The sequence below is a fragment of the Pseudochaenichthys georgianus genome, chromosome 11 (assembly GCF_902827115.2).
Source record: "Pseudochaenichthys georgianus chromosome 11, fPseGeo1.2, whole genome shotgun sequence".
Classification (NCBI taxonomy): domain Eukaryota; kingdom Metazoa; phylum Chordata; class Actinopteri; order Perciformes; family Channichthyidae; genus Pseudochaenichthys; species Pseudochaenichthys georgianus.
In genome coordinates this window covers 5,037,464-5,181,642 of record NC_047513.1, presented here as the reverse complement: position 1 = coordinate 5,181,642, position 144,179 = coordinate 5,037,464, and the positions used below count along the sequence as shown (strand labels likewise).

Here is a 144,179-nt window from a genome sequence, read left to right as displayed (position 1 = left end):
CTGTGACTGAATACCCTACTGATAGGGGGAAATTCCCTGTAGATTTAGAAGACGATGATGTTAAACGGTACATTCTGAATAACGGGCCATGCAAGCCTGAAGGGCCATTCAAAAGGGATGGGAAGGGAAGGTGCTTTTCAAAAGAGTTCTATAACAAAACATCCAAAATTGGATGTAGAATTCCGCGCAAGTGGCTATGTTACTCGCCATCTATGGACCGGGTGTACTGTGAGTAGTGCTGGCTGTTCGGTGACAGACCGTCTGCCCATCACCTCCACCATGCGTGGAGAATAGGAATAAATGATTGGCAGGGTCTCTCTAAAAAGATTAAGGAACACGAATTCTCTCGCTCTCATTTGGCAGCATGTGTCGTGTATGATACGTGGAAAAATAATCTGACCATTGACGCGCAAATATCATCTGAGTTTAAGAGAGAGGTGGGGTTTTGGACCGAGGTCCTAACCAGAATAACTGATGTTACACTAACACTGGCCTCTCGCAACTCTGCTTTCCGGGGTCACAGAGAGAAAATAGGTGATATAGATAATGGTAATTTCTTATCTACCATAGAACTTATGGCGCGTTATGATCCAGTTCTGCAAACAAAGGCTTATTGAAAGCAAAAAGAAGGTGCACTACCTAAGTCCTCAAACTCCAAACGAAATAATTTCATTGCTTTCGAAAAAAGTGCAGGACACAATCATTACAGACATACAGAATGCAGAATTCTATTCGATTATAATGGATACTACCCAGGACATTTCAAAAGTAGACCAACTGAGTCAAGTGTTCAGATATGTTACTATAGCAAATGATGAAAATGGAAACCCTACGGAGGTGAAAATAAACGAAAGTTGTTTGGGCTTCCATGCAGTCACAGACCAAACTGCTGCAGGTCTAGAGAGAGACATTCTCGAATCGATGGAGAGACAGGGGATATTTTACGCAAATTAAAATAAAGGGGGTATTTTACGCAAATATCGATATTGTCGTTGCCCAACTCAAAAATCGATTTGTTGGAATGAGCGAAGTTGCACAGCGATTTTCTTTTCTGCTTCCCCGCGAACTTTTGCGCGCAACAAACAAGGATCTGTCTGAGTCTGCAAGTGCTTTATCAGGCCAGTATAAAGACGACCTGTCAGCCGAGTTTCCTTTCCAGATCCTGTCTCTCCGTAATGCTCTTAGGCCTACTATAAAGAAAATTGAGCGTGGAACAATCAAAGACCTGGCACAAACCTTGCTCATTGAAAATCAGTCCATTTTGCCAAGTATCCCCGATGTTGCCACAGCACTGAAATTGTTTTTAACTATACCCGTGACTGTTGCTAGTGCTGAGAGATCTTTCTCAAAACTTAAATTAATAAAGACATATTTGAGGAGCACAATGTCGCAAGAGAGACTGTCTGGGTTAGCAGTCCTTAGTATTGAGAGCCGACGAGCGCGCAGTATAGATTTAAAGACTGTTATACAGGACTTTGCGCAGAAGAATGCCAGGAGACGCGCTCGTATAAAATAATAGGCCTACAAAGCAGCTCCTGATTGCATCCTCTATGTAGCCTATAGGATGTGTTTTATTTGTTTGTTTTTTGTAGGCTACTTTTCTTTTATACAGAATGTTATATATATGTGAACCGTTCCGTTGTGTGAACTCCAATGATGATAGGCTATAACGTTCTACAATATACCTTCATGTTACAAAAAATACACAGCCACTTGTTTGTATTTGTCAATTATGTTTAAATCAGATGTATATTATTATACAGTTCCTACTGACCTTACTGTTTAAATCAGATGTATATTATACAGAAATGTCCTACTGACCTATACCGTTTACAAAAGATGCCTGAAAAAAAAAACATTTAAAAAAGTGGCCACGATGTCTATCCCATGTCACTCTATTATTGATTTAGGGGAGGGGGCGGGGCCCCATGGTCCGACCTGCGGGGGAGCCCCGAAATATTGCGCAACGCCACTGGGCGTTACGTAATCAGAATACAAAAATCAAGTAACTGTATTCATCTCGCGTTACATTTGAAAAACGAGTAATCTGATTACAGTTACTTTCGTAAACCTGAAGTGAATACATTTTGGATTACTTATTGGAATTATTGGTGGAAAGATTTCCTCACAACATTTAATATTCATTACTAAAGGTACAGCCGAATCATCACAGCGCACAAAACCTATTACCGCCGCAGATGGGCCAAAAAAGCGTTTGAAAAAAAATCGCGGGTCCGCTCGCTCAGTGAAACCATAACAACGAAACATGGAGGAACACAAGTCTGCGTTTAAATCGCGTGGGTGTGTGGTTAAAACACATCAGCCTGCGGTCGCTCTTTAGCCTTACTAATGATTATTTCTGAAGGTAAACACAGTGAAGGCGGTGCGTGAAAGGCGGTGCGTGAAAGGCACTGCGAGCTCGTCTTCTCATGCGGCTTTCACACCAGCGCTTTTCAGTTTCTAGCTCCGAGCGGGAGCTTTTCTGGTTCAGCTCCGGTTTCCCTTTTCAGCTCCCGCTCTGTTCACACCGCCCACTGGCGCCCCAGAGCTGCCCCTGCTGCGTCATGACGTCACAGTTTACATCGCTGATTTGCCCCCCAACGGCAGCCATTACGGCAGCTCACAACAACAACAACAACTGCGTGCTGCTTTTAATCACACGAAGCCAGAATAAATTGAATAACGACTTCTCCAACCTTATACTTTTCTCCAGAGTGCCGTGGTTCATTGTTTATTAATGTGTTTCTGCAGCATTTACCGACCGCTGCAGTGCTGCTCTTTATTCTCCCGTTAGCTCCCGGTTAGCTCACACTGCAGCGGCCACTCTAAAGTATTCACTGTCCGACTCACACAAGCAGCTGATGCATATCCCAAGTTCCCCTTAGCCTAAGTGAATGTGTGTCAGTCTGAATTGACACTGTTTGGTATCACAACACTGTTATGAAAGTTTCTCTGGTATAAAACGGGCGATGTTAGCATAGCAACCGAAGCTAAACTGACTACTTGCATCCGATAGCTGCAATAATACAAAACAACACGTCTGTCTCTCTCCACAATGATCGATAACAGTGAACGGATGGTCAAAGTAAGGGACAAATAAACAGAATCACACGAAGCCTGGTTAGTGTTGCCTGACTTTATAAAGTGTGTTTATAGGCACTACTGCTTGTAGGCAGGCATAACAGTCGACCCATGGGAGGTGGGTTTAGTTTCCTGCACGCCTCGACGTAAGAGAGACGTAAGCGACGTCACCTCTTAGCTCCAAAGCTCTTGCCTCTGGACCGACAATTTTTTGGAGCTGGAAATGAAGCGGATTCCGGAGCTAAGAGCCGGCGCAGCTCCGGTGTGAACTGGAAAACCCGGCGCTTTTCAGGCTCTAGCTCCGAGCCGGAGCTGAAAAGGCGCTGGTGTGAAAGGGGCATCAGAGGCTGAGTTAACCCTCCCGCTGCCTCCTGGTGCTGCAGAGATTTCATGAAGTGAAGGAGGTTTTCCTTCTATAAAACAGCTGTGGGCAGCAGATACTGTGAGAGTCACGGACATGAATTCATAGATCAAGGCAGACTGGTGCACACACTCCTGTTTTGCCAATCCGGTGCTTAAACAAATATAGCTCTACACCCCTGGCCGAAATGTCCTTAAAATGAAGTCCGAGTTCGATATTTTAATTAATGTATTTTAATTAATGTCCTGCAGGACAGAAGGCGTCACGCCCGTTCTAAGCCGTGTCCCTCACTCCTCACATCCCAAGCTGCATCCCCAAAAAGTGTATTATGTTGTTACATCGTTTCAGATGTGATGTTTCAGTTGTGCTCTTGATAAGCCATTAAAACAGTAAAAACACGTTCAGTTTCCTTTTGCTTTTTGTGTCTCCTGTTCACCAAAACATACCCATCTGTGATGGAAAAAGAAAGTAATCCAAAAGTAATCTAAAAGTAATCTGATTACGTTACTTTTTAAAGACACGTAACTGTAACTGTATTCGGATTACTTTCAGAGCCATGTAATCAGTAATCAGTAACTGATTACATTTACAAAGTAACCCTCCCAACCCTGTCTGCTCATCACCTCAAGCTCAACCTTGACAAGACTGAACTGCTTTTCCTTCCGGGAAAAGATTGTCCCACTCTTGACCTGAAAATCAACATCGGCACCTCTGTTGTTTCCCCGACTCAGACTGCAAGGAATCTGGGTGTGACCCTAGATAGCAACCTGTCCTTCACTGCAAACATCGCTGCTACAACCCGCTGCTGCAGATACACGCTTTACAACATCAGGAGGATGCGTCCCCAGCTGACCCAGAAAGCGACGCAGGTTCTGATCCAGGCTCTCGTCACCTCACGCCTAGACTACTGCAACTCCCTCCTGGCTGGTCTACCTGCATGTGCCATCCGACCTGCAGCTCATCCAGAAGCGGCTCGTCTGGTCTTCAACCTTCCTAAATGTTCCCACACCACTCCGCTCCTCCGCTCCCTCCACTGGCTTCCGGTAACTGCTAGAATCCACTTCAAGACACTGGTACTTGCGTACCATGCTGCGAATGGATCTGGCCCTTCCTACATCCAGGACATGGTTAAACCGTACACCCCAGCGCGTGCTCTACGCTCTGCATCGGCCAAACAGCTCGCTGCACCCTCGCTGCGAGGGGGACCCAAGTTCCCATCAGCAGAAACACGTGGGTTTGCTATCCTGGCTCCTAAATGGTGGAATGAGCTCCCCATTGACATCAGGACAGCAGATAGCTTACACACCTTCCGGGGGAGCCTGAAAACTCATCTCTTTCGACTCCACCTTGAGCGATAGAACTATTAACAAAGAACTGCTAACAGAGCACTTATATACTAATAAAGGACTGGCTTATCTAAAGCCAGTTGAGTAGCACTTGAAATGCTTGGCTCTATGAAACCTGATGTACTTTATGATTCAAGGTTGTGTCTTCCTGGTCGAATGTACTTATTGTAAGTCGCTTTGGATAAAAGCGTCAGCTAAATGTAATGTAATGTAACTGAGATCAACCGGTTTGTAATAAAAAGACAGGCAGGGCTTGAGCCGTCACGCATTAGTCACACAACAATGGTTTTTATTGAGCTTAGAAAACCTTTTTTTTCACCTGCAACGTGCAACAACATAACAAATCTTATGTAGCTTTTATGCAATAAATTGTTTAAAAAAATCAAATTTCTCTTACTGAATGAATTGAACTTTAAATTGAACTTGATTTATTTGAGGTCGTTTTTTAGAAATGTTTGTCACTACATTAGTAAAATAACAATATAAAATGTACTAATATTTCCTAAAATGGACATTATAACTGTATATCGAATGCTATATTACACTATGACACAGTATACTAGTGTACACTATGATATTACTACCCACATACGCTTTGCTGGTGACCACAGCACATTGTGATTATAAATAATACGATGGACCCTTATTTACAAAAATCACATTGAATTATGGATTTATGAAAGTAATAGGATTAAAAAAAGCTAAGCTGTTGACCCTGGGCAGCACATTTGGCGATCAAACATTTATAAAATATATGAATGTTTGTAGTTTTGTCATTTAATACAATACAGCTTTTTTTTATAAAGCCTATAAAACCTCCAGAACAAAGTGCTGTACAGTCAAATAAACAAACTAAACATACAACAAAACACACAGCACTGCTCGCACACCATAAAACAAGTACAAGTAAAAAACAATAGACAATTTAAATGCAATAAAAGCAACAATCTAAAAGATGTCAATACGCTAAGGAGACGAGGTCCTCAATGTGTTTTCTCCTGAAAGAAGTGCCTTCACACTCAACTCCATCTTAACATGTAAAAGGACAATATATATTTTATAATTTTTTAAAGAGATCATTAGTATCAAGCAGCCTTTATGACGATCTTAAAATGTAAAAGGACAATATATATTTTATAATTCTTTTTTTTGTATAACCTTTATGATATCATACACCTTTATGATGACCTGATGCATGATGTAAACACAACCCTGTTTTGCTCTGAACAGTACACGGTGCACGGGACTGCATGCTTTGCGTTGCACCTTGATTTATGACAGTGTTATCTGTAGCCATTGACTCAACCCATACTCATACACATGACCAGGGAACCAAAGGAAGACAAAGCCTTACTCTGACTCAGCACAAAGTGTGGAAACAGTGAGTGTGCAGGAACACTTAATACAGATCTCCTGAGCTCACTTGCTTTATTGACCTCCCCATGAGATGCATTCATTTGTCTGGCTCTTTGAGTGGTCTGCTAAATCATCAGAAACGCTGAAAAACCACATACATCTCTGATGATTTAGCAGACCACTCAGCGCTGACTTATATTAAGTCATACGTTCGGATATCAAAAGAAGATGTGGGATATTGTTCATCTGGTTCAGAGATCCTGCGAATGTGAAGCAGGAAGTACATGGAACACTTCTGGCTACCACCAATGAAGTGTAGTCATGACATGCTCAGGGCTTGTTAAGTGTTACTAATGGCACCCTAAAGCATGAATCATATATGTGGACATGGTGTGCACAATCAGTGCCAAATGTGAATGCCTCTGGCGTCAAACTCCAACAAGTGAGTCAGAGTTCGTGTCATTTTGGACTATTTTGTTGACAAAACCCAAATAATGTGGCATGGATATTTTTCTTGACGGAGAGGGAGGAGCAGAGGGGACATACTTGGTCACCAAACGCTGTGTCAGAGAAACAAAGAGTTCTGAACAAGGAGAGTTTGCTTTACAATGTCAGAAAAATGCATTTCAGGTGAATGGAAATGTGAGTGGTGTGCGTGTGAGTGCAGAGACATGTAAGAGAGATAAGATAAGATGGAAATGCAGGCGTTTATAGCAGCAACAGGGTCAGAGTGAAAACAGGATGCACACAAGGTCAAAAATAAAGATAAAATAGAATTCAAAAAATAATAAATGAATAAAGTGATAAAATAACTGTTGAAACAACATATCACAGTAAAACATTGAGCATGTGAATGGACATATATACATATTTGGATTGTTAATGTTAATGTGTGTGTGTGTGTGTGTGTGTGTGTGTGTGTGTGTGTGTGTGTGTGTGTGTGTGTGTGTGTGTGTGTGTGTGTGTGTGTGTGTGTGTGTGTGTGTGTGTGTGTGTGTGTGTGTGTGTGTGTGTGTGTGTGTGTGTGTGTGTGTGTGTGTGTGTGTGTGTGTGTGTGTGTGTGTGTGTGTGTGTGTGTGTGTGTGTGTGTGTGTGTGTGTCAGACAGCACCTTTGTTTTGACATTTCTTCAAGTCCAGTCCAAGTCCAAGTCCAAGCCCGAGGATCAGGGTCACGATGGACACAGCCAAGAGACATATCTGTGACACACAGACACAAATTCATTTCAGGTTTGTTTTTTAAATGTCTTAGTGGTGAAATGTAATAAAGTACATGTTTTAAGTGCTGCACTTAAGTCCAACTTGTAGGTACTTTGAGGGATTTTAATTTTTACTTTCTGTGCCACTCAACTTCTATTCTAGTGAAATATTGTATTATATATTGAACACATTAAACTAATGAAGACATGTTTTGATGTAGATTAAACTGTCCAACATTGTATTTAGGTACACCTTAAACAACGAATGGGTTGGCTGTATTGTCAGCAATTATAGTAATTGTTTAAGACATTTTACAATTCCATCTTTTCAAATGTCAAGATTTGCCGCATTTCTTCATACATACTAATAATTTATTTTAAATACTTTAAAGTATTTCTTCTGCTATGAGTGCTTTTACTAAGTACATTTTCCCAATCAAACTTGCTGCATGCATAGATGCATACATACTTTACTAAGATATCAGTTTCAAGGCAGTACTTTTACTTGTAATGGAGTATTTTTTTAAGTGTATTATTAGTACTTCTCTGAATACTTGTTCCATCACTGCCTAAGACAGACTTTTTATCTGTTTGATGTAGTCTAATGCTATTTTAAGCAACTTGGTTCAATTGTTAGTTGTCTGACTGCATTCAGCGACCTGAACACACTGTTCTCTTGCCTGTCGGATGAACTCTGTTTGAGTACTGTCCAGTCTATCGCTGAGCTATTGAATCAAATCAAATCAAGTTATATTTATATAACACATTTATAAATGATTTCTGGTGGAGCCAAAGTGCTGTACATATAATAAAAATAGCCGACAGTAGAGACACTTTACAGCTAATACAACAGCACAGATTGTTCAGAATATCAGTATGAGAAAAAACGACACCCTCTGTCCGTAGACCCTCTATCCTTAGACCCTCTGTCCTTAGACCCTCACATCGTACAAGGAAAAACTTCCAGAGAAAACCCAGTTTAAGGGGAACATGGGAGAAACCTCAGGGAGAGCAACAGAGGAGGGATCCCTCTCCCAGGACGGACAGACGTGCAATAGATGCCGTGTGTAAATCGAAGAGATAATACATTTGCAACATAGGTAGTCCAAATGGTTGTTAAATCTTCATTGTCCCGATACATAAGTCTGTTCTGTGCTGATATACATCAACAGCTTATCAATGGCAACTCTCCACGCTCTGTAACCCCTGCTTGAACCCAGGACGGTTTGACAGTCAGCGAGAGATTCCAGCAAGAGATATCCAGTAATAAAATATCTATGCCTTTCATTGATGGAAGCAGAGGCATGTACAGACCCATCAGGGTGTTCGACACATCCATATACAAGCTGTCTCTGCAGATCTGCTGGCATATCGAGTCCTACAAGACCAAGATTGCACTGGGGATTCACTTGTTGCGCCTTCACATGAGGCCAAGCCTCTTCTCCAGCTTGTGTGGTGGAAAAAAGCATAAAACTGAGAGACGTTAGGTTTGAAGCCAGAAGGCTTCTCATGCCTCCAGATGACATCTCTCCTTGTTTTCTTCACCCAAAGCTGATGAACCTGGCTCAGGAGTCGGCAAGGCGTCTTGCAGAGCGGTGCAGTCTGCCTCCAGCTCCAAACAGGTTGACCCACGACATGTGGTGGTGCAGGTGGTGCCAGAAGTCCTGCAAGGCTTCTAGTCGCCTCCTGGAAGCACCTTCCTCAACATGCCTTCCCAGAAGCTCAGATAAATGGCTGTTGGTGTCACAAAGTGTGTTTTGGCCAAGTCTCCTCTGCTTTGTCCACTGTGCAGCATCAGGTCACCTTCTCCCACTCCCCAAGATGCCATGGTCCTGTCGATCCAGGGAAAGGTTCGGCAGATGAACCCAACTGCTGATATTCGGAGGAGGGAGATCAACTCCTTTCCACCACACCATTGCTGATGCTGCATCGAGGAAGTCTCTGTTCTGTTTCAGCCTCGAGGTGACACACATGTGGCAGGTAAAGTGGACGGTGCAGAGACCGTTCACACTCAAGCGCAGTCGACCCAGAGAAGATAATAGAGATAGAGCAAGAGGAATAGGTAAAGTCATTTTAAACTGAGTAAAGCAGATTCTTCTCATTTGCGCCAAGATACTACTTTTAGCATTATATAGTAATATCCAAAAGAAAGACTGCAGTGTTCTACCAACATCTACTGATACATATAATATAATACATGTGTTGCTGTTCAGTGGCTGATGGATGCATGTGACAGAAAGCTGTCTCATTTTTAGATTTGGAACTTAAAGCCATCTTTATTTACCTGAACAAACTGATAACTGGCCAATATTCAAGTTTGACCTTTCTTAGATTGAGGACTCAGCTCCCTTGTTGGGTCAACACATTTTTTAAGCTGCCTTTGAAAGCCATATAAGAGAAAACACATGAATTAGCCAAATCATGGATTATATAAAGCTCCAACTCTAGAACTTAGTGTACAAAAACATATTTATGCTTTTCCCATTGCCATCAATTAAAAATCAAAGCAAGTACTTACAATAATCTTCTTCTTTTTAGACGACTCCTTCCAACCCATGGCTCTTATGAGTGTTGCAGTCACAAATCCTCACCACCCAGACAGACAGATAGAGGTACACACATGCACTACTGATGGAAAAAGACAGTGGAGTTTCACCTTAGTGACCCTTGGACTAGGTGTGAGCAATAAATAAGTAACAGATTGCTCGGATGCGTAGATGTTTTCCGTCAAACCTCATATGATAATCTCAATCTTTATTTATTTATATAGCACATTTAAAACAGCCTTCAGTTGACCAAAGTGCTGTACAGGCAATATCTACAATATAAAATAATAACACAATGGGAGTACAATAATAAAACAATAATTAAAAACAAGATAAAAAGCACAATAACTAGAAACATATACAAACCAGAGTTCCCGTTAGCCGGTAATTACCGGACTATGACCGGTAAAATATGCTGAAGACCGGCAAATCTAAATCTCTCCGGTCAAAGTGTCCGTTCAAAATAATTTCCGTTTAGCGCAATACCACATCAGTTGCGCCATTTATGTGACAGACAAAAGAGTAGGCTATATGACAGACAAGAATATCAATTCTAATGTCTAACACGTAATGTGGAGAAAGAGATGTCCTGGATGGGTTGATTGTGCGTTGATCTGTTGGTAATGCCTCGGGGTTCCGGTGGGCATGTAAACAAATCAACCTGATCTCACCAGAATGCGTGACTCCACCACGACTCCTTAACACCACAATGCGTGGTGGAGTCACGAACTTTGTTACATTTACGTGTCGGCACCACGCAAACAACCCCAATGTAAAGTGAATGAGGCTCCTTTGTCTACAACGTCCCGCAGTGAGCTTTTATTCTATAAAACGTTTTTTAAATCTACTTTATAGCTTGTAGTAACTCACGGGAGGCTTCTTTTATTTTATTTGTATTCATAATTATTTTTATTTTTCGTCAGAATGTAAAAATTACATTAGTTACGAATTTGTGTTCTCAAAAACAGTGCATTGTGTGTAATGCAACTGTGATTTTTATTAAATTAGTTAGTTTTTAAGGAAGGCCAGAGCTTCAGCTGTGTCAAATAGATTGTTCCCTTTAGTTAACGTTATTTAAAAGATAATGATCATGTCCCCTGTATTGTATTACGAGCGTCCATTCCCATTGGATAACGGAGAATTTTACACCCGGAAGTAAGTAGCCTATTCTCCTTACTGTTGATTGATTTTACAGTGATATCTGCACTACTCATCGACTAAAACACACCAGATTATCCTTGTTAATTACACAACTTTGATTGGTTCGAATTGTGTACAATGCTTTTGTATTTTCCCCCTTCGATTCGGAGAAACAAATATTTTTTCGGAGTTTTAGGATGGCCGAAGACACTACACTACCCAGAATCCTCAGCTATCGTTTGGGACTACACCATGTGCTTAGCTTGACAAACCCCGTGATCAGTCCTCAACCTCTGTGATTGGATGCGCGACGTTTACACAGAGCGTCCAAAAGGACTTTGAAATGGAATGAAACCCATCGACGGCACACTATTCAAAACAGGAATCGAACGTGTCCTACCCCCTTCCCCCCTTAGGTCACAGGCTCCTCCAACAGTGCTACGCAATAAAACAGATACACAGAAAAAATAGTGAAATAGTGCAATAAGAGTCTATATACAAGTGATTGGAATATGATATATTAGATACATAATTTCTAAGTAGCAGCCAGATGAATGTTATTTCTAAATTCAGGTGTTTAATAGTCTTCTGGCCTGTGGGATGAAGCTGTCTCTGTGTCTGGTGGTTTTAGTCCGAATGCTGTGGTACCGCCTGCCAGACGGCAGCAGACAGAACAGTTTGTGGCTGGGGTGATGGTGGTCTTTTATAATCCTGAGGGCTTTCTTTAAGGTTAACCTGGTATTTTTACTCCACTACATTTATTTTAGTTACTTTACAGATTTGGATTAATGATGTGAAATATAAACAACCCTTAAATCAGACTTTAGTTACACCTGAATGAAATTCAGTGAAGGTGATTGTCAAGTGCCAACAATCAGGAGAGATATTTGATAGTTGGTGCTTGAGAATACTACATATTTATCTGCAGATCCGTTTAAAGCATATTCATTACTCGTTATTCTCTAATAGTTCATTAAAGACTGTATATAATTGCTATTTTGCACATCCCTTTCAAGATTTCAAGATGTTCTAAGGTTTATTGACATATCATATACACAATAGTGTAGTTATGCAATGAATGAAAAACTTGGGTCAGAGGTTCATCAGCAGTGCATTACAAGACATCTATCAATGTGTGTATACTTCCACCATTACACTGTCGTATTCTGCACATTTCTTTAAATAAAGCCTTATTAGTTTGCACATCCTCCTATCAGGCACTAAACTGTTTTATTCTAGATATCATTTGAGTATCTTCTTGATATTTTCTATTCTATATTTATATAATTGACCTTCTACTTTTCCACTATTTTGTATGTACTCTTAATATTTAAATGTTTTCATAAAATATAACACATTCAAAAGTGCGTTACAAAAATGAAAGACATTAAGAAAAAGGCATTGTAAACAGTCATTAAAAAGCAACACAATCTACCTGCATTGCAATTACTCTAAACGTGTAATAACGTGCTTTAACCAGTAGGTGGTTTGGGTTAAAAGGCTGTCAAGTTTACAGTGTTAACAAAATAAAATATACTGCTGTTTCCGGTTTAGTTTACGACGAATATTATTTTGTTATTGTTTTGATATTTGTAACACAAAAGCGATGGAAAAAACCCATAGCAACAAAAAAAAGATGGTCTTAACATGACCCAGCGGTCTAGTAGTTAATAAAAAACAATAATATCAAAACAAAATATAACTACTAACTTTATTGTGAAATTAAAACAGAACGGTAAAAGAATAGTTTCCGGTCTATTCTGATGCCCGATCTCTGTAGATAAATAAATAACTACGACAGATGTGTAATATTTAATGCAGCCAAACCATTTATTACAATGCATTCATGTGATGACTTTCAAAGAGTAAAGCAAGCACTGCTGAATAAAGTATTAAAGTATTTTCTCTTTTACGAAACGTTTCTTTTTCATATGGAATGCAGTTGGAGGTCAACCAATCAAAGAGCTTGAGGACTGATCACGGGGTTGGTCAAGCTAAGCACATGGTGTAGTCCCAAACGATAGCTGAGGATTCTGGGTAGTGTAGTGTCTTCTGCCGTCCAAAAACTCCGAAAAGATATTTGTTTCTCCGAATCGAAGGGGGAAAATACAAAAGCATTGCACACAATTCAAACCAATCAATGTTGTGTAATTAACAAGGATAATCTGGTGTTTTTTAGTCGATGAGTAGTGCAGATATCACTGTAAAATCAATCGACAGTAAGGAGAATAGGCTACTTACTTCCGGGTGTAAAATTCTCCGTTATCCAATGGGAATGGACGCTCGTAATACAATACAGGGGACATGATCTTTATCTTTTAAATAACGTTAACTAAAGGGAACAATCTATTGGACACAGCTGAAGCTCTGGCCTTCCTTAAAAACTTAAAATTTAATAAAAATCACAGTTGCATTACACACAATGCACTGTTTTTTGAGAACACAAATTCGTAACTAATGTAATTTTTACATTCTGACGAAAAATAAAAATAATTATGGATACAAATAAAATAAAAGAAACCTCCCGTGAGTTACTACAAGCTATAAAGTAGATTTTAAACACGTTTTATAGAATAAAAGCTGACTGCGGGACATTGTAGAATTTATGACCACAGCATGTACAGTGAACATGTACGTTGCATGCCGACTAACAACTGAATGCCTATTACCTTAACACGTCACCGTGTGGCACACCAGCTACGGTGGCCTGCAAAGGACAAACTTAAACATATGAGAATTATCTACATCCCTTCTCTTTAGCTGATGTTTCTATCTGAAAGTAAATAACATTTAAGACATTTAAGACAGGTGATATTGAACAGCTGAGATGGGTTTCCTCCGCCGGGTGGCTGGTGTCTCCTTTAGAGATAAGGTGAGAAGTTCGGTCATCAGGGAGGGACTCGGAGTTGAGCCGCTCCTCCTTCGCGTCGAAAGAAGCCAGTTGAGGTGGTTCGGGCACCTAGTTAGGATGCCACCTGGGCGCCTCCCTAGGGAGGTGTTCCAGGCACGTCCAGCTGGGAAGAGACCAAGGGGTAGACCTAGGACCAGGTGGAGGGATTATATCTCTTCGCTGGCCTGGGAGCGCCTTGGGATCCCCCAGTCAGAGCTGGTTGATGAGGGGAAAAGAACGTTTGGGGCTCTCTGCTGGAACTGCTACCCCGAGACCCGACCACGGATAAGCGGGAGAAGATGGATGGATGGATGGATATTGAACATTCCTTTAGCATTTGGTGACACAAACAAAAAACCATTACTAAATACCTTACCAGGTAACAGGAAAAGGAAATGACTAAACATATCACTTTAACAAGATTGTCCAACAGTGTTACTGCACATATTTAGGGTTTGGTTTGCATGTGCGACCTGATCGTGTTATGTGTGGTGTGTCACTGTCGTTGCAAGGGAAATGTGATGTGTGTCCTGGTAGTGAAGGGGAACTGTTGTGTGTCTTGGTAGTGAAGGGGAACTGTTGTGTGTCAGCCTGCTGTTTCTCACAGGTGTTTGTGGTGTGTGGGGTACACAGTCCATCATAGAGGGGTTGGTGTTGTGAGGGTCGAAATTTTGAGGCTGCAGTTGCTGGGGCGACGGCTCGGGAACAGGAATGATGTGACGACGATTCCGTCTGTATGAAGTCCCGTCGGCTTGGATTATGTAAGAGCGTGGTTTCTCGCTCACTTCCTTGACAACGCCAAGCCGATCGTATCCTTTTGGGGTCTGCATCCTGATCACTTGTCCCTCTGCCAGGGGTTTCAGAGGAGAACTTGAGATGTCATAGTGGCGCTTTAGGATGGGCCGCTTGTTGAGGAGTTGTGTTCTGATTAGTTGTGCATCTTTTGGGTTTGGCTGTAACAGTTTGGTGCTCACAGGGATGGCTGCACGTGTTTGTCGCGACATCAGGCGTTCAGCAGGAGAGCCTAACGTCAGATCACGGGGAATGTTTCTGAGATTTACCAGGTTGAGGAAGACATCTGTGCCATCTCTGCGTGAACGTTCCATCAACTGCTCTCTCTGCTAGTCCGTTTGACTGTGGGTATTCAGGACTGCTGGTGATGTGAACAAAGTCTCACTGTTTTGCAAAGTCCTTGAAATGCTGACTGGCGTACTGTCCAGCATTATCAGAGATGAGTGTGTGTGGTGTGCCGAAAACAGAGAAATGTCTCTTCAATGTAGTTATCACAGTTGATGAGGTCACATCCCGGAGAAGGTCGATTTCAAACCAGCCAGAGTATTAGTCAACCAGCACCTGATACCGTTTTCCATGCCACTCGAAGATGTCTGTTGCCACTGTGGACCATGGGAGATCTGGCACAGGATGAAGCTGGAGGGGCTCCTTTTGCTGATGGGATCTGGTGCTGTTGCACACTGCACATGAAAGCAACTCCTCAGTGATGTCTCTAGACATTTCTGGCCAAAAGATGATGCTTCTTGCTCTGCGTTTGGTTGCTTCAATGCCGGGGTGTCCTCTGTGCACTATTTTGATGTACTCTCTGTGCAGGGACTGAGGAATGACAGTTCCCTCTTCTACTGTCATTTCATCCCTGTAGGGAAAGAAGAGACGGACAGCAGGTTGGAGCTGATTCTGACGGATGGGCCATCCTCTATTAAGGACACCGCTGCCGGGAGAGGGGGAGCCGACGCTCCGGAGGTGGACCGTGAGTCGCTGGAGCAACAGGTGCTTTGCTTTTTGGACAGCAAGGGCATATCTGTTGACAGCGGAGATATTGAGGCCTGTCATGCCCTGCGGAGCAAGAACACAACAGCCACACCAGCAATAATAATACGGTTCATCAACAGGAAAAATAAATATGCACTCCTCAGACAAGGAAGGAAACTAAAAGGGACCAATGTTTACATTAACGAACACCTTACGAAGAAGAACGCGGACATCGCAAGGAGAGCACGTATACTAAGGAAACAAAACAATATTCAAGCAACATGGTCGACACATTGTAAACATGTTATCAAACTAAACGGATCAACAGCAGAGATGGCGAAAGTGCTCATTATCCGGGAAATCACCGAGCTGGATCAGTTGGAATGAAACATCAACATCAACATAAGGTAACTGAATAGCTACACACTGAAATGAACACACTAAGAACACCCATGATAAGCTTGGACAAAAACCACTCACCTGCTGAATATGAAAAACTGGACTTGAAATGTTTCAAACACACGGAACATAGATCACAAGAAATTGAAAAGGATATTGACGCTGAAAATAATTTCTACAATAACATCCATAACCAATGTGAATATTACACAGAAGATCAACTCAAAATAAATGGAATGATGGATGGATCAATATCAATATTACATTTTAATAGCAGAAGCCTCTTTTCAAATGTATCAAAGATCACACTGTTTAAGGCAACTGGAGAAACAAGTTACAGCCCTAGCAATATCAGAGACCTGGCTTCATGAGGCGCAAGCTGACATGGTTGAAATCGAGGGATACAACATGTTTTTTACTAACCGGACACATTCTAAAGGTGGGGGGACTGCACTTTATATTAACAAAAGTTAAAAAAGTAGATCTGTCAGTAATATGTCTTTCACTGTAGACAACATTATGGAATGCATAACAGTAGAAATTGAAATGAAAACATCTAAAAACCTTCTGATAAGCTGCGTGTATAGAAAACCAGGATCATGTATTGACACATTTGAGAAAAAGCTAGCTGAACTTTATAACTACACAAGCAGCAAGAAAATGCTCTTTGTATGTGGAGATTTTAACATTGATTTGCTGAACCCACAAGAACACAATGCAACTACAGAATTTATTAATTCTATGTATAGCAACAGTTTATATCCTACAATCACACGACCAACCAGAATAACATCACACAGTGCTACACTCATTGACAACATATTCACAAATGTTATGGATAGGAAAGTAATAAGTGGAATATTAATCAATGACACAAGTGATCACCTGCCCGTCTTTGCAACAATACAGAACTGTACTAGGATCAAAAAAGACACCAGAAAAGTCACAATTACAAGACACAAAACACCAGAGTCTGTTCATTCTTTTAAAGAAGAATGATCTAAACAAGACTGGAACAAAGTGTATGTGCCAGATGCAAATGAAGCCAATGAATCATTTCTACATATTCTATCAGGGCTGTATTAAAAACATTGTCCTCGTGTAAAGAAAATAGTGAAACAAAAATATGCTGAAAAACCATGGATCACTAAGGGAATATTAAATGCATGTAAAACGAAAAATGAATTATATAAAGACTTCTTAAAGAATGGATCAGTAGAGGCTGAACAAAAATACAAGACATACAAAAACAAACTAACAAAGATAATACGATGTAGCAAAATGGATCATTACAACAAATTATTGGAGGATAACAAAAATAACACATGGAATGTATTAAATACCATTATTAAAAAAGGAAATGGAAAGGCACAATACCCACAGTTTTCTCTTTTCTGTCAAAGAACGATACAGTAATTTATGACATGACCTCAGTTGCCGAAGATTTCAATTAGTACTTTGTCAATGTTGGTCCTCGTCTAGCTGGGGAAATTCCAAATACTGGTTGTAGTGATGGTGTTGAAAGTAAAGATATATATGTGAAGGAAACTATATTCTAAAGAGGGACTGATGAAAATGAAATTATTGACACAGTTAAAAAACTTAAGAGTAAAAGGTCTACAGACTGTCATGATATTGACATGTATACAGTTAAAAACATTATTGAATGTATAGCCAAACCACTAACTCACATCTGTAATCAGTCAATACAAACCGGTGTATTTCCAAATAAAATGAAAACTGCTAAAGTCATACCAATACATAAATCTGGAGATAAACATGTACTGTCAACCTATAGACCAATTTCATTGCTCTCACAGTTTTCTAAAATACTGGAAAAAATCTACTATACAAGACTAAATGACTTCATCACCAAACATAACATACTCTATGAACAACAATATGGTTTCAGAGCAAACAGAACTACATCATTTGCAGTTATAGAATGTATGGAACACATTACTAAGGCAATAGAAAAGAAAGAATATGCAATAGGGATATTTCTGGACCTTAAAAAAGCATTTGACATGGTTGACCATGAATTATTAATTAAAAAAACTACAGAGATATGGCATTAGAGGTGTTGCATTATCATGGCTATCCAGCTACAGGGAACATTACATTACATTGCATTTAGCTGACGCTTTTATCCAAAGCGACTTACAATAAGTACATTCGACCAGGAAGACACAACCTTGAAGAAAACAGAATCATAAAGTACATCAGGTTTCATAGAGCCAAGTATTTCAAGTGCTACTCAACTGGCTATAGATAAGCCAGTCCTTTATTAGTATATAAGTGCTCTGTTAGCAGTTCTTTGTTAGTAATTCTATCGCTCGAGGTGGAGTCGAAAGAGATGAGTTTTCAGTCTGCGCCGGAAGGTGTGTAAGCTTTCTGCCGTCCTGATGTCAATGGGGAGCTCATTCCACCATTTAGGAGCCAGGATAGCAAACCCACGTGTTTTTGCTGATGGGAACTTGGGTCCCCCTCTCAGCGAGGGTGCAGCGAGTCGTTTGGCTGATGCAGAGCGTAGAGCACGTGCTGGGGTGTACGGTTTAACCATGTCCTGGATGTAGGAAGGGCCAGATCCATTCGCATCATGGTACGCAAGTACCAGTGTCTTGAAGTGGATTCTAGCAGTTACCGGAAACCAATGAAGGGAGCGGAGGAGCGGAGTGGTGTGGGAAAATTTAGGAAGGTTGAAGACCAGACAAGCCGCTGCATTCTGGATGAGCTGCAGAGGTCGGATGGCACATGCAGGTAGACCAGCCAGGAGGGAGTTGCAGTAGTCTAGGCGTGAGATGACGAGAGCCTGGACCAGAACCTGCGTCGCTTTCTGGGTCAGCTGGGGACGTATCTTCCTGATGTTGTAAAGCGTGTATCTGCAGCAGCGGGTTGTAGCAGCGATGTTTGCAGTGAAGGACAGGTTGTTATCTAGGGTCACACCCAGATTCCTTGCAGTCTGAGTCGGGGAAACAACAGAGGTGCCGATGTTGATAGTCAGGTCAAGAGTGGGACAATCTTTTCCCGGAAGGAAAAGCAGTTCAGTTTTGTCAAGGTTGAGCTTGAGATGATGAGCGGACATCCACTGAGAGATGTCAGCTAAACAAGCAGAGATGCGTGCGACGACCTGGGTCTCTGAGCGGGGAAAGGACATAATTAATTGGGTGTCGTCAGCGTAGCAGTGGTATGAAAAACCATGCGGGCTAATGACAGATCCGAGCGAGTTTGTGTACAGGGAGAAGAGGAGGGGACCAAGAACAGAGCCCTGAGGGACCCCTGTAGTTAATTGACAAGGGTCGGACTCGGACCCTCTCCAAGTAACCCTGTAGGTACGGTCTTTGAGGTATGAGGTGATGAGGGAAAGTGCAGAGCCTGAAACTCCAAGTTCTTGGAGAGTGCGAAGGAGGATCTGATGGTTCACCGTGTCGAATGCAGCAGACAGGTCCAACAGGATGATGACAGAGGAGAGGGAGGCTGCTTTAGCAGTGTGCAGTTCCCCAGTGACAGCAAGGAGGGCAGTTTCTGTGGAGTGACCTGCCTTGAAACCAGACTGGTGCGGATCCAGAAGGTTGTTCTGATGGAGATAACAGGAGAGTTGTTTAAAGACAGCGCGTTCAAGTGTTTTAGACAGGAACGGGAGGAGAGAGACAGGCCTGTAGTTTATAACATCAGACGGGTTGAGAGTGGGTTTCTTTAGGAGAGGGTTTACTCTTGCCTGCTTGAGACTGTTTGGAAAGTGACCAGAAGTTAGAGAAGTGTTGATGAAATGGGTGAGAAACGGTAGAATATCAGGAGCGATAGTCTGAAGGAGGTTTGAAGGGATAGGGTCCAGAGGACAGGTGGTAGGACGGGCAGAGGTAATGAGGGTAAGAACCTCACTTGGCGAGAGAGGGGAAAAGGAGGTTAGTGTGTGGGTGGAAGGAGGGTCTGGTGACCCAGCAGTGAGTAAAGGTGAATCAGAAAAAGAAGAGCGAATATCAACCTTTTTTTCAAAGTGGTTAACAAAGTCGCTTGACAGAAGTGAGGAGGGGGGAGGGGCTTTGGGAGGGTCCAAGAGGGTGGAGAAGATGGAAAATAGTTTTTTAGGATTGGAATAGGAAGATTGGATCTTATCTTGAAAGAAAGTGCTTTTTGCCTGAGAGATCGAAGCAGAGAAAGAGGAGAGGAGAGCCTGATAGGTTAGGAGGTCGTCATGGTGTTTGGATTTCCACCGTTTCCGCTCTGCTGCCCGAAGGACGGTTCTATTAGCACGCAGTGCATCATTTAGCCAGGGAGCAGGAGGGGACTGACGAGCCTGCCGAGATGTGAGAGGACAGAGAGAGTCCAGAGAGGATGAGAGAGTAGAGAGGAGAGTTTGGAGGCAGGAGTTGGAACGGGTCAGAGGAAGGGAGGGCTGAGAGCACCGATGAGGCAAAGGTAGAGGGGGAGAGGGAACGGAGGTTACGGCGGACAGGTGCAGGATGAAAAGAGATTAGTTTGTTATGTTTGGAAAGGGGTAGAGAGAATGAAATGAAGAAGTGATCGGATGTGTGGAGCGGGTTTACAGAGAGGTTAGAATGCAGTTCCTTGAGAATATGAGATCAAGGACACTGCCAGCTTTATGAGTTGGTGGGGACGGAGACAGTGAGAAGGCAAAGGCGGTTAACAGAGATGTTAGTTCGTCTATCTTCCCCGTCTGGAGGTTGAAGTCTCCGAGAAGTACAGCGGGAGGGCCAGATTCAGGGATGTGTGATAGGAGATTATCCAATTCCTCCAAGAAGTCCCCCAAGGCACCTGCTGGACGGTAGAGAACAACAATGGTTAATTGTATAGGATGGGTTACTGTGACGGCATGGAATTCAAAGGTGGAAGGAGTGAAGTTAGGTAGCTTGAAGAGGGAAAAGCTCCATTTGGGAGAGAGCAGGAGACCAGTGCCCCCTCCTCTGCCAGTGGGTCTGGGTGTATGGGAGAAGGAATATGCTGTGGAGAGAGCTGCTGGGGTGGATGTGTTGAATGGAGTAATCCACATCTCAGTGAGAGCAAGGAAATCCAGGGACTGCAGGGAGGCGTAGCCAGAGATGAAGTCAGCCTTAGGAACAGCTGACTGGCAGTTCCACAGGCCGCCTGAAATTAGATGTTGGATGTCAGTGGAGCACGTGGGATAGACGAGAGCAGGCCGGTTATAGCAATTAGGAGATACACGGGGCCAGTGATAATTGCGAGAAAACAGAAAAATACACATGATTATAGCATGAGGGGCTAGAAAGCCAAAGAAAATAAAAATAAAACACCAGCGATACTTAGCTCAATCAGAGTAGGATTTGCCTCCTCTTTGCCACCCTCGTGACTCCAATGTCTTTGTCCGTCTTCGGCTGAAGCTAACGCTGAAGGAAAGAGCTACCTAAATGGACGCCTGATTGCTGAGTTCACACAGCTGTGGTGCCACGCCCCTCTAATTAGTTAACTCTCTACAGCTGATGGGCGACAGCTGAGAGGCCGTGCCTATTTTAATGCATGCTTGATTGCCTACTGAGCCCTGTTTAACAGGTTCACCTGAGCAGATCTGAGATTTAAAATCTCTCAAAAGCGCCGATTTAGCTACAATAACTACAGAACAATTATACAGAGTAGAATAACTGAAATAGAGAAGTCTAATTAAACACGAATAGTACTTACAGTGGCTGCTGCGTCAATAGGTAATGTCGCCACCCGGTCAAGAACAGTACGTTGAACTACAAAGCCATAAATCACAACTACTGCAGGTTACATATGGGGTGCCTCAGGGTAGTGATGGCAAAATGAAGCTTTGAATGAAGCTTCGAACCACTTGGACAATTGTGTCGGAAATAGGTTCATTTCTCGAAGCTTCAGTTACAGCGACCTCTCCTGGCGAAGTGCAAGGCTGCAGTGGGTTTAACGTATCTTTGCCTTGAAAAATATTCGATGCACACACACACACTAAGACTGAATATCATGTTCTGTTTGCAATTAAAGATTGATAATTGTGTGTATTGGGTTATTGAGAAGAGACTAGAGAGTGCTGGACCTTTTTTTGGGCTGAGAGGGCCTTTTATCAGTTATTAAAGTATTAAAGTTGAAAAGCAATGATTAAAAGTTTAACTATTCCGGGCTTTGAACCAGCTGCGCGGAGGACATCGCTGCACCCTGGCCGCCGGCTCTATCCACTGGGCTATCTATTCCTTAGACCATTGAAGTGTTTTTAATTTTATATTACTCATTTTCTTTTTGTTCACAGCTTCTCCACATTTCGAAGTGTTTCACCAGCCATAACGACCTATCTTTCTTCCTGGCTTGCTCTATAATGATCCAATTCAAATGCAATGCCAACAACAACTCAACAGCAACAACAACCCACACATTGCGCATTGTTTAGAGCGGTTATAAAGTGTTGAAGCGCTCAAATTTGAAACGGTTTCAACTTGTCACCTGTCAGAATCGAGACGAGGCAGTGCATTGAATCACCTGATTGGACGGCGAACCAGTGAGTTGATTCATTCAGGAAATGAAGCAGTTGCTGGTTCGGACGTCACATGTCACGTGACTTGAAGCAGTTGCTGCTTCGGACGTCACATGTCACGTGATTTGAAGCAAGCTTCGAAGCACTGCTTCTATGGAATAGGAAGTCCAGGGTTGAAGCTCCGTTCGATGCTTCAGTGTCAAACTACCATCACTACCTCAAGGCTCTGTCTTGGGGCCATTACTATTTATTCTGTATATTAACAATATATGTGAAGTATCAAAAATGATTAAAACCATTCTTTTTGCAGACGACACAAGTCTACTCTGCTGTGGGGACGATTTAGAACAGCTATTGGGCACAATGGAGAAGGAACTGAGCAGGATGAAGATCTGGTTTGACCAAAATAAATTAACATTGAACGCAAGCAAAACCAAATGTATAATATTTGGGAATCGATCGACCAATACAGAGAAGAAACTCACTATAAATGGTGTCCAATTAGAAAAAGTGTCGGAAATAAAATTCCTTGGAGTAATCATAGACAACAAATTAAGTTGGAAACCACATAGCTATATCAAAGCCAAAATGTCCAAATCAATAGCAATTCTGAATAAAGCCAAATACCTAATTAATCAAGCTTCTTTGTTTATGCTGTACTGCTCCTTCATACTTCCATACATGATGTATTGTGTGGAAGTTTGGGGGAACACATATAAAACAAATACACATCCTATCTTCATCCTGCAAAAAAGAGCCATACGAGTTATACATAAAACTACCTACAGAGAACCAACAAATACATTGTTCATCAAACTAAAAACACTAAAACTACAAGACCTGGTTGACTATAAAACTATTCAAATTATGTTCAAAGCCGCAAATCAACAATTACCTCATAATATGCTGGGACTTTTCACACAGAGAGAAAGCATGCACATGTTGAGAGGAAACTGCATTTTCAAAAAAACACCCGTACGAACAAATGCCAAACCTCATTGCATCTCATCAAAAGGTGTTAGTCTGTGGAATAACTGTAACGATGCACTGAAATATTGTACAAGTCTATCTAAACTGAAAGTATTATTTAGGAGCCAAATCATTAATTGTTATGAACAGGACCTGTAAAATCCCATTTGTTGTTATTTATTGTAATTGTAAAAGTAATTTCTTTCTGATTATTTTGTAAAAAAACAAATTAACAAGACAAACATGTATCTGATGACGATGACCTAATGTCTTATTTATAAGAAAAATATATGTTAGAGGGGGGAGGACCAGAAAAGTCTTTTTAAGCTTCTTCTTGCCCCTGTTGAACATGACAGAGACTATCTGAGAATTATTATTATAATTGTTGTTATTATTTGTTTTTTTGTACTTTGTTATAATTATTCATTTGAGTGACAAAAAAAAAAAGGAAAAAAGAGAATATATATATATTATTGTTGTATGTTTTTGTTTCTGACATGTTCAATAAACTGACTAAAAAAAAAAAACTGCAGGGCTTGCAGATCTTCGTCCTCTGCTGTGTGCTTTCTGAGTTCTTCCAGGCGGGCTGTGGAGATGTATCTCACAGACATAACTTCATAAGCATCATTTTCAGCAGGGCTTTGAGATGTTTGTATGGTTGGGGCACGTGAAAGAGTGTCTGCTACATACATATACTTGCCCTTTTTGTACACCAAACTGATGTAGTAGCTCTGCAGCCGGAGCAACATTCTCTGCAGACGGGCAGGGGCTGTGTGGATGGGCTTCTTTAAGATAGTCACTAAAGGTTGGTGGTCAGTCTCCACCACTACAGGCTTTCCATACACATAGTCTTTGCATTTTGTACAGGCAAACACGACAGCTAGCAGTTATTTTTCAATTTGTGCATACCTTAGAGGTTTCTCAATCCTCTAATTTCCCCTCCTCGACTCCTCGGTCCTCCGGTAGTGACCCGGAAATGAATTTCAGCGTGCCATGTTGAAGGACATCTCATTTCTCTAAATGCACTTTGAGGACCGAGCATCGAGGAGGCTCTCTGGAGGAGCTCTAACCGAGGACACACTGGATTACATACACGGATGCATTTCCGGGAACGGTGGAGGCGTGACGCACGGCCGGACTTATCTCAGCCAATGACAGCTCTGCATGCATCCCTTGGATATTATATTAGTAACTGCTTTCATCGCAACGCGATGTTTACAGTGAGAACAGCTGTGAGGTCCGTGCAGAAAGCAGAGCAGTGTGTATAATACATATCACTCAGTATAACAGGCCTACATTACTTTCTGTATTTGTTTGCTTTAGTTTAGAAGATATCTACAAACAAAGAGCCGATATTTTTCTAAGACCATTTTGTGCTTCACATAATAAAATACACAACGGCTGTAGGAGCTGTAGGTGTGTGTGGTACAGTGTGTAGGTGTGTGTGGTACAGTGTGTAGGTGTGTGTGTGGTACAGTGTGTAGGTGTGTGTTGTACAGTGCGTAGATGCGGGGGACAGACGGGTCTCAGTTGTTTTGGTGTCCTATGCTTACTTTTAATACTTGTACAACTTTTGGCCCGTAATTTCAATTCCCCATTTCAGCACCCAGAGAGAGGGGGGGATATATCCAGTCTCTGATTGTGTTACGTTATTATGAGAGTGCTCTCATACTTGTTTGTGCCGTAATCCTCGCCTGGGACACCGCCACGGCTGCGCACAGCGTGAGCGCCGTGCTGGCCGCCTTAGCGATCTCCTCCGACTCCTCTGGAGCCACGGTGGTGGATCGCTCGACCAACGTCACCACCGAGTTGGTCAGCAGAGCGATGTTGTTTGCCGCTGCTGATGCCTGGAACGCAGCCTGGCCTGGCGGGCGACATACTGGTCCTTGGGGTGGGCCAACATAGGGCGCCGTCCGGCGACCAAGTTGGCCTGTCTTCCCCCGAAAAATGCCGTTAAGCTCGGTTCCAGAGCGGGGGTGGTTGGGAAAACCTCATCTGTGAAACCCTCCACCTTAGTGAAGGGGACAAAGGAGGCCACCGGAGCCCTCAAGCTCCTCGGGTTCGCCGCTGCACCTTCCTGATACCGCCTAATGGCGGGGAAGCGCGGCCAGATCGGATCACTCCTGCCCGTCTGCACCCGGGAAAACACGCCCGCCATGTCGTCCAGAGCCACCCTCTCCCGTACTCGTGGAACGGGGAGACCTCTACATGCTGATGCCTCCCAATGCCGGTAGCGCCGTGGCCACGGAGAAGGGGACCACGTGCTCGACCGCCACCTCTGACTCTCGCTCCGACCCCGTCTCCCCCGTCCGGGGAAGAGGGGGAAGGGGAGAGCCGCATGGCGAGCCCTGGAGGGAGGCGGGGAAGGAGTCGTCCGACTCCTGCCCCCCATTCGCCTCCATAAACAGGCTGTCCTGGATGGGCATCTGCCCACCCCAGACGTCTTCCTCACCCGCAGCAGCTAGGGCGTCCGCCCTTTGCTTCCTGTCGGATGAAGGAAGACGCACACAATGAGGACATGCGACCTGCTGGCTGAGAGCCGCGTCCGCGTGCTCTGGCCCCAGACAGGCTGCGCATATCGGATGCAAATCATAGCTCATAATGTAGCCTGTATTGCACGAAGGGCACATACGGACACACTCTTTATTGCTCATGCTGTTGCTTTCTCGTGCTTCAGTAAACTGCTGGTTGCTGAAGAAAAGAGGGAGCAGATCACCGGGCAACCTCCCTATTTATACCGGAAGGTGGCCCGAGGGTGGGGCCCACCTAGCGGGTGGGCGTGGACTACAAGTGTTTTCAGTACTGCGCGGGGGCGCAGAAGGGTAAACCCAATAGCGATAGCCTTAGAGGGCGAAGCCATATACGAAATAGAACAGGGGTTTCAGAGACGGGCTGACAATCTGTCCATTCCTCTATATGTCTGTCGGTCTCAAATCTAAAGGGTGCAATAACGATTTGTATCCAATATGCATAAACAGCGGACACTGTTTATACGCAGCCCTCACAAACCACACACGGCCAGATAGCTTATCTAACAGTTAGAACCTACATACGAGACACAACCTTTATAGTCAGAAAAAAGTGTGATTATTTTCGGATATTTTACACATATGATATTATGAATACTTAGTGTGATTATAAGTGCATGTGAGTGAATATTGGCATGCATAAATTCATTTGTATACGTCCTATTCATTGTCTCAATGCGCTCATACATCTTAAGAAAGTTATCACCAAAAATGTTAAGAATGTTTTTAGAGAAGGTTATCCTACCTTTCAGAAGAACATTCTGGGAACCAAACTAAAACGTCCTGCTGAAAACGTTTTACGAACAGTAGGGCATAGTGTTCTAACAATGTTATCAAAAACATCTTAAGAAGGTTATCAAAAACATCATAAGAAGGTTATCACCAAACATTTCAAGAATGTTTTTAAAGAACGTTATCCTACCTTTCAGAAGAACATTCTGGGAACACATGCCACAGCAAACATGCAATATCTGCTTCCAGCTTATCATGAATAAGGAAAATATGGTGACATCAGATTTTTTTAAACATCCTTTTCAAACAAATGCAACAAGTATGTTTTTTTAAAGCGCTCTAGAAATAAATCTGACGTTGACCATGACCGTGTTAATATTTGCCATGACAGGAACGTTTTATAAAAAAAGAATAACATCCTGAAAAAACCGTCAGAATGTTTCTTGGGAAATGTTCTTCATTTGTTATCATGTAACATTGAGGGAACATTTTATAAAGAACATCGTTAATGTGTTACCCAACAACGTCCAAAACACATCCTTAGAAGGTTGCGGGCAAAATGTTCCACCTTTGTTAACATATCACATTAAAGGAACATGTTATAAAACACTTTCTGTCATCTCAGGCCTCAATAACATCCTGACAACATTTTCAGAATGTTGCAGTTAAAACGTTATGGCTTACTTAACCTTAAACCTTATAGGAACATTATTTAAAAAAATAAACATCCTAAAAAGGTTATTTGAACATCAGATTAAAACGTTTCTTTAAAACCTTATTAGAACCAATAGGTAACGTTAGCCAAAGTTGTGAGAACGTTCCCCGCTAGCTGGGAAGCAGTATCGATAAGAGTAGTATGTACTATTAAAAACCTTAGCGTTACCCATCCCTATATATTACACAACTAAAGTGAGTAAAGTGTTAAGAGAATGAAATGTTGCTTTACGAATTTCAACACTTGATGCTGTGACATTAATTCCAATTTCAGATACCTGTATTTGCCTAACTGAATTAGTTTAAAGAGAGAAAACATTTTGACTGAAAGTTGACTAAAATGTAATTTTTCATCGACTAAAAGTTGACTAAAATGTAATTTTTCATCATCTAAAAGTTGACTAAAACATTTTGAGTTTTCGCCGACTAAAACTAGACTAACACGTTTTGAGTTTTCGTCGACTAAAACTAGACTAAAACTAGACTATGAAGGATAGGAATGACTCAAATGTGATTAAAACTAATAACCATTTACATCTAAAGACTAAGACTAAATCAAAAACAGCTGCCAAAATTAACACTGTAATGGTCTGGCACCTCATTATGACAATAGTAAGTTTTCCTCAAAAGTTGTTGCCATGGCAACACATCATTCGCCGTTAAGCATGGTATCGCTGTAACTCCATTGAACATGCTCCCAACGGCCCAAAACTTCACATGTTTGATAACGATGCAGCCCTCTAAATATCTAGGCGTATTATGGGGTGTCATCAAATGCCGTTGCCATGGCAACAGATCACTCGCCATCAAACACAATGTTTGTGATACTACTGTAACTCCTAGATACATTGTCCGATCGGCCTGAAACTTCCCACATTTGCCAACGGCTGAGTTCTCGAGACACCTATGTGACACGTTGACGTGCGGACAACAGCCTGCGGTGCGTCGAAGACCCGCTTAACGCTGCTTGCAGCTTTAATTTACATTGCTTTTAAAAGCTTTCTGTGTGACACGAAACAAATGGGGAAATCGTGTTGGTGAACACGAATCAATAGATACATTTTGTGACTATAACATGACATTCCGTGAGACTGGGTTGGATCTCCATACAGGAAATACATTTAAAACGGTTTTGCCTGCCATCTTGTGTACACAAGCATTAATTAATGGTAGTTGATGGACTTTCAAAAACATTAGAGACTCGATTCTTGTTGGGAATGACATGTGACATTGCTCACCTGGGACTCAACCTTGAGCATTGTCTTCCATTCTTCTCCTCAGATCCTCTGGCCCTCTCTCAGGTCAGGAAACAGCCGTCGTCAGGTCTCTCCAGGGATGTTGGATCTGGTTTGAGTTCTCCTAGACGTACAGTAAGCCTCTGTTGCATGCTGAGGTTCGTCCTGTTGGAAGCACCTTCTGGTCACCTCTCTTAACAGATACTCCTAATAGCTCCGTTAGCTCTTTGAATGCAGAATAAATGCTTTTGTAGCCTTTGCTGGAACACATTCATACTATATCTTTGGGCACCGTTTCTTCCTCTTGCTTTTGAAGTATTAAAATAACGTATTAAGCAGAAAGTTTAGTATAGCGTATTTCTGATATATTCATTTTTAATGTCATCTAATATATGTGTGTTTTATATATATTCACGTGTGTTAAAACTTGGATGGACAAGTCAATTTTTTCCTCTTAAATAGAGAGAGTTTTTTATATTGATGTTCCTATAATGATGTCCCATTTTTAGTAGAAGTAGATTAGCGCAAATGGTCTTTTCTTCCACTTGACTTGTTAATAAACAGAAGGTGGTTTTTTGGCTATTTGTGAGTAGGTAATGGTGCAGTATGAGTAGGAGTATTTTTATATGAGTATTTTTCAGAAAGTCAGTAGAAGAGGCATGGGAGTCTCTTTGCTAATTATCAATGGTCTTTGCAAATTGACAGCAGATATACCCATGTTAATTGAATTGGTAAGAGGTCAGAGGAACTCCAAGAGAGGGGCTTCCTCAGACCGAATACAATTAAAGTCTTGTTGATTAGTGGTTCATATCTAGCATGTATTAGCTAAGAAACGATAACAATGTTGGTGCGTAGCTGCATAGGGGAAAATGTATGTGCGCTCCTGTGCAGACATTAGTTAATTTGATAATTCATATCCTGCAAGACTCCTAGAGAGGCCATGGGATAATGGTCGTTCTGAATTTATCAAGTGATCAAGTGATCAAGTGAGCTGACTTCGAGGTTAGAGGAAGTTCAGAGGATGTCGTGCGTGCTAAATTGCCACAACATTTTGGAGTAATTGGCTTAAATATATGTGTGTGCTTAATTACTCTGTATGAAGTAGGACCAGTTTGCATGGCAGGAAACATCCTTATTTAGACACACACACACACACTGTAAGGAGAGGGAGCGAATCAGACGGAGTCAACAGCTGCTTACTCATTGTCTTGGGTCCGCCCAGAAGTGAAACTGGCCAATGGAAAACTGCCAACTCACTGGCTAGCTCGCTCAGAAGTGAAATTGCCAATAATAAATAGCTAGGGAGGGGTTGTGAAGGTTCCTCCTCCCTAGCTATTTATTATTATTTATACCACTTGTGTATAAATAATATGATATTTTGATGCTCGGCGCCCCTTCTGACTGACCGTCTCGGTGTAGCACGGTAGTGGAATTGAGCCCAGAGTACTCTGTAAATTGTATTGTGTCTTTTGCCATTAAAACAGATTATTGTTCAAAATTGTATCCTGGTGCTCTTAAATTCCTTCCTTTTATGATTTAAACCAGCTCAACAAAAGGACACGCCGAGCCGAGGTGGGTTTCAGACCACTCACATCTCTTTCAAAAGGCATTGTTATATCTGAGACATTTTATGATAGAGGTGTGGCTTTCCAAATCCCGTCCAATCCATTTAACCAACCACAGGTGTTGTCCAATCAAGGTAAGCTTGAGAATCTCTTGTCCGTCAAGTGTCAAAGAAATGTAAACACCCTTTTTCATTTAGTCATGATGGGGTGTTGAGTAAATATTTTAAAACAATTGGACATAGCAAAGTGATGGATGAGTTATGCAGATTGTCAGTCAGTTTATTTGTTAGCTAAACAAGCTGCTACATGTTCTTTAGCGTTGGAGGATGTAAAGTTGCCTGAATCAGATGAAACATGTGTTTAAGAGGACCTGATGATGGTTTGCCAATTAGATAGCTTGCGCTATCAATGCATTAAAGTGAGTCTGTTGCTAAATGATCACGTTAACATGCCCCAAATCTGACCAGTTGACTTAAAGTCATTACCAAACAGTAGCTCACTGAAACATTGTTAAAAAATGTTTGGTTCATCCGTTACAGGTTGAACACATAGTTGTTTTTGGTTTTGCCTGTCAATAAACTCTCCTGTCATTTAATATCCTGCCTTCCTCCCAGCTCCTGCAACTTGTCTCATTCCCCTCAGCTGGTCTCCCCAGCCCATCCCCTCACTTGCTACTCATCAACCTCACCAGCCCAGTATATATCCCACCTCCCTCTCACTGGTCCTCTTCCCGATTGTTTGTGTGTTTTGCAAAGCTCTCAGCCGTTCGTATTTGCCAGTTACCTTTTCTGCCAGGTTTTGATCCTGCCTGCCTGATTTTGGATCTCGAGTTTCCGGCCTGCCCCCTGATTGGTCTTGGTTGCCTATATGCTGAATATCCTGGTTTTTATCCTGTCTGTGCCTGACTTGAAAACACTGAACCTGTTGAACATTGATTGTATCTGTGTCGTGCGGTGAATGTGACATCATTAGCCGCTGCAGGAGAGTGCGGAAATGTTTAGTGACCAAACATTTCTCTATCCGTGCGGATATTGAAACAAATAATAATAATTAAAGCTTTTAGAGAAAATCGAAGACAAACTACTGGATAATGTTTGTTATGTTTAAATGGGCCTAATGGATTATTACTTAAGACCGACTGTAGGAGATGTCTGTGAAACAAGATATAAAGCTACGTTTATTATTATATTTTAAATAGTCAAGTAAAGTATAAGTGCCTTATTCAAGTGTACCAAAGACAATAAAGAAGATGTTATCTTTCGATGCAGTTTAAGAGTGAACTTTACAGCATTACAACTAAAGGAAACTCCCAACCCAACGGTCACGTTATCATGTTTTATCTGTTCATTTAACAGTGTTTCCATTGCCTGAGTAAACCCTGACCTTGAAGGTGGCATGTGTTTCAGCTACTGTATTATGTCCCTTTATAATGAGGATTACAATATTTTCATTTGAAAGTTTCCTGCTGTCTTCCCAAAGGCTGTACATAAAAATGTATCTATTTAAATGTTGCTTCCAGACATGAAATATATTTTAAAGGTTAGATCCCCAACAATTGTGTAAAAAAACAGATATAAAATGATAACTTGCTTTGAAATGTTTTAATAAGATGATGCTGTTGAACAGAACGTTTCCTTCGTGCAAAGAGAATCCTGAACACATAATGTAGTGGTTAGGCAGGCAGCCAGAGTGTTTTTAAATAATGCTCTTCTCAAATAAAAACCATTCTATGTGGAAGTTATTTAGCGATTTTTTGTCTCAGGTACTCTCATGAAGCTGAGCTGAGGTTGTGTAAATGGTGGTTATAGTTATGTAATCAGAAAGTGCTGCTTCATCAATAAAAGACTGTTACCTATGGACCCCAGTTTCTGAGGGTTTGGTGACCCAGATATCTCAACCCAGTCTCACAAAAAAACGTGTAATAACTACGTTGGTCCACAACGTAGGACGTAGTATTTCTACAAAAACGCCTCCCAATTGTAGGATCCCTACGGTTTTTTTCACCATTCATTCCAATGGCTGGCGTCTATGTCACGGGATCTTCAAATTTCTCCCTGCAAAAAAAAAAAATAGCCGAACTTCGTTTTATTCTCGGTGGAAAATGCCTATTTTAAAGTTAGTTTGGCCATTAAAATGCCTTTTGATGTCATTTGATGCGAGAAATATGAGTTGTTATTTCAGATTATGTGTGCAGTGGATGCACATGATCTTTAGTTTGCTAGTTATTATGAAGATTACTTCAGAAAATTGTGTCCATTCAACGTTTTCATTGTTGCCAAGGTGGTTGCTAGGGACGCTGCTATCGATATTATTTATGTTATGTTGTGTAACTGTTTAATGGTGTTATCTTCATTGCTACCCCCTTCCCCGTCAATGTATAGTGTTGGTCCACAGCGCAAACGTATTAGTTTAACAAAATCTGCATCTACAATTGTGGCATAAATACATTATTTTCCCCTGTGCAATTCCAGTCTCACATCTCACATCACATCGTCATAAACAAATACCGGAAACAGAACGAAAACAATTTTTAAAAATAAAATAATACTTCATTCCGAGTGTGCTTGCTTTTCTCTTTGAAAGTCATTACATAACGGCATTGTAATACACGGTTCGGCTGCATTAAATATTACATATCTGCCGTAGTTCTCTATTTATAGAGCCCTGATGAGAAGACTTCTAGACAAACACGAGGAACTGAAAACGTGACGTGGATCATAAATATATCAGCAATTAAACAACATCTTACATTTATTTTCACACAATACGTCTCCTTGCAGTATCAACACTAATTCGGCTGACTTTTATATTTGATCCAATTGGTAGATAGGCTGTATTTACACCATAAAGGTGCACAGCTGATATAAGGGACACCTAGTGGTTAAAGCATGTTATTGAATTTCATTATTTTTATTATTAGATATTAATAGGATCCCTATAAAGTATATTCATTACTCGTTATTCTCTACTAATAGTTAATTAAAGACTGTATATAATGACTAGTTTGCACATCCCTTTCAAGATTTCAAGATTTTCTAAGGTTTATTGACATATCATATAGGCCTACACAACTACGGTGTAGTTCTGCATTGAATGAAAAACTTGGGTCGCAGGTTCCTCAATAGTGCATTACAAGATATCCATCAATATTTGTGCCTACCTCCAGCAATGTTAACTATGTTGAAGCACTTATTTTAACTGATATTATACATAATGTATTATACTCTTATAAGATGTATGTTGATATTTCATCTCCGACCTTGTCAGGTATTGAACAATCAATAAATAAAGAACACAGAATTATTAAATATAAAACACAGAATTTGTGTGATTATTATTACTCTTGTCCATTGCCTTGACTGTTCCAAAAGACTGCCTCTCTTCCAAGATATGGGCTGCTTGATTTTTACGTTTTTTCTGGATCTATCTTGATGTTAAACCATTGCTTCTTTACTTATTTCACAGTACACGATCAACAAAAACAGTAACATATACATTTTCTGTCTTTTCATATGTCCCTTGATGCTGCTTCAAGCTCTGTATACTCTTGAGATATTCGTGAATGAATCTTGCCCATACATTGACAACAGGATCCACTCATATGACTCATGTGTGCTCTGACATAGAGGTGCACAGCTCTCTCAGTTGGGCTGGCAGAGCCAGTACATTTCCATTCTGTTGTTCACAAGATCCAGCTTCCAGTGATGGGGGACCTGTGAACCGGAGACAGATCAAACTGTTTGAGGAACTTTGATTCACGCATTGGTCAGATAATGATTCACTACAGATTATGCCAGGAGGAAACATTAGACGTTGACGCCACAGTGCTGACGTCCAATGGCTCTGTTGTTTTATACGTCTATTGGAAAGAATGTTTCAAAAAACCGATACACAGATATGGAAGAAAACCGCTGTCTCAATATTTTTCTTTATCGATAAGAAGGGGTCAAACAGCCTTCGGCATATGCATTCATGTGTAGTGCGCCTATTCAAACAAAATATGCAGCTTTGTTTGGTTAACAAGTTTTCCACTGATGGAGAAGATGAATGAGATAAACAGTCGGTATGGGCTCCAGCTCTACTGTTTCTTAAATTATTATGAGGATCATTAGAGATACATAAAGAAGGTTTGCACACAAATCATTTGAAGTGCCGCATAGCTGTTGCTTTCACTCAGTAAGGAACAGTAAGATATACATGGGGTGGCTATAGGTCATGAGTTATTGCATTGATCTACCAATCAGAGGTTGCTTTGGATAAAATCGTCATGCAGCTAAAAATCATGTTATAACTAGTGGCATCACACACCTTAGGGTGTAGGTGTGTGTGTCAACAATTCTGAGTTACTATTACGAGAAAGGGAAGCACATGTTTTTTTCTTACATGTTTAATGCCACATACTTCAGGAACTTAAAAGGCCTCTCTGACCCTGGAGTACATATGTTGAGCCCTACTGGTTTATAAGAGTATCTGCTACTTGTTCAGATTTATTGCATGTTGTTTTAAGGAAGAGTTTGACATTTTTGATCAAACAAACAAGATATAATGTTATAATTAGCGAGCATTAGCAGTGTTGGTGGGCATATTTTCTTCCTGTTTCCACTCTTATAAGCTAAGCTAACAAGAGGCATGACATCAGTCTCTAACTATATTTTCCATGCCAAACTATTCCTTTACAAAACCACATCAGCAATGTTGCATGTTACAGGCTGATAACTCTAAATATTATACATGACTGCTGATGATTTTCCATACATGCTGTAGACTATTTCTGAATGCATTTGTCCAACTTGTAAGGCACGCATGTACTTTTCCATTCAGCATTCAACATTACTGCAGTTTCAGTGCAGTTTGCTGAAGTCCTTACAATAATTACAAACAATTACACAGACAGATATGCTGATAGAAATCATGGAAGTCTTAAAAGTCTTTTATGAGTAAGAAAAGACACACTCAATTTGTTTGAAATCTACAGCATGCAATGAATGGGCCGTAGGAATATAAAGTATACATTGTTTATAGTTACGGAGAAATACAGTCCTTTATGTGTGCGAGGATATCCTGCATAAACTGCTTTTATGAAATATGTCGAGGCAGCTGTCGAGAAAGTCCCCATCTTGCATCGTTCCTGTGCTAGCTTATTTCTTCTCAGATATTTTGGGAATAAAATGAACATTTGTGTTGTAATTTTCTACTGCTTGCCAAACCAATTCAATCTTATTCAAAATGTGTAATATATGTGTTCCCTTTTACAAGCGCTTATCGGGCAGTTCCTCTAGAACAACGATGTGCCGGCAGTCCAGCGAGCATGCAGGTAAATGCAAGTGTGTGTGTGTGTGTGTGTGTGTGTGTGTGTGTGTGTGTGTGTGTGTGGTGTGTGTGTGTGTGTGTGTGTGTGTGTGTGTGTGTGTGTGTGTGTGTGTGTGTGTGTGTGTGTGTGTGTGTGTGTGTGTGTGTGTGTGTGTGTGTGTGTGTGTGTGTGTGTGTGTGTGTGTGTGTGTGTGTGTGTGTGTGTGTGTGTCTGTCTCTGGGCGTCTAGTCGTCACTCTCGAAGGTGTGCAAGTATGTTTTGAGGCTCAGGGTGCTGGTGAGGGTGAGGTTTGTCGAGCGGTACAGGTCCAGGCCCGTCAGGATCTCCACGTCTCGGACCCGGGCCGTGTGGAGCTGCAGGAGCTCCTCCACCCACTGAGACTCTTCTTCTGCACTCTGCAGAAACACACAGGAAGTGGTTAATCACTGGGCACACAATCATTTCTGGTTGGCAGTTATCATGTAGCAATGCACGCTGACATAAAGGATGGAGTAGATATTTTATCAATAGAATGTTAAAGAGATAATATATTTGCTCATTTTCAATTTCATATTTACATTCCGTGTCTCCACTGTGACAGGTGACAGATGCTTTAATGTTCAAAAAGCTCTTTATTTTCAATAATAAGCAGCACCTCTTTTCACCCTCTGTCTGAAACCAGTCTGCTCTGATTGGTTAGCTGGCCCACTCTGTTGTGATTGGTCAACCTCTTGGAGATGTCCCACCCTTTAGTCTATCACATACAATGTATTAGCCAATAGAATTGCGGATGTTAAATATTTTTTTTAATTTTTTCTGGGGTGTGTCTTCGTCAACAAATGATCCAGCTTAGTAGAGGGTGTGTCTCCTTAGTTTCGGAAATTGCTCTTTAGATCTCCCCTCCAGAGGTTTCTCCCACAAATACCTGCTACTGCCTAAAAAGATTCCCATAATGGGTAGGGTTTCCCGGTTTGCCCACGTAAATATTAAGTACACCCTGCAGATTTCGCAGTGATGAGTATGTTATGTAAGTGAAGACAGCAGCTCTGCAGACTCACTTCATATAATTCAATGTTATGTTACCAGCATCACCCTGTATTCAGAACTTTGGGATTTTAACCTTTGCAGACCATTTACATGCACACAAAACCTACAGAACAGACTACAGGAGAGGGAAACCTCAACAATGAAAATGAACACCAATTGATTTATTCTCTTAAAATATATCAAACTATAAATACGAAACAACACATTTAAAGTTTTGCACCTTTGCTTCATGAATCACGTTTAATGTGTTTATGTATGAGCTAGGAGGAATTATTCTGATCCTAGCTGAATATTAAGTCTAGACAATGAATGTAATAATCACAAAAGTACATTTCAAATGGTTTTCATTAAGACTGAGGAGGATGAGAAGGAGGACATGTTTTACTGGATGCAGTCCTGTTACGACCAGGGTAGGAATGTCACGGCCATGGCCGTTGCCCCTCGGTCTGGCCGTTATGCCCCACAAATAATTGTACGTCCTACGGCCACCGTGGCTTTTGTGCCCCTCACACTGTTAAAATCTCTAAGTTGCTTTAAAAGCGTTATGCTGCGTTCACAACGGACGCGATGCGAGTATTCGCATTGCTTTAATCGCTGGAGTTTCACTGCAGCTGTCAGCTGTGTTTACTCCTGTCATTCAAACAGGACGCGCTGGAGAGGGGGCGGGGCTTATATCCATCTAAATACTGTGGTAGACTCAACTACAACAAGATGAACATATTTTACCGTGATTTAATTGTAATACACGTTTCAAAATGATGCCGAAGTAACAACATACTGATACCGGATAATGAAAACCATGAATTAATGCTCTGACAAGCCTGCAGACAGACGGCAGGCGAAAAACCTTTGAAAATTCGTGTTTTCTGAATGGAGATCGGATTTTCGCTTAGCGGGCTAACTTCAGGAAAAACTGTGGGTTTCCGGTCCTACGACGCTGGTTCACTTCTTACCGGGCTAGCTCTCCATGGTAACTTATGCTGAACGGCTAACCTGCTCCGGAGTGTAAGGAAATATTTGTATGTATTCGTGCAAACTGTGAAGAAGCTTGAAAATGATTTGTGTAGACAACTGGGCTGGTTTTGGGCCTGCTAACATGTGGTTTTGTGAGGACAAAGGAAGAAGGGCTGGTAAGGGTTTTATTGCTGTGGGGGAGCTGGACCGAGACCCCACTGTGGTCTCGGAATGTGATGGGGGATGTGTGTCGGTGCAGAGGCTGCAGAAATAGGAGACAGTGAGGGTCAGAGGTGTTTATATGAGATGACTGGACCAGTTGTCCTTAAACTCCACCCCCTCCTGTATCATTTGGTATGAAAGCCTATCCAGCTTGCTGTTCTGTCTCTCTCTTCACGCGTCGCTGGGACAGGAGGTCTGGTGGCCTGTGGGCAGGAGCCAGGAGTAAGCCTAACTCCTGACATTACACATAATACGATATGATTGTGTATGGTAATGTATTTGATTGTATTGCATTGTATATTACCATTAAAGTGGATTATTGTTAAACGGTTAAGTGTATGCTCTGGATTCCCTTCATGTAAGATAACAGCTTGTAGGAACGCGAGGAGATTTAAGCCTATATCTCCTAACAAATGGTGACCCGACGTTTCCGTGTAGACAGGGCTGTGGAAGGTTTCAGAGTGTTTTTGAAGTTTGAATGGAGTATACAATGCATATTTTATACCATGTTAGGAAAGTTATATATAACACGTGAACGTTGATCGTCAGGTATAGAGAGTCCTGCGTAACAAGAAATTAGAGCAGTTTGCGTGGATCTTCAGGTAGTTTAGTCCTGAAGTGACGAAGGAGCAGTGCAGTTCGTGAGTTTTGGGTGCAAGTCCCAGACGGCGAAACCTGGATGGTCGATATTTAAGATCGATCCGCTGTTCATAACTGGGGGTAAAAATAGCAGTCTGAGACCGAATAAGCGAAAGTGTCAGTTGGACTGCTATTCTGTTAAATCCTGGGGAGAGAACGCTACCGTCACCGACATTGTGACGAGACCGGCTCTCATTTCCCCTTGTCTGTAAACATTGATTTGAAAAGCAAACGTGTGGTAAAAGGCTCGCTGAAACCTGGGCGTTTAAGCTCCATGGGGCGGTCACATTCCTTATGCGTGTTGAAGCACCGTCCGTGGTTTTGGTCTGCCTGTTGAAATAAACACCACATTACAAAGCCGGACAAAATGTACGGGGAATAAATCTGTGTGATTTTTACCTGAAATACTTCTGTGACCAAAGCACTCAGAAGAGTGAAGCTCATTTGTGGTCGGCTGCTGCCATCTAGTGGCTGAAAGGGGGTAACACCCTTACAAGTTCACCAAAGTACATTGCTGCTCGGTATTGAAGAAGGGAACCACGTTAATAGTAGCGACGACAATAGCCTAGTATATTAATACAAGTGAACACATATTTAATTAAGTCAGATAAAAAAACGAAGTCAAAATGGAACATCAGAAAAGTATAGACAATTCTGAAATTCCAGGGAGTTACAGGGAGCAATGGGAACAGATTAAGAGATTGATTTTGAGTGGAGTCAAACAGGGAGCTAAGGAAAAGGCTTGTAATGATCTCCGTTTCCTACACGATAAGATGATAACAGAGAATAGAGTGGAGGAAGATGACACCGTCGGTAATTTGGGCACAGCATTGAATCTATATGAAAGACAGATTGTAAAGCAACTTGCACACCTAAACGAACAGAAGCCCAGATGGTTTGCCCGTAGCAAATGGAACAAACAAATACAAGAACTAGATTTGTCACAATGCTGCCCTGGCAATGATTGGGATTTATGTTCCTCCCGTCACAGACGAAAATCTCCCGGGTGCAATGGCAATCCAAAGCCCCATAGAAACACATGAAGATAAAGACACGAAGGTGCCTACAGATGGTGACATTTTTGCCTATATAGCGGAACGGGTCGAATATTATACAACAATGCAAAATAAGGGTGTCTCTAACTCAGAACACAAATCTCAAACGGGGCCCATACAAAACCCAGCAATTCCCACCCGCTCCTCTCTCCTTTACCCGAATTTAGGTACTCTGATTACACAGCCCCCTCCCCCTTATTCTCTACCCGACGAAAGCGCAAATAAATTGCAAATGACAGTAACAGATGTATCGGACACGGAAGGAGAGGAGACTGCCATAAGCGGGGGGAATTATAGGATGGTGGGCACGGTAGCGTTGAGTCCGTTAAGGGGCGTCCCTACTCCAAAGAAAAGAGTACATGTTACAGAAACACAAGTTTCCTCCCCGTTAGACGGACTACACAGCGCACACACCACGCGGAGGCCTAGTTTTAACACAGGACAGGGGGTGGTTCCCCCGAGAGGGGACAGTCAACCTGATAGGGAGCTCACCTCAGAACAATTGACTTCCCTTCTAACAGATCTTACAAAGAGCCACTCAGGCGCTACACAGGGAGAAATAAAATACGTAACTGACCTCCTAGATGAGAGGGAAATACGAGAAAAACGGTGCTATGAACAACAGATTCAAGATAGACGTAAGGAGGAAGTCAGGGGACAGGAACGAAGCATATATGAGGCTTCGGGAGAAGATAGAGAGGAAATTAGGGAAAGGAGAGACCAGCACACAGGAGTACTCAGGCGCGTTGAGGAGGGGGAGAAAGGTGATCCTTTTCAGAACAGATCACGCCAAACATCGACGTCTTATTACCCAGGCGCTGGGGGGGGGGCGTCGGGACATGAAAGTGAGGAAGAGACAGCAGACCACAGAAGTGGGGGAAGGTCAGCTGGCCATAAAAGAGATAGGGAAACAGCAGGTCATAAAACTGAGGGGTTTTACAATGGAGCAGGAGGCCAGGGTCATAAAGACAGCTGTCAGGACACCTTTCAGCAGGAACAAACAGGACATGAAAGTGAGGAAGACAGCAGGGGGGCGAGATGTCAATGCCCCGTAACAGATTGAGGTCTCAACACACCCCAGAAGACCCCACCGAACATGCTTTTATTGCTCCAGTATTACAAGCGCCTTTAGTGGCCGTGCAAAGCGGGAAAACGGCTTATAAAATGCCGTTGCCTACTGAGGGAGGAAGACATTGGATGCGAAGGTTTGCAGACATGGCTGTAGGACAGACTATCTGTCTGGGAGATTTCAGGAGAATACTGGCACAACAGACTTCCTATTATGAGGTGGAAAGAGTTGAGGATAGATCAGGAACATCAACAATGAAAGATGACGTGCCTATTTCCTTTAACAATGTTCACAGCCTGCTGGGCAAAGCAATGAGAGAGCATTTCCCACAGACAGGGGGGGGGGTACGGGACGCTGTCATTTACATTTGCACCTGGAGAGGCTGCGGCAACCATGTTGCTCAGGTCACGCCAACAATACACAATGGCAACTGACTGCAGTCCAGATAGTAATGACCAACATATACAAATGTTTCGTAGGGCAGTGCTTGCAGCGGTACCGAAAGAAATTAAAAGTCTGATGGAGGACAATCCAGAGATAGATCAGTTAAACACACAGACGTGGGAACGTCATTTAGCCCATCATATGTGTAAAATTAACAAACAACATGCAGAAAGTAGAACTGAGGAAGAGGACTTGAGGGTGCAGTTACTGCGAACGCAGCTGGTTATAGCCCGGAAAACAGTTCAGAATGACAAAAAGAATGCCAAACAGTTAATTGTTCACCCACAAGGGGGCTTTTCCAACCAGGGTCCGCCTTATAGTCAGCCCCAATTTGGCTATGATAATGGTTCTTGGCAACAGAGGGGTGGGTCCAGAGGCGGGTTCGGAGGTCGAGGTGGCTTTGGAATGGCTCCTGGATTGGTCTATCAGAAGGTGTGTTTCATTTGCGGACAGCCAGATCACTGGTACAAGCAGTGCCCAAATAAAGACTCACCAGGAAATAAGCAAGTGGTTAAAGGGGGTTTCCTGTCTGGCTCATTTGATTTAGAACTGAAGTAAGGGAGAATAGTGTTTTATGAGTTATAAAACACATAGTTATTACCATGGGAAATATGAAATGACTTCTGTTTTTAAATCCTTGATAAAGGAGGGAGTAATGGTTGCATGTTCGGACATCCAGGGTTCCACACACTGCTAAAGAGTTTAACATTGTTTTTTAGGTGGACCAGAATGGATGACATGTGGTTGTTATACCATTGTTATCGTGAACTAAACATAAATAAGGACATAGTATCTGCTTGAAGATGAATGGATTTCATATCCTAGAGGGGATTAGTTATTGTGAAGACTCCACAAGGTATCTACTAATGTATTGTAAAGAACTTGAATTGACTTGATAAATAAGTGAAGATAAGAAGATCTATGGACCATAAATTAGTCAATTGGTAAATAAAAATAGCGGAAAAGAGGGGGACTATTAAAGGGAAGTGGAAAATCAGTCTAATACACACAAAAAAAAAAAAGGGGGGGAGCATGAAGGAAGTATGCACTGGATTTTTTATTCGTGTGTGAATTTGGTAGTGTTTTAATTTGTTACAGTATTGATCAGTTCAAAGGGAGAGTTTTAGTAACAGCTCTATAAGATCAGATAAATATTTATTTATATAGGTCATGTTGAAGGGAAAGCTGGTTCTAAACAAAATATAGTATTTCAATTTGAGGTACTGGTTTCATGTTCAGACACCCAGAGTTCCACGCACTGTGAAAGAGGGTAACATTGTTCTTTAAGTGCACCAGAATTGAAGATAAATTGATAGAATGAGTTATGGAATAAATAGCAGAGCTTTACAGATCCTAGTAATGTTTTGACACAAGATAGTGATGTACACATGTTTCTGAAATAGATCTATTAGTCATTTTAATACTAATTAGGTGTAAATGAATTGCAGTAATAGTAATAGTACAATAAGGAAGTGACATTTTTTTGGCTAGACACTTTTCAGGGAATGTGGGAAACAGCAAGGAGGGGTTGGAGACATCTTGAACATTATAGTTGTAATTGTGAATTAATAAATGATGGCGCTCCATATATACAGATTTTTATAGACGGAGGATGCTGGCCTGTGCTGGAACATCTCTGCAGGGCACGACACATGGCCAAAAAGACCAACTGACCGTTGACCCTGACCGACAGGGTAACTTGGGAAGGCACTCTCAATGACTGACTCTGAGGTGTACCTGACCAAAACCTGACTTTACAACCTGACAGTGTGAGTGTGAGTGTGTGTATGTCTGCACCTGATCAGTGCAACTGCGTGATTTGAAACGATGACTAATCAAGCATGTTTTGGACTAACACATTATTTTTGTGTGATAATAATGTGTGAAATGAGAGGTTTCCTAACATTGCACAAAAGGGGAAACCGTATCTAATCTGGTTGATGATGTTTCACTCCCACAGGAGGTGGCTGTTTGCAGAATGTGAAACTCAAACTAGGAAATTTGGAATTCTGTTTCTTTTAGGACTGAATGATGGAGAGAAACACTCTCAAGTGTTTACTGGGAAAAATGTTTGGTATTGTCTTATAATCCATTATGACCTGAAGGTTTTCTTCCCATACAGGTTTTTGTTTACACATGAGAGAATGTGTAAAAAAGGGGGAGTGTAAACTTTACAATGTACATTTTTCATTTAGGGACTGAAAGGAACCTGCTGCCCAACTCCATTGTTCAATCTGACCATGGATTGACAGTTTTAGAATTGACCTGCTCCATATTTGGGGATAAGAGGCTGTTTGGTGAATGTTGACATGTCTCTAATATTGATTGAGTTATAGCAGGTAGCACAGGTAGAGAATCAGTGGCCAAGGGGCTACCAGAGAGATGTAAGTCCAGAATGAAATACTGGAGAGGCTGACCGGTGAGTAATGTGTCAACTAATGTTTCAACAGGTATTAAAGTAACTGAGGTTTGAAATGTAGAAAGAACATATTTACAGTTAAGCTAAAACATAGTAATGTAATGAGACACAATGTGATTTGGACAACATCATGTAACTAGTCTGGTAAAGAAGTAAAAGCCATAGACTTTATTGTTTAGGTCATTATGGGGATATACATTTCATCTACATTTAGAAAGACATTTGATGACAGTTGGTGGGAATTCTGTATTCATTTTTTCAGTGGGATAATATCTAAGCACTGACGGGTAGAAGCAGTATCACCAGGAAGCCATTCACTTTGTTAGTATTGTGATTTTGGTTGTTTTTGAATCCATAAGATTAGTGTGTTTCTTTACCAGAAACATTAGCAGTTCAAATCATATTTTTAGATTTTTAATGAGATCTCAGGGATTTCATTTAAATAAATACAGATGCTTGTCAGAAATTCAGAGCTATTGAAATATGTTATTTAGTTTACCTAAAGATGTTGGGGTTCTTATTTAGTGGGCACAGTCCAAGATTCTGAAGCAGCACAATTAATTTAGAAAACCTGTGCACACACGTCTGTTGTTTTAAGACACCCCACCAACAGGCTCCAAGTTGCCACGCACTGGTGGGTTAAACAGCCGAGGGCCCCAGAGCCCGGAGCGTAGGCTTGAGGGATTTGTATCAGATTTCTCCACACAGGTTGCGGACGCCGAAAGAGGGACCCGAGACGCAGGAGGCTGACTGTCAACCCCAGGCTCTCCAGCCCCGACCGAGTGACCCAGAGGACATCCCGTGCCGTCCGCCTACAAGGAAAGGGGGACAACTGGTACCAATGTGCGGAGCCAGTGTGCGGCGGGGGAAAACACCTGCGAGGACCCTAGACGACATCAGGACGGATCGGGCTCTCATCATGGAGGTCGACTGGGAGGCATCATCATCGGACCGGAGAAGGAAGATCGGGAGGACATCTATTCAGCATCGACTCAGAAGCCGCCGTCAGCAGATCAGAGGGGACAAAGACACGGCAAGCCAGGACGGCACAGGGGACTCCACTCTCCGCTGAAACAGGAGTGTGGGTTAAGTGCAACAAGACGGTGTATGGAGCCAGCCAGGCCTGCCAAGCTATGGGCAGCCTCTACCATGACAGCTGCTTCACCTGCAGCGCCTGTAGTCGAAGGCTGAGAGGGAAGGCGTTCTACTATGACGCAGGAAGGGTTTTCTGTGAAGAGGACTTTCTGTACTCTGGGTTCCAGCAGTCTGCAGACAAGTGCAACGCAGGTGGACATCTAATCATGGACATGCAGGCCGGCAGGCCCTGGGGAAGTCTTACCGCCCCGGTTGCTTCCGCTGCGTCATCTGCAACGAGAGCCTGGACGGAGTGCCCTTCACTGTGGACACTGAGAATAAAAAGTATGGAGACTCAGCAGACAAGGATGCAGTTTTTTGCAAGTGCCTTGTGTAAATTGCACTCTCTTTTTAAGAGTGCAAAAGAGGGAATTGTAAGGAAATATTTGTATGTATTCGTGCAAACTGTGAAGAAGCTTGAAAATGATTTGTGTAGACAACTGGGCTGGTTTTGGGCCTGCTAACATGTGGTTTTGTGAGGACAAAGGAAGAAGGGCTGGTAAGGGTTTTATTGCTGTGGGGGAGCTGGACCGAGACCCCACTGTGGTCTCGGAATGTGATGGGGGATGTGTGTCGGTGCAGAGGCTGCAGAAATAGGAGACAGTGAGGGTCAGAGGTGTTTATATGAGATGACTGGACCATTTGTCCTTAAACTCCACCCCCTCCTGTATCATTTGGTATGAAAGCCTATCCAGCTTGCTGTTCTGTCTCTCTCTTCACGCGTCGCTGGGACAGGAGGTCTGGTGGCCTGTGGGCAGGAGCCAGGAGTAGGCCTAACTCCTGACATTACACATAATACGATATGATTGTGTATGGTAATGTATTTGATTGTATTGCATTGTATATTACCATTAAAGTGGATTATTGTTAAACGGTTAAGTGTATGCTCTGGATTCCCTTCATGTAAGATAACAGCTTGTAGGAACGCGAGGAGATTTAAGCCTATATCTCCTAACAGGAGATGAAATGGAATGGAATATATTTGTTACATATTAATAGAATTTTAGATTTGATTTCGGATTTGTGAATAAAGTAGTAGATAGAAAACATACCAAACACAAATTATTCAAAGTAGAGTATTTTATTTTGTATACGGTAATACTAAGAAGGCATAGGCCTATATGATTATAATGTTTGACATTATTGATATTAAAAAAGCGATTTGTTTTCCAGGTCATTCGTGTGTTTTTCTTATCAGAAAGTGAAGTTATTTATTTGTGAGCTCCAAATCCTAATGTTTCCCTCAATGGCCTTTGTGCCCTGGCATGTGGCCTTTGTGCCCTAAAAAATGTGTGACACCAAAGGCCAAATGGCCTTGCCCCTAAAATGACGAAATTCCAAGCCTGGTTACGACTAAAGTAGACGAGCAAAATATGACTTTGAATAATGCAGGGGGGTTTGTTTGGGGTGGTATTTGGAGCATTCGACCAATCACAAACATGGAGAAGCGCACTGACAGCGCAGCGTCATACTTCCTGAATGAAAAGTGAACTTTAATACTAGTCAAAAATGAAGAAGTTAAACTTTAAACATCCATGACTTAAACACTTTATCCAGGATCAAAGCCTCAGAGCTGCACCTGCAAGGTGAATACAGCTGGAAAAAGAAAAAGTGTTTGAATGCGTACATTAACAGGTTTATGATATCACTGCCCCGTCTAAAACACGATCTGACTTCAATTACATTTGTCTCGAGTGTTTCGTCAACTTAATGTGTTGCTTAAAATAATACTTCTGCATACAGTATGTGACACTGTGAGTGTTGCACGGCCAGATACGGCTCAGCTGACTCAGATAATAAAATATATGATACATTATGAAGTGATATGCCGCGGACTGTACTTAATGTACTCTGATCCGGTTACTTATGTTGTGGCCGATATTTAAGTAAGCTTTCTTAACGCTAATGTTATAATAGTCAGATTGCTCTGAAGATGGGAGGTGATATTCTATTAATGTTCACGTTCACACAGTCGGTGATTTTTGCCGGCCGTCTTTCCTGCGACGGCAGTTTTTCTGTATTTCCTTTCTCCTGTAATATGACTTGATCGCTTTAAACTCCGCACACTGAGCTCTGATTGGTCAGCAGGCGGTGTTTTCACTGAGTTGAGCTCTTAGCCTGCAACCTAACCTGGTCCCGACCAGGTTAGCTGCTTAGCATATATTACCATGGAGATCTAGCTTGCTAAAAAGAGAACCAGCTTCGGATGACCGGAAAGCCGGAGTTTTCCCTGAATTTAGCCGGCTAAGCGAAAATCCTGCTTCGCAGTATACCACCCAGGTTGTGCTAACTGACAGCAGCTCTGCAGCTCTGCATGTCTACACACGACTCACACACTGTTATCAAATGTTCTGTAACCCGCATAAGCCTGTATTCAACACCAGAGGTGAACATCTTGGAAAGCTGCTGCAAACAACATACAGTATGTAATATAAATATGCCCAGAACCCAAAAAAAAGCTTTTATTTATCCACCTTTCATTGATTAAATATGTAAGACATTTAGCGATATTGTCAGCCTTATTTAACCAAATCATCTTAAAGTATACCTACTTTGCAACAGAAAGCTTCTGATTTTGTTATTTTGTCCAATATCCATGTCAAACTACTGATTTCAACATCAAGACTTTTCTTTCACATCCAAAATAATTTGGTGGCCATTTTCACATACAGACAAAACTAAGATTAGTCAAAGCCAGTGACGCCATTACATTGAACTAAGGTGTCATTTATTTTATTTATTTATTCATTTATTTAACAGAGACAGTGCACATTAATGAACATTTCTGTAAACGTGCCAGAGTTAGCCAAGAGGCTATTTTTCATCTGTAGTCCCTGTAGTCATTCTCTAACTGAAGTGGCAAGGGAAATTGTTTAATGCATGTTGTTTATGATAAAACGAAATATGTGTATTAACCTGGGAATTACAGTTGATCATTTCCACTCTTATGTACGGTTTGAGGGTGTGGGTCTGTCAATGCCTCATCTGCTTACTCACCTGTGTGAGTACTCAACCCAGAGGCTTTTAAGTGGGTGTGTCACCGGCAGGCGGGGGTGGTTTTCACGGGAGTAGGAAGTGTGTGTGGCGTGTGCTGGTATTTAACAGTTTATTCAATATTCCTCAGCGAGCGTGTATAAATATGTGGAAAATACAAAAGGGGAATTAAGGGAAACATAAGCGTGGATATTGCATCGGCCCACTTGTAATCTACAACACGGGGTGAGATCATTTCCTTTGTGCAACGCCGACGATCCTGTTTTTCTCAATTAACTATAGTGGCCTGGATTAGGCTCTAAAGACAATTTCGGTTATCGCCGAGCAGACTCTTGAGTTTTGTTTATGTTGTTGCTTGGCGGAGAAACTAATAATATAATGAATAACGCATAAAACACGTCTTTGTTGATTTGTGAATATGTGGGTTGAAATAGACAAATAGAAAAATACATTCTCGTTGGGAATCTTTGTGGAAGGAGCAGCCATTTATTATTTCTATTTTCCAGTGTAGTAATATTTCATATTTTTAATAGTTGATCGTTACAAGCCTATGCCTTGAAACATTTTTCATAGGCATAGGATGATGTTTATGATGAATGTTTGTTAGCATGCTTAGCGCTAAAACAAGTCCAGCTGAGGCCCCTAGTTTTGCCAGTATTGATGATCCTTTGGAAATAAACCACAGTGTTGGATAAACGGACACTTTCACCATATGGTGGTTCTATATAACGTAGGGTTAGGGTTTGGAAGTGAATTGCAATACCCTGCGGCCAAGGCCTATGTCGCAAACAAATTTGATGTGGTGGCGATAACTTTTATCACCGTTTTGAAAAAAGAGGCGTGTCCCGTTATGCCATATGTTCCTGCTGTGTTTCTCCCTTTAGTCTACTCCCAGTAACACAAGTGCACAAAACAGTTATTTATGCACCTTACGCTCAGGCAATCTAGAATTGAGAGCCGTTTCTGTTCAGAGTGAGTAATACTTACAGCTGTTGATCCACTCATCATTGAAATTCCCAGATAAAACATTCAAAATTAGCATTAGCCTAGCCAAGCTATCTGACTACTGGCTGTACCTTCGTATTAAATGGATAGACAAAATGTTCTCTAACTCTCTACCAGAAAGCCAATGGGCATATTTCCCAAAAGTGAACATGTATTTGCAATTATAAAATTAATAGTGTTAAATTGCAATTGATTCATGTTTTGTATGACACATTGTGACAGCAGTGAAAAAGAAAAAAAAAAGAAATGTTAGAGAAATTATTTTCCGAAGAAAGGCCTCAACCAACTTGATCATGCCAACCAGTAAATAATGACAAACTGTCTTTGTATTACTAAGTGTGTGCCATACTATGTTTAACATGTTGATGTAATGAAAAGATTTCCCAATCTGGGATCAATAAAGTTTATCTATCTCCTAAATGTTAGAGCGATTGCTCATTGCGATGAACTGGTCCGGAGCGACGCTACTCAAGAGCTAAATGATTGTTGAACTAATCAGCATAACATGACTGGACGTATTCCTGACAGTTTGTTCAGTTCACACAGTAGTTCGAGCAATAGGTCATGTCTTAGTGAGCAATAACCAGTCACAGGGTCAATAACATGGAATGACAGCAAGATTAGCTTTGGGTAGGCTAAAGGTCAGTGTGTTATGATACTATCGTTAGAACATTTCCTCATAGTTTACAGTTCTCTGGTACTCTGCACTCTTCTTGCTTGCGGTTGTGAGTGCAGGAATTGGATACGTTATCATAAATAAAAGTCCCAATTGGTCCTCTTCCATCTTTCCTTCATCTCTCTTTCAAACTGGAAAACCTGCAACAATGTAACTGTAAACCAGCAGCAAATGTGTTGCACTTGGCTGCACACGTAACATATGTTGGCTTATTGGCTTTCCTGTGAAAGGAAATAAAGTCTTGATTATATCCATTGTTCTGAAGAAACCAAACTACACCAAAGGTTGACTTCCATCATCTGCAGCTGCGGTGATTAAGGAGGAATCTCCACAGTTCCAAGCAAATCTTCTCACACGGTTGTTTATGTGAATCCCAGGGACCTTAAACAAGGATCCTATGAGCAAACCACTTAGGAACTGCAACATGTTGGAGGTAGAAGTCAACTGTATGGGAGAAGGCAGTATTTCTCATGGTTATGCATGTGCTTTTTCACGTAGTTGTCACTTAATGTTTGTGTATTAATTAATTTAAGAATGCATTTAATGTTGTAAGAATATATAAGGCTAAATAAATAAGTCTTCTTTTCTATATTTCTCTTAATGACAAAAAGACCCAAACTAACTGTCAAGTTGTGATTGGGTTTGATTGATTGACTCCTGCCTAAACCTGAAAATGGCTTGATTCTTTCCAAAAGGACACATGGGACAACTCAGACTTAATCTTTTCCTCTTTATTTGAGTGATGCAGATTCCTTGTTGCTTCATTCAGCTTCTTGTAGCCTCTTGATGCTCGTTTAGTCTTTAGCTTGAAAACCTTTAACACAAAACATACTTTCATTCATTTTTTGCAAATAAACATTTCAATAAAAAGCATGCCATCCTTCAACGAGCGCTTTCTTTCCTGCTCCATAACCAAGTTACAATTAAACTCAACATCTAGTCAAAGTGACTGCATCTCAACAAAGTAAATTATATTCCAGCATCTTATTTTAGCTTCTTATTCAATAAGACTAGAAATAAAAATACATGTGATCAGACCTGGTTCAACCAGACGAACGCATCCACACATATTCACCAGCAGCGTCTGGTCGAATCCCTGAGTCTCCTCTCCTCTCCTCTCCTCTCTCACAGCGAACTGTGTGTTCCCAGGTGTGTTGCATTTATCTGTTTGTCCTCTGCTGAGTGTGTTCCCAGGTGTGCTGCATTTAGCTCCTTAATTAGGAAGCTCACACTCTTCCTTTGAGACACATTCTCAGTGGAATCACACCCTCTGCTCCCTGTCTCCACCTGCTGGACTGGAGCCAGATGTTGAGTTGCATTTCTCAGCTCTGACAAAACACCTCCCACTTTTTTTTTATTCCTGAACCCAAGGAGCTCACACCACTCTTCAAATCACGCCTGTTCTTCCACAGGAAGTAAGATGACCCCCCTATGAAGAATAGTGGCAGGGATCTTGCTTGGATGTCCCTTTTACCCTCCACAGACTTCATTCTTCATAACTGGGACTGGGTAGCTGGGAAAGGTTCTCACATGTACATCCCTTACGATGCCTTTTCCATCAGTATTGACCCTTGCCAGTTTGTAATGTCCTCTCAGCCACACCTCCCATCTCCCACTGCGACATTTCGATTCCTGGTGTGCCACTTGTTTCTCAAAGAGATTTGGACCGGCCAACTGGCTCCATTTCCTCCAGAACCTGCTGACCTCTGTCTGGAAAGTGTTTAGCCTCTTGCATGGTAGCCTTCAAACTCGAAATCCCTTGTGTCCCCCGAATGACTTGCTCTTCCTAGCAAGAGGGAATTTGGGCTGATGTACTCCACAAGGCCCTCTCGGCTCTGAGTCCTGGCATCTATGGGTCTCTCATTCGCAAGGTTAGCGGCCGCCCACTCTGTTGTGATTGGTCAACCTCTTGGAGATGTCCCACCCTTAGTCTATCACATACAATGTATTAGCCAATAGAATTGCGGATGTTAAATATTTTTTTAATTTTTTCTGGGGTGTGTCTTCGTCAACAATGATCCAGCTTAGTAGTGTGTCTCCTTAGTTTCGGAATTGCTCTTTAGATCTCCCCCAGAGGTTTCTCCCACAAATACCTGCTACTGCCTAAAAAGATTCCCATAATGGGTAGGGTTTTCCCGGTTTTGCCCACGTAAATATTAAGTACACCCTGCAGATTTCGCAGTGATGAGTATGTTATGTAAGTGAAGACAGCAGCTCTGCAGACTCACTTCATATAATTCAATGTTATGTTACCAGCATCACCCTGTATTCAGAACTTTGGGATTTTAACCTTTGCAGACCATTTACATGCACACAAAAACTACAGAAACAGACTACAGAAAAGGGAAACCTCAACAATGAAAATGAAACACCATTGATTTATTCTCTTAAAATATATCAAACTATAAATACGAAACAACACATTTAAAGTTTGCACCTTTGCTTCATGAATCACGTTTAATGTGTTTATGTATGAGCTAGGAGGAATTATTCTGATCCTAGCTGAATATTAAGTCTAGACAATGAATGTAATAATCACAAAAGTACATTTCAAAATGGTTTTCATTAAGACTGAGGAGGATGAGAAGGAGGACATGTTTACTGGATGCAGTCCTGTTACGACCAGGGTAGGAATGTCACGGCCATGGCCGTTGCCCCTCGGTCTGGCCGTTATGCCCCACAAATAATTGTACGTCCTACGGCCACCGTGGCTTTTGTGCCCCCTCACACTGTTAAAATCTCTAAGTTGCTTTAAAAGCGTTATGCTGCGTTCACAACGGACGCGATGCGAGTATTCGCATTGCTTTTAATCGCTGGAGTTTCACTGCAGCTGTCAGCTGTGTTTACTCCTGTCATTCAAACAGGACGCGCTGGAGAGGGGGCGGGGCTTATATCCATCTAAATACTGTGGTAGACTCAACTACAACAAGATGAACATATTTACCGTGATTTAATTGTAATACACGTTTCAAAATGATGCCGAAGTAACAACATACTGATACCGGATAATGAAAACCATGAATTAATGCTCTGACAAGCCTGCAGACAGACGGCAGGCGAAAAACCTTTGAAAATTCGTGTTTTCTGAATGGAGATCGGATTTTCGCTTAGCGGGCTAACTTCAGGAAAAACTGTGGGTTTCCGGTCCTACGACGCTGGTTCACTTCTTACCGGGCTAGCTCTCCATGGTAACTTATGCTGAACGGCTAACCTGCTCCGGAGTGTAAGGAAATATTTGTATGTATTCGTGCAAACTGTGAAGAAGCTTTGAAAATGATTTGTGTAGACAACTGGGCTGGTTTTGGGCCTGCTAACATGTGGTTTTGTGAGGACAAAGGAAGAAGGGCTGGTAGGGTTTATTGCTGTGGGGGAGCTGGACCGAGACCCCACTGTGGTCTCGGAATGTGATGGGGGATGTGTGTCGGTGCAGAGGCTGCAGAAATAGGAGACAGTGAGGGTCAGAGGTGTTTATATGAGATGACTGGACCAGTTGTCCTTAACTCCACCCCCTCCTGTATCATTTGGTATGAAAGCCTATCCAGCTTGCTGTTCTGTCTCTCTCTTCACGCGTCGCTGGGACAGGAGGTCTGGTGGCCTGTGGGCAGGAGCCAGGAGTAAGCCTAACTCCTGACATTACACATAATACGATATGATTGTGTATGGTAATGTATTTGATTGTATTGCATTGTATATTACCATTAAAAGTGGATTATTGTTAAACGGTTAAGTGTATGCTCTGGATTCCCTTCATGTAAGATAACAGCTTGTAGGAACGCGAGGAGATTTAAGCCTATATCTCCTAACAAATGGTGACCCGACGTTTCCGTGTAGACAGGGCTGTGGAAGGTTTCAGAGTGTTTTTGAAGTTTGAATGGAGTATACAATGCATATTTTATACCATGTTAGGAAAGTTATATATAACACGTGAACGTTGATCGTCAGGTATAGAGAGTCCTGCGTAACAAGAATTAGAGCAGTTTGCGTGGATCTTCAGGTAGTTTAGTCCTGAAGTGACGAAGGAGCAGTGCAGTTCGTGAGTTTTGGGTGCAAGTCCCAGACGGCGAAACCTGGATGGTCGATATTTAAGATCGATCCGCTTTTCATAACTGGGGGGTAAAATAGCAGTCTGAGACCGAATAAGCGAAAGTGTCAGTTGGACTGCTATTCTGTTAAATCCTGGGGAGAGAACGCTACCGTCACCGACATTGTGACGAGACCGGCTCTCATTTCCCCTTGTCTGTAAACATTGATTTGAAAAGCAAACGTGTGGTAAAAGGCTCGCTGAAACCTGGGCGTTTAAGCTCCATGGGGCTGTCACATTCCTTATGCGTGTTGAAGCACCGTCCGTGGTTTTGGTCTGCCTGTTGAAATAAACACCACATTACAAAGCCGGACAAAATGTACGGGGAATAAATCTGTGTGATTTTACCCTGAAATACTTCTGTGACCAAGCACTCAGAAGAGTGAAGCTCATTTGTGGTCGGCTGCTGCCATCTAGTGGCTGAAAGGGGGTAACACCCTTACAAGTTCACCAAAGTACATTGCTGCTCGGTATTGAAGAAGGGAACCACGTTAATAGTAGCGACGACAATAGCCTAGTATATTAATACAAGTGAACACATATTTAATTAAGTCAGATAAAAAAACGAAGTCAAAATGGAACATCAGAAAAGTATAGACAATTCTGAAATTCCAGGGAGTTACAGGGAGCAATGGGAACAGATTAAGAGATTGATTTGAGTGGAGTCAAACAGGGAGCTAAGGAAAAGGCTTGTAATGATCTCCGTTTCCTACACGATAAGATGATAACAGAGAATAGAGTGGAGGAAGATGACACCGTCGGTAATTTGGGCACAGCATTGAATCTATATGAAAGACAGATTGTAAAGCAACTTGCACACCTAAACGAACAGAAGCCCAGATGGTTTGCCCGTAGCAAATGGAACAAACAAATACAAGAACTAGATTTGTCACAATGCTGCCCTGGCAATGATTGGGATTTATGTTCCTCCCGTCACAGACGAAAATCTCCCGGGTGCAATGGCAATCCAAAGCCCCATAGAAACACATGAAGATAAAGACACGAAGGTGCCTACAGATGGTGACATTTTTGCCTATATAGCGGAACGGGTCGAATATTATACAACAATGCAAAATAAGGGTGTCTCTAACTCAGAACACAAATCTCAAACGGGGCCCATACAAAAACCCAGCCATTCCCACCCGCCCCTCTCTCCTTTACCCGAATTTAGGTACTCTGATTACACAGCCCCCTCCCCCTTATTCTCTACCCGACGAAAGCGCAAATAAATTGCAAATGACAGTAACAGATGTATCGGACACGGAAGGAGAGGAGACTGCCATAAGCGGGGGGAATTATAGGATGGTGGGCACGGTAGCGTTGAGTCCGTTAAGGGGCGTCCCTACTCCAAAGAAAAGAGTACATGTTACAGAAACACAAGTTTCCTCCCCGTTAGACGGACTACACAGCGCACACACCACGCGGAGGCCTAGTTTTAACACAGGACAGGGGGTGGTTCCCCCGAGAGGGGACAGTCAACCTGATAGGGAGCTCACCTCAGAACAATTGACTTCCCTTCTAACAGATCTTACAAAGAGCCACTCAGGCGCTACACAGGGAGAAATAAATACGTAACTGACCTCCTAGATGAGAGGGAAATACGAGAAAAACGGTGCTATGAACAACAGATTCAAGATAGACGTAAGGAGGAAGTCAGGGGACAGGAACGAAGCATATATGAGGCTTCGGGAGAAGATAGAGAGGAAATTAGGGAAAGGAGAGACCAGCACACAGGAGTACTCAGGCGCGTTGAGGAGGGGGAGAAAGGTGATCCTTTTCAGAACAGATCACGCCAAACATCGACGTCTTATTACCCAGGCGCTGGGGGGGGGCGTCGGGACATGAAAGTGAGGAAGAGACAGCAGACCACAGAAGTGGGGGAAGGTCAGCTGGCCATAAAAGAGATAGGGAAACAGCAGGTCATAAAACTGAGGGGTTTTACAATGGAGCAGGAGGCCAGGGTCATAAAGACAGCTGTCAGGACACCTTTCAGCAGGAACAAACAGGACATGAAAGTGAGGAAGACAGCAGGGGGGCGAGATGTCAATGCCCCGTAACAGATTGAGGTCTCAACACACCCCAGAAGACCCCACCGAACATGCTTTTATTGCTCCAGTATTACAAGCGCCTTTAGTGGCCGTGCAAAGCGGGAAAACGGCTTATAAAATGCCGTTGCCTACTGAGGGAGGAAGACATTGGATGCGAAGGTTTGCAGACATGGCTGTAGGACAGACTATCTGTCTGGGAGATTTCAGGAGAATACTGGCACAACAGACTTCCTATTATGAGGTGGAAAGAGTTGAGGATAGATCAGGAACATCAACAATGAAAGATGACGTGCCTATTTCCTTTAACAATGTTCACAGCCTGCTGGGCAAAGCAATGAGAGAGCATTTCCCACAGACAGGGGGGGGGGTACGGGACGCTGTCATTTACATTTGCACCTGGAGAGGCTGCGGCAACCATGTTGCTCAGGTCACGCCAACAATACACAATGGCAACTGACTGCAGTCCAGATAGTAATGACCAACATATACAAATGTTTCGTAGGGCAGTGCTTGCAGCGGTACCGAAAGAAATTAAAAGTCTGATGGAGGACAATCCAGAGATAGATCAGTTAAACACACAGACGTGGGAACGTCATTTAGCCCATCATATGTGTAAAATTAACAAACAACATGCAGAAAGTAGAACTGAGGAAGAGGACTTGAGGGTGCAGTTACTGCGAACGCAGCTGGTTATAGCCCGGAAAACAGTTCAGAATGACAAAAAGAATGCCAAACAGTTAATTGTTCACCCACAAGGGGGCTTTTCCAACCAGGGTCCGCCTTATAGTCAGCCCCAATTTGGCTATGATAATGGTTCTTGGCAACAGAGGGGTGGGTCCAGAGGCGGGTTCGGAGGTCGAGGTGGCTTTGGAATGGCTCCTGGATTGGTCTATCAGAAGGTGTGTTTCATTTGCGGACAGCCAGATCACTGGTACAAGCAGTGCCCAAATAAAGACTCACCAGGAAATAAGCAAGTGGTTAAAGGGGGTTTCCTGTCTGGCTCATTTGATTTAGAACTGAAGTAAGGAGAATAGTGTTTTATGAGTTATAAAACACATAGTTATTACCATGGGAAATATGAAATGACTTCTGTTTTTAAATCCTTGATAAAGGAGGGAGTAATGGTTGCATGTTCGGACATCCAGGGTTCCACACACTGCTAAAGAGTTTAACATTGTTTTTTAGGTGGACCAGAATGGATGACATGTGGTTGTTATACCATTGTTATCGTGAACTAAACATAAATAAGGACATAGTATCTGCTTGAAGATGAATGGATTTCATATCCTAGAGGGGATTAGTTATTGTGAAGACTCCACAAGGTATCTACTAATGTATTGTAAAGAACTTGAATTGACTTGATAAATAAGTGAAGATAAGAAGATCTATGGACCATAAATTAGTCAATTGGTAAATAAAAATAGCGGAAAAGAGGGGGACTATTAAAGGGAAGTGGAAAATCAGTCTAATACACACAAAAAAAAAAAAGGGGGGGAGCATGAAGGAAGTATGCACTGGATTTTTTATTCGTGTGTGAATTTGGTAGTGTTTTAATTGTTACAGTATTGATCAGTTCAAAGGGAGAGTTTTAGTAACAGCTCTATAAGATCAGATAAATATTTATTTATATAGGTCATGTTGAAGGGAAAGCTGGTTCTAAACAAATATAGTATTTCAATTTGAAGGTACTGGTTTCATGTTCAGACACCCAGAGTTCCACGCACTGTGAAAGAGGGTAACATTGTTCTTTAAGTGCACCAGAATTGAAGATAAATTGATAGAATGAGTTATGGAATAAATAGCAGAGCTTTACAGATCCTAGTAATGTTTTGACACAAGATAGTGATGTACACATGTTTCTGAAATAGATCTATTAGTCATTTTAATACTAATTAGGTGTAAATGAATTGCAGTAATAGTAATAGTACAATAAGGAAGTGACATTTTTTTGGCTAGACACTTTTCAGGGAATGTGGGAAACAGCAAGGAGGGGTTGGAGACATCTTGAACATTATAGTTGTAATTGTGAATTAATAAATGATGGCGCTCCATATATACAGATTTGTATAGACGGAGGATGCTGGCCTGTGCTGGAACAGTCTCTGCAGGAGCACGACACATGGCCAAAAAGACAACTGACCGTGACCACTGACCGACAGGGTAACTTGGGAAGGCACTCTCAATGACTGACTCTGAGGTGTACCTGACCAAACCTGACTTTACAACCTGACAGTGTGAGTGTGAGTGTGTGTATGTCTGCACCTGATCAGTGCAACTGCGTGATTTGAAACGATGACTAATCAAGCATGTTTTGGACTAACACATTATTTTTGTGTGATAATAATGTGTGAAATGAGAGGTTTCCTAACATTGCACAAAAGGGGAAACCGTATCTAATCTGGTTGATGATGTTTCACTCCCACAGGAGGTGGCTGTTTGCAGAATGTGAAACTCAAACTAGGAAATTTGGAATTCTGTTTCTTTTAGGACTGAATGATGGAGAGAAACACTCTCAAGTGTTTACTGGGAAAAATGTTTGGTATTGTCTTATAATCCATTATGACCTGAAGGTTTTCTTCCCATACAGGTTTTTGTTTACACATGAGAGAATGTGTAAAAAGGGGGAGTGTAAACTTTACAATGTACATTTTTCATTTAGGGACTGAAAGGAACCTGCTGCCCAACTCCATTGTTCAATCTGACCATGGATTGACCAGTTTTAGAATTGACCTGCTCCATATTTGGGGATAAGAGGCTGTTGGTGAATGTTGACATGTCTTCTAATATTGATTGAGTTATAGCAGGTAGCACAGGTAGAGAATCAGTGGCCAAGGGGCTACCAGAGAGATGTAAGTCCAGAATGAAATACTGGAGAGGCTGACCGGTGAGTAATGTGTCCAACTAATGTTTCAACAGGTATTAAAGTAACTGAGGTTTGAAATGTAGAAAGAACATATTTACAGTTAAGCTAAAACATAGTAATGTAATGAGACACAATGTGATTTGGACAACATCATGTAACTAGTCTGGTAAAGAAGTAAAAGCCATAGACTTTATTGTTTAGGTCATTATGGGGATATACATTTCATCTACATTTAGAAAGACATTTGATGACAGTTGGTGGGAATTCTGTATTCATTTTTTCAGTGGGATAATATCTAAGCACTGACGGGTAGAAGCAGTATCACCAGGAAGCCATTCACTTTGTTAGTATTGTGATTTTGGTTGTTTTTGAATCCATAAGATTAGTGTGTTTCTTTACCAGAAACATTAGCAGTTCAAATCATATTTTTAGATTTTTAATGAGATCTCAGGGATTTCATTTAAATAAATACAGATGCTTGTCAGAAATTCAGAGCTATTGAAATATGTTATTTAGTTTACCTAAAGATGTTGGGGTTCTTATTTAGTGGGCACAGTCCAAGATTCTGAAGCAGCACAATTAATTTAGAAAACCTGTGCACACACGTCTGTTGTTTTAAGACACCCCACCAACAGGCTCCAAGTTGCCACGCACTGGTGGGGTTAAACAGCCGAGGGCCCCAGAGCCCGGAGCGTAGGCTTGAGGGATTTGTATCAGATTTCTCCACACAGGTTGCGGGACGCCGAAAGAGGGACCCGAGACGCAGGAGGCTGACTGTCAACCCCAGGCTCTCCAGCCCCGACCGAGTGACCCAGAGGACATCCCGTGCCGTCCGCCTACAAGGAAAGGGGGACAACTGGTACCAATGTGCGGAGCCAGTGTGCGGCGGGGGAAAACACCTGCGAGGACCCTAGACGACATCAGGACGGATCGGGCTCTCATCATGGAGGTCGACTGGGAGGCATCATCATCGGACCGGAGAAGGAAGATCGGGAGGACATCTATTCAGCATCGACTCAGAAGCCGCCGTCAGCAGATCAGAGGGGACAAAGACACGGCAAGCCAGGACGGCACAGGGGACTCCACTCTCCGCTGAAACAGGAGTGTGGGTTAAGTGCAACAAGACGGTGTATGGAGCCAGCCAGGCCTGCCAAGCTATGGGCAGCCTCTACCATGACAGCTGCTTCACCTGCAGCGCCTGTAGTCGAAGGCTGAGAGGGAAGGCGTTCTACTATGACGCAGGAAGGGTTTTCTGTGAAGAGGACTTTCTGTACTCTGGGTTCCAGCAGTCTGCAGACAAGTGCAACGCAGGTGGACATCTAATCATGGACATGCAGGCCGGCAGGCCCTGGGGAAGTCTTACCGCCCCGGTTGCTTCCGCTGCGTCATCTGCAACGAGAGCCTGGACGGAGTGCCCTTCACTGTGGACACTGAGAATAAAAAGTATGGAGACTCAGCAGACAAGGATGCAGTTTTTTGCAAGTGCCTTGTGTAAATTGCACTCTCTTTTTAAGAGTGCAAAAGAGGGAATTGTAAGGAAATATTTGTATGTATTCGTGCAAACTGTGAAGAAGCTTGAAAATGATTTGTGTAGACAACTGGGCTGGTTTTGGGCCTGCTAACATGTGGTTTTGTGAGGACAAAGGAAGAAGGGCTGGTAAGGGTTTTATTGCTGTGGGGGAGCTGGACCGAGACCCCACTGTGGTCTCGGAATGTGATGGGGGATGTGTGTCGGTGCAGAGGCTGCAGAAATAGGAGACAGTGAGGGTCAGAGGTGTTTATATGAGATGACTGGACCATTTGTCCTTAACTCCACCCCCTCCTGTATCATTTGGTATGAAAGCCTATCCAGCTTGCTGTTCTGTCTCTCTCTTCACGCGTCGCTGGGACAGGAGGTCTGGTGGCCTGTGGGCAGGAGCCAGGAGTAGGCCTAACTCCTGACATTACACATAATACGATATGATTGTGTATGGTAATGTATTTGATTGTATTGCATTGTATATTACCATTAAAGTGGATTATTGTTAAACGGTTAAGTGTATGCTCTGGATTCCCTTCATGTAAGATAACAGCTTGTAGGAACGCGAGGAGATTTAAGCCTATATCTCCTAACAGGAGATGAAATGGAATGGAATATATTTGTTACATATTAATAGAATTTTAGATTTGATTTCGGATTTGTGAATAAAGTAGTAGATAGAAAACATACCAAACACAAATTATTCAAAGTAGAGTATTTTATTTTGTATACGGTAATACTAAGAAGGCATAGGCCTATATGATTATAATGTTTGACATTATTGATATTAAAAAAGCGATTGTTTTCCAGGTCATTCGTGTGTTTTTCTTATCAGAAAGTGAAGTTATTTATTTGTGAGCTCCAAATCCTAATGTTTCCCTCAATGGCCTTTGTGCCCTGGCATGTGGCCTTTGTGCCCTAAAAAATGTGTGACACCAAAGGCCAAATGGCCTTGCCCCTAAAATGACGAAATTCCAAGCCTGGTTACGACTAAAGTAGACGAGCAAAATATGACTTTGAATAATGCAGGGGGGTTTGTTTGGGGTGGTATTTGGAGCATTCGACCAATCACAAACATGGAGAAGCGCACTGACAGCGCAGCGTCATACTTCCTGAATGAAAAGTGAACTTTAATACTAGTCAAAAATGAAGAAGTTAAACTTTAAACATCCATGACTTAAACACTTTATCCAGGATCAAAGCCTCAGAGCTGCACCTGCAAGGTGAATACAGCTGGAAAAAGAAAAAGTGTTTGAATGCGTAGATTAACAGGTTTATGATATCACTGCCCCGTCTAAAACACGATCTGACTTCAATTACATTTGTCTCGAGTGTTTCGTCAACTTAATGTGTTGCTTAAAATAATACTTCTGCATACAGTATGTGACACTGTGAGTGTTGCACGGCCAGATACGGCTCAGCTGACTCAGATAATAAAATATATGATACATTATGAAGTGATATGCCGCGGACTGTACTTAATGTACTCTGATCCGGTTACTTATGTTGTGGCCGATATTTAAGTAAGCTTTCTTAACGCTAATGTTATAATAGTCAGATTGCTCTGAAGATGGGAGATGATATTCTATTTATGTTCACGTTCACACAGTCGGTGATTTTTGCCGGCCGTCTTTCCTGCGACGGCAGTTTTTCTGTATTTCCTTTCTCCTGTAATATGACTTGATCGCTTTAAACTCCGCACACTGAGCTCTGATTGGTCAGCAGGCGGTGTTTTCACTGAGTTGAGCTCTTAGCCTGCAACCTAACCTGGTCCCGACCAGGTTAGCTGCTTAGCATATATTACCATGGAGATCTAGCTTGCTAAAAAGAGAACCAGCTTCGGATGACCGGAAAGCCGGAGTTTTCCCTGAATTTAGCCGGCTAAGCGAAAATCCTGCTTCGCAGTATACCACCCAGGTTGTGCTAACTGACAGCAGCTCTGCAGCTCTGCATGTCTACACACGACTCACACACTGTTATCAAATGTTCTGTAACCCGCATAAGCCTGTATTCAACACCAGAGGTGAACATCTTGGAAAGCTGCTGCAAACAACATACAGTATGTAATATAAATATGCCCAGAACCCAAAAAAAAGCTTTTATTTATCCACCTTTCATTGATTAAATATGTAAGACATTTAGCGATATTGTCAGCCTTATTTAACCAAATCATCTTAAAGTATACCTACTTTGCAACAGAAAGCTTCTGATTTTGTTATTTTGTCCAATATCCATGTCAAACTACTGATTTCAACATCAAGACTTTTCTTTCACATCCAAAATAATTTGGTGGCCATTTTCACATACAGACAAAACTAAGATTAGTCAAAGCCAGTGACGCCATTACATTGAACTAAGGTGTCATTTATTTTATTTATTTATTCATTATTTAACAGAGACAGTGCACATTAATGAACATTTCTGTAAACGTGCCAGAGTTAGCCAAGAGGCTATTTTTCATCTGTAGTCCCTGTAGTCATTCTCTAACTGAAGTGGCAAGGGAAATTGTTTAATGCATGTTGTTTATGATAAAACGAAATATGTGTATTAACCTGGGAATTACAGTTGATCATTTCCACTCTTATGTACGGTTTGAGGGTGTGGGTCTGTCAATGCCTCATCTGCTTACTCACCTGTGTGAGTACTCAACCCAGAGGCTTTTAAGTGGGTGTGTCACCGGCAGGCGGGGGTGGTTTTCACGGGAGTAGGAAGTGTGTGTGGCGTGTGCTGGTATTTAACAGTTTATTCAATATTCCTCAGCGAGCGTGTATAAATATGTGGAAAATACAAAAGGGGAATTAAGGGAAACATAAGCGTGGATATTGCATCGGCCCACTTGTAATCTACAACACGGGGTGAGATCATTTCCTTTGTGCAACGCCGACGATCCTGTTTTTCTCAATTAACTATAGTGGCCTGGATTAGGCTCTAAAGACAATTTCGGTTTATCGCCGAGCAGACTCTTGAGTTTTGTTTATGTTGTTGCTTGGCGGAGAAACTAATAATATAATGAATAACGCATAAAACACGTCTTTGTTGATTTGTGAATATGTGGGTTGAAATAGACAAATAGAAAAATACATTCTCGTTGGGAATCTTTGTGGAAGGAGCAGCCATTTATTATTTCTATTTTCCCAGTGTAGTAATATTTCATATTTTTAATAGTTGATCGTTACAAGCCTATGCCTTGAAACATTTTTCATAGGCATAGGATGATGTTTATGATGAATGTTTGTTAGCATGCTTAGCGCTAAAACAAGTCCAGCTGAGGCCCCTAGTTTTGCCAGTATTGATGATCCTTTGGAAATAAACCACAGTGTTGGATAAACGGACACTTTCACCATATGGTGGTTCTATATAACGTAGGGTTAGGGTTTGGAAGTGAATTGCAATACCCTGCGGCCAAGGCCTATGTCGCAAACAAATTTGATGTGGTGGCGATAACTTTTATCACCGTTTTGAAAAAAGAGGCGTGTCCCGTTATGCCATATGTTCCTGCTGTGTTTCTCCCTTTAGTCTACTCCCAGTAACACAAGTGCACAAAACAGTTATTTATGCACCTTACGCTCAGGCAATCTAGAATTGAGAGCCGTTTCTGTTCAGAGTGAGTAATACTTACAGCTGTTGATCCACTCATCATTGAAATTCCCAGATAAAACATTCAAAATTAGCATTAGCCTAGCCAAGCTATCTGACTACTGGCTGTACCTTCGTATTAAATGGATAGACAAAATGTTCTCTAACTCTCTACCAGAAAGCCAATGGGCATATTTCCCAAAAGTGAACATGTATTTGCAATTATAAAATTAATAGTGTTAAATTGCAATTGATTCATGTTTTGTATGACACATTGTGACAGCAGTGAAAAAGAAAAAAAAAAGAAATGTTAGAGAAATTATTTTCCGAAGAAAGGCCTCAACCAACTTGATCATGCCAACCAGTAAATAATGACAAACTGTCTTTGTATTACTAAGTGTGTGCCATACTATGTTTAACATGTTGATGTAATGAAAAGATTTCCCAATCTGGGATCAATAAAGTTTATCTTATCTCCTAAATGTTATGAGCGATTGCTCATTGCGATGAACTGGTCCGGAGCGACGCTACTCAAGAGCTAAATGATTGTTGAACTAATCAGCATAACATGACTGGACGTATTCCTGACAGTTTGTTCAGTTCACACAGTAGTTCGAGCAATAGGTCATGTCTTAGTGAGCAATAACCAGTCACAGGGTCAATAACATGGAATGACAGCAAGATTAGCTTTGGGTAGGCTAAAGGTCAGTGTGTTATGATACTATCGTTAGAACATTTCCTCATAGTTTACAGTTCTCTGGTACTCTGCACCTCTTCTTGCTTGCGGTTGTGAGTGCAGGAATTGGATACGTTATCATAAATAAAAGTCCCAATTGGTCCTCTTCCATCTTTCCTTCATCTCTCTTTCAAACTGGAAAACCTGCAACAATGTAACTGTAAACCAGCAGCAAATGTGTTGCACTTGGCTGCACACGTAACATATGTTGGCTTATTGGCTTTCCTGTGAAAGGAAATAAAGTCTTGATTATATCCATTGTTCTGAAGAAACCAAACTACACCAAAGGTTGACTTCCCATCATCTGCAGCTGCGGTGATTAAGGAGGAATCTCCACAGTTCCAAGCAAATCTTCTCACACGGTTGTTTATGTGAATCCCAGGGACCTTAAACAAAGGATCCTATGAGCAAACCACTTAGGAACTGCAACATGTTGGAGGTAGAAGTCAACTGTATGGGAGAAGGCAGTATTTCTCATGGTTATGCATGTGCTTTTTCACGTAGTTGTCACTTAATGTTTGTGTATTAATTAATTTAAGAATGCATTTAATGTTGTAAGAATATATAAGGCTAAATAAATAAGTCTTCTTTTCTATATTTCTCTTAATGACAAAAAGACCCAAACTAACTGTCAAGTTGTGATTGGGTTTGATTGATTGACTCCTGCCTAAACCTGAAAATGGCTTGATTCTTTCCAAAAGGACACATGGGACAACTCAGACTTAATCTTTTCCTCTTTATTTGAGTGATGCAGATTCCTTGTTGCTTCATTCAGCTTCTTGTAGCCTCTTGATGCTCATTTAGTCATTTAGGTTCAAAACCTTTAACACAAAACATATTTTCATTCATTTTAGGCAAACAAACATTTCAATAAAAAACATGCCATCCTTTAACAAGCACTTTCTTTCCTGCTTCATAATCAAGTTTACAATTAAACTTAACATCTAATCAAAAGTAACTGCATCTCAACAAAGTAAATTATATTCCAGCATCTTATGTTAGCTTCTTACTTAAGACTAGAAATAATAATACATGTAATCAAACATGGTTAAACCAGACTAACACATCCACAAATATTCACCAGCAGCGTCTTTGGTCGAATCCCTGAGTCTCGTCTCGTCTCCTCTCCTCTCTCACAGCGAACTGTGTGTTCCCAGGTGTGTTGCATTTATCTGTTTGTCCTCTGCTGAGTGTGTTCCCAGGTGTGCTGCATTTAGCTCCTTAATTAGGAAGCTCACACTCTTCCTTTGAGACACATTCTCAGTGGAATCACACCCTCTGCTCCCTGTCTCCACCTGCTGGACTGGAGCCAGATGTTGAGTTGCATTTCTCAGCTCTGACAAAACACCTCCCACTTTTTTTTTATTCCTGAACCCAAGGAGCTCACACCACTCTTCAAATCACGCCTGTTCTTCCACAGGAAGTAAGATGACCCCCCTATGAAGAATAGTGGCAGGGATCTTGCTTGGATGTCCCTTTTACCCTCCACAGACTTCATTCTTCATAACTGGGACTGGGTAGCTGGGAAAGGTTCTCACATGTACATCCCTTACGATGCCTTTTCCATCAGTATTGACCCTTGCCAGTTTGTAATGTCCTCTCAGCCACACCTCCCATCTCCCACTGCGACATTTCGATTCCTGGTGTGCCACTTGTTTCTCAAAGAGATTTGGACCGGCCAACTGGCTCCATTTCCTCCAGAACCTGCTGACCTCTGTCTGGAAAGTGTTTAGCCTCTTGCATGGGTAGCCTTCAAACTCGAAATCCCTTGTGTCCCCCGAATGACTTGCTCTTCCTAGCAAGAGGGAATTTGGGCTGATGTACTCCACAAGGCCCTCTCGGCTCTGAGTCCTGGCATCTATGGGTCTCTCATTCGCAAGGTTAGCGGCCATGAAGAGAAAGGTCTGGAACTCACCCCATGTGAAGACTCCTTCTCCTCCAAGGTTGCTCAGGGCCTGCTTTACAATCTTGACTGCAGCCTCTGCTGCTCCATTCCTATGTGGAGAATCTGCAGGATAGATTTCCCATGTCCACTCAGTCCCATGTGTTGCAGCTTCATCTTCCAGCTCTGACTTGGTTAATTGGTGTAGAAACCTGTAGAGCTGCTCAAGCGCAGGTTTGGCCCCAACAAGGTTTGTGCCAGGATCCGACCACCATTTTGCGGGGTGTCCTCTTATGCCCCTTTCACACCAGCGCCTTTTCAGCTCCGGCTCGGAGCTAGAGCCTGAAAAGCGCCGGGTTTTCCAGTTCACACCGGAGCTGCGCCGGCTCTTAGCTCCGGAATCCGCTTCATTTCCAGCTCCAAAAAATTGTCGGTCCAGAGGCAAGAGCTTTGGAGCTAAGAGGTGACGTCGCTTACGTCTCTCTTACGTCGAGGCATGCAGGAAACTAAACCCACCTCCCATGGGTCGACTGTTATGCCTGCCTACAAGCAGTAGTGCCTATAAACACACTTTATAAAGTCAGGCAACACTAACCAGGCTTCGTGTGATTCTGTTTATTTGTGCCTTACTTTGACCATCCGTTCACTGTTATCGATCATTGTGGAGAGAGGCAGACGTGTTGTTTTGTATTATTGCAGCTATCGGATGCAAGTAGTCAGTTTAGCTTCGGTTGCTATGCCAACATCACCCGTTTTATACCAGAGAAACTTTCATAACAGCGTTGTGATACCAAACAGTGTCAATTCAGACTGACACACATTCACTTAGGCTAAGGGGAACTGGGGATATGCATCAGCTGCTTGTGTGAGTCGGACAGTGAATACTTTAGAGCGGCCGCTGCAGTGTGAGCTAACCGGGAGCTAACGGGAGAATAAACTCCCGTGGAAGAGCAGCCAGCACTGCAGCGGTCGGTAAATGCTGCAGAAACACATTAATAAACAATGAACCACGGCACTCTGGAGCGAAGTATAAGGTTGGAGAAGTCGTTATTCCATTTATTCTGGCTTCGTGTGATTAAAAGCAACACGATCATCGACCCGACGCAGTTGTTGTTGTGAGCTGCCGTAATGGCTGCCGTTGGGGGGCAAATCAGCGATGTAAACGGTGACGTCATGACGCAGCAAGGGCAGCTCTGGGGCGCCAGTGGGCGGTGTGCACAGAGCGGGAGCTGAAAAGGGAAACCGGAGCTGAACCAGAAAAGCTCCCGCTCGGAGCTAGAAACTGAAAAGCGCTGGTGTGAAAGCCGCATTATTGAAGTGAATCTTTGGTAAGCCAGCAGGAATCCTTCAGATGACAGGTCACTCACCAGATCAGTATGTATGGCTCTTGACGCCATGCAACAGAACACTATCCCCCAGACTTTGACCCGTTTCTTCACCTCATCTTTCACTTCGTACGGGCCAAACAGGTCCAACGTTGTGAATTCAATAGGCTTAGCCGGGCCCGCTCTCTCAGGTGGCAGGTCACTCATGATTTGTTGGCACCGTTTTGCTCTGATCTTCCTGCATGTAACACAGCTGTCGACCACCTTCTTTGCAAGTATTCAACCTTTTATCACCCAGGCCTAAAGGTCCCTAAGCCTAAAGGCCTAAGGGTCCCTGCCACTCCCTCATGATTTGCTTTGTGGGCTTCTCGTGCCAGTAATGTGGACACTGCAGTCTTGTCCTCACTAAACATCTGGATCCGGCCTCCACAAACCAGAAGTCCTGACTCCTCATGTCTGTAAACCGCCAGCCTGCTCATGGTAGTGTGGGGGAATGTTGCATTTTCCTGAGCTGCACCGAAGAGATATTTCAGGGCGTCATCAAGCTCCTTCACTGTTATTGTGGCTCCCTTGACCTTTTCCTTCGGAGATACTACCCCCAACTTTGATCCCATCCCAGGTTGGTCCTTAATCTCCAGCCACTTTTTTGCAGCTCTCCGTACTATGACCCTGACAAGCAGAGATGGGGTCGTTACTAAAAAAAAGTAATATATTACATATTACTTTAAAAAAAAAAAAGTAATATATTACACTACTTCGTTACTCTCTACATAAAGTAATTCGTTACTTTACTCGTTACTTTACTCGTTACTTTACTCGTTACTTTACTCGTTACTTTACTCGTTACTTTACTCGCAGGGGCGACCCGCCCCTCCCTGCAGGCAGATCACGCAGACTGCTAAAGTTTCAAATGTTCTCTTTAGTTCAGTTTCCATTGTCGCATAAGACTGATCCAGATCCTGCATGTTTTCCTATCTGACCGTGGCTGTCCTCTGTCTCCTGCTATCTGTACCTACTCTCCCTTCAATTCTCCTGTTCAGCATTTTTGGAAACAAAAGATAAAGGTATTTCAATTATTAATATTCCTTCCAGTATCTCCAGTGTAATGTTGTAGTGCTGAGTTTGTGGTCAAGGCCAAGTGCAGTAAATTATTTCTTATATATAATACAAGAAGTAAACATGCAGGGAACATTTCACAGCAGCAAATTACTTATTTGGAAACAATTGGCTGAAGAAAGCCATTTTAAAATAAACCATGAACCTTATAAAATATTTCGAGGGACTTTTATTACATGTGAGGATTTGAGGCATCAGTAAAGACATGTCATTAAATCATAATGTCAAAACTCCATGTCCTTGATTCTCGAAAGCAAGCCGGCTAAATCAGCCTGTGGAAAAAGATTTATTTCTTGTTTTTAGACGTAAGGATGTACAGATACCACAGGTGTGATAACATCTTTTGCACTGTCTCTATTAATTCAACATGTTGCAGTCCAATGGGTTCAGCAATGGAAACAGCCTCCGTCATGCTGCTGAAAGGTGAAAGCCTATGTCCCCCGCCGTGGGAACTTGACCTGATTTCCCAGGATGACGAGCTGAGACTGAGTGCGGTGAAAGCACCACGCCTTCTGCTGACCACCGGGCCGTAACCACATAACTCATACTACACCAAACCCTCTCAAGGAGTTGTGCAAAGAAAAGGAAAGGAGTGTTTAAAAACATTAACAGCAGCAACCACCTGCTGTGTGTCTCCATGGTCACAGCGTGGTTTGTTTCAGGCATGGTTGTGTTGTTGGTTGAAATAAACCAACGTTGGTCTTTATAGATAAGACCTCCTTCCTCACAGGTTGTATTTTGCTATAACAATGTTGTGCTGATTCTATAGCTCTGTTCTGGAAAGTTGGTAAATGGCTGCCTGTTAGGATCATGAATGTAGGAAGAATGATTAACAGCATTGGAGGCGGGACCCCTTTTATTCCTATGAATGTTGCTGTGGCTTCTTCTACAGTTTTCACATTTAAACCTTGGTTTCAAAGCCTGGCACGGTTTCTGGTGAATAAACCACCCACGCAAATAGTCTGGTAGACCAAGCTGCACACGTATACTTGAACAGTAGTTTGCTTCACGTTCTCTCTAGTAAATGCCCGTTGGTTCAGATAGTTCGCTTTTTAATTAACACTTAACACAAAGTAGAGCTAAGGCTGATGGGAGTGCCATTAGCTGCAGGAATGTGGTCATAAACCAAAGTATAAGAAACCTTTATTTAGATATGATGGTGCTCTACATTAAAAGGTCAGTTTAACACCAAAGTTAGGACAATACATCCAGAGGTTAACATTAAAATATGTACCAAATGTCATACTGTTTTAGATAATCGCGCTATATAAGAAACAACAACAAAAGTCATCATCTGGGAACCATTAATGGGTATGCAAATGTTAAAGGTGATCCACAGTGGGTTGTCATTTAGTCAAGTACTGTTCTTCTATACTTCTACTGCACGACATCTCAGAGGCAAATGTTGTACTTTTGACTGCACTGCATTGTATTTATCGGTTGCTTTTTTAGATTACAAGTCCTACCCCCGTTCCTGTTTGGTTCTAACCTTGTATTCTTTAGATTTTTCTTTGTGTTAAATTGAAGTGTTCCTTTATGTGTTCTTGAGCTAAATCAGGGGTGTCCAAACTACGCCCGGGCCGGGGGACAAATGCGCCCGCAAACCATTTTGGCCATTCGGCCCTCAGCAGATTCAAAATGTATAATGACTTTAGTATAATAAACTTCTACTTTTCTTATATTGTACTTCTTAACACTAGAACCGCCAGAGATTTTGTTATACCTAAAACCGCCACCGGGGTCAAATTGACCCGGTATTAGAATGCATTGATTTTCAAGGTAAAAGTATTGCTTTAAAAAGAAAAATGGTCCTGTGGTATTGGTATGTTGACGAGCAATTTTGTTAAATTGTTTCGTTTATTAACGCTACTGCATTTCGTGAGGCGGTTGTTGTTGTTGTTGTTGTTGGGTGAAAAGCAAACAGCTGTTTGCTGCGGAGCGCAGTGCGAGCAGTCTCCCGTGAGCGGGAGCGCGCTCCTTCACTACAGACTATCGCTATCAATATATCCATCTACACTGAACAAAAATATAAACATTTTCTATATACACAAAATAATAATTTCTCTCAAATATTGTTCACAAATCTGTGATAAATAGCCTAAGGCACACCTGTGCAATAATCATGCTGTCTAATCAGCATCTTGATATGCCACACCCGTGAGGTGGGATGGATTATCTCGGCAAAGGAGAAGTGCTCACTATCACACATTTTGTATCTCTCTCTCTCTCTCTCTCTCTCTCTCTCTCTCTCTCTCTCTCTCTCTCGGGCGGAAATAGGTATAAATGGCAATTTTTTTGGGCGATTTCTTTAATCTGACTTCATATTGACAATTTTTAACAACATAAGGTGCTACATAACACACTTTCAGGAAAAGTCATGGACTGGGAGACTTTAATATTTTATTGAAAAAAAGTTACATACAATAAAAAACAGCTCTGGGTCAAATTGACCCGATTGGCGGTTCTAGTGTTAAATATATATGTTCCAATATATTGCACAGTATTCATGTGTTAATAGGTCCAATCTTCAAATAAATTCAGTGAATTAAAGTTGAAAACATGTCCTAACAAATCTAAGTTGATAAGAAAAAAGCCCAATAACATAACAAACTTGAAATAGACCCCTTCCTCTTGTGATAAGCAATCTGAGGCTTCTGTTTTAAGGAGTGAGCTGCTAACACAATAAACAAACCCTATGGCGAGCTGGGATGTAGGCTCTTTTTTTCCTTAAACCATTTTAAAGCATCAAGAATAATTTACCTACATTTGATTGATTTCGCTGACTTGTAACTCAACTTCTGAGGCAAAATACCTATAGGGAGCGGCCCAGACCTTCGTATATATGTTACTATACTTTGAGCTAAATAAAGTGTCTAAAATATTCTTGAATCAGATAAAAAATGCTTCTTCACAAAACTGAAAACAGGCGGGTTTTTCTGAAAAACTCACAAATGACTTCTTAGAGACATGGTTCTCATTGTATAGCTATACAGCTACAAACATACCTATTTACTGCAATATGTGTCAGGACTATTCCGTCAAGACCAATGTGTTGACAAAACAAACTGACCTAACTATTGCTAAACGTTTCCAAATGACATAGAATGGAAAACCACACAGTCGCACTCTCTGTCTTTTACATAAATAATGAGCCTCTGACTGCAGCTGCTGGAAACTCATGTTTCACTGTAATGACGTTAGTTCCATTGAGAAAAAGATCATCTGTTATTGTAGATTAAAAAACAGGAAATGTAAAAACAAAGACTTGACCTGAAGACCTGAAGGAAGTCTGCAGTCGGGAATCGGAATTCATTTGGATACTAAAATGATCCAAATGAAACTGGTCCTTATGACAGCCCTTCAAGGCAACTATGTGATTCAATACTCTGGAAATGTTGGTTAAAATGTCGCGTGGACAATTTGAGCAAGGTCAAAAAGACAAAGGGGAAACATTTGTTTTTCTTTATAATTGTAACTTGCAACAAGAAATGAATTACTTTTTATTTCTCTCAGTTCTTTTAAATGTATTTACATTTCCAGAACTGCATTATTTTCCATGGATGGTGAAAGGAAGTAATACATTTAGGGTTATAATCTAGGAAATATTATTACTGTAATTGAGTATTTCGACTACTACTATGTAACAGAAAACTTCCATGTCACGTTTTTTGTTTTGGTAATTCCCTTCAATGGGATTATCTGCTGGATCACTGTGACCTGCATGATACCACACAGTGTTACCGGCAAAGAGCAGCAAACAAAAGAGTGTTTTTCCAAAAAGATCAACAGCACACACACACACACAGGGACTGTCACAACACATTGGCACGCGAACATGGATGGAAAAAAACATTGTGCGTTAATAGCTGGATGGAAAAGCACTGCTTTTTACAAGCAGTGTCCTGTCGTGCTATTCATCCGGGTGAGACACACTATTTGTCAGGAGTGTTTGTGACTGTGACGGATATGTCCAGCTGTTACATAAGTACCGTCAACAAGTGTTATAATATTGCTTTCGTTGCTTGATCTGGACAACTGTGACATCCAGCAATTAAAGTTAAGATAGTCTGACTGCTTAACTACAAAGCATTCGAAGGAACATTTAATTATTTGGGTTGTTTTTTATATTTCTCATGTCGTTACGTATGCTTTTTTTTAATGATAAATATTACTTAAATGTTGTATTTCTTCAACTTAAAAACGTTCAGATTTAAGGCAACATATGAATGTATGGTTCTGCCTGTTAAGAAATTAGTTTGTACATCTTTGGACAAAAAATGAAATCAATAAAAAATGCTTATTTTCTTCTGTTCAGTATAAAACAGTCTCTATTCAGATTTAACTTCCTACTTGAACTTATAAATCAGACGGAGCCCTCAGCACTGTTTTCTGAGCACACTTTTCGCGAGGTAAGCGCGTCAGAGTGTGCTCTGTCAGCCGCAGCCCAGACTTCTCCACGGTTACAACCGAGGTAGAGGAGAGTGAGATGCAGCGGCTGCTAACCAGAAAGCCGGTCAGGGGCAGTGGGGTGGAACGGTGTTGTTGAACGACAGCGCGTGTATACATCTGGGCTCCGCCCACTGTACCCATACTAGAGTCCAGTAGAGGGCGGAGCCTGTGCGATATCAAGAGGGGTTACGTATGGTAACCCTTGTTATTTAAGCACAGGTGGAGCCCTCTTCTCAGGGCACTGTCTGTCCTATATCGCTTGCTGAAGAGAGGTGTAGGATGACAGTCAGGAGGCGAGGCCTCCTTTCATACGGTGAGATGCGCGCGCATTCAGGTAGGCCCAACCTGGGGCCGGCTACGCCTATAGAAGTCTCAGTAGGTGAATGCTTGTATGATATGGTAGTATCCATAGAGTCCAGTAGAGGGCTCCGCCTGTGCTTATACAACAAGGGTTATCATACGTAACCACTCGTTATGATCTGAGATTATAAAGGCATGCTTATTCAGAAGTGCCCGTCACATGGGGAAAAAACGTCCGTCCCCCACAGGCTAATACATTTGTAAGGCTCTTGATACAAATATGTTTGAGAGGTGTATGCCTAATCTTTCATTATTCATATTTATTTGTATTATTTTCTTAATCCTATCAGATTTTAGCCGACTGGTTAATCAAAGTACTTCAGTTTGTGGTTAGCTCAGACTGTAGGGACATGCAACAGTCGTTAGGTTCCCTGTGAATTGACATTTCTCTGAAAATGTCAACATACATCCAGTTAGGCTGGTTTGAGGAAACCTCGTTAACTAAACCGACTCTGACTAATCAAGGTTTCTATTTGGCTGAGTGGGTGGTCCACGTACTCCTGATAAAAAGTATATCCCAATGAGTCATGTTTTGAATCCTGTGTTTACGTGCTACATGTTGAAGCACGGATGTTTTGGCAGCAGTGAGGATATTCCTCGTTCTCATGAACAGAATAAAGGGACGCTCATGTAAATAATGAGAGCTGAATGTGTTCAGGTCCGCTTGTGACCCAGAAACCATACCATGACATTCTGTACAAGAAAATGTTTAGTTTGAACAAAAAGCGGGTTGCAAATTCTGTTTCCAATGTTTAAAAGACTATATTAAAGTGTATATTATATGTCATCTTCCAAAAATAAACATAAATTGTTGTTTTTGTTTTCTGAAAGTATGTAACACACAAACAGGAGGCATCATTCTTTCTGTCTCTATCTCAGAAAGAAAGTCAGTATGAATATTGTCACAATTTCCAAAAGCAAGCTGAGAGTGAAATGGAAAAGAAAGTGATACAAAAAGAAAAACAAAAGATACAGGATTCTTTCAACAGCAAGCATTAAACAAAACTGAAATTGAATGAGAGTAGGTCAGAATTATTCAGGGGAATGAACCCTATTTAATATTAGACAAACTCTTTTACTTTCTTCTACCAAACCAGTTTTAAGATGACGTCTATTTTCACCTGCAAATTACCTCAACCATAACTGTGGCAGGACAGAACATGTTCACTCTGATTCACACAGTGATTTCATCAAAGTTATTTACCAGTCACTGACAAACAATGTCGTCCTATAAAGGAGCCATCAGAAAAGACTGATATGTGTTGATTTGCAAGACAATAACAAATCAATTCTATTGTTTGGGTTGGAAGTACAAAAGTTGACCTCCATATCGATAGGTCACAGAAACGTGGATATGTGCAAGTAGCTGTACAAATCAGAACGCGACATGACTCATTAACAGCAAGCTCTTTTATATAAACAGGTTTATGGCAGGACAGAAGGCACGGGTCAGATTCAGAGGAGAGCCTGCATTTCTCCAGAACTGCACAGTTTATAAATTAAAAAAAAGATTTTGTTTTTATAAAGATGTACTACAAGTTGTGCGAAACAGCTTGGTTTGCTGCAGCCATGGGTTTCAGAACACTTGTATGGACCGTTTCCCAGAATGGTTCATGAGTAATACGAGGGCAGATTAGACACGTTCCACTTTCTCTTTTCGGCAAAGTAAAAGATCATTCAGAGTATTGACTTCGTAGAAAAGACTTCTCCCCTAAAAAGGAAACTAAAATATCTGTGTTGAAATTAAGCTGGGCTAGACCAAAGGGAGTTCCACTTAGTTTTACAACAACATGTCCATGTTATACAGCATGTAATCATTAAATGTCAGTTTTGACTTTAAAAAACAAAAGACAACATTTTATTAATAATAAGGTATCAAGGAAATAAATGTAATCAAATTAATGAAATAAAGCTGCATTTCTTAATTGTTTGGCTACTTGGGGGCAGCACAGCACACTGCAAGTACAACAGGGACATGTTCTGTTCATGCCGTTGACATGGCTAACATGTCAAACAAACACTTCAAACCAAACGTTTATTTCATGAAAATATTCTGTGTTTATGCCAGTGTGAAAATACACTGTTGCACTTGGTGAAATGTTCCTTACCAACATGATCACAATAATAATTTCCTTGAATATGACCTTATACCTTGTCTTGAAGACTCACTAAAGCACCACATGCTTGTTCATATGCCACCACAAATGCAACATTTCCTACAGCAGTGCTTCTCAAAGCGCCCCCTAGTGGTCCGTGAGTATATTGGTAACATTTCAAATAAATACATTTAAATTTCCGCACTCTCGCGGGAATATCTCCGCAATGGAGGGAGCTTAAGTTTCACTTTCGATTGCATGATATAGCCCAGGGCAACACCTTCGTCACACATGTTGCCACCTGTTTGTACCATTTTCAGGCGATTTGTAATCTGTTCTAGAAAAACCATGTGTTTTTTTATATTTGTGGAGTTAGGTGGTCCGCGAGTGTTTTTTTAATTGGTTAAGTGGTCCTTGGTATGAAAAGGTTTGAGAAACACTGTCCTACAGGGACTAGCTGTGTAAGGAATTAACAGAGCCTTTAAAAATATATATATATATATTTCATGTTTATATATATAGTGATTTTAAAGATAAGAAGCTAGGAAATTAGATGGTATTGAGAGACTGACTAATACATTGATGGCCTTTAAATCGCAATTGTTGATACAGTTTGGCAGAAACAGTATGTGAACCCTTTGGATCCTCCACACATAGCGTTGTGTGTTCCTTCCAAACAACTCAACTTTGGTTTCATCCGTCCACAGACTGTTGCCAGTAGTGCTGTGGAACATCCAGGTGCTCTTTTGCAAACTGCAAACGTGCAGCAATGTTTTTTCTGGACAGCAGTGGCTTCCTCCGTGGTGTCCTCCCAGGAACTCCATTCTTGTTCAGTGTTTTACGTATCGTAGATTCGTCAACAGAGATATTAGCATGTGCCAGAGAGTTCTTTAAGTCTCTAGCTGACTCTCTAGGACTCTTCTTCCCCTCATTGAGCATCCTGCGCTGTGCTCTTGCAGTTGTCTTTACAGGACGGCCTCTCCTAGGGAGAGTAGCAACAGTGCTGAACTTTCTCCATGTATAGACGACTTGTCTCACCGTGGACTGATGAACATCAAGGCTTTAGAGATACTTCTGGAACCCTTTCCAGCTTTATGCAAGTCAACCATTCTTAATCGTAGGTCTTCTGAGAGCTCTTCTGTGCGAGGCATGGCTCACATCTGGCAATGCTTCTTAAGAATAGCAAATTCAAAACTGGTGTGTATTTTTGATAGGGCAGGGCAGCTTTAACCAACACCTCCAATCTCGTCTCATTGATTGGACTCCAGGTTGGCTGACTCCTGACTCCAATTAGCTCTTGAAGAAGTCTTTAGCCTCGGGGTTCACATACTCGTTCCACCCTGCACTGTGAATGTTTACATGGTGTGTTCAATAAAAACATGAAAACATAATTGTTTGTGTGGTATTAGTTTAAGCAGACTGTGTGTGTCTGTTGTTGTGACTTAGATGAAGATCAGAACACATTTTATGACCAACTTATGCAGAAATCCAGGTCATTCCAAAGGGTTCACATACTTTTTCTTGCAACTGTATGTGAGTGGACTTTTAAAAAAACAAAAACATTGTATTAGCTTTTTATTAGCAACACCCCCCATTTGTATTGTTCTTTTAATGATTATAATTCAATTTCTTTTATATCGTTTCAATCATTTATTTAATTTATTACAAATATAGTTTTAAATGTTGTCTTTATTTTATTAATGTTGCCCTATGTCTTCCTTTGTTTTCCTGAAATCAGAGCCAATGGGATCTCTCCATAGGGTTTTGGAAAATAGCTGGAACTAAGGTCTGTGGTTGAGACACGTTTAAGAGACGGATCACGTTTTGTTCCACGACATTAAACACGTCAGCAGAGACCCCACTGGTGATATCTGAAGAGTTTACGTTGGTTGTTACCGAGTGGCTGAATAGGACTACAGAAGTTGTCCAGATCGTTGTACGTCATTACACCGAACACGTAAACACTCCCGCTAAGTTTGTTTGCCCTGTTCTGCTTGAAAGCAAGTCCCTGCCTCCTGCAAAGTGTTAAAGCAAAAGCTTCAACTTGTTCCATTTTGAATCTGTATTTTTGAATATCGATCTTAAGTTGGCGTGACGTTGAAGCAGCGACCCTGCTGTAGTTCGTTTATAGCATAACCAGAGATGGGGTCGTTACTAAAAAAAAGTAATATATTACATATTACTTTTAAAAAAAAGTAATATGTTACACTACTTCGTTACTCTCTACATAATTCGTTACTTTACTCGTTACTTTACTCGTTACTTTACTCGTTACTTTACTCGCAGGGCCATGCGCAGCTGATTTCCGGGTACATATGCCATCCCTGCACCAGGCAATGGTTGCTACATTTTAGTCTTTCTTAAAATGTAGCAACAGCTGACTGTCCACTGTGTACATATATGCTGCCTACAGTATACACATGCATGGTACATGTATGACATAAACACTCCTACAGAGGCTAATGGGAGTCAGCACGTTGTGTTTACTGTGAAAAGCCAAGAGGATCTCTGCTCCCCTCTAAGACAAGAAACAAACATCTTGATTGTTGAGTTGTCGTTTGATCAGACATGAGTCAGTGTTGGTAAGAACTACCCACAAATGTTCAAATATGAAAAGACACGTTTCCATTCCTTGTTTCGTTTTGGCCACGTGAGAGACCTCCAACTTATGACACCTATGACTCAGTAGCTGACAATGCTCTCCGTCAATAACGTTTCAGTCACAACTGCGTCTGCAGATTAAACCGATGTTCAAATGTGTATGCAGACCATGCTCCTTATTAGTCATAATAACAGGAAATGTGGGAATGGGAAAATTCACGCAAATCATAATATAAAAATAATTCCGGCTAGTCCTTAAAAAGTCAATTTAGAATGTTTCAAATAGTTTCAAACTCCAGCTTTTATTTGGTTAGTGCTCAACAAAAATGTCAAGTAAAATGTCAAAGAATAACGTTCCCTTGCCCACACCACCGGCTCCAGTCGGGCACCCCTTTGCCTGCATTCTCCAACCTGTCCTGGGATGGAACCAGGGGGACACAGGTTCAAACCCCACTGTCATGTCCCTGAGACACTTCACCCCAAAGTGCTCCAGTGGGGATTGCCCACAGTATTGAGTGTGTGAGTCGCTTTGGATAAAAGCGTCTAACAAGTGTCATGTTAGCTTTATTTTAGCAACAAGAAAAGTGTTTCTGACCACCAAAAGACTGTGTAAATCAGTTGGGCAGAGGTGCTGGAGGACAAAGAGGAAAAAACCTGTGAACTTTTAAAATATTATATGATCATCAAAACAAACTACGAGCTGCAAAGCCTTACGCACAGTTCCAGGTATACGAGCTGCTCATCAAAGTGACACCGTGCAGGAAAGGCTCAGAGTGGGACTGGCAGAAACACCACCGTCCCCATCAGTCAGCCTCAGAACTGTTGTATGGCTGTTAAAGGTAACATGCTGCGAAATGGCCTATACACACGTGACATGCCTTACCCCCTCGTATAACACATGTTCTCAGATCTGAAGCTGTCCAGTATTTCATCTGCAGGAATTCCCATTCCTCGCTCTGCCCTTCACCTTCTGCTGCTATCTCCCCCCCTTCCAGCTGAGCACCCATCTGTAGGCTGTGGTGATACATATCTTATCATCACTCCACTAATCTTTAGCAGTGAATTAATTGTGTAATTACCGTTTGCGTCACATTGAATTTTCACAGCGTCACTGGGAATATTTATCTGAGAAAGACCCCCATTTCACCATAAGTCCGAGCTTCAGAGCAACAGAGATCAGTGATGTGCAAACATGTGCAGGGGAGTGACGAGGCCAAACTCAAACTATGCTGCAGGATTTGCTGACTGAAATAACCCTAATTAGCTACCAGTCAACTGACTATAAACGGCACAGCGGTCTTGAAGTCATCTCTTAAAGTTTTAAATGTAACTCATACAAGAACAGTGGTAAGGTTCCCTCTAATCTTTAGCTTTCTGGAGTGACAATGAATTGGAAATATTCCTCTGAGAAAGACCCGCATTTCCCCAGAGGTTCACTGTCATACTTGTTTCAAATATGAAACAATTGAATTATTATTACACTTGCATTAGTGTCAGAGCAGGATTTGACTGCAGTTGGTTGCCCTGGAGACCTTAAACTACCTCCTTAGGCGGACCGAAGGACAATACCCAGAAAGCATTAAGTGTACTGTACTTAAAGAGGTTCACCGTTGTCAAGTCCCTCTTACTAGTGAGAGGAGCATGCTGATATCCGTTACTGGATGCAACAACATACGATCCCTTCCTGATGAACTTCAGGACCCTAAATCAGTTATCAAGAGATTCTTGATTATGTTTGTGATCATTTACTAATAGACGAAAGGGTCAATTTGTACTTAGACACAGTCATTGAGTAAGTTTATCAGTTACTTTCCTAAAATGTCAGAGATCAAACTCGCTGTGTTTTTCATCTCTGACTGATGAGAACTGACTTGATGCAGCTGCAGTGGGACAGCGCTGCCCCCTGTTGGCTTGTACTCACATTGCATGCCTCTGAGTTATCCTGTCGATGGGGCAGCAGGAAGGAGAAGGCCCTCAGATCTCCGTCACACTCCTCCACCGTCTGGTTCAGCTCCTGGCAGCTGGTCACCACCGTGTAGAAGTGGGTGGGGACGGGCAGGGCCTCGGCCGAGACCCTGGGCAGAAGAGAGAGTTACACTAATGTACCTGGTGTTTTGTAATATATCTGTTTGTTTGCTTCTTTGTTGATTGGGGAAAGAGACAAGTGATTTGATTCACTGTTCTTTGGTATTGTGTATCATCCATGCATGTGAAAGTGCATGTTCTGACAAAAAGCTTCTTACAAGATCAATAATAATTGTAACTTTATGAAAGTCGAACATTAAAGGGCCTGTCAGTGGGATACTGGTCAGTTCTTACTCTCTGATCTTCTCCGTGGTGTCTCGCAGGCCGTCGTAATCATTATCAAATATGGGTCCAGCCAGAACGTTGATGCCGTTGTTCTCCTCGGCGTAGCGCCTCAGCAGCGTGCCCTGCAGGTAACTCCACATTCCTGCAGGTAGAAGAAGAAGGGATTAGGTGCTAAAACACAAAGCACATATCTTATGATAAGTCCCCTTCCTAAACTCATCGACCCGTTTCTGATGTAAATATATCAGGGTCAGGAGTGCTGCATGTTAACTGCAGTTTGAACGTAATGCATGCAGGATGCACTGCAGGGGGGGGGCTTGCAGAGCACATCTGGATGTCCTCTGGCTCAGCTACCGTGGGTATGCCAACAAAGATACAGAAATATCACATTTTACATTCTCTGAACATTCACTGTTGTTGTGCAGCACAATATGATGATATATTTTCAGTTTAAAGGTGCTAATGTTTATTTTATTTTATTTAACATTAAATCAATCGGTTAATTTTCACCGTTATTACAGTATATCAAATCCTAATGTTGTGTTTCATGATCAATCATTATAAAACATATCATATATATTATTCTGAAATGGGACGAACATTACGACCTTTTATGGGCGAGAAATAGAAATGTGTTAATAAACTTTAAAAGACATAAGTGAGACATATTTTTGGTCCTTTAAGAGGATTTTAACCTTCATAATCTAATTTAGGAAACAAAACATATTCTGTGTCCTGAAGACTATGTTCCTTGTTCAACTCAGCCCTGTCCGCACTCTGATCCTGATGTCATCAATCTGCATCCAATATGTTCCAGCATTAATCAAACTGTAAATGCCCAGACACGCACTGTGTTCCCAGCACTGACGACACTGAGGATTATGTGTATCTGCATGAGACAGCGATTCAGAGAGGGAGTGTTTGTCCGGATAAGTCCTCTCTCTCTGCAGAAACAATGGGTGTCAGGCGGTGCTCGCTCAGACCTGACACCCCCACACGCATGTCTCTTTGTCTCATCACACTGGGTGTCGCTGATTACAGGAAGAGAGGAGGCACTCATTAAACTGGTCATCACACACAGCTGAACGATGAGGCACTAACTCTTAATATTGGACAGAAGCTCTGCAGATCAGACTTCTGTAAAGACTGTTAAAGAGTAAACTCAAATCTGAATACTTGATTTGGCTCGTTGAGGTTTTATGAGCTGGGTCAAACAGAGCTGTTTGCGATGTATGGAACGTTACAGTGCTCTCTATGCGCGCCCTTACAACGCCCCGGTGCTACCACTTTAACCTTGTTGATATACGAGCTTGTTGTTTAAGGGTGTGACTCACTCTTGAATGCAGGGTACATGGGGACCATGTTGGTGATGAGCGAAGCGTCATATCTGGACTCTGGAGAAGAAGCCAGCTCTGTGAACAAAATCCCAAAACACTCTTAACACGTGGAAAACAAATACTTCCATAATGCAAACATGACAGAGAGGCTGTGGACATCGAAGCATCAGAGCTGAATCACTCGGGAACATTGGATCTTTGTTCTGCTATAGTCTCATGACAACATATCCAAGAACAAATGTTAACTGCTCATTGAGTAAAACTGATCAAAACCAGAACTTTACGTGGACAACATTTTGTAATAACATTAGTTCCTGTACTGCAGTCAAACATAAATACAAAGGTGATGCATCAATTTGCTATTCACTGTAAACAAAAGGTTAACGTATATAATTGTATACCATAAATAATCTAAAGAAAGGTGTAGCATTGAGTGAGTGAGTGAGTGAGTGAGTGAGTGAGTGAGTGAGTGAGTGAGTGAGTGAGTGAGTGAGTGAGTGAGTGAGTGAGTGAGTGAGTGAGTGAGTGAGTGAGTGAGTGAGTGAGTGAGTGAGTGAGTGAGTGAGTGAGTGAGTGAGCAAGACTTAAGGGGACATTATGCCTTTGTTGTGTGTGTCGGTCTTATCTTCTATTATCTTGCATACTACTGGACTCATCAGCCTATGCGTGTGCTCCTCTCCTGCAGGTGTACCTGGAGGGTAGAGGGATCCGTAGGTGAGCTGGTTGTTCTGGCTGTAGGCGGTGCAGCTCTGACTGTGATCAGCTGACACTCTGGGGTCCACTCGGACACACTGAGCCCCGGCAGAGGCCTCCGGGATGGGAGTCATGTCCTCCTGACAGACACAAAACGGGAAAGTAAGAGAAAGGAATGTGACAAATATATCTTACCTATTTGGTTTTCATACAGCTCTGCTGTTGCTCTGTTTAAATCTGCCAGTGTAACCAGATTAGATCAACACATATCATATCATCTGTAACACTGAATTGTAAAAAAGCAAACATACTAGTGAAGAGCAAACATACTGACATAAAGTTCCGGTTCCTTGTGTGTTTTCTGGTGTACAATGTAGGAGCGATTTCCTTAGTTTATTTTGTATTTGTGTGGTGTGTGTTTTTTAATGTACTGTATTTATTTATGCCTTCAGGTGTTTTTTTGCGATTTAAAGGAGAAGTGCTGCAGTCTAGCTGCGTGGGTCTGTGAGATGCAAATGTATAAATAAAACGTTATTTTATTTTTTCATCGATTTTGACGGAATTAGCATATCCTTTTATTTTTCAAATCGCATCGGGACCTTCCTTTTGTCTTTAAACAAGTGTCTATTCATCTCAATCAATCCAAGAGTGATAAATAAAAAGGGAATAAAGAAACAATTTCATATTATGGTCGACAGCTAACACTTTCAATTAGGGATGTAACGATATACCGAATATCGCGGTAAATAAACATCCCAATACCGTCGTGAGACTGACAAAATCTACCGCGATTTTTTTTTTTTATAAATTTCTTTTTTAAATATTTTTTTTTTCAAACACTTTTTTTAACCAGGTGGTCCCATTGAGATCATCGATCTCTTTTTCAAGAGACCTGTCCAACATGGCATCAAGTAGGTTACAACATGAACATAAAACAACAGAACACAAAAGGACATCGTATATACAGGGCTACATTTACACACCTAGAGACATTGACAAGTACCAACAGTATATGTATATCTCGCCCTGTCAATAAGCCTCACCTTCTTGGCAAAAACTGTATTGTTTTTGAAGTGGTGGAGAGACAATGCACAGTTTGACCCACTGCTGTTACCCATGGCCAAAGCATATCTCTCCGTCCCACTGAGGTGGCGTTAGACTTTTTCGCTGTCCGTCATTTTGACAGACAGGATCGCAAAATGTCCGTCATAATCCCTTATTACCCGTCGGGTCTGAACAGTTCATGAGAGAGCACGCTCGTGAACTGTCAACGGGGGGGGGGGGGGGGCGGGGGGGTGTTATGCCGTGCGTGCATGCACCTCGCGGGAGCGCACACAGCGTAAAGCAAAACCTCCCAGACATGTGTTGATCTGTACGGCAAAGTACGGTTTGGAAACTATATCATTTCCTTTTGGAGGGCATGCATAACATGGCATAACACCAGAGCCTCGCTGCGGGGAAACGTTGGCGCTGTTCCGAGTTTGTTCTAATCTGTCAAAATGACAGACTGCTTTCAGATGTTTCCGTCATTGATAAATAAAATATTCGGTAAGCGCGACCACTGCTGTCCCAGCAACATCAGTACCAAGCGAGAGACTTTTTTCCAGAGCAGGGGATATTTTAAATGCCCAAACATTGGTGAGTGAGTGACTAGTGAGTTTGAGTTGAGTTACTTGAAAAACTAAAGTGAAACTTGATTTATTTTATTGCGGGGTCTGATTATTAAATGTCCTTGTTTATTTGTGAGATGCAGTGGCACAAAGAAAATGCCTACTTTGTTTGGTAGTACTATAGGTACAAAAACACTGGTTTTCTTGTTCCTGTCTGTTACTGTCACTTTGTTTTTGACACTTTAAAATACTGCTATCCTACTAAAATGCTGTACAAATCAGATTTATTATTTAATAAAGAAACATTTTCTAAAAAAAAAAATATTATTTAATATCGCGATAAATACCGTACCGTGGACTTGTTATTATCGTACCGTGAGTTTTTGTTATCGTTACATCCCTACTTTCAATACACACGTTTTAATCCACAAGCGGAAATTCAGTTTGTTGTCATACAGTTACAGTTACACACACACATATGAGGCCCAAATTTAATTCGTAAACTAGGGGTACCTCGGCAGTCCCCTGGAGGAGAATTAGTAAGTCTCTAGCTACTAGAACACATTAAGGGTAATTCTAGCTACTTTTATTTTGTTCCTTGAAGGGACTTGAACCATCAGGGTTCCTAAGCCGGGCCCCTGCAGACTGAGCTACTGCCTGTGTGTCTCACATGTGAGCCGCTGCAGCTTGTTAACCTGCAGCATGTTCCTGTAAACATGAGACAAACATGTGTGTTCAGGGTCACGGACAGAGTCGCTGTGTTTCTGATGTTTTTGCACACCTTTGTGTTTATGTTTGCATGTTCTTGCCCCTCCGTCGTGTTCTGCCCCTGCACACACGCTGCCTCTCACTATAAACAACAACAACATGTAACCTGTCATTAACATGGCGTGCGTCACATTTTTACAGCCTGACACCTGGTTTAAGTACAGGCGTCTGGAGCAGAACGAGCTAAAGGAAACATCACTGGTTCAGAGAAACTTTCTGCTGCAATAACAGAGCTTTCTGGGATGTTTGAACTAAATACTTTTGCTCCAAGATGCATTTTAGTATTTATTTGACTTTTGATGCACCAGCTTCTTAAGACTTGAAACACACAGATTGATAACCTATCAAGGCCTTTTAGGGCTATAATCATGACTTCAAGCTACTGCCAACACTAGTGTATGGCAGCCTGTCCAACTTAGTTTTTGAAGAAAAGTAAACCCGGAAAATAAACAGTATGTAAGCCCAGGGGATCCCGTTTGTGTTTTTGAAGCCTGATAACAACAGTTGCCTTTCTACGGGACCTAACTTGTCAAAATTGGATAACAAAAATATAATGTTCAAACTCTATCTGCAGCAATGTAAGTGCAGACAATTACAAAACATGAATACAGTAATGTTTGTGAAAAATAGTGTAAAAGATATTTAGTTTAGTAGAGCTTTTAATGGTTGTGCTTAGAATAAAACTCCAGGGAATGGTTAGTCAATGTGACGTCAACCTCAGTAAAAAACAAGTGTGCGTGTGTGTGTGTGTGTGTGTGTGTGTGTGTGTGTGTGTGTGTGTGTGTGTGTGTGTGTGTGTGTGTGTGTGTGTGTGTGTGTGTGTGTGTGTGTGTGTGTGTGTGTGTGTGTGTGTGTGTGTGTGTGTGTGTGTGTGTGTGTGTGTGTGTGTGTGTGTGTGTGTGTGTGTGTGTGTGTGTGTGTGTGTGTGTGTGTGTGTGTGTGTGTACCTGTCGTGGCAGTGTGTATGCTGTCCACAGAGGCATGGCCAGCTCCTTGCTGTAGCCGCTGATGAACTCCACATGATGGAGCAGACTGTACTGAGTTTCAAACATGATGGCCGGACGACCAAACGGGAGGTGAGTGCTGTCTGTAAGGAGGAACAGTCAGAGAGGACCAAAAGAGGAAACAAGTTATACTCCAGTGTTTTAGATGATCATATCCCTACAGTAATATATGCACTAATCCCCAGGCCTTTACATCAAATAATGACGGTGATACAAGGAAATGATGCTTCAGTTTTGCAGTGAATACTCAGTGCCTCAGAACTGAAATAAAACGTATATAAATAATAATAATAACTTGGATTTATATAGCAAGAAACCCAAGGACGCTTTACAATAGGACGAGGGGCCGTGGGGGGAGACAAAAAGGAAAACATTTACAGTAGGTTATAGTGTGGAGAAGGTTACTTTTCAATGTAACACGTTACATATTTGGAGTTATCCCTTTAAATACAATGAGTAAAGTATCTCTTAACCACTATCAAGTCATTTTGACAAAACTGATTACCATCACACTCTTTGTTGGAAGGTTTTGCAGTACAACCTGATTTATTATCCGGTTAGAGCAGCAATATTAATGTCAAATTCTCAGTTTAAGCAGAACATTATATAGTGAGATGCAGTTTGATTAATGACTGTAGTTGAAATACTTTGTTTTTCTCATAATAGTACCTAGTTGCTCCCCAAAACCGATTACATTTCGTACAATTATAATTAAAATTTTAAAAAATCGTAAATGTCCCCTCTGTGGGACTAATGAAGGTATTCTGATTCCTAGAATGTAATACACTTGACAAAGGGCGGTACTTGCATATTTAGTGGCCTTGCTACTTGGAATAACATTTCCCTGATACTGCTGATCAATTTAGCCTAATATATAAAATTACAAATTAGCCTTAAAATCTGTGAAGAAATCTCACTCCCCAAACAAAACCTGAAGGATGAGAAGATGGAGTGCGTATTGCAACACTATGAACACCTATTGAGATCTGCAAAGAGAGTGAAGTGTGAGGAAACCTACTGTAACTGTACATCCCATCAGGGGCAGGACTGAAGGCTTCAATCGTCTCCTCCACCTTATTCTGGGACAGAAAAACATAGAGAAACATATGTCAGCTTGTTTTGATGCTTTTGTGCCCCTTAACAGAATACATATTGATGAATACAGTACAGTTTGAATTGTTTTGTTGGTGTTGTTTCACAGTTTAACATAGAGCTGAAAGTCAGGAATTATTTTAGTGACCTCATCATCACAGCTGCAGCCCAGGTCGTGGGTCACAACGGTGTCAGGGTCAGCTGGAGACGGGAGGGTCACTTCCTCCGGCATGCTGGGCTCGAAAGGAGGATTTTTCAGCATGTCGTTCAGGCTGCCGTACGTCCCGTTGTTAGGGGCCGGCTTCAAGCCTAACAAATCTGAGACAGAGACAGACAGAGAGATGAACAGACGGACAAACAGAAATGTATTTCCGTATCCCATTCTGGGATAAAGTTGACAGTTTGTTGTACAACTATTTAGGAGCTCTCTCAGCACATCACACAAGAGATTATGGCCAGTTTAATAGTTTTATTATGGCATCAAGAGCATCGATGCCGATATTGCATAACATATTCAATAACAATATTCTCACCACACATGACGTTGTATAATTCTATATTTTCAAACTCTGGCACTTTTTTCTGGAACTTGAAGCTTGGTCCATGACCCATGAATATGGTCTGTGTGAAGGAGAAAAAGACACGTACGTATTAAATACAGAATAAGAATCTCTAATCAGTCGTAAATATTCATTAAATGAATACATGACAATAGTTCTGAGACTTCAATAAAGAAATATCAGAGCGTAGATCTCAAAAAGACTATCGGTAACCTCAGAGGTATATTATTATATACAATTACAATAAACATTATAGTACAGTATGTAATACAGGAGAAAATAAGAGGTGTACTCAGTACCCTCATGCTGGTTATCTTGTTGTCAAAGCCGTGGTCACCAAAGAAACCGCATCGTGCCCTCAATTTCTCTGGCATTTTCCTGAACCAGAAACATAAATATCAACAACAAAGAAAGCTATTCTTTCTTCAAATGTTGACCTGAGAACAACTGCAAAACATTCAATTCTAACAATGTTAAACTTCATTTACCCACAAATCTCAGAAGGTTTCCATTTGCCCCAGAAAAATATCCCACTACCCTCTATTTAAAATATGGAAAAGATGTTGGGGTCTTGTGTCTTCACTCGTATGATTGAAGTGACACTTGCTTTTTTACAAAATAAAAACAAAAAAAACAAAGGAATAGGGTTTAAACTACAATACTTAATGTATGGTATGGTAAAAAACTACAAAAAGTGTTCCCCTCCCTGATATATACTGTATGCTTATGGTGTTTATACAGTGTGAGATATAAATCCTGAGTCCTGGTATAGTCCTGACTCAGAATCAATAGAGTAATGATTTGTTGGTAATTAATCATGACATTTAGCAGAAGTCAGTTAGTGAGTCAGGTTACTTGGCAATGTGCCACTTCCTCTCCATCAGCAGGTGGACGTCCTCGATCCTGCGGTTGTTAGCGTAGTGAAGCCTCTTGGGTAAATGTTGCTTTAGGTATGGCTTGAAGTGCTGCACCGGCATTTTACACTGAAACAACAAATATAGAAAGGTGAGCGACCTCTCTGTGTGGACAGTTTGAGAAACCACATGAAACACGGTTTGGTTGATGTTAGTGTTGTTGTGGTACTTACAGTGAGGTTTGCAACCACTACCTTTGGGTCATCTGGAGAAGAAAAATAGTGTCAACATGAAGACTGTTTACATTTTATGTTTAATGTAGAAACTAGTCACTCTTCTTACACGTGGTGGATTTGGGGTCTCGGCGTCGTATTCTGCCCAGAGAGCCGGGGATCAGCTGGATCTCGTCTATGTTGAGTGGGTAGCTGCTGAGGAACTCTGTGCGGTCGCAGTGAGCCTCCTCCATACCTGACAGGCAGGGACATAGCAGTAATCTGTTATTATCAAAGGGTTGTGTTCAGTGGCGTTTCTATATGTACAAAAGTGGTGGGGCACAAAACACTTAGATGTCTATAAGCTTCTGCAGTGAGGTTCATGGCTGCTGAGGCACTGGCTCTGACTCTTCAGGTTTACAAATATTATATTTTGACCTAAATCAAAATATAATATTATTTTCAAAAGCCTCTTTAGTCTGATGCTTCAATTAATTTTAAACAGACAGTTCAACAAAAGGATACCCAAAACATGTAATTTTATCATTTAAATATTGAATTGTTCTCTCTTAGTAAGATCCCATTTTCAATACAATTGCGGTCTTACCTTGACTTGAAGATTAAGTCCATTTGCCTATCCTTCTGGACAAAAATCTCTATTACTTTTTTGTAAAAGTCCTCCTTATCTTCTTGTAGTTTCAAAAGTCTATCATAAATCTAAATGATGGATTTATGATTCTAAAATTATAAAAGTAGGGTAGACATGTGGATATTATCGGCTGAACAAAACGTGCATGTATCTAACAGCTACGTTTCCCACAGATCTTATTTTGAGCTATTTTCTGAAATCCTATGGAGAAATATCATTGCTTTTTTGTGGAGGGAAGCCATGCGCAGCTTACTTCCTGGTTTTAGGACGTGTCTCTCTCCTCCTCTTCACACACTGCATTTTAATATATTTTTTGCATTTTGTTGTAATCATTATTTTAATACTTTCTGCTGACACTAGGTGGGACTTGCATGAATTGAAAACTGCAATGAGGCTTTCCAGAAATGTTGTGTCATACTCTGATCTGCAGGCCTCACAGTCAACAGTTGTCAAAGGGACTATTTCTTTGGTAGAAAGAAGAACAGTAGAAAGTTCCAGTAAAAATCATTCTTTGAACTCTTTTGTATTAGATAAACAAAGTTCAGAACCATCTTTTTTCTATGATTTCTATGATATTTTCTATGATTTAATGGTATTAAAAATAGGGAAGGACCCTGAAAGCAATCTCTCTTTCAGAAGGACACCCTGATTACAGTTGATATAAAACCAATAGAAGCGCACAGAAAAGTAACATACAACAACAAATGATAAACAGACCAAGGACGTCCAAATAAGAGATATTCATTTATTTAATCGAATCACAGTCACACTGCTCTATGTCAAGAGGGATTATAAAATAATAGTTTATCCAATTGTAAAAGCTTCTGCAGACGGCTGCACAATCTCAGTATAAACATGGAGATATTTTGAAGACCAACTTATCTTGGGACCAAGAGCAGTATGAATTTTATCTCTGGATAAAAGACGAGCAATATCCCAGCTAGCGGGGAACGTTCTCACAACTTTGGCTAACGTTACCTACAGGTTCTAATAAGGTTTTAAAGAAACGTTTTAATTTGATGTTCAAAGAACCTTTTTAGGATGTTTATATTTTCAAATAATGTTCCTGTAAGGTTAACTAAGACATAACGTTTGAACTGCAACATTCAGAGGATGTTTTCAGGATGTTATTAAGGCCTGAGATGACAGTACGTCTTTTTATAAAATGTTCCTTTAATGTGATATGTTAACAAAGGTGGAACGTTTTGCCTGCAACCTTCTAAGGATGTGTTTCGGACGTTGTTGGGTAACACATTAACGATGTTCTTTATAAAACGTTCCCTCAATGTTACATGATAACCAAAGAAGAACATTTTGAAAGCAACATTTGGATAATGTTTTCAGGAGGTTATTATTTTTTTATAAAACGTTCCTGTGATGTGCAATATTAGGGTCATGGTCAACGTAAGAGTTATTGGTAGTGCGCTTTAAAAAAAAAAAACTTGCTGCATTTGTTTGAAAAGGATGTTTAAAAAAAATCTGATGTCACCACATTTTCTTTTTTTAAAAAGAAACAAGCACATAATTCATGATATTGCATGTTTGCGTAGGCATGTCTGAGTTCCCAGCTAGACATTGTTGGTTCTAAAAACATTCTGAGAATGTTACCATTCATGGTTCTAGGAATGGTTTCATCGAGAAGTTTTATTTTGGTTCCTAGAATGTACTTCTGAAAGGTAGGATAACGTTCTCTAAAAACATTCTTAAAATGTTTTGTAATAACATTGTTCGAACATTACACCCCAAGTGTTTTTGTTGTTCATGCACATATCTCTATTGTGAATAACACTTAGAAAACCAAAGACAGACATATAGAGGAACAGACCGACTGTCACTGCCCGTCCCTGAAACCCCTGTTAGTGTTTGTATGTGTTTGTTTCTACTGTGTGTGTCTCCCCCCTCCACATGCCTGCTGGTCTTGTTTGTTTGTAGCCTTTATTTAACCAGGTGAAAGCCCCTTGAGATCAAAAGATCTCTTGTTCAAGGGTGACCAGGGGCCTGTACTACGAACCTGGTTCAACCTAACCTGGATATGTTTGAGTTAGCCGGTTGGCCTAATCCAAAACATACGCGCTCTCGCTAAACTGTACTACGACGCGGGTTATCAAGTGGATCGCTCAAGCCAGCCGTGTCCTATCTAGTTAGGTGCGCGTTCACATGAAAGGGAAGGTATCTGGAGCATTCGACCAATCACAAACATGGAGAAGCATACTGACAGCGCAGCGTCATACTTCCTGAATGAAAAGTCAACTATAATATTAGACATATGAAGAAGTTAAACTTTAAACATCCATGACTTAAACACTTGATCCAGGATAAAAGCCACATAGCTGCACCTGCAAGGTGAATACAGCTGGAAAAAGAGAAAGTGCTTGAATGCGTACATTAACAGGTTTATGATATCACTGCCCCGTCTAAAACATGATCTGACTTTAATTACATTTGTCTCGAGTGTTTCCTCAACTTAATGTGTTGCTTAAAATAATACTTCTGCATGTATGTGACACTGAGTGTTGCACGGCCAGACACGGCTCAGCTGACTCAGATAAGGAGATATATGATACATTATGAAGTGATATGCCGCGGACTGTACTTAATGTACTCTGATCCGGTTACTTATGTTGTGGCAGATATGTAAGTAAGCTTTCTTAACGCTAATGTTATAATAGTCAGATTGCTCTGAAGATGGGAGGTGATATTCTATTAATGTTCACGTTCACACAGTCGGTGATTTTTGCCGGCCGTCTTTCCTGCAACGGCAGCTTTTCTGTATTTCCTTTCTCCTGTAATATGACTTGATCGCTTTAAACTCCGCACACTGAGCTCTGATTGATCAGCAGGCGGTGCTTTCACTGAGTTGAGCTCTTAGCCTGCAACCTAACCTGGTCCCGACCAGGGGGGTATACTACGAATCTAGTTCAACCTATCCTAGATATGTTTTGAGTTATCCGGTTGACTTAATCCAAAACAACGTCCTACAACGCTGGCTATCAACTCGTTCGCTCAAGCCAGCAGTGTCCTATCTAGTTAGGTGCGCGTTCACATGAACGGGGTGGTATCTGGAGCATTCGACCAATCACAAACATGGAGAAGCGCACTGACAGCGCAGCGTCATACTTCCTGAATGAAAAGTCAACTATAATATTAGTCAAATATGAAGACGTTAAACTTTAAACATCCATGACTTAAACACTTTATCCAGGATAAAAGCCACATAGCTGCACCTGCAAGGTGAATACAGCTGGGAACAGAACACGTGTTTGAATGCGTACATTAACAGGTTTATGATATCACTGCCCGTCTAAAACACGATCTGACTTTAATTACATTTGTCTCGAGTGTTTCGTCAACTTAATGTGTTGCTTAAAATAATACTTCTGCATACAGTATGTGACACTGTGAGTGTTGCATGGCCAGATACGGCTCAGCTGACTCAGATAAGGAAATATGTGATATATTATGATGTGATATGAATGATAATGGGACACATTGACGTCTGCACTCACAGTGCCGCGGACTGTAGGCTACGTAATGTTACTTTGATCCGGTTACTTATGTTGTGGCAGATATATAGCCTGCTAAAAAGAGAACCAGCTTCGTAGGACCGGAAATCCCAGAAGTTATCTTGCTAAACAAAAATCCTGCTTCGTAGTATACCCCCCAGGTTAGCCGCTAAGCATAAGTTACCATGGAGATCTAGCCTGCTAAAAAGAGAACCAGCTTCGTAGGACCGGAAAGCCGGAGTTTTCCCTGAATTTAGCCGGCTAAGCGAAAATCCTGCTTCGTAGTATACCCACCTGCAGTGAGTTTGCTCTACACGGCTGGGAGCAATCTCCAATCAACCACACCTGCAACCTGCTCATCAGCCACACAATGAAAGCCTGCAGCCTGCACTCATTCCCTGCCGGATTATTGCCGTGAACGGTTTGCTGCGTCCCGCTCTAGCTTTTTGCCAGCAGATCTATTGACAACTTTACTTGCTTTTGCCTCACACTGATTTTTGTGTCTCTCCCAGGAGAAATCCATGGCCTTCCACACTCCCAAGACCAGCCACTCTGGAACAACTGTTTCCCACTGCTGCCATAACCAACCTCCACTCCCAGCTCCCCTTTTCTAATAAACAAATGTTACTTTCACAGCTGATTCCGAGTCATCCTTTTACATGTGTTAATAGTCAAATTCCAATAGTTAAGTAAACTAGCAAAATCATGTGTCTTGTGTTCTAATAATGTAAAAATATTTTAGTAAATTGTTACCACAGAACATTTGCATAATGTTTTAAACATAAATCATGGAATCCTTCTCTAAAATAATAACATTCTGGCAACATAAATAAATCTAACTTGCAGCTGAAAATGTTTTAAGAACTGTAGGGCATAATGTTCTAACAATGTTATCACCAAACATTTTAAGAATGTTTTTAGAGAACGTTATCCTACCTTTCAGAAGAACGTTCTGGGAACCAAAAGAAAACTTCCCGCTGAAAACATTCCTAGAACCATGAATGTAACATTCACAGAATGTTTTTAGAACCAAACATTTCTATCTGGGTTATCGATCCGGTACCTTAACGGTATTCTTGTAGGTACTTTTTGTTATTTTTTAAAGGGAAAAACTAAACAAATTGTTAACCAAATGAACATTGCTTTATTTACATGTGAAATAAATAAATAAAATATGTGAAAAAAAATGTCTAGCTGGGATACTAGTGAAATGCTGTGTAAATAATAGGAATGCAGTCTTCTTATAGACTGCCAGCTAACTTTCTCATGTATACATTTCTTATACATTTTCATGGAGCTAATATTTTGCCTTTCTGTTGATTATACAGTGTTTTGTTACAGCTAAGTTTACTCTTGTTTGCATTTTCTGGACTACTCTAGTCGTGGTCCCTTTAAGAATCAGGATGACATCATCAGATGGGTGTGTCGGGTGATCATTAGAGAGGAAATAGGCAAAGCATGGCTCTGTGAGCAATGTGCTATTGTTTGTAAGAAATCCAGCTACATCTGCATACGTCTTAATGCCTTTGATCGCATCGTATGTAAGTATTGTTTATGTTTATGTTATTAACAATTACAGGTGATTATTTTTAGAAAATATTGTATTCTGTGGTGTTTAATGCTGGAGATCTTCCGAGTTGTCTCAATATTGTACAAGGCTAATGCAAGGAGAGTTAAATGAATACATGTACAAATGGTTGATTATATGTTTAAAATATGATGCCATTTATAACTCTTTAAGTTCTAGAATTACAATAAATACATTAAAAAGCTTACGGTAAATATAACAAGGCAATTCAATTCATGTTAAAGCTGTGTTGATTTATATACATTGTGCATATTTGTGTATGTAGAAATTATCATAGAATTGATTATATTTTGTCTTGTTTATTTTAGTTTCACACCATCTGTATACCATTAAACCTGTGGGCAAAGGATTCACGTCTTCAGAGTCTTGGTGTACGGAGGGAGTTTATCTGGCTGAACAGCACATACAGAGTTATCAGGAATTGTTTTCCTGTGTTCTATAAAGAGAAACTCAAGTTTTCTATCACAAAATAAACGTCACCCTTCTCTTTTCTATGAGGATTGGAAAATAAATCTCAGATTCACACATGTTTTTAAAACTGGTCTTACCGTGGTCTCCTACGACGATGACGTTGACACAGCGATGCAGGTTCATCTGCTTCAGGCCATTCATCAGCTGACCAATGATGCCATCGATCTCCCTGAGAGGGTTATCCAGCTGTAGATAGGATTGGAAAAAAAAGAAATAGCTGAGATATATTCACACTTGGATCAGCCTCACTGTCAGGTGTCACACTCACCTCACTGCTGAGTGGCCCCAGGCGGTGTCCGAAGGTATCGGGCTGCTCTGAGTGCACGGCAAACACGTACGGCCTGAAGAAACACAGCAGAGACAATATGTTTTTATAAGGGGAGATAGAGGGAATCAAGCATAAAGGGTACCCAGGCCGGATTCGAACCTGCATCCTCCGCAGCAGGGACACAGTAAGGGGCTGCCAGCTCTACTAGTTGGCTATAAAGGGGCCTTATACGCAGTGGTACACATAACTCTTTTGCCCTGGTTCTCAAAGGAGCACCTGGAGATGTTGCTTGGTGCGCATCCTTAAAATGAAATAAACCGGACCTTTTAAGGGGTACTTGACTTTATGAACGGGGGGTGGGGGAGGTGCGCTAGTGAGCACGCTCATTAATTGTTCGCCGGAGCCTCAGCAGCTGGGTTACTGTGCGGAGCACATAAAGCAGACCCTTCACGGGATAGCGAGGGGTAGAGCGAGGGATCGCAGATGCCGTCGTGCTCACGGACGGATTAAAAAAAATTCAACCTAAATAGCTCGCGAATTATACTTTGGCGGCCGTTAATATACCTGGGCGGCCCGCCCAAGTAAAGTCTATGTGTGGGAAACCCTGTTATCTTACCAGTTCTTATGAAACTCGCAAATATCTCTCTCTTCTCTCTTTTCTCTCTTCTCTCTCTCTTCTCTCATCTCTCTTTTCTATCTATCTCTCTCTCTCTCTCTCAATGTTGGTGCGCAAATGCGCCTTTTTTTAAATGTTCCGGTGCTCCTTTTTTGGCAGGGGGTGCACCTGCGCACCAGTTATGTGCAGTCCTGCTTATACGGTCAATTTAGTCCTAATTTTACCTTAAAGAGCCTGTGACACGGTTTTCCCCCATCATCCAAACCCATCAATTTGAGTACATATTGTCCCCTTGAAAACCGTTACTGAACTGATTTTGGATATTTGTACTTTGATAACCATTAATCTGCCTTCAATGTTGACAATTTTCTGGATCTTCTCGCGGATTCTTCAAGTCCCGCCAAATGATGGGTGACGTCATTGCGGGCACAGCGCTCCAGCTGCACCGTCCAGGATCCCAGCATCTGCATGTAAACCTTTATATATATACAGTCAGATGTAAACGCACGACGGCGCACACAGCAGCAAGCTCAGACAGTGATGACAGGTTAATATTGAACGTGTCTGAGAGCTCATATGAGGCTGAAGGATCGGTTTATGTTGTATCTGTTAGAAGTTTAGGAATGAGGTGCGTCAATCTGGGCGATCATATGGTCATGTAGCCAGTGGTGGAATGGGACTACAAATCATCCCGGGACTCTCGACCGGCCCACTTTGGTACCGCTAGTAAATTGTCAACGGGGGGAGCGGGGGATGTAAAATACAAATATAATGTATAATGTCTGTGTCTTTGACATTAGCGCTGCTAGCCACCTGTGCCCTGTACTACGAAGCCAGTTCAACAGACCCTGGATATGTTTGAGTAACAAACAAACTAACAACAAACTAACAAACGAGATCTCGCTAAGCGGTCCTACGACGCTGGTTATCAACTCGGTAAATCAAGCCAGGGTTTCTCTCTCCAGCTGAGAGCGCGTTCACGTCTAAGACACGAGTGGATCTGACTTGAATTACATTTGTCTCGAGTGTTTCGTCAACATAATGTGTTAAATAATGCTTCTGCATCCAGTCTGTGACACTGTGAGTGTTGCACGGCCAGATGAGGCTGGAGAAGCTGACTCAGATCAGGAGATATATGATATATTATGATATTATATGATCGATGATCGACTGATTGATGATGTAATATGAATGATAAGTGCGACACGTCGGCGTCTTCTCTGCATACGGCAGTTTAAACTGTATTTTCTTTATCCTGTAATATGACTTGAGAGATTTAAACTCCGCACACTGAGTGGATCTCTTTTCTATAGACGCCGGAGGCGGGCAGCGTCAGGTAAAAGAAGTTATTTAGCCTTCTCAAACCTGAGCCTCACGCGCCGCCTATGGGGGATGTGCCAGTGACTTATCCGACCGGCCCACTTCGGTACCGGCCCATCGGGATTCGTCCCGATGGCCAGTCCGCCACTGCACCCAGCCAACGTAAACTGTCAACGGGGGGAGCCTCGCTGCGGGGAAACGGTGGACCTAGTGTCCCGATCGGAGTGGGAATAATAATAATAATCCGTGCATTTTATCCATTAATTTCCCCAACATTGTGGTAAAAAACCACACGTTTAATCCACGTTGGTGTACTACAACTACAAAAAGCATCGGTTTGTTTTCTCATCAGTAAATGCAGACCGGCTCAAACAAACGATTTTTAATCATCATCCTCACTCATCATTTAATGTATCATATGTTCGCCGAATTGACATGAAAGCACTAATAAATGTAGTTTCATCCACTTGAGTTTATAACCACAACAATAATCGATTTGTTTTTATAGCACATCCGACGGGAGGAAATTCAGCAGCTCTCACTCCCGATTTGTAATCCTAATGTAATCATCATCTTCACCACGATCATTTATGTTTATGTCGCCGAATTGACATGAAAGCACTTCATTAAAAGGTTATTAACGTGCCTAAACTCAGTAATTCACCATTTCTACGCATGACACAACACACTTTGTCCGTGTTTGGCTCTCGAAGCGTTCCCGCATTGACGTCACTTCCGGCTTCCCCCAAAACTTCAAAATGAGTGAAGGAATTTCCCCGCGATGTTCGAAATTATTGATATTTAACGAAACGGTATCGCTTTTTCTTTTTTAAACTGACGGTTCGAGATTACTAGTAGCCCAATATTTCATTGCACAACAGTTGTTGGGATGGTGTCACAGGCTCTTTAAAGATCCTCCAAAAGTGAGGGTGTTCTGAGTAAACATGATAAAGCCTCTGCTGAGTTTGCTGTTCCTGGCAGTTGAGCATCTCCCCTGAACTCACACCGAACTGAGACCACTCTCACAACACAATAAAAAAACTTCAGTTCGTGACCCCTTCACTGACCCAGCAGCTTCTCAGCACTAAAAACAACCTTTATCTCCAAGATACTCTTACCAACTCACCAATACATTTTAACAATAAAATAAACCAGAAAAAGAACTACAACCAGCAGTCAAAATTATATTCTGAAATTCTGTACTGCTGCATTTAATTGTTTGTTAGCTTGGCTAATTTGGACATTTCCATATTAATCCTAATATTTCCATCTGATTTAGTCATTTACTGAAAGTCACAGCAAGGGTTACTATACACATTTGAAAAATAGACGACAACTTTCTATCAATAAGCACATTCACGTGTGGTTCAATATCATGATTGAAACCCTTAAGAGTAAAGATCCGGACTGTACCTCTCATCATCAGGCAAATGCAGCCAGCTCAGGATGGTCAAAATCCTTCTCTCCAGAGGAATCACCCTGGAAACACAAAATGATGAATGATGGTGGGGAGTCAAAGAAAGAAGAAATAATAAACACTGACCATTTATTTACAGTTTATACATCTTGAATTAATGTATTTATATATACACATTTGTAAAAAGACCCTCCTGTCTTCATAAACAAAAGTGGAGCTGATCTGTGTTAAAAAATGACACTTGAATGAAACTTGTTGTGAGCAGTAAATAAGCCTAATTAATATCCTTAACATTCAAATATAAAATACATTTTGGTCTTTCGGTTTTCTGTCACGTTGCATTCAAAATAAAAAGTTTTAATTTAAATCATTTTTGCTCAATGCGTCAACAAGCTGCTGTTTGAGTCGTCAATGGCTTCTGTTGTGACTGAGAGTGGGGGGGTATTGTCATGTGTCCGTGTGTGTTTGGTTCCTTTGTCCGTCATTCTCAGGATGTTGCCCCTCGTGATCATTATGTCACTGATATGTAAATGTTTTTTTATACAAATCTGTCTGTGCACTCATTTAGGTAACAATAGAACAGGGAGACAACTGCTATGATTACATATACACATACTATGTAGTAGGCTACAGTATACTTAAAATGATACTTTGTAAATTCAACTTTTAGAATATTTAGTTGACCAAACACTGGTCTTAAAAAATATTCCAGTACTAACTTAAGTACCAAGGCCAGAAGAATGTAGCTGCTTTCACTCCTTGTTTCTCTGCTGTGATCCAGATCTGTAAAACAGAACATAGGGAGGTTATCAGAAATGAAATGTCCCTTAAGTTAAAAATACCACACTACAATGCTTCACCTTTGAAATCATATTGTTGCGTCTCATTTTGTATTTGTCGACCAAAAATGCGCTTGTGGGGATCTCACATTTCTGCTTGCGGATCTCAAATCTCTGCTTGTGGATCGTCTTTCTTACACACACAGAGTTTTGAGACAAACATTCCACCGGTCTGGGCTAAAATCTACTCGTGTCACTCGGTTATTTTCGGAAACCACGTGATGGCCTGCTGATGACGACATTTCTGCATGGTTTTCAAAGTAAGAGCATGATGGTTTGTTTAATGCTTTTTTTTTTTAATGAACAGCGGAACATTAGATGCATTCTTTATCACCATCATCATCATCATGTTATAGTGATACAGTTAGTTTGTGTTAGTTTATTGGTTCAACTTTCTTCATTGTTTTTTGTGTATTCAGTCAAGCAGGTCAAAGTTACAAAGCACTTCACATCTTATTAATCGGCATAGTTTTACCTTACCAGTGCAGTGGTAGCTTCTAATATCCGTTAGCGCAGCAACAACAAGCTTGCTCTCTCGCTCGCTCTCTCTCTCTCGCTCGCTCACTCGTGCGCTGGAATCAATCATTTTTCAAATTATGAATTTCACATATATAAAAAAATAATTCTGAGAGATATCTATGCCCATACCGTTCTGACACCGAAACCTACGTGGCAAGACGAGATAGCAGCAGCATATGTTTTGATCGTGCTGAAAAGCCCATTCCTGTCCGACAACAGCTGGAGGAACGACAGCAGCACATGAGGCAGGGGACACGTAATGGGGTCCAGGCTTTTCTCTACACACCAACGCTGAAACGCTGACCACTTAGCTGTGTAAGACGCTCTGGTAGACGCGGCCCTAGCTCCCTGGATGGTACGTAACATCTTGAGAGAGACCAAGCCTCTCTAAGTGTTCCCGTTCCAGGGCCATGCCACAGTGCTGGCCTATCACTGGGTGGCTGCTGATCGCTCCCTCTGCCTGGGAGAGAGCGTCCCAGCGCCACGGAACTTCCCACGGTCTGCCTGACAGCGTATGCTGTAGGCATGGAAGCCAGGACGCTCCCGTGCGCTCCGGGGCTATCAGGACCGCTGATAGCCGCTTCTCCCGCACTTGGTCCGGGAACCGAGGGGTCAGCGGAACTGGTGGGAAAAAGTATAACAGCAACATTAGAAGCTGCGCAGATCGTAGTCCTCCCTGGCGATTGAGGTAGGCTGCCGTGGCCCTGTTGTCTGTGCCAATCAACACATGTTGATTGTACAGCAACGGGGCGAAGTGCTGGAATACTTTCCAAAGTGGAGAGCAGCTCCAACCACCTCTGGAGTCTCCTACTGTGGAGGAGACCCAGGGGGATCACCACATGACCAGCTGGCGTCATGCTGAGCAGCTGCATCACGGAGAGGGCTGTCACCACGCTGCGGGGTGTGACACACCGGAGGAGAGCTGAGTTTCTCCACTCTCTCCCGCGAGAGCCGCACTCTCATGCTGGCTGAGTTTAATTCCACTCCCAGATAAATGATATGAAACCCAGGCTTGACAGATGCGATACGAGATGTACCGTCTGTAAAGCGACTTCCTCCCTGGAGCGAGCCCGCAATAGCAGGTCGTCCAGATAAAACTACACTCTCATCCCTCCTCTGTGTAGCGGCTCCAGCCTTCTCTACACACTTTGAAAAAGTGCGAGGAGCAAGGGAATATCTGAATGGCAGACGGTTGTCTGGTATGATATTCCCTGAAATGAGAAACGCAGGAATTTCCTGTGTTTCGGGATGATGGGTACGTGGAAGTATGCATCCTTCAGGCCTATGGAAATGAACCAGTCATCCTGGTGAACACATTCCAGCACCTGTTTGTCAGCATGTGGAATACTGACAGTTCGAGGATGGGTCTTTTTCGGGATTTAGAAAATAACAAGAGAAAAACACCCCTGATTTTCCTCCCTTTGAGCGACCCTGGAAATGGCCTTTTTCAACAGGAGGTCCTGCACTCTGAATGGAGCACAAGACACTGTCCCTGGGATGACAGGATTGTTTCCTGTATCCCATCAAACTGCGGGGGGGGGTGTGAGGCGACCTGCTCAGCCGGCCCATCCATCTGTCAATCGAACACACGTGCCGCCACAATGAGTAATGCCCTGAGAGCAGGCGTACATGCTCTCGTGGTAGTCATGTTGAAGAGCCACACCATCGCCCTCGCCGCCGTTGTCCCGTGAAGCAATCCACGGGGGGCCCGGACCGAAAAGGCTGCAAGGGGGCCTCCACACAGCTGCTTTTCACACAGGCTCTCATTATGTTGCAGTTTAGGAGAAGGCTTGTCAAATAGACATTGAGGCGCGTTCACGCTCAAACCCACTGAGGGATGAGTGGAGGTGTGTGCAGTGCTGTCCACACAAGGCGAAATACCGACACTCGTGGGCTCATTAGGTGCTTTCACTCCGGAGTACTTTTCCATGTATGGTTCCGATATAGTTCCGAAAATGTGCGTTCACAACAAAAACATCCGGAACTAGAAATGAGAACCTTTTTACCCCCTTTTCCATCCCTGCTAGAGAGGTACTTCCATGGGAGAAAAAGGTTCCCATTTCTGATTGGCTGGGCGGATTGCAAACCACGCCCCGTAAAACTCCCAACAAGTTTTGTGATGCCGCCATTTCATTTTCCTCGCATTAGCATTATTAGCATTAGCCCAGCGCACAAACGGAGAGAGACTAACTTATGGCAACACAAAAGAAAACATGGGAGCGGTGGAGATGAGGAGATGTCGGCGTTTCTGGCGATTTACTCTGAAGGCTTCAGAAGCTGCTGGGTGGACTCCCAGCAGCTTCTACTGAAGCCAGTCCCCAACTCCGGGGACATCCGGCCGGGGACTTAGGGTGGCAGTATCCGCCGTGAAGTTGTTTGCGGCCTGCCAGTAAACCCAAAGCAGAAGAAGAAGTGACATCAGCAGGTTAATTTGCCTAATCCTCCCTCAGGGACTTATTCCGGTTTGAACACGATCTACTCTTTAGTTAATCAGAACAGTGCTTCAGTACCGAGGTGCTGAAGAAAAGAGGGAGCAGATTGTTGGGCCTCCTTCCTATTTATACTGAAAGTGAGTTCGAAGTGAGTCCCTCAGCCATCAGCAGAGCTTTGACTGTGCAGCTCTTACACTGTGACTCTGAGGGGTCAAGCACAGACACAATAACAATGAAAACTGCTGCATACAGATTATTTTTGTTTTTGCAACCTCATGTTAAGAATCTTGTTGCAATTGTTTAAAAGTTTGAATGACCGTAAAAAACGGACCTTTGTCTTATTGAAACATTTATTTTGGACCTTTAAGATTTGTATTTGAGTACCCCTGATGTAAACCCACCACACAGGCCTATTATTAGAATAGCAGTTTTGAGATGCTATTTGTACCCAGTAGTGTTAATTTCGTTGACTAAAACTATGACGAAATATGTTCGTCAACGACCTTTTTTTCCATGACGAAAACGAGACGATGACGAGACGGCACCGACGGCAGTAAACAATAACTGTAACGAAATCATCATGCAATATCGTTGACGAAAAGTGACGAGACGAAAATGTAGTTTACTAAATAAAAACTATGACAAAATCTCTCTTTACTTTCGTTGACGAAAAATGAGGAGACGAAATATTATCAAAGATAACGTTAAATCTCTGATAGTCAGTTTTTCTCCCAGCAGTTCCACTTCCGGTGCTGCGGCAGAGCAGCAGCTGTTTCTGTGCTGCGCGCGGCGGTACATTTGAATTACACCGGGCAGCGGCACAATATGAACTGTCAGGAAGACTCGGGTCTAACTCATGGTCTAACTAACCTTATTTAACAGAAAATAAAATGGCAACAACAGGGCTTAGGAGCAGTGGTCGCACTCGCGTTAACCGAATACCCCCCCCATCAGCGCGAGTGAGTGATACATTGTGCACTCGACGGGTAATAATGGATTATGACGGAAATGTTACGATCCTGTCCGTCAAAATGACTGACAACGAAAAAGTCTAAAGCCACCACTGCTTCGGAGAAAGAAACGATGTGATATTTGGGCCCATTTTCGCTACAATGAGGCGGAGAAAAAAAGCGAATGCATTGTTTTATCAGAAGGGAAGCAATGTGGCCAAAACAGCTGGTAAAAACACCACAAACCTGACCAGATACTCTCTGCAAAGCTGCATTCTTAATCATTCAACCTGTGTTTTTCATCAAATAAGGACAAGATAATCTTATTTATTTATATACTAAAATGACAAATTATTGGTTTTGGCTAGACTACTTTGACTGAAATGTTCTATATAATCTGATGACTAAAAAAGACTCAACCGTTTTCATTGACAAAAAGTAGACTAAAATAATTAGTTTTCTTTGACTAAAATAAGACTAAAATGCTCAGACTTTTAGTCGACTAAATCTTGACTAAAATGTTTACTGTTTTACTCGACTAAAATAAGACTAAAATGCTCAGACTTTTAGTCGACTAAAACTGGACTAAATAAAAACAGGATGAAGGTGACTAAATATGACTAAAACTAAAAAGGAAATTTAACACAGGACAAAGACTAAAACTAAATTAAAAAATAGCTGACGAAATTAACACTAGTACCCAGCTTCTCAGTCAAAAAATATCTCCAATTCATAGCTAACTGATTCTGAATCAATATGTACATTTTAAGTGATTTAGCGGTTTAGGGTTTGTTAATTAAACATATTTTTTAAGCTGTTTGAATCAGTGAACTTTTACAAAGCTATGCTGGCAGCTTTCCGATTATTACAGGCACTATGCTAAGCTAGTCTAAACTGTGTGCAGATATCATGAGTCAAGAAAGGTTGTGAGAAACAAAGTCTTAGTGTACATTCTTCCTTAACAATTCTTTAGTTAGCCGCCCTGATTATAACCCATCATAAGCGGTTAACTAGAGTGTACTCACAGGCTGTCCGCCCCACCAGCGGTGGTTCAGTTTCTCCCTGGTGCGCAGGCTGAAGGTGGCATTAAACACTGGATCATGCATGGTGTTTCCCACAATGCCATGAGACTCCGGGTACAGACCCTACAAACAGATCACACATAGTACTTATTTTAATGTTAAATATCAGTCTTGCATCAGCATCATATGCTTTGCTGTTGGACCTTTTGAACAGGGCTACTAGTGTTGAACGACATAACCAGTGGTTACTTACTGTGGCTAGGGTGTATAAATTTGGGAAGGTCTTTGATGGGTAGACTGGTCGCATGTAGGGTGCTGACGTACCACACGCACCTAAAGGACAAATAATTTTCTCAAATTTAAACTTTCTAAAACATATACAAGCAAATCAAAATCGTCAATTAAATAATAAGCACAGTAGGATAAAGCTAGATACTGTCATGCAGGGTTCCGATTTGTCTTCGAAACATCTGAGGTCCATTGTCCTTGTGGCCTAGACCTTGCAGACATCAGTATCAGAGTTTACTGTATTTTGTACACAATCAGTTGTGGTTTTATCAGGCTGGGGAGAAAGAGGATGATTCTGATGCTGGGTGACTCAAAGCCAATGGTAGAGGCAGACACCAAGGGGAAGTTTAGGTAGATAAACTAGGGCGTTTTCTTCATCTGTTCATGGAATCCTCACACGGTAGTGGGCATATGGGGAGGAGGCTCTAATGTCCCTCATGTTTCAAACTGTCTTCAAGAAGGGGCTAATGTGGCTTTCTTTCAAGGTTTCTGATGTGTTGTGGTCTTGTTGTTCCTCTGATTCCACTTGTCTCCTGTCCTTGACAAAAGATTGGTGACGTAGGACGCAAAATAGATTGGAGGTAAGTTGTTGAGGGACATAGTTGACCTGCTTTGAATGATATCAGCCCCTTACATGACCTTTACCATTGGTTATCAGCTTTCCAGATAGGTGATAGAAGGGACCCAAATTAGCCATTTCTGCCACCTTTGACCATAAGTTGGTGATACAGCAAGAGGTGAAGAGTACGGTGGCCCTGAAGTGCAAGACACCACAGCATTTCAGAAAACACCACAGCATTTCACAAAACACTACAGCATTTCAGAAAACACCACAGCATTTCACAAAACACTACAGCATTTCACAAAACACCACAGCATTTCACAAAACACCACAGCATTTCACAAAACACCACAGCATTTCACAAAACACTACAGCATTTCAGAAAACACTACAGCATTTCACAAAACACCACAGCATTTCACAAAACACTACAGCATTTCAGAAAACACTACAGCATTTCACAAAACACCACAGCATTTCACAAAACACCACAGCATTTCAGAAAACACTACAGCATTACAGAAAACACTACAGCATTTCAGAAAACACCACAGCATTTCAGAAAACACTACAGCATTACAGAAAACACTACAGCATTTCAGAAAACACCACAGCATTTCAGAAAACACCACAGCATTTCAGAAAACACCACAGCATTTCAGAAAACACTACAGCATTACAGAAAACACTACAGCATTTCAGAAAACACCACAGCATTTCACATTCGACGGAAAGGGTATTACTTTAGGGAGAACACTTCTTGTTTGTGATTGGACAGAGCCAGCCAGAGAAGCACTGCTGTGATTGGTTGTTTTTGCTGCCAGTCAAGAAATGACGCTTCGTGATTGGTCAACACCCGACAGCGAAATATGTCCCAACCATGGTCCCACAACGTATGATCCCATTCCCAACACATCAGCCGTTAGCACACACACTCGGAGCTCACAGCTCCTCATATCTGTTCAGAAACTGGACAAAAGTTAAACATGTACAAACCACAGACTGTCTATGTCATGGCGAATACAGTCGCTGCTTTATTTATGTCTGTATGATGTTGTTGTGAGTGTGTACGGAGCAGCTACAGGTTAGTTTAGCCTGATGAATCCGATTCAGAAAACACGCATTTTAAAAGCTTTTCGCCTGCCGTCTTGTCTGCAGACTTGTCAAAGCGTTAATTCATGGTTTTTACTAACTGCTATCAGTATGTAGTTACTTCGGCATCACTTTGAAACGTGTATTACAATTAAATCACGGTCAAATATGTTCATTTTGTTGTAGGATTTACATGGAGATACGCCCCGTCCCCTCTCCAGCGCCTCTTGTTTGAATGACAGCATTGACAGGAGCAAACACAGCTGACAGCCGCGGTGAAACTCGAGCAGCCGCGGTGAAATTAGAGCGATGTGAATATTGGGTAGTCTACCATAGTATTTACATGGAGATAAGCCCCTTAAAAACCACGAGTTAATAAAGCATTAATTCTGTATTTACTCCTGTCATTCAAACAAGACGCTGGAGAGGGGGCGGGCCGTATCTCCATGTAAATCCTATCGGAATCGGATCCATCAGGCTAAACTAACCTGTAGCTGCTCCGTCCACGCTCACAACAACGTCATACAGACATAAATAAAGCAGCGACTGTATTCACCATGACATAGACAGTCTGTGGTTTGTACATGTTTAACTTTTGTCCAGTTTCTGAACAGATATGAGGAGCTGTGAGCTCTGAGTGTGTGCTAACAGCTGAGCTAACGGCTGATGTGTTGGGCTAATCACGAAGCGTCATTTCTTGACTGGCAGCAAAAACAACCAATCACAGCAGTGCTTCTCTGGCTGGCTCTGTCCAATCACAAACAAGAAGTGTTCTCCCTAAAGGAATACCCTTTCCGTCCAATGTGAAATGCTGTGGTGTTTTCTGAAATGCTGTGGTGTTTTCTGAAATGCTGTAGTGTTTTCTGAAATGCTGTGGTGTTTTCTGAAATGCTGTAGTGTTTTCTGAAATGCTGTAGTGTTTTGTGAAATGCTGTGGTGTTTTCTGAAATGCTGTGGTGTTTTCTGAAATGCTGCGGCGTTTTGTGAAATGCTGTGGCGTTTTCTGAAATGCTGTAGTGTTTTGTGAAATGCTGTAGTGTTTTCTGAAATGCTGTAGTGTTTTGTGAAATGCTGTGGTGTTTTCTGAAATGCTGTAGTGTTTTGTGAAATGCTGTAGTGTTTTCTGAAATGCTGTAGTGTTTTGTGAAATGCTGTGGTGTTTTCTGAAATGCTGTGGTGTTTTCTGAAATGCTGTGGTGTTTTCTGAAATGCTGTAGTGTTTTCTGAAATGCTGTAGTGTTTTCTGAAATGCTGTGGTGTTTTCTGGAATGCTGTAGTGTTTTCTGAAATGCTGTGGTGTTTTCTGAAATGCTGTAGTGTTTTCTGAAATGCTGTAGTGTTTTGTGAAATGCTGTGGTGTTTTCTGAAATGCTGTAGTGTTTTGTGAAATGCTGTGGTGTTTTCTGAAATGCTGTGGTGTTTTCTGAGACCTTTAGCAACAACACTTCCCTCAGCCATCAGCAGAGCTTTGACTCGCTGTTCTGGCCCAACACCGTCACCATGACGCTGTGACGTTAGACACTAAAGAAGGAGAACTAAACGTTGCAGATTGTCAGACCCACTGCAGTAGAATAAGAAGTTTTCTTTTGGAACTCTGGTGCTGGAGATATTATTGATTTTGACCAGAAGGAATGCCAAAATCAACACAAAAACATACTAATTTTAACCAAAACTATGATAATATATTTCCTAGACCAAATAGTACTTAATCGTAATTTGTTTCTGAAATGCGTTGTTATGAGATCAAAGTAATTTCTCATATTTTATTCTTTGAGATTGGCTAAGCAAAAGGGTTCTTGGGGAAAATACTATAGCAGCGCAAACCTCATCCTACTTGTTCCAGGGTAAAGGATTTAGACTTTGTGTCAAGAGAGTTCCAGGCAAGAAGAATAAGCCTACTTGAGATTGATTTCCAGAAAGAGAGCCCTCCTGTTTCTTATAAATTGGTACTTTAAAAAAACATTATTTTTCCATCATGCTGAGTGTTGAGCGGTAAAGTGGTATTATTCCAACACAACTGTATAAGATAGACAATAGTTCTTTAGTCACACAGCTCATGTGTTGGATTCAGAAACCGATATTATGAGACAAAGTCAAGAGTACGTACTGAGTTTATGTATGTTGGGGGTGACAGAGTTGCCCTTCTTCAGGTAGGATGCTCTGAACCCGTCGACAGACAGCATGATGAGGGGAGGTCGGATGAAGCTATACACAAGAAGGATGCAAAGATAAAATTCACCATTGGCAATATCTGTATTTTGGATGTAATTAAGGTTATTATTCTTTACTTTTCATTAAAGAACTCCTATCATGCTATTTCTAGTCATATATTATGGGTTTCCACTTCGGTACCGCTAGTGTATTTTCAATGGTGGGGGTTCTAGTGACTTATCCGACCGGCCCACATCGTTCGACCGGCCCATCGGGATTCGTCCGGAATAAAAGAAAAAGGGGGTGGGGTGGGCTTATGCCTGCTCAGAATTCTAACGAGATTCTCAGCTAAATGCTGCCGTGATGAAACGCCATATCATGTTCAAAACCACATCATGGATTATTTCTGAAACAGTATGGGGCTCAAATGCTTTTTTTACAAAACAGCTTGGGTAAGAGTCAAGCCAATGGCCAAGTGATTACGTTTTGTTTTTTTGACTTACTTGTATCTTTAAGGATAAGGATGGTGGTACTCTATATTCTTCGTAATATCAACAAGTCCATGAAAAGATCAAAAGCAACCATTTCTTACACTTTCTGTGCCACTTAGTCCATTTGTATTTATAAAATTGAAACAGCTAAAAACACAGTTTCTTTTTAAAAAAGAAAAAGAAAAGGATCAGTCATTTCCTCAAGTAGTTTAATTTCCTGCTTTTTTACACATACTCTCTCTAGTACAAGTTAGCTCTGAGTGTTAGCTATGCTTGCTAATGTAAACAAAGACCATCTTACGTCCAAAACACGTTGCGTAAGGTTTCTGATACAGCGATGTTCCTGATAGGGCCGTGGGTGTAAAGCCAGTCCACATTTCCGATTTGACATGGCTAATCTGGATTAGCTCCGTTGTACTCTCCGTTTTTGGAGATGTAGGTACGGAGGAAAAGAGAGAGGGTTTTGTTCTCTGACACTTTGCGAGTTCCCTGACACTCAGAGGATACATCTTTATGTATAAAAGAGATCAAAAAGTACATTTAGCATGATAGGAGACCTTTAAATCAAATTGGATAAATGATACTAAAGGTCTGATGTGTCTAATATGGACTTGTTGGACTTGTTTCTTAAGACTTCAATTAAACACACATTCTTGAGCTTAATTGTTGAGTTTGACGTCAGTTCAGACTCACCCCGCAGGACATTCTGCCGTGTTGATCTCCTGACAGGCTCCGTGCACCCATGTTGCCTCACCTCAAATGGAAACAACAGCTCAGAGTAATTACCTAATTTAAATCCCATTCATTCTCAATTAGTTGTATAATGTTTTATAGACACAAATCATGATAAGTACCTTTGCAGAGTGACTTATAGTTGGAGCAGCAGTCTCCTCTCTCCAGGCAGTCCTGTGAGCAGTGGCAGGCGTGCTCGTCATTCCTCTCCTCCCCGCAGCGATCCTGCATGCACTCGAAACCTCCCGCTGAGACACATATGACAAACATCAACAATGAATACATTGTGAATTACATCTCAGGCAGCATGTCTGTAGCAGTTTTACAATTACAAGAGAAGCAGACGTAATTTGAAACAAGAAGGGACTGAAATAATTCATTTGGAGAGATTTTAAGTGTTTTTGTCTTGGATAAAGTCCCACTGTTGTTTGCTTAATGTTTTCAAGATGAAGCCACAGTTACACTCTCTTCCCCAGCCAAGGTCTAAATTAGCATCAGATGAAAATGGACATTTTGGCAACTTCAGGACAATTGCCCTTTGTTCATGTTTAATCAGCTACAGCAGAAAGCACGTATCATGTTATGTACATAGAGTTTTCTTAGGACTGGAGCTACTGTAGTACTGCTGTGTAGTATTCCAAACAAATGTAGTAATTGTCCCAGCTAGCGGGGAACGTTCTCACAACTTTGGCTAACGTTACCTATTGGTTCTAATAAGGTTTTAAAGAAACGTTTTAATCTGATGTTTAAAGAACCTTTTTAGGATGTTTATTTTTTGCAACATTCAGAGGATGTTTTGAGGATGTTATTGAGGCCTGAGATGACAGAAGGGTTTTATAAAATGTTCCTTTAATGTTACATGATAACAAATGAAGAACATTCTCCAAGTAACATTCTGCAAATGTTTTGAGGATGTTATTAAGGCCTGAGATGACAGAAGGGTTTTATAAAATGTTCCTTTAATGTTACATGATAACAAATGAAGAACATTCTCCAAGTAACATTCTGCAAATGTTTTGAGGATGTTATTAAGGCCTGAGATGACGGTACGTTTTTTTATAAAATGTTCCTTTAATGTGATATGTTAACAAAGGTGGAACGTTTTGCCTGCAACCTTCTAAGGATGTGTTTCGGACGTTGTTGGGTAACACATTAAAGATGTTCTTTATAAAACGTTCCCTCAATGTTACATGATAACCAAAGAAGAACATTTTGAAAGCAACATTTGGATAATGTTTTCAGGAGGTTATTATTTTTTTATAAAATGTTCCTGTGATGCGAAATATTAACAGGGTCATGGTCAACGTAAGATTTATTTGTAGTGCGCTTTAAAAAAACAAACTTGCTGCATTTGTTTGAAAAGGATGTTTAAAAGAAATCTGATGTCACCACATTTTCGTTTTTAGAAAAAAACAAGCACGTAATTCATGATATTGCATGTTTGCGGAGGCATGTCTGAGTTCCCAGGTAGACATTGTTGGTTCTAAAAACATTTTGAGAATGTTACCATTCATTGTTCTAGGAATGGTTTCATCGAGAAGTTTTATTTTGGTTCCTAGAATGTACTTCTGAAAGGTAGGATAACGTTCTCTAAAAACATTCTTAAAATGTTTGGTCATAACATTGTTCGAACATTAAACCCCAAGTGTTTTTGTATGTGCACATATCTCTATGGTCATATGGATCGAATAACACTTAGAAAACCAAAGACAGACATATAGAAGAATGGACCGACTATCACCACCCGTCCCTGAAACCCCTGTTAGTGAGTTAGTGCCCCTTCCCCCACCTGCCTGCTGGTCTGCTCTACACGGCTGGGAGCAATCTCCAATCAACCACACCTGTGACCTGCTCATCAGCCACACGATGAAACCTGCAGCCTGCACTCATTCCCTGCCGGATTGTTGCCGTGAACGGTTTGTTGCGTGCCGCTCTAGCTTTTTACCAGCATATTCTTTGACAACTTTTCCTGCTTTTGCCTCACACTCATTTTTGTGTCTCTCCAAGGAGGAATCCAAGGCCTTCCACACTCCCAAGACCAGCCAGGCCTCTCCACTCTGGAACAACTATTTCCCACTGCTGCCATAACCAACCTCCACTCCCAGCTCCGCTTTTCTAATAAACAAATGTTACTTTCACCAGCATGTTTTACATGTGTTAATAGTCAAATTCCAATAGTTAAGTAAACTATCAAAATCATCCTAATGACCACGTGGTCAGTCCACTTACCCAGGAATTTTGAGTTGAACAATTACAGGAATATTATGTGTTTATGTTCTAATAATGTAAACATATTTTAGTAAATTGTTACCACAGAACATTTGCATACTTTTTTTAACATAAAGCATGTTATCCTTCTCTAAAATAATAACATTCTGGCAACATAAACAAATCTAACTTGCAGCTGAAAACATTGTAAGAATAGTAGGGCATAATGTAACAATGTTAGCAAAAACATTTTAAGAATGTTTTTAGAGAACGTTATCCTACCTTTCAGAAGAACGTTCTGGGAACCAAACAAAAACTTCCCGCTGAAAACGTTTTAAGAATAGGAGGGCATAATGTTGTAACAATGTTATCACCAAACATTTTAAGAATGTTTTTAGGGAATGTTATCTTACCTTTCAGAAGAACGTTCTGGGAACCAAACAAAAACTTCCCGCTGAAAACCTTCCTGGAACAATGACTGTAACATTCTCAGAATGTTTTTAGAACCAAACATTTCTAGCTGGGTTATCACTTTACTTCCACTACTGTTTACTGTCACAGATAATATGAGGAATAATAGCATCGATAAATGTGTACTCTAAATGGGACCATAATTTAAAAAGACTAAGAACTAATGTTTGAGACTATAAAGTCAGGTTGAAGTTAACTTTCCTAGGATAATTCAAACGAGAAATACATTTTTACATTTTCTCATAGACAGCGGAGTGGCTCCCTGCTGGATATTTGGAAGAACGCAGGTTTTGGGACAAATATTTTGTCTTTGATTGGACTTGAGTCGACCCATTGCCGTTCAATGGAAGACTTACGGCCCGTCTACACTACAGGCATCAAAAAATCTTGAAGCTGGGCGTGTCTGAGGCTTGGCGATTTCTCGCGCCCAAGGCGACCAACAACCAATCAGGAATCTCCCACCCGCCCCCGGCATACAAAGCAATAGCAATGTTAAAACGAAGTAAACTGGATATAAAATCCCCAAACAGGCAAAAACCTACCAGTTTCACCCACTGTCTCTGCCACCTCCCTCCATGCCTGGTTCCTCCGGTTTGTATCCCGGTAGATGAACAGAGACTGATCCGGGTGATTCACTACCGCTCCATTTTTTTGAATATGAGGAAATGACCTGCGTAGTCTCTCCCAGCATACACGCGGTTTGATTGGCTAGCGCTTGTACTGTCAGATGTGCATACGCGGGATTTGATTGGCTGATGCCAAGCATCAAGCCTCAAAAGTTGAACATTGTTCAACTTTTGATGCCGATAGATGCTCGTGATGCTTGCAAAGCCATGCCATGCTCCCCACAATGCAGTTCGGCGAAGTTTAAAAATCTTCTACGTCACCCCATTCAAATGAATGGGCGAAGCGTTGAAAGCATTTTTCGATGCCTGTAGTGTAGACGGGCCGTTACGGAATCCTATGATCAGCAACCAAACAGATCTGCCCTTTATCAAATGTTAAGCTTGGTTTATGTTGTCGTTTTGCCACCTGCCATTATTTTGAAATAGTATGGTAATTGACAAAGGTTTTCAAAGAATCTTTGTTATTTGACAATCTGTTTTTTAATGTCACCTTTAAGTATCAGCTTATCTCACTTGATACCAATGTTGGGGAGTTAAAAGAATACCAGGTGCTATCCACAATTTGTTCTGGTAAACCAAAAAAATAGTATATCCAGTTTCAACACAGTGAAAACATAACTTAATAATCCTAAACAAACATGCAAGCGACCTACTGCACCAAATAGATTGATTTGCTTGAGAAAACTAATAAACTACTTTTACCTGATTGAATAACTTCTGCCAAAAACTACCTTTTTTTAAAGAAACTGTGTTTTTAGCTGTTTCAATTTTATAAATACAAATGGACTAAGTGGCACAGAAAGTGTAAGAAATTGTTGCTTTTGATCTTTTCATGGACTTGTTGATATCACGAAAAATATATAGTACCACCATCCTTATCCTTAAGGTAAAACAAGTAAGTCAAACAAAACGTAATCACTTGTTTCTTGGCCATTGGCTTGACTCTTACCCAAGCTGTTGTGTGATATCATGCTAGTGATATCAAGCATCCATGTCGGAGGATAACATGTGAACAGATGTGAAACCAGAAGAAGCGATTGTGACATCAGACTGACCTGTTTTGAGGCACTGCACGTCGAAGTCGGAGCAGCAGCTGATGTAGGTTTTACACAGATTGTCACATCTGCATCCTGGAGGTTTGGCTTCGTCCAGCTCAAAGCACCTCCCCTTGCAGGAGCCCGCTGAGCTGACCCACTCTGAGACGACTGGAGAGAAGAAAGGGGCATGGTTACACACAACTGCTGCAAACAAACTATATTCGTCTGCGTAACATAAATCTGTTTTACTCAAGATTGTACATAAACCTTACTTGAAAAAAATACGTTTGCATCTTACATTCATGTATGTACAGTACACAGAGTATTCATGCAGGTTAAAGGCCGTTAAATTTAAACAGCTCATAAAGCAGATAACTACCAGCTGTTTTGCGAAGCACTCTGCAGGCAGCCTTTGGGTCCAGTTCACTTCAATGCACAATGGACCAACAGAGAGCTCAATACTATTGTTTTTGTTCTCTCAAAATGTCAGTAGTGGCTGATTAACATCAGATCGTTTTTATTTCACACTTGTGTTTGCTTAGTTGTAGTGTCCTGGATTATGTATTGTTTTTCATCAATTTAGCTATGGTATTCTGTAGCATACTTTATATACCAAGATTAAAATAAAATGCTCGGTCCCTGTTTGCAAGTATCACATGCTGCTGGAGCAGCATAATGAATAATATGTCCGCAATGGAATATTTGGAATATACAGTATTTCAAAGTGTACTTATACTGCATGTTAGGTACACTAACTTTTCAAGACTACAACACGTAAACAACCATGACCATGTTGGGGATCTCCAGCATGTATGACCAGTTGTATTTCACTACATAGACATTTGTTTGAAATGTATCATAACAGCACATTGGGGGCTGTTCTCACCTTTAGTGTGGGTGGGTGGGTTGTCTCCCTCTGAAGGTCTACTGGCTTGAAAAACATAAGCTCTGCTGACATCAGTACTCCACAGACAGAACACAACCACTACCTGCAGAAAAAAACACAGACCACACATTAGAAAAACGAACAATAATTGATGATTTATTCACTCCAATGAGCACAAATGTTAGCATCTGAATACAATACATTTAGAAGGGCGCTATGCTTTTAGGGTCTTCCCTTTCCTGTAGTGTGTAATATAGCTTTTTGTGCATGTAAATGGTCTGTAAAGGCTAAAATCCCTGTGTTCCCTCAGGGGGGAGTTTCTCTCACACACGAGTGAGTGAAATGCCTCTATTAGACTTCTTTGTTTACTTCTGTAACATAATGACATAACTATGCAACACTCACGCTTCTATTCACTAGCGCTCCAATACATGTTACGTGACAGACTGAGGGTCGTGACATCTCTTAGCAATTGATTAATCACAACAGAGCCAGCCAGCCAGCTAATCAGAGCAAACTGGGCTCTGGTTTCAGACAGAGGGTGAAAAGAGGTGCTGCAGCACAGGCAGAGAAGAAAGAGCTTTTTGAACCATGGAGACACAGTAAACATAAATGTGAACCTACAGTCACATACGGTGGTTATCACAGGTAATGAAAATTGCATCCCCACCCACTCAAACATGCACACATAAATTGAGTCCCAAATAATTTCTTCTAATTAGCTTTCTGTCAGAAAGGAACATTGGGCTCACAAATAACCCTTTTCCACCAAAATATGTTTCAGTGTCGTTCCATGCCGGGTCTAGTTTGATTAGCAATTGGTTCAACTTGTTAACCATTGATGCAACAGCGTGAATATCCCTCACAACAACACCAACAGCATAAAAGTTTGAAGCTGCTCATGTTGCCAATGAACTTACGAAGCGAGACTGAATTGCAAGCAACATTTCTCCAACGTTATACGTTTCTCCAGAGTGAATGCCATGCTATGCCACAATAGTTCAGCAAAATGTGCAGACTGCCGAAGTTGTACGTCGCTCAGGAAAACAAGTTCGCAATCAGGTACTGGCTCCAGACCGACCCTTGAAACGCAGCAGTGGAAAAGCTTCCAAAGAAAAAATATAAGAACATTTTGGTTGACAACTAAATAACAAGTAGGGGGCGAAAGTAAATTATTACTTAATTGTTGTGGGTTTCATAAGAACATATTATAAATAATGTTTGAAGGTTTTCTCACAAATAAATATAAAATAGATATTATAGAGGAAATGATGACTTGTTTATTAGCTCGAAGCAACTTTGTATACATAACTCATGCCAAGATGGTATTTTTATAAAAGCAAAAGTTGAAACCTAAAAAATGTCTTTTGTAATCATTTAAATTGGGTGTATACATGAAAATATCCTGTATAGATGATATTTATAAAGAAAAAATTATTAAAAAATGGTGAAAGTACATTTCAAACTGAGTATGCAAAGGTTGAAATTAATTATCTTGGATGAGGGGCCTGTTTTAGGAAGTGTTGTCGTTCTGTGCTGATAAATCCTGTTAAGCCCTGAGCCTGTTTTTCAGGTCTCAGGCTCGAAAATGACATTCCCAGAACAAAAGACCATATCTTCCCTTCTAAAAGGGTTACATTCATAATCTTTTTTCTCAAAGCAAGGTTACACCTGTGAGTTGGATGGAGAAGAGTCAGAATCAATATAGATGTTTGAATTTTAAAGTAAATTCAGATTGAACACCGTAAAGAAATTTAAATGATTGTGTCCGTCCAAAAAGAAGAAATTACTTATAGTGAAAACCACCCTTGAATGATGGGATGGTAGACTAACAGCTTTAGGAATCCAAACTACAACATATAATAAGTACCCTGTATCAAGATTGATGCAAAACAAGTGACATTTGACCTTTTTAGAGAGATTTAAAAAAAAAAAAAAAAACTTCTGGGGTCATGTGGGTGGATTTTCCATATCTCTGGCCCCCCTTGGTCGATTTTGATGATTGACATCTCTTTCTAACCGTGAGAGCCAATGGAATCGAGGGGAACTCCCACATACACACACACATTACCAAATAAGGAGTGAGAGTGACGCATAACCAAAACCGGAAGCTGCGATAACACTAGTGGCTACCATTAGCAGTTAACATTTAGGCTACTCTCCGATTTTTACATAAACATTTAATTATGGATTATAAATATTTTTTTCAAAGTGACAGACACATTATCAACCTATGGATTAACTGATTCAGCCGCGTTTTTTTTCTCGTTTTAATGCCATTGAACACGTCTTTTGATCAGATTGACAGCTACGGTGAGACGATCTCCCGTAAAAGCTCCGTAAAGGTACGTGTTGTGATGTCTGTGTTTGCTTCCCCTGTCGCGAGTTCGGATCGCTCAGTGATGATACAATAAAGCTAAATAATCTGTGGAACCTCAGCTTTAATCGGATATCTTGTATGTGCAGCTACGATAAGTAATAAGGGTATCTTTATCTTGAGTTCTGTGCCCAAGTGCGTTAGCATTTTTCGCTCAGGGGTCATTTAGATGCTTCTTATGAGACTTTTGTTTTGTTTTGGTAAAAATGGTTTGTATCATCAGTTAGCTGAGATTCTTCCCGTTAATCTGGTATAACACATTAATAGGTTCTTATATATTAAGATGCCCTGAGACAGTGTCATGAAAAAAGAAAGACCCGCCGAAGGGGTCTTTGGGGCTTAACAGGGAAAATATCCTGGATAGATGATATTTATAAAGAAAAAAATTATTAAAAAAAAATGGTAAAAGTACATTTCAAACTGAGTATGCAAAAGTTGAAATTCATTATTAATTAATTATTATGTTGTCGTCCTGTCCTGATAAATCCTGTTAAGCCCCGAGCCTGTTTTTCAGGTCTCAGGCTCGAAAATGACATTCCCAGAACAAATGACCATATCTTCCCTTCTAAAAGGGTTAAATTAATAATCTTTTCTCAAAGCAAGGTTACACCTGTGAGTTGGATGTAGAAGAGTCAGAATCAATATAGATGTTTTTATTTTAAAGTCAATTCAGATTGAACACAGTCAAAAAATGTAAATTATTGTGTCCGTCCAAAAAAAAGAAATTACTTATAGTGAAAACCACCCTTGAATGATGGGATGGTAGACTAAACGCTTTAGGAATCCAAACTACAACATATATTAAGTACCCTGTATCAAGATTGATGCAAAACAAGTGAAATTCCACCTTTTTAGACAGATTAAAAAAAACACTTCTGGGATCATTTGGGTGGATTTTCCATATCTCTGGCCCCCCTTGGTCGATTTTGATAATTGACATCTCTTTCTAATCGTCAGAGCCAATGGAATCGAGGGGTACTACCACATGCACACACACATTACCAAATAAGGAGTGAGAGTGACGCATAGCCCAAACCGGAAGCTGCGATAACTCTGGTGGCTACCATTAGCAGCTAACTTTTACTCTCCGATTTTTACATAAAAATGGAATTTTGGATTATAAATAATTTTTTCAAAGTGACAGACACATTATCAACCTATGGATTAACCGATTCAGCCGCGTTTTTTGTCTTTGGGGCTTAACAGGGAAAATATCCTGTATAGATGATATTTATAAAGAAAACAATTATTAAAAAATTGTAAAAGTACATTTCAAACTGAGTATGCAAAGGTTGAAATTAATTATCTTGGATGAGGGGCCTGTTTTTGGAAGTGTCGTCGTCCTGTGCTGATAATGTCTTTGTAGTACATTTTTTTTGGGAGTTCAAACCCAGAGTTGGTTCAATTTGCAACAATAATAATGGAAAGTAGGACATATTCACATGTAGGTAACCTGTGGGTGTGATGATAAAATGTTTATTTGAAAGATTGTTTCATTATGAATCTCTTATTCATCAAAGCTCTAACATTGAGTATGACACACTTAGGTTATTTTCCCTGGGAGGCACTTTCTTTAGAAGATAAAGAAGATGCAGTTTGAGAGAAAGCAAGAGCCCACAGAAATATGTTTTTGGTTACAGCACAGATTTAAACTGAAATGATACAGATGTTTGCTGGTTGTTCACTTAAGAAACTATGAAGGAGCCTGGAGTTCATTGAACCTCATGGTCTGCAGCAAGCCTCTTCTGCCTCATGACGATTCATTGGATGTGTTAAAGCAATAGCCGTTTAGCTGTACGGATTAGTGAAAGCCACAGCTGAACTGCTGTCATAAAGGAGAGTGTTTTAAAGATGTTGAGCAAATTAGGATGCTTTAACACAGAGAGTGGCCCACGTATTTACATAACCATTTCACCAGAAGACTATGCTCCAATTCAAACACTGAGTAAGTGCATTGAACACATCTAGGTGTAGTCATGGACTCTGACCTGAATTTCAACAGTCACCTTAAAACAATTACTAAGTCAGCCTACTATCACCTTGAGAATATATAGAGGATTAAAAGACTAATGTCACAGCAGGATTTGGAAAAACTTGTCCATGCTTTTATCTTCAGTAGACTCGACTACTGCAATGGTGTCTTCACAGGTCTCACTAAAACATCTATTAGAAAGCTGCAGCTGATTCAGAACGCCGCTGCTCGAGTCCTCACTGACACTAAGAAAGTGGATCACATCACTCCTGTTCTGAAGTCTTTACACTGGCTTCCTGTGTGTCAAAGAATAGATTTCAAAATATTGCTCCTGGTCTATAAAGCACTGAATGGTTTAGGCCCAAAATACATTTCTGACCTCCTGCTAAATTATGAACCATCCAGATCTCTCAGGTCTTCAGGGACTGGTCAGCTTTCTGTCCCCAGAGTCAGAACTAAACATGGAGAAGCAGCGTTCAGTTATTATGCTCCAAATATCTGGAACAAACTCCCAGAAACCTGCAGGTCCGTTGCAATTCTTAGAACTTGTATTATTATTCATGTCCCTGTGTTATTCATGTTTTATTATCTTTTTTAATGACAGTTTTTAAATGCAATTTTATAATGTGTTTCCGCTGCAGTATTTCTTAATGCTCTTAATTGTGTTCATTATTGTAAAGCATTTTGAATTGCCTTTAGTTGAAAGGTGCTATATAAATAAAATTGCCTTGCCTTGCTTTTTAATAACGTTTTCCAATATTAAACAATGATAGCAACATGTACTTTTACATACGCTTTTTCCTAATGGCCTAACCCTAATTAACGTGGTTCGATTGTATTGGAGCAGGGGTGCACAATACGTCGATCGCAAAGTGTGGGTAGATCGCATGGCATTGAAAAAAATATATATATTATATATATACGTATATATATTTTTTTTAATGTTAGCCTATCATCCATCCTTACTATGACATTTGCCACTTGATTGACATACAGGTAAGCCAGTCTGAGTTGTATTGTGCCATACGAGTTCATGCAGTTATGAGGGGGCCTCCCCTCCTCATCTGACACACAAATGTGGCGCACTATTATGCGCTTATGCGGCGCAATTAGTGTAAGCGCGCCACAGTTTATCCACCGTTTAGTCGACCCCCCCCCCCATGCCCCCCCCCCCCCCCCCCCCCCATGGCGGCCCTGTAGGTAGATCATTTGGGCTTAGACATTTTAAAAGTAGCTCCCAAGTTGAAAAAGTGTGGGAACCCCTGTATTGGAGAAATAAGACGTTTCTGGAATAAGGAACAAGAACCACTGATTTCAGCAGCCAGTGCATCCATATCCAAAAGCATTGATTCCCATCTTAGGGGTGTAGTTTTTTCTACACAAAACCATGTCACACATTTTCTCTGAAAATATCCAACCTTTGTTGCAAAATACTTCACCTTTAAGTCCTCTAAATAATTAAAATTGGATCATATTGTCTCATAAATTATATGGCTTAAGACTATTTGGCCCTCCAAAGTCCTCATGTTACTACTGAGATTGGCTCATGCTAAGCTCCGCTCAAGCAGAACCATCTACAGCAAAGTGCATGTTCTTTCATTGAACAAATGTTGTCCCTTACGTATACGTCCTTTGCCTAGTTGTATCATTTGTTGATGTGTGTAACTCTTGTGCTTCTTTTGTATGTACTTTTATCAAGTTCTTGTGAAAGGTTCTTGCTCTCAAAGTCTTCCTGTAATAATAATGATAATACTAAACCTGTGACAAGGGGCCTTACAAAGACCAAAAATGCTTTGTTTTAAAGGGACACAAGCTGATGTGGTATTGTGTATTCAACTTGGGACACAGAATCTAAAGTGAGCACAAAGAGAGGTCTGAAACAGTGCTTCAGTTTCACCCTGGCCTCAGTATAACTGCGATCCTATCATCCCATTGTAAAGTTAAGAATACAACAAAAGCGGCAATAATCTTAGTTTGTACAAAAGAGTGTTGATTGGCACTAAAATATGACCTAAGATTGTTATTATTAATAGAGATGTGTGATTATTAACTTATTTAACATAGTAACCTAGTGAATTGACTGACTTTCCCTGGTCTAAATTAAAGAAGATGATGGTAATGATGATGACATTCATATCAGTGCAGTAACATTAATCTACAGCTCTGCCACCCCCAGGTAAATAAGGGTCAAGGGCCTAAGTGCAATGTAAAGGTACTTATACTTTCCTTGAGTATTTTTCACTTCATGAGTTTGTTAGAACACTTAAACAATTTTTTAATATGTTTGCTGATATATATAATTTAGATTTGTTTGCATTCGGTTAACTTTATTATTTGTACAACATTTTGCTGATTATAAATACTTAGTTTTACTTAAGTAACATATCCAATGCAGGACTTTTAACACAGTACTTGAACAGTGTGGTATTTGTTCTTTACTTAAGTGAAGTATCTGGATAGGTCTTCCATCACTGCTACAAAATGAGCAGTTCCTGTCAAAACATCATAACGATCATCCTCATCATCATCATCCCACATCTTCAGCAGCTCCATAACTCACATTGCTGCTCAGTTTTGTACTCTCCAGTCTCTTCAGGTAAAGCCTGAATCCAAAGCTTGCATTGATGTGAGGCAAAGTTCAGCTCAGTCACTCACAGGTCGATACATCAGTTCTGCATGGAGCATGAGCTTTCTGTATCTTTGTTCAGGGGGGGGGGGGCACTTCAGCAGTCTAAATGAAAGCTAACACACAGCGACATGAAATAAAACGACAGAACCGCCACAGTCTTACCGTACCAAATTTTCCAATAGCATGTTCCAAACAGTAATTTCACTTTTGGCATCCCCTGAAAGAAAAAAAGCTCCGAAATAGTGTCCAACGAGCAACGACCGGTAGAAGCTCCTCTGCACGCCTCTGCAGATCGATGGAGCAGAGCGCAGGGGTCCAACTCTCTCTCTCTCTCTCTCTCTCTCTCTCTCTCTCTCTCTCTCTCTCTCTCTCTCTCTCTCTCTCACACACACACACACACACACACACACACACACACACACACACACACACACACACACACACACACACACACACACACACTGTTTGCCTTCGCTTTGCCTCTCTCGGTCCTGGGCCAATAAGCATGAAGTAATGGTGACAGCTGCGCTCTGGTACAAGAGTGCGTCGGGTCGGGGTGACGCTCCGGAGTCCAACACAGTCAGCAGCAGAGACCGATCCCCCAGGGAGAGGGAGGGTCTCCACGGAGGAGAGGGGCTGCATGGTCCAGTCGGGCTCAAAGGAATATGGAAGAAACGTGTCACCAATTCGAGGACAAAGAACTATATGCTTACTGAAGAGATGTTCTGCGTTTCCTTCTTCACAGAAACACACAGTGATACATTGCATAAAGAAAACCCCATTTTACACGAAGTGTTGTACACGAGCTACGTTTCCGTTTAATTGTCATATTTTAGCAAACTTTGAAAACAAATGTAATAGGGTAAGTTTGGTGATCAGTTAGTTTGTAGCAATTTGTTTTAAGTTAACTGTATAAGCAGAGGGGGAGAAGTACTCAGATCTTGCACTTAAGTAAACGTAAGTACCAGAGTGTAGGAATACTCTGTTACAAGTACAATTCCTGCAATCAAAATGTTGCTCAGTATTGGCTTCTAAACGTACTTAAAATACCAAAGATGCAGATTGGTCCATTTCAGAACAATATGTTTTATAATTATTGATCATTAAAGTGTTCTCAAAGCTGGTAAAGGTGCAGCTAGTTTTTTTTAGATTTCACATCATTCGATCTGTAAAGTAACTAAAGGGATTACATTAATTCATGTCGAGAAAAAGTACACCATTGACCTTTACATTACCTAATTGTATAAGAGATGAAGATAAGAGTAGCAGAAATTGTACTAAAGTATAGTACTTGAGCAAATCTACTTTGACTTTACTCCACTGTTTGAAGGCTACTCTGTAAGAATCAGTGGCGCCAGCAGGGGGGGGGCCGGGGGGGGCCATGGCCACCCTGATATATTTGCTGGAAAAGAGGCTCGGGGCTCAGTAAAGGCTGGCTTGGCTTCAGGTATAATTCGTCTGTAAACACACTTTGGCGGCTATCCTAGTTAGCGTTAGTTTAGCTTGCTAAACTAACGTTAGCTGATGTCGGTATGCTGGGCTGGTGTAATGCGTAGGCTACTATTAATCTCTGCTGTGTGTAATGTCAATTTGCAGAACATGAAGAGAAAGTCAACAGACATCTCTTCTTATTGTAAGAAGAAGATGAGTAAAGGAGAGACAGAGCTGGCAGGGGAGCAGCAGCATAGCGCTAGTGAGGAGATGGCCTTACATGCTAGAAAGTACACGTGGAACTCTGTTTTGTAAAAATGAAACTAAAACCTAAATACAGTTTTATTAATGTGATTGTGACCTTTGTAATCATTGAAGTCTTCTCCACGCTTTAGGTCTTCTGCAGATCCTTCAAAATGAAACGAGAATCTATGCAGTTTTTCCTCTTCTGTGTTCTGAGGTTATGAGCCGACCATTAGTCAAGTTTGTTTTCATAATGTTCTGTATGCTAATTTGAAAAAAGGTTAACCAGTTTGTTGATAAAGTATATACATTCCAAAACAAATGGAATACAAGCTATATGTATTACTCTCACCACAGTGGCCTAATCTAAAAAAAAAATAGAAATATGTCTCGTCACCTATTTTCTGTCTAATACTAAAAGGTGGTGTTTTGTATCATTTATAATGTTTTGAATTTGCTATAAAGGTCAATAATAGATGGTGTTTTTGTGTTCAATCACAGTATGTATTTACCATGTTATACCCCTTGTGTTTTTGGGTCCTGTTGAAATAAAATAGTCATGTTTTAAAACTTGATTTAATAAAGTCATGTCAATCATCTTTGATCCCAGTGTGACACAAACAGCTTTGTTCTAAAACTATTTATAACCTAGAGACAGAATATAACTGAAGAACATGTTGTGTTGCTGTTGTGTATTGTATGTGTTGAGAATGCTGGAAATGTTGTGCCTTACAATAAAGGACCTTATTTAAATTAAGCTGTATTTGTCTTTTTAAAAAAGAAAGAACAACTAGCATATATAAAAAACAAAACAATAAATCACCAACACATGTATACATAACACAAAACAAGGTTCTTTTAAATGTTGTTTGAAGTCAAATGTTAACTATCCGTATTGTATTCACTTCAGATGAATAGGATCAGAAAATGTAAAATAAGAAACCAAAGTATGTCAGTAGGTGATTCTCTTTGCCATTGTTTTCATCTAGTCTATACTTTTACAACAATTAAATGCTTGGTTTTGGTGGGCCACCCCAAGATTTTCAGTGGCCCCATTTGGCCACCCCTATGATACATTTCTGGAGGCGCCACTGGTAAGAATGTCTGCCAGTGAACAAACAGGACATTTAAAGCCAAAAACAGTAAAGCCATCCAACCAATTCACGAGAGATAATGGATCATTCATGAATTGGTTCATCAGCTAGTATTCTCTTTGATCCATGCTGCCCAGAAACACACAACTTAATTTAATAAGAGTATTCCAATGCAAAGGAATATGCAAGAAGACAGCAAATGTAGAAGCAAACTGATTACAGTTTAAGTCATGTCTTAATGTATTTTATTCTTTATGATGTATGTATCCTAAATGTTTTGGACAATAAAGTATATCGTATCAGATTGCGTCGTATTGTGATGTATCGTATCGTATTGTATGTTTTAATAGTCTTTGTCACTCTCAATGATTTAAGCAATTAACGATTTAGCAGAGGGGTCAGAGGTCAGGGGCAGCTGGTCAATGTTAAGTCTCATCGCGAGGATACATCGAGCCTCCGTTCTTTTGTTTAATGAAAGCAACTGTCTTCCCAACTGTGAGAAATCTGTTGTACTGTAGACCAAGGTGAAGTACTAAGGACACAGACTGATGGCTTGGGTTATGAGCCGCATTGTGTCAGCCAGGCCTCAGATCACTAAATACCCTCAGTTCTTCCTAGGAAGTGATATAAAACCTGAGATACCTGAGGCCTGCAGTGAGCTCACAGTGAGCGGAGCTGTGAGACAGAGACGTGAACACCTCAGTGTTTTCCTCTCTTTCAAAAGGACAAAGCTGCCTGGCTGTGCAGAGAGCTCTCCTGCTGAAATCTGTCACTGCAGGAGATACATACCTGCCAGATCTCTGTGCGAGACGGCTATCCGCCTCCATAAGAAGTGTGTCTGCTCTGTGAGTTCGGATGAAAAGAAAGAGAGCTTATTTTCACAGCGCCGCTATCAAAACACATGAGGGCTTTTGGAAGGCTGCACTCTGCCGGGAACATGTTGTTCATGAGGGGTGAACCAATCTGACTGCTTTGAAAGTGATCTGTACATCCATCACCTCAGGGTAAACATCCTACAAAGACCACACATAAACAGTCACAAACGCACACACACAAGCACACACGCACAAACGATAAATACTCACTCAGTTGTTTCTGAGTGGTTGTGAACCGTGTGTGTGTGGGGATGGAAACGTAGACACACACCTGCCCCTGGCACAGATTACCCAAAGCCTGTGATTGGCCGATGTGGCCCCCTTCACCCGAGTCCATGCTTAGCTGATCCTGCAGAGTTCAGCTCTAGTTTCAGTGCACCTGGACTCGGCCTCCATGCGGGTCAGACATCAGCAGGATGTAGACAGGTACGGTCCGGCGGGCATTCAAAAACACACACACTCTTCTGAACATCTGTCACATGTGTTTTTTTGTTCTGTCGATTGTACTCAAATCTACAATTCCAGTTTAATTTTGTATTGGTGTTTAAAGGTTCTTCATCTGCATTAAGATCCTTCCATTTTATTTGAAGAAACTTTGAAGAATGGCCTTTTAATGTGTCACTTAAAATAAATTCACTAAATATTTTTTGTTAATTTGTGTTGTTTGCTAGAAAAATCTAGTAATTGAGCTGATGTTTTATCCACATGTTAATAATATAGACATATCTTTGGAAATAATTTGGGGTTTTCTAATCTTGCCCAAGGACACATTGACATGTTGACTGCAGGTCATGGGGATCAAACCACTGAACCTCCGATTAGTAGAGGGCCATTTTTGTATGAGAATTTCCTTTTTTTATTGTTTGCATCTTTAAAAGGAATCATTATATTCCAATCTCCTTACAGGTGCAGGATGTCACATGTGAGGCTTTGTTTACACCCATCATGGTGATGTAATGTGATCCTGCATCAAAGCACTGAGGAGATCCAGGCTTCAGTGCCCGAGGACGAGCTTACCCAGACATTAAGCTGCTGATGGCCTCAGTCACCTCCCGACCACACTGACATTACAGACGCTCTGTTTAGGTAAACAAGTTCAAGTCTTTTTTGTGTGCATACAAACAATTTATTGTATTGGTTTCAAGTATAATCTTTCCCCAGTGTGTTTGCACTCTTTTCAAAACTAATTTTGTAATTAAACTCTCCAGGATGTGTCCCAATGCGATGTATGGCAAAATGCACTATGCCTGGCGGATAGTGCAGACCAAATGTGTGGAACACTGGACGCTTCTCACCAAGCACCCAGGAAGTGCGCCGGACAATGTAACAGCAAGGTTTCCATATGACTTTCACAAAATGGCGGGGTTTTCTTCTTTTAGCTGAATGAAATAGCCACTCTGAACACTTCAATAGCCCTACATATTATTAGGTCCTAAAAGTCATAAAATGCACTAAAGGATGAATCAAGAGTCCTTTGTTCCTTCCCATTCATGACTGAGGCGAGAGCTGTTGTTACATGGTGGATTGGCTTAGCAAACATGCAAGTTCACATGCTCTATGGACCCAATCAAGGATGATCCAGGCTTTTTTTCACGGTGCCCTCGGGGGCAACGTGAGTCGCCCGCCGGGCATGTTCTAAGAATAGCTCGCCAAGCAAATCCAAAATGTATAAAATACACAAAACAAAAAAGGAAATGTAATTAAAAGAATCTACCCTATGCATAAACGAAAGCTAAATCATAGCGAACTCTATCTACTTACTACAACTCTATATCTATCTAACACCCCTCCTCCCCCCACCCCCACAATGAATATCGACCAATCACGTTCTTGCTTGATTTGCGGGACCAGCGTTGCAGTCGGGAAGAAAACCAATGTGCCACCTCCCCGCTGATTTTCCTTCTGGCAGAATCTACACTACACATCAGCCCCATTGAACAGCCTATCATGCCAGCCTATACAACACATGAGGGGCAGAGTTTTACTCTGTGTGTTGTAACTTATATATTTATTGCACTTGACGCACACGCATGGCGTAATTTCCACTGGGGACATGTCCCCCGCACTTTTCGAAATCACCTTTGTGTCCCCACTTTACAAATATGTTTATTATTATTTTTTAACGCAAGCCGTCATCGCCACGGAGGAGCACACAGCCTTTGTGAGCGAGCGAGACAGAGAGAGAGAGTGAGCGAGCTAGGGAGGGAGGGAGAGAGACAGAGAGAGAGAGCTAGGGAGAGCACACCTTTATCTATTTAATATAGATAAAGTAAGAAATAATTCCAATGTGTACTATAGGACAGTAAGAAAAACAGTTTAAAAGGGGAGTGGTTAGTAAAATATGCATAAAGAAAAAGAAATAATGCTAATAGGTAACATAAGATAAGAATAAACAAGTTTAAATGATTTGTTATTGGTTGTGATCATATTCTAAAGATGTATGGATTATTGAAAATACAGCTCCCTTTCATCTGAGTGTTGAGAGCTGTATGCATCAATTCATGTTGTGCTCAAAGTGCACCAGATTGATGCATTTCACTTCAACATTTAAAAAAAATCTTCCATGCATGCTCATGAGGCGGTGAGGACCCCCCTAGAGGAGGTGAGATCCACCCCCAAATAAAGCAGGTTAAATTAATTAAATTGCAAACATTTTGTTTTAGTAAACACTGCAAACGGGTCCCACAGACCCAAACAGCACACAAAGGTTAAAGGTCAGCATATAATAATGTTAAAATGTGCTAAATATATACACTGCAAAAAACAAAAAAAAGAGGAGCAAAAGTAGCCCACGACTTGTTTTATTTTTTGAAAGGCGAACTGCAGGGGGTCCAGGACGGGGTCTGTGATGGATTTCAGGTGGGACAGGACAAGGCGCTCAAAGGACCTCATAACCACAGAGGTCAGGGCGACAGGTCTGTAGTCATTTAATCCTGTGGTCCTTGTTTTCTTGGGAACCGGGATGGTGGTGGAGGTTTTGAAGCATGCTGGAATGTGGCATGTCTCCAGTGAGGTGTTGGATGTCTGTAAACACCGGAGACAGCTGATCAGAGCTTCAGGGTGGAGGCGAGACATTATCAGGGATTTTCTGCTATTGAGTTTTCTAAAAGATCTGTTTACATCCCTTTCATTGATTGAGAGAGTATTTGATGTGTACTGTAGGTCAGTGGTCAGTGGTGTGGGAGAGTGGGACCAATGACCAAGTTAATGAAATCAGTTGCTGTTTCAATTAACAGAAGCCTTGTTAAGGCCCTGACACACCAGGCCGATTTCGGCTGTTTTCGTAAGTCCGAAGACGAAGCGTGTCCTGTCGCCCAAACTCAATTTGGTGTGTCCCGCACCGTCGACCGTGACAAGCCTTATTTGGACTGCCAGACCCGATGCATGGCCGATTCAACATGTTGAATCGGCCATGCATCGGGTCAGGCAGTCGGACCAAGCAATCACTCTGATTGGCTGTTCAGCTAGCGAATCAGTGCATGAGAAGCGAAGCGGAAGTGAGGGACGTAAACAAACGATTTAAGAAGGCAGAAGACTGCTATTCATTTTCATCTCATCATAGCGATCTGGAATGATGCAAAGGAAGAACTGCTCATCACCTTGATCCAGGAGAGGCCAGCTCTGTACGACATCACAGAGAAAAGGTACTCGAACCGAGTAGTGAAAACCGGACTCTTGAAACGCAACTTGGTTTCTCGGGTAAGATTATCTTTTTCATCAATTGAGCTCTTCAGCAGATACCGTTGGCTTTTTATTGTTTGCCAGCGTACAGTGACGTTAACGTGACATTTAATTTGTTATTTCAACCTTGTGTTTTGTTGTTATCTTGTTGCTAGCTGTTGCTAGCTGTGCCGTTTGGCACTGCATATAGATATGAATTGGACATGCTAACTAGCCACAATGCTTACATCGTTTATTTGTGTGCTTCAGAGAAAGAGCTGAGGAAGAAGTGGGATCTATGCGAACCCAGTACACCCGGTACAGGAGACTTGCCCCTTCGGGTAGTTGTGGAGCACAAAGGACGGGCAGACAGCAGTGGATCATAACCAGGCTGCCGTTTTTAGAGCCCTCCACAAGAAGGAAGGAGAGTACTTCGAACCTCACCATCACGGTAACTATTTTATTTGTTGAGTACAAATAAGTGTTTCTTGCTTCTTTCATTTACAAGAACCAACAGTGAAACCTGGACCAGCACCACTGAGGAGTCCTTCCACTTTGATGCTGAGCCCTGCACTCCCCTGGCAGAATCCACCATCTGCACCACACCGGCACCGCTCGGAGAGAGGCCAAGCACACTCAGCACTCGAAGGCCTCCGGCGAAGCGCAGGATGATGATACTAAATGAGATAGTACTGTCTACCGCTGTTCATTGTTCAAGATTGAAATGTAAATGTGCAAGCCGTTTTTCTGCCCCTCTATTCACATGTAGCCTTTCATACGTGATGGTTTCTTCATTCTCTAACTGTTGTGGAGCAGAGCTATACAGTTGCAGGATTAGTCTCAAGTACCTCAATATAATTATCTATGTCTGCACTTTATGTGCTCATTTCATCATTCATTCATGTATTTTATATTCTACTAAAACTGAATCAAACCATAAACAAGGTGGCCTGTTGGGATTAATATATATATACAGTTGCAAGTAAAAGTATGTGAACCCTTTGGATCCTCCACACATAGCGTTGTGTGTTCCTTCCAAACAACTCAACTTTGGTTTCATCCGTCCACAGAATATGTTGCCAGTCGTGCTGTGGAACATCCAGGTGCTCTTTTGCAAACTGCAAACGTGCAGCAATGTTTTTTCTGGACAGCAGTGGCTTCCTCCGTGGTGTCCTCCATGAACTCCATTCTTGTTCAGTGTTTTACGTATCGTAGATTCGTCAACAGAGATGTTAGCATGTGCCAGAGATTTCTTTAAGTCTCTAGCTGACTCTCTAGGATCCTTCTTCACCTCATTGAGCATTCTGCGCTGTGCTCTTGCAGTCATCTTTACAGGACGGCCACTCCTAGGGAGAGTAGCAACAGTGCTGACCTTTCTCCATGTATAGACAACTTGTCTCACCGTGGACTGATGAACATCAAGGCTTTCAGAGATACTTCTGGAACCCTTTCCAGCTTTATGCAAGTCAGCAGTTCTTAATGGTAGGTCTTCTGAGAGCTCTTCTGTGCGAGGCATGGTTCACATCTGGCAATGCTTCTTAAGAATAGCAAATTCAAAACTGGTGTGTATTTTTGATAGGGCCTTTAAGGCCCTGACACACCAAGCAGTTACCAGAGGACTCGCCAACGCCAACGCCGACGCCCGGTGTTGCGTCACGGCGACGTTGGCGAGTCCTCTGGTAACTGGCGACTGCTTGGCCCTGACACACCAAGCAGTCACCAGAGGACTAGCCGACGCTGAAGTCGGCTGTTGCCTGGCCGTGTTCTCCTGCGTTTTGGCCATGTGTCGCACGGGAACACACCGCACCGACTTCAGTGCATGAGTGGCAATAACTCTCCTTACCAGCAGGTGGCGGTAGTGTGTATTCGTCATTCAAAAGAGGCAACAACCGGAAGACAGAGAAGAAGAAGAGTATCTTTTCTCCGTAATATCATACAGAGCTGGCCTCTCCTGGATCAAGGTGATGAGCAGGTCTTCGTTTGCATCATTCCAGATCGCCATGATGAGATGAAAATGAATAGCAGTCTGTGTGTGCCTTCTTAAATCGTTTGTTTACGTCCCTCACTTCCGCTTCGCTTCTCATGCACTGATTTGCTAGCTGAACAGCCAATCAGAGTGATTATTTGGTCCGACTGCCAGACCCGATGCATGGCCGATTCAACATGTTGAATCGGCCATGCATCGGGTCTGGCAGTCCAAATAAGGCGTGTCACGGTCGACGGTGCGGGACACACCAACCTGACTACGGCGCCGCGAATGCCCGACAGCCTCTGACGGCCTCTGACTCCCAAAATCGGGTTGGTGTGTCAGGGCCTTTAGACACCCATGGACATTGGAAGTTGTCTTCTGTTTAGTCTCTCTTCATGTTTCTGATTGATGAAAGTTCATCATTCAGTTTTCTTTAACTTTCTTTTGGACTCTAGCTGCTCAATTTGAAGTTGTCGATACCAGAACACTGTTTTTATCAGTCTCCAAAACACACAATGCTGATTGCTGGTGCGGAGGGGCGAGTCATGCTGCTGTAGAGCAGGATTTCACAAACACACATTAACTCTGGTGATATTTGTGCATTGTAATTCAAGAAGAGTAATGTACTTTGAACAAAGTTAATATTTGCCTCACTATACTCAAACATACACCCCCACACAAGCTCACACACACACACACACACACACACACACACACACACACACACACACACACACACACACACAAACACACACACGAAAGCTTGTTCCAATGTCCAACAATTAACAAAAAGTATATATAATATCTCCCACACAGAGCATCAGTTTTGAATTAATTTCAAATTATTTGTCGTAATCTTTTCCTAAAGAAAGGACATTTAAAAAAAAATATGAAATGCATCTTAAACACTTTTAGATTTTAGACACACTTTAGATCCATGCATTTAGAAGACTTATCAGAGAATCCCTGGTTGTAAAACTCAAAGAATAGCTTAATCAGCCTGATTATAGTTATAGACTGTATTGCCAAAGCATATGGTAGAAAAATAATAACACTCAGACTGTACCTGATCGCTACATATCTCATCATCACCAAAGTACTTCATTTTGGATATTTACAATAAAACCTGTCCTGAACTTTGCTATCGTTTGCATAACAGCTGTCACAAAAAGCATATATATTTATAGACCCTGAAATATCCAAACTCCAACAATTTATTTCACTCTGCCTTAAGAACTTTTTTTTACTAGACATTTTAAAACGTTATAAATAAATGCACTGAATCTTCAAATCATGGATCTGAGTGTCTCAGTCATTTTTCTCTGCACCTGCTATTTAAATACTGATAACAGAATCTGCATGTATCACAGATTCCCATTCCCTGAGAACACCACTCACATGCAGACGTTCAGCCTTCATTTATGAGAATCCAGAGAGAAAGTAAAAGAAACTGGATTTCCCTATAAAATGTTTAACTTTCTAAACAATGGTGCTGCCTATTGGTAACCGCCGGTACTCAAACTTTATGAAGGGCAAAATATACTCATCATCATATACAATGGACTCCAACCTTATATGCTCTCAGTAATCACACTATTTTCTGGTATTGTTATAATTACTGTCACTAGCAGGAATAGGTTAAAACGTCCCTCTCTCTGAACATGATGATAGGTTGCTTTGTATTTATTGCCTTATTTAGATTTATAATGGAAGCTTTTGCAATCAGAAACCATGAGAATCACAGGACATTGAACATCAAGACAAGCTGAACACACTGAGTGAAGAACAAAGAGACAAAATAGGACAGAAAACATCAATGTGAGATCATACAAATCATAACTTTTAACCTTGAATGTATCAGAAGCTTTTCTCCAGCAGAGGGCAGTGTTGCCTTTGTTACAGTAAAGAGATAAAAGGGAAAGTGGTCAGACACAAACGTAGATGACTGTGAGTGAGGAGTTCTTGACAGCTACAATCAGGGCCGCCCCTGGCCAACATGGGGCCCCCTGCGCAAGGCGGGGCCCCATGCAGCATGCGTGATTGGCCTCTAGGGAGGGCCCTGGCTACAATACATCCTATACTTCTCAAAATTCAACAACAATAAATTGTACTTACTTTCAAATATGTCTTACGTTTCCCCAATTAAGGATCCTACTGCATCCTCTGCAACTGTTTGTACATTGAGTGATGCAATTTTAATATAAATGTCGTCACCTTCTTAAACTAATGGCCTAAGTCATATTTTGGAGAAAATGTTTTTTTTGCCTAAATCATCTCTTCTTGATGCTGGCCACCTCTGGTAAAATTGCCTACATCCTTATTGAAAAGAAAGTGCTGTTCCTACCCTGATAGTATAATGGCCTATGTCAAGAGTGTGATTTAGGCAATATATTTAAAAAAAAAAAAATTGCTTAAGTCACATTGTCTTGTGACTTAGGCCATTTGACAAGCTTTACAAAATGGCTGCTTCAAGAAGAAAGAAAAACTAACAGATAAATTAAGTTATTTTCATTGTTCAGGGCTTGTCCCCCGTTGGTAAGTGATGTTTACTATACTATAGGCTATAAATGTTGTGTAGTTATTTAGTCTTTTAATTTCACAATTTATAGTTACTGTACTGTAGCTAATGTAGCTACTGTAGGTACTATAGTTACTGTAGCTAATGTAGCTACTGTAGGTACTATAGTTACTGTAGCTAATGTAGCTACTGTAGCTCCATGAAGCTTGCACACATTTCCCTCTGGGACAATAAAGACTCATCTAAAAACTAATCTTTCAAAACTAACGGTTACAATTACAGCATAATTATAAATAAGGAAAAGTACATTTTGCGTTCGTCTGTTTTAATTCTTAATATTGTCCTTTTTCCACATTACATTTCGATCTTATTAGGAAAGATTAAATGTTTTTTTAACTGAATTTGGCCAAATAATATTCATTAAATAGCTTTAATGTATTAATGCATAGGACCACAGTGCAATTACAAAAATGTTTTTCACAATGATCACACAGTTGTGACCGTACGCCTACTCCTTTTTGGTAGAAGATGCACTTGACTTTTCAGACACCGATCAGGAATCATCCAATGAAAATGAGACTGTCGTTAAAGAGGTGGAGCAGCATGTACCAGGCCAAGACACTGTGAGTGTTTCTCAATGTCGAGGACGCTTCCTTGTCCTCCGAGTCAGGTCCATCAGAGGCTAGGCAAGATTCATTCCTGGCTTTCGGAGAACGAAGAATGGAACAGGCTAGCAAGTGTGCAGATGTGCGTCATATGAGAGCCTTACATTTTCTGCCAACGATTTTGGGAATTGGTCCGTGCGCAAAGCATTGTGGGGATTTTAACACCGCGGAGTCTACACATGTGCAGCCTCGAAATTTCCAGCAACGAATTACGCTGGCCTCGGTAGAATTCCAAGGATCTTGGACATTGGAACAGTCCTTCGGCGGCACTCGATGACGTAGTATCCTTGAAATAGTGGCCCTGGAGCAGCCTTACTCGACATTGAGAAACACCCTGAATCAAATGGAGCAGACAATAACCTAAACACTTTCATTGAAGAAGAGAGTGTTGCTGAAGATGCCTTAGCAGAACCGTCCACACCATGAAGAAGACATAGATGATGATGATGTTATCATTGACCCAAACTACAATCCATCCTCTGATGAGTCCTCTGTCCCTGAAAATGAAGACAATCTGGCAGCAACTTCAGAACATTATGGTCCTCATCTAAAGGATGTGTATGAAAACAATACGGTCAAAAGGAAACAACATAAATACCTCAGCCCAGAAACATGGAAGCAAAATGAATCCAAGAAGAAACGTCTCAAAGGAATGGCATACAAGGCCAAAGGTGGCAAAGAAATAGCTGCAAAGGCTATGGGCCTTCCCTGCAATTCGAAGTTCTGTTAAAGGAATGGTCCACTCATTAGATAATTAATCAAAACTTCAGTATTTAGTGAAACGTTATGTTTAAACCATACCCTGAAGAAATCAGCGATATTCCCCGGTAAATAATGATTTTATAGCTCTTTTTTATCAAGACCTGTATATTCCGTCTGGCCGCCGCCATGTTTGCCATTTTCAGTAGTCACGTGATGGTCGTGACGTCATCCATGCGTTCACTTTGTCAACACACGGAAACATGGCGGAGTATTTGAGTTCGGACTCGTCAGCAGAGGAACAAGTTTTGACCAATGTGAAGAGATTGGATGGGGGAATTCAGCCATACATATCAGTATGACAATACGACACCCTCTGTCCTAAGACCCTCACATCGTACAAGGAAAAACTTCCGAAGAAAACCCACAGTTTAAAGGGAACATGGGAGAAACCTCAGGGAGAGCAACAGAGGAGGGATCCCTCTCCCAGGACGGACAGACGTGCAATAGATGCCGTGTGTAAATTGAAAAGATAATACATTTGCAACATAGGTAGTCCAAATGTTTGGAAATGCATGTGTGTATAATGGGAAGATGATATAAGATACTATATGTATGCATGTAGTACCACCCTTGCTAGCGATTCCCTCTCTAGTTTAGCATACTCAGCTTCGTTGTCCCTGGCCATAGAATCACGATTTTATGGGGCCGGAAAAACTGGGGGGAAATACACACTAGCCGGTACTACGCTATATGGAAAGGCCACCAAAAACTGTCCTGGCCTGGACGTTAAAACGGGGCTAGCCGCTGCAATGGAAATGCGCTATAACATACCTTATTCTTACTCCGAGCACTACTTCTGCTCCTCCGTCGCTTCACACTTGCAGAGGGCGATATCTCAACTGGCCGAACTGGTGTCCTGGTCGGTGATGACACCAGAAAGACCGATGGTACTGCATCTCCATTGAGTAATGGTTGTTCTTTAAATCCCATGTTATGTTTGATCATACTCTCAGAGTAGTCGTCCGGAAATGTGAAATGTTCGCTGCATACATGAGCCTGTAAATCTCTCGGTTCGGGCCGGCCACATTTCGCTAGCCACTGCCTCCGAATGTACTTCTTATGCTTACCTTTTGGCAACAGATGGAACCGAGCATTCCGTGGATTGTTCCTATCCGAATTATGGCAATATTTTGCGATACAGTGAGGCATATTTGAATAGAGAAACTACAGTAAATAACATGGAGATCAACGTGTCTTCGAAAACCAAACGCATGGATTACGTCACGTCCGGGAAATGGCGGCGCCCACAGTGTTGATGTTATTTCGGTATATAATCAGTTTAAAATCACTGATAATGTCATCGGATTAAAAAAAAAAAAAGAGAGACTGGCAGAGACTGGTCTGTTTTATCGGATGATAATTTTTAAAAAATGAGTGTCATGAGCATACCATTCCTTTAACGAGTCACAACTCGAGACTGGCAATCCATTAAGGCCCTGTCACACTGTCCCGAAATTGACACCCGATGGACACACGATAAAGGAAATGTTCAAATTCGGCTGTGATCGTAGCAACATCGGGCCATTCGTGAGGGCATCTAAGCCATCGTATGACCGCCGGTGGAGTTTCTCAGACTCCGGCAGCAACTTCGTGAGCGGCAACTTCGTAAGGCACTCGTGAGGGCATCTTGTCAAGTCGTGTCATCTTCGTGTTATCATCGGCATTCGCCCTCACTCTGATCGGGGCGAATGCCCGATGGCACCGATGATAACAAGATGCCCTAACGATGGCCTTACGAAGGGCAAAATTGACACACGAATTCAACACGAAAATGAACCTTCGCAAGGTCCTTCGGTTATTTTTTGGCATGCCAAAGATTTTGCCACCGCTCACGAAGTTGCTGCCGGAGCCTGAGAAACTCCACCAGCGGTCATACGAAGGCTTAAGATGCCCTCACGAATGGCCCGATGTTGCTACGATCACAGCCGAATTTGAACATTTCCTTTATCGTGTGTCCATCCGGTTGTTTTATTGAACAACAAAATCATGTAAACATATTATGTAAATAACCCAATTTGTGTTCTGTGAAACTAAAAAGGATATAATATATTCTTTTGAAGGCGAGTTGACAGGAAGTTGTTGTTGCTATGGAAACAACAACATGACGGAGAAAACGTAATATCTTCAACATATAAAGATGGAGAAAGTAAAGAATAGAGTCTGAAAATATCAGTACAGTATCATAGTACTGTAACATAATTGTTTTTGTTACTTTCGTTGCAGTTGTATGTCTTAAATGTAATGTAAATGTTGCCTTCGTGTGTGGTTCGGGGCCATCTTCGTGCGAAATTCACAATTCCATATTCGTGTGTCCATCGGGTGTCAACTTCGGGACAGTGTGACAGGGGCTTTACAGAAGAGCAGAGGCAGTGGATATTTCAGAAAGTTTGGTCAATGGACAACTGGGAAGAACATCGGTTATACGTCACCACTTTGGTCACAAAGGTTGCCATGAAGCAAAAGAAAGAAAGTTGGTGAGGGTTCCAGGTGCAGTTCATCATTTTCCTATAACTGAAACTTCAGGATGGAACAAATCTTAAAGTGTGCGAAGCTTTTTTTCTTCTACACTTGGTATCCCTGAAAGAACCATTACACTGGCTGAACAAAAATACCATCGACCATGACGAACAAGTGGCAGACCCGCCAACTACATCTCCACCTAAGAGTGGCAAAAATGCAAAGCTGGAAATGGCTGTTGCAGATTTCCTTAAGGACTGGTTATAGGATCTGCCCACTGTTGATTCGTACTACTGCCTACAAAGACACGACGTTCCTTCACCCAGGCACAACCATCTCCCAACTCTATCAGGAATATCAACAGATAGCTGCAACTGCTGAAGTTGACGCTCTGCCAATCAAGGCGAGGAGGTTTCAGGACCTTCCATCCATGAAACATGTCATGCCCTTCGAGTGTCATCAGCTTTTTGACAATTTGCCACATAATTAGACACACACACACACCCACCCACCCACCACACACACACACACACACACACACACACACACACACACACACACACACACACACACACACACACACACACACACACACACACACACACCAAGATGACTGAGAAAGGTTCAGGGGAGAAACTGATTTAAATGGAAAAGAGTTAGCTACAATTAAAAACACAGCAAAGAAGAGCTGGAGGGAGTAGTGAGGAGAGGCACATGCCTCCTCAGGGTTTGATTTACTTGCCTTTTGTTTTATTTAGCTAAGAGTGATTTAAGTTGTAGCTTTTGAGTTTGCTATATTGATTAAAGGGCCAACCACGGCCAAACTGCCCTCTGTTTCCTGAGTCTCTGTATGCTCCTCTAGCATTTTAAACTGTTAGTGGCTGACCCAGCCCCATGGTCTGTCACAGTAATGCGGAAAAGAGAAGTGCACTGTTTTGCCTAAGTCACTTACTCCAGAAGTAATAAGGCCTAAGTCTGGTTTCAAATTGCCTAAATCACAACAACATGTTCGTAAATTGGCCTAAGTCATCTAATCCTCTTATTTTACACAATTGACAGACAGTGTTATTTGTATGTCAATAGTCATATATTGTCATAACCTTTTTGTGTGAAATAATTAATATATTTCATATATTCTATATTTGGTTCAGTTTTTGCTGTTTTTTGAAAAACTTTCAAATATGACTTAGGCCATTAGTTTAAGAAGGTGACGATGTGTTGTATGTGTGATTCCTCAATAGGTGAGGTATATACTATATTTAAATAAACTGTGGTGTTCTCAGTCATTCAGCCTGTGAGATTATTGATTCATTCAATCAATGAGATAAAAGATCATTAGAGCTGATGAGGTTATGAGAGCATTGTTACATCGTCAGTGATAACAGGGTTATCCACACTAACTTAAATGTAGCACCCAAACCTGAAATTCAAGTAAGATCAGTTATCAACTGACCAATAAATGTACTTTAAATTAATGAACATGTCTTCATGAAGGAGCAAGTTTAACATGCTTTGCCCAAGGGCGCTTTCACTGGATGCACTGAAGGATCTTTATTTCTATTCTGAACCTTCCAATTCACATCTGTAATTTAAGAACAGCAATTAAACACCATATTTTATTCCATTCTTGTGTGCTGTCATTGATAAGCCTCATTGACACTTCCCTAAATGTCTCATGTGAAAAGGCAACACTGGTTTGTTGTAAGTGAAGAGAAATGTTGAATTCAGAATTTGTGATTTGCCAAAGAGGTGTCTGAGAAAAATTCATTTATATAGTTTTTCTGTTGGATAACGCATTCACGTACTTTATGTTGCCAGGATAAAAAACACTTATAGGAAAAGAAGAAGGGTACTCGGAGAGAACCGACTGTCTCATATCCATAAGTGAAATAATTTGTGTATGATGAGTCATGGTGTTCTCATTTGCTCCAACAGGGTTTCCTTGGGTCCCTTTGACAAAGTTTTATGAAAATTGTGCCAGCAGTTTTCTAAGACTAATCACATCTGACAGTGGGGTTATGTTTTGTTTTTGTTTTTTGTTGCTTCAGGGGCTTGGTTAGAGGCAGTAACTGCCAGGTGGCTCCACCCACACCCAATTATTCGGAGCAGGTGTGGAGAGCTACACACCTGAAGCCTGTACTACGAAGCTGGATTTTTGCTTAGCGGGCTAACTTCAGGGAAAATTCGGACCGGTCGCTCCGGTCCCCTCTTTTTAGCGGGTTGGATCTCCATGGTAACTTATGCTGAGCGGCTAACCTGGGGCCTATACTACGAATCTAGTTCAACCTATCCTGGATATGTTTTGAGTTATCCGGTTGACTTAATCCAAAACAAACCCGCTCTCTCTAAACTGTCCTACGACGCTGGCTATCAACTCGATCGCTCAAGCCAGCAGTGTCCTATCTAGTTAGGTGCGCTTCGTTTTGGTCCACGAAGCCTCCAAAAGGTTCCTAAGAGACGCAAGGCCAGGGTTCCAGCCCCAGTTCCGGCTCCAGAACCGGCCTACAAGGCCATGGATCCATGCACCAGTACCAGCCCACGCAGCCATGCTTCCATTCTCCATTATCTGGCTTACACCCCTCTCGAGTCCCCTCTCGAGTCCCCTCTCGAGTTCCCTCTTGAGCTCCCTCTCGAGTCTCCACTCAAGTTCCCTCTCGAGTCTCCTCTGGAGTCCCCTCTCAAGTCCCCTCTCGAGTCCCCTCTCAAGTCCCCTCTCGAGTCCCCTCTCGAGTTCCCTCTCGAGTCTCCTCTGGAGTTCCCTCTCGAGTCCCCTCTCGAGTCATCTCTCAAGTTTCCTCTCCAGTTCCCTCTCGAGTCTCCTTTCAAGACACCCCTCCAGTTCCCTCTCGAGTTCCCTCTCGAGTCCACTCTCAAGTCTTCTCTCCAGTTCCCTCTCAAGTTCCCTCTCGAGTCCCCTCTCGAGTTCCCTTTCAATTCATCTCTCGAATCTCCTCTCGAGTTACCTCTCGAGTCCCCGCTCGAGTCCCTGTTCAAGACACTTCTCAAGTCCCCTCTCAAGTTCCCTCTCGAGTCTCTTCTCGAGTCCCCTCTCGAGTCTCCTCTCGAGTCTCCTCTCGAGTCCCCTCTCGAGTTACCTCTCGAGCTACCTCCCGAGTTTCCTCTCGAGTTCCCTCTCAAGCCCTCTCTCGAGTTCTCACTCAAGTCCCTACTCAAGTACCGTTGGAGGTTCCGCTGGGGGTCCTGCCAACCCTCTGTCCTGTCCCGTTGGAGGTCCCGCCGTCTACTCTTCTGCCGGGGGGCCTGCCAGCTCCTTGTCCTGTCTCGTTGGAGGCCCCGCCGACTACTCTCCTGCCGGGGGTCCTGCCAATCCTGTGTCCTGTGCCGTTGGAAGCCCCGCCGATTACTCTCCTGCCGGGGGTCCTGCCAACTCTGTGTCCTGTCTCGTTGGAGGCCCTGTCGACTACTCTCCTGCCGGGGGTCCTGCCAACCCTTTGTCCTGTCTCGTTGGAGGTCCCGCCGTCAACTCTCCTGCCGGTGGTCCTGCCGGTCCTGTGTCCTGTGCCGTTGGAGGCCCCGCCGACTACTCTTCTACCGGGGGTCCTGCCAACCCCATGTCGTTTCGTTGGAGGCCTCGACATTACATGTCTCGCCGGGGGTCCTGCCAACTCCTTGTCCTCTTCCGTGGGGAATCTTGCCGACACCTGTCCCACCGGCTCTGGTTACTGTCCGGTCAACACCGGCTCCTGCCCGGTCCCCTGAGAGCTGTGGTCTTCGCCCCTCTTCGAACTCTGCCTTGCCCCCGGGCCGTCCGCCCGAGAACCTCTTTTTGAACTCTGCCTTACCCTCGGGCCGTCCGCCCGAGAACCTCTTTTTGAACTCTGCTTTGCCCCCGGGCCGTCCGCCCGAGATCCCTTCCTGGTCCTCTGTTTTGCCCCCGGGCCGTCCGCCCGAGATCCCTTCCTGGTCCTCTGCTGTGCCCCTGGGTTGTCAGCCCAGACCCGTCCTCCGGACCCCCTCCACCCACCCTGGTGGCCCTAGTTTTGTGTCCCTCCTCCGGACCCCCTCCACCCACCCTGCTTGAGGTTTTGGACTTTTGTGGGGGGGTTTTTTAGGACGTCTGGAATCCGTCCCTTGAGGGGGGGGGGTTCTGTCACGATCTGTCTTTATGGTGTTTTGTCTTGTCTACATCTGTTTTTGGTTTTCTGTCTGCGTTGTGTTTTGTCTTGTTTAGATCTGTCTGTGGTTCCCTGTCGTTAGTTTCCCTGGTGTGTCTGATTACCCGATTGTGTTCACCTGTGGCCCCTGTGTTTTCTCCTCCCTCCTCACCTGTGTCTTGTTTGTGTGATTAGTCTTGTGTGTATTTAAGTTCTGGTTTTTCTGTCTGTCTTTGTCGGTTCGTCTTGTGTCATGACTAGTTCGTCGGTGAGTGTTCTGTTTTGTCTTTGTTTATCACCTAGCCTTGAAATAAAGGAATTTTCACTTTATTCTGCATTTGGGTCCTGCCTGCTTCACACACCGTAACACCACTAGTGACGCCGGCCTATATAGCCTTAGTCATGTGGGTCACAGGTGACTTTGTTGTTATTAGGTACTCGAACTGCGCATGCGTGCGATGGACATATCCAGTGCTAAAAGCACCGCAGTCATCCGGGACTCATAGATCGGGTTCAGTCGCCATCTATATGAGTTAGATGTTTTTTCTGCCATCAAAATAGACAGGGTCAAAGGAGAATGATCAGACAGGGTCCTAGATAAATATTCAGATTCCAATGCTCTATGAACTAGCTGCTTTGATAAGAGAAAAAGGTCAATCCTAGTATGAGACTTATGGGGACAGGAATAGAAAGAGTAGTCTCTGCTTTGAGGGTGCATCAGTCTCCAAAAATCTGTCAAATTTAGATCTTTCATAAATGCCAGGGTGGTTTTGGCAACTTTTGATTTAGATACTGCCAAGGATGACTTATCCAGAATAGGATCCAGGCAAACATTTAAATCACCCCCTACCAGTATGTGTTGTCGTCCCCCTGACCGCTTAAGAAAGATATCTTGAATAAAGGATGCTCCGTCTAAACCCGGTCATACTCTTTTCTGCGTTTCATCAAGCTGGCGCTTAGGTCGGGGAAAAACAGCACAGGCTTACCGTCGTACTTGATGGGACCCTTATTTTCTCTGGACCGATACGCAGGATCTTGTCTCGGTCTTGGCATTTGAGCAGTCGTATCAGAACAGGTCGCGGTCTCTGGCCTGCAGGTGGACGCGGTCCAAGAGGCCGATGTGTCTGGTCTATTATCAGGGTCTCGGTAAAATGCTCTTATCTCAAGGTGGCTGGGATCTAGTTAACAAAAAAGTTTACCGGATCGTTTCCCTCGCACCTTTCCCCGAGATTAATGACACGTGTATATATATATTTACTTGCCTTTTGTTTTATTTAGCTAAGAGTGATTTAAGTTGTAGTTTTTGAGTTTGCTATATTGATTAAAGGGCCAACCACGGCCAAACTGCCCTCTGTTTCCTGAGTCTCTGTATGCTCCTCTAGCATTTTAAACTGTTAGTGGCTGACCCAGCCCCATGGTCTGTCACAGTAATGCGGAAAAGAGAAGTGCACTGTTTTGCCTAAGTCACTTACTCCAGAAGTAATAAGGCCTAAGTCTGGTTTCAAATTGCCTAAGTCACAACAACATGTTCGTAAATTGGCCTAAGTCATCTAATCCTCTTATTTTACACAATTGACAGTGTTATTTGTATGTCAATAGTCATATATTGTCATAACCTTTGTGTGTGAAATAATTAATATATTTCATATATTCTATATTTGGTTCAGTTTTTGCTGTTTTTTGAAAAACTTTCAAATATGACTTAGGCCATTAGTTTAAGAAGGTGACGATGTGTTTTATGTGTGATTCCTCAATAGGTGAGATATATACTATACTTACATAAACTGTGGTGTTCTCAGTCATTCAGCCTGTGAGATTATTGATTCATTCAATCAATGAGATAAAAGATCATTAGAGCTGATGAGGTTATGAGAGCATTGTTACATCATCAGTGATAACAGGGTTATCCACACTAACTTAAATGTAGCACCCAAACCTGAAATTCAAGTAAGATCAGTTATCAACTGACCAATAAATGTACTTTAAATTAATGGACATGTATTCATGAAGGAGCAAGTTTAACATGCTTTGCCCAAGGGCGCTTTCACTGGATGCACTGAAGGATCTTTATTTCTATTCTGAACCTTCCAATTCACATCTGTAATTTAAGAACAGCAATTAAACACCATATTTTATTCCATTCTTGTGTGCTGTCATTGATAAGCCTCATTGACACTTCCCTAAATGTCTCATGTGAAAAGGCAACACTGGTTTGTTGTAAGTGAAGAGAAATGTTGAATTCAGAATTTGTGATTTGCCAAAGAGGTGTCTGAGAAAAATTCATTTATATCGTTTTTCTGTTGGATAACGCATTCACGTACTTTATGTTGCCAGGATAAAAAACACTTATAGGAAAAGAAGAAGGCTACTCGGAGAGAACCGACTGTCTCATATCCATAAGTGAAATAATTTGTGTATGATGAGTCATGGTGTTCTCATTTGCTCCAACAGGGTTTCCTTGGGTCCCTTTGACAAAGTTTTATGAAAATTGTGCCAGCAGTTTTCTAAGACTAATCACATCTGACAGTGGGGTTATGTTTTGTTTCTGTTTTTTGTTGCTTCAGGGGCTTGGTTAGAGGCAGTAACTGCCAGGTGGCTCCACCCACACCCAATTATTCGGAGCAGGTGTGGAGAGCTACACACCTGAAGCCTGTACTACGAAGCTGGATGTTTGCTTAGCGGGCTAACTTCAGGGAAAATTCGGACCGGTCCTACGCTCCGGTCCCCTCTTTTTAGTGGGTTGGATCTCCATGGTAACTTATGCTGAGCGGCTAACCTGGGGCCTATACTACGAATCTAGTTCAAGCTATCCTGGATATGTTTTGAGTTATCCGGTTGGCCTAATCCAAAACAAACCCGCTCTCTCTAAACTGTCCTACGACGCTGGCTATCAACTCGATCGCTCAAGCCAGCAGTGTCCTATCTAGTTAGGTGCGCTTCGTTTTGGTCCA

At 41.7% G+C, this 144,179-nt stretch overlaps 1 protein-coding gene across 1 annotated transcript; it reads right to left on the bottom strand.

Annotated features, from left to right (window-relative positions):
• Window positions 1-35,725: 35,725 nt before the first annotated feature.
• On the bottom strand, window positions 35,726-121,911 carry LOC117455542 (autotaxin-like). Its single transcript, XM_034095083.2, has 25 exons — window positions 121,607-121,911; window positions 114,462-114,564; window positions 113,594-113,743; window positions 109,356-109,481; window positions 109,195-109,255; window positions 107,967-108,064; window positions 104,171-104,250; window positions 103,921-104,040; window positions 98,883-98,938; window positions 98,152-98,217; window positions 94,803-94,875; window positions 94,612-94,720; window positions 88,454-88,579; window positions 88,345-88,376; window positions 88,113-88,240; window positions 87,557-87,635; window positions 87,231-87,318; window positions 86,846-87,015; window positions 86,624-86,684; window positions 85,549-85,688; window positions 82,222-82,363; window positions 81,528-81,605; window positions 80,203-80,335; window positions 79,805-79,958; window positions 35,726-35,989 (listed from the first exon to the last, which is right to left on the bottom strand). Exons 1-25 carry the CDS (start codon window positions 121,622-121,624, stop codon window positions 35,819-35,821), a joined length of 2,562 nt encoding a protein of 853 aa, XP_033950974.1. The 5' UTR covers window positions 121,625-121,911; the 3' UTR covers window positions 35,726-35,818.
• Between the last annotated feature and the right edge of the window lie 22,268 nt (window positions 121,912-144,179).

Bases quoted from the DNA above. Each gene is read 5' to 3' on its own strand.
- LOC117455542 (XM_034095083.2), bottom strand. The intron at 108,065-109,194 runs GTGAGTCTGAAC...TCTTGTGTATAG, and splicing joins ACGGCAGAATGTCCTGCGGG to CTTCATCCGACCTCCCCTCA. The intron at 87,636-88,112 runs GTAACCTGACTC...TTTCTGGTTCAG, and splicing joins AGGAAGTGGCACATTGCCAA to GAAAATGCCAGAGAAATTGA.